The 144,179-nt window shown below is 43.6% G+C and overlaps 1 protein-coding gene across 2 annotated transcripts; it reads left to right on the top strand.

Moving 5' to 3' along the window:
• Positions 1-46,826: 46,826 nt before the first annotated feature.
• On the top strand, positions 46,827-124,999 carry ST3GAL1 (ST3 beta-galactoside alpha-2,3-sialyltransferase 1). Of its 2 annotated transcripts, XM_041407592.1 has the most exons (8): positions 46,827-47,012; positions 63,947-64,186; positions 98,594-99,398; positions 109,537-109,733; positions 112,886-113,065; positions 117,729-117,774; positions 120,030-120,149; positions 121,573-124,999. In XM_041407592.1, the coding sequence occupies exons 3-8, from the start codon at positions 99,087-99,089 to the stop codon at positions 121,744-121,746; spliced, it is 1,029 nt and encodes a 342-aa protein (XP_041263526.1). In that variant the 5' UTR covers positions 46,827-47,012; positions 63,947-64,186; positions 98,594-99,086; the 3' UTR covers positions 121,747-124,999. The 2 variants fall into 2 exon arrangements, with proteins under 2 accessions (XP_041263526.1, XP_041263527.1); XM_041407593.1 differs by lacking the exon at positions 63,947-64,186.
• The last annotated feature ends 19,180 nt before the right edge of the window (positions 125,000-144,179 follow it).

The following is a 144,179-nucleotide window of genomic DNA, read 5'->3' as shown; positions in this document are numbered from 1 at the left end:
ATTTTTTTTTCCTCACTGAGCTAAGAATTTGCTTGTGCAAGTAATCCTGTGAAAATATTAGGAAATTTTCATGATGGCAACCTTGTGGAGGAAAGACATCCCAAAGATTCCCCATACTCTCTACAGGTGACGTCAGAGACATAGAGGTTTATATTATCATTTTTGGCTGGTTTACCCATCTCCTTCACACAGGAGCATTTTATTTACAGACTAGGTGAGATGGCAGACCTTTAGCACATGGTTGACCATTATAATTCATGGTTGATTCAGAACACAAGATGAAATTAAAAGCCATTTCCAGAGTTTCTGAGCTCTACCTCTCCTACATTTCCTGTGATGGTTGTTACAGCAGTACCTGCCCTAGTAATAAAGCATCAGTTGGGGGTTCACTAATAAGTTCAAGTGCCCAGGAGAGGTGTGGGAGGATGTGCTTGTTGCAGGTACCTCCTGTCTCCAGGAGGAAACACACCAAATGCATTTTAGAAAAGGTCTTTCCATGCATTAATTAGAGCAACACTGAGTCACACATCTCATTAAACTGCTGATAGAGATCAGCAAATGCTTCCTTCACAAGCTTTTGACATCTTCCAGGGGCTGCAGGTAACAGTACAAAGAGACATAAATACACTGCTCTTTTACTGAGAACTTCTGTGAACTGTTTTCTGATGGATCTAAATGTTTGCTATCTGCTTCTGCAGGACTAAATGTGGAGGCTGGATCCTCTTCCCTGAATCCAGGACAGATTCTTGGGAGCTGTAGGCTTGATGCCCTCCCCGTCTGGCCTGGTGGCACGAGGATGTGAGTGCAGTGGGATGTTTAGTTGGTAATGTCCAATTCCTGTAGATTGTTTCAAGGCAGTGGCAGAAGGAAAAAAAAAGAGGAGGAGAAAAAAAGGCCATCAACAACATACCCTCAGCACTCTTTAAGTGATAGTGTTTCTCCATATTTAAATTCTAGGAGAGGTGAAATGGCAGTTTTGTGAGTCTCAGGCCTTACTGATGAAATTAACCCCACTAAATCTTCCAGGCTGGCCAGAGGGTGAGAATGCTCCTTCCTCACAGCTCCTCTTGCTACTGGAAGGGGAGCAAAGGAAGGAGGCACACTGTCCCTTCTTTAATCCTAGGCTGTCTGCAGTTTCCTTAGCTGAAATTCTCATGTCAGGTTTGATGTCCTCTTTGACTGCTGGGAGATTGTAAAACTGCTTTTCCTGGTGAAACATCAAACTGTCCTGAAAAAACTTAAATTTTTCAATGGAAAAAAATTCATTTGACCATATCCATTAGAAGTTTTTTTAAACAACTCTAACAAAAAAAAAGAAGCTGGAGTTGGTGATTTCATTTCTTATACATTTTAAAACTAAACTTCTGCTTAATTTACAGAATGAGTGATATGCTATTGTGCAGAAACTGAGGACCATGCCATAGCTCATTTAAGATTTGGTTTAGTATTTTAGGAATCATGAAGTTGTCAGTGTTAAAAAAAGACTGTTTTCATAATGGGCAATAATGTGCTCTTGAGTCTCATAGGGCAGCACTCATCTGTGTGTCCCCCACCCTTTTTTTCTTCTTATAAGTCAAAGCACAATCTAGACAGCCTAAGTTACATTTCAGAGCATCACAAAGCTCCCTTTGGCAGACAACTTATTCATACTGGAGAAAAAGCACTTTGCTAGGTTCAAAAATTAATTAAAAATGCCTAATGTGACTCAAGAAATCACACACTGAACCCCTGTGATACATTTTTAATGAAAAAATACTCCTGAAATTCATTAAATGTTATAGATTGATACCCTCCAAATAATTGAAAGCAACATCTCCAGAACTACCAATGATCTAATCTCCCAAACTGAATATTATATGAAATAAGGCATTTGACATTCAGTAAATACTCCAAGATGTTGTTAAAAAATAAAAAAACCAAAACAACACAAACCCAAACCAAACCCAGGGAATAAAAAATACTGGTAATTAGGAAGACTGAAGGGGAATATGTCATTTGATATAAATCAGAAATGACAGTTCACAAATAATTCAGTGGTGCCATTATTACACTTTAAGGGTTTTGTAGGGAGTGCAGTCCTGCTTGCTACCAAATAACTCCACCCCAAATGCAGTTATTTGGGATAGCAGGTGTGGAGTTTCTGTATTGATTTGGTACAGGTTGACAGCAGCTATTTAGAAGCAATAAAAGATCTGTGAAGTGACTTGGGCTCCAAATTGACTGTATTTTTTGATGGGTGTCTTGAGACACCTTGGAGGGACGTGGGTTTTAAGGATTCACCATGCTCAGTGCTCTCTCAAGTGTGTCTGATAAAAGAAGTTGTGTACCCAGAATTACTAATGAAGCTTTGAAGATTTGGAATAGAAATGTGCATATTAATCCTTAAAAGGGCTCCATTTTTGAGTCTACCATTGCTGTCTCCTTCTAGAAAAACATCAGTTTCTCACCCTGAAAAATCATGTCATGTTTTTTTCATCATTCATGTTCTTTAAAAAATTAAATTTAGCACTTAGATGCCAGTGTCATTGAGGGGTTAGATGTGTCTTTTAAGGAATCCTTTAAAAATTTGGATCCTGGTTTTATTTGGGCAACCACAGAAGCAATGAACATCTACAGGAATGAACTGAACTCCCCTCACTGAACTTCAGGGGGATTTCTTCCATGACACCCTGCTCCCCAGCACATGGAAAGGATGCATAAATGAGACTTTATCACAGGGGAAGACAAATGTTTGTAAAATGTGGCCAAGAAGACAATATTTGGGAGTTACATGCTGGCTGTGGATGAGCTGCTGGCATCACACTCAGTATAAATGGTCTCTGGTTAAACAGGGCTTTGCACCATCTGTCAGGGTTGCACCTACACATTCCTGGGCAAAGCAGGGCAATGAAAATGGTCTTGAACATATTGTTTCCTTAGACAGATGTAGTGCTACCCTCTGCCCTGTTTTTGCTGCCCATGCACTTTTATCCATCAGTCTTACACTCCAGTTAAAAACTGACAATCCAGTAGAAAATCCAGAATTCTTGGGAATATTTGCCTACATTTGTGGTGTTCCTTTTCCTTTCATGCATTTTCTTCTTCTCTTTAAAATGGTGATAATATCCAATTGAAGCCATATCTTAAAGATAACTTCATGTTCGTCATTGCTACTGCTAAGGAAGCCCAGGGTTTGGAGTGATTTTATGTTCTCCTGTGTAAAAGATGACCCATCTGGCATTTAATCAAAAATCAAAATTTGTATGAGCTATTATGAGTCAGGGAAGTGAGGAAGAAGAAAACAGATACATACACACAGTGGCTTGTAGCATGTGACATGGGTTGCAGTCAGGCTGGTGGAACATCCTGACCTCAATGATGTAAGTGAGGCCACAGAATTTAACCCATGAAATGGCTATGATCAAAATGATAAAGAGTATAGGGAAAAAAAAAAAAAAAAAAAAAAAAAAAAAAAAAAAAAAAAAAAAAAAAAAAAAAAAAGAAAAGAAAAAAAAAAAGAAAAAAAAAAGAAAAAAAGTAAGAAAACCCCCAAACAGTTCCTTTCTCAGAAGTGGGGGACAGGAAACTACTGGGTAAAATTTCACCTTCCACTGTAGCAGATGCAGCCTTGCTGAAGATAGTGACAATAGTGAAACTGTGCACAGTGTGCCTCAAGAGCAATATGTGCCACTTAGCTGGTGCAGTGTAAATCCAGGCATAAGAGAGAGGTAAGCAAAGGGGAGGGAAGAAAATAGAAATACAATTCCCATATCTCTGGAAGTAACAATTTTTAACATTTCTTTTGAATAGCAACGTAAAAAAAAAAATCACCCTAAATCTTCCGTATTGAGTCAAAAGAGCAAGACTCAGCTTTATCTGCAAGGAGATTAAAGAACCATCTCCAAGAAGGCAGAGCTGTTGATTTTGGCCTCCCACAGGGTGTGAAGCAACTTCTCAGCAGGCAGGGCCCAAGCAAAGCCCAACCCACCTGGTCTGAGAATCTGTCCCTGCTCCCACCAGAGATCTGGACAAATTTGCCTCCAGCCTCACACTAGATCCCAGGCAGAGCTGACCCTGCCCCCATGGCAAGCAGTGGGCATTAAAATTCCAAAGATCTCAGCTGGCTCTGCTGTGTGTTTATGCCAGCTGGAGATCATTTCTCCATAGCTTCCTGATCCAGAAATATTCAAGCTTGTAACTTCTTGAAATCCCCCTCCTCCTGTTGAAGTATGGCATTTTAAAACCCATTTCCTTTATCTGGAGACCTCTGTGGGTTTTGAAAACATGCCATGGGTTTAAAATATTTCTTTTAATGGTTATTCCTTTTTTACTGAAACAAAAGTCAATTTTCACAAAACCGCAAATGTCTGTGGTCACTCAGGCTTACTAATACTTTCCACAAATATCTCAGACAGTAGTTAAAAGAAAGGAATTTGTTTTGAATCCTGGCACCTGAAAACAGCTGCTGTGATTTTTTTTATGTTTTTCATTAATTGCTTGAGAAAAAGGAATTGGATGCACTCTTTTGCAGTATTTCTTGAAGGTTCTATCAGCCTACCAAGTGATAGCAGATTAATAATTGTGGAAAATTCAGTGCAAATTGACAGACAAAATTTAATTAGCTCAGAAGGTCACTTCCTAGAGTGAGGTATTAGATGAACACATTGTTTATGCTGCCTGAGCAGGACAAAGAAGGAATGCTTGTTGCTTTGCTGGTAAACAAATGTAATTTCTGGGATGAAAAAGCAAAAATCTCTACATGGAATGGGGTGGGCTGTGCAACAAAGGGTGCTGGCACAGCCTGGCCCTGCTGAGCACGTGGGAGGACAGCGAGCATCAGTCCAGGTGCTGAGGGAAGTGTGGTGGTGGCAGAGGACACTCCAAAAAAAGGTGTCACCTGAGAACCCATGGTGAAACCCTCATGGCTTCTCCTTCACCCCAGCTGCTGTAGGGAGCAGGGAAATGCACTTCCCAAGAAAGCAGGACTTGACACAGGTGATTGACTCTGGGCTGTAAATCCTGGGAATCCTGCACTGCTCTGTTGCTCCAGCTTGAGCACTAACCTAGAAATTCAAGTGATTTATGGCAGTTTCTTGCACAAGACAGGAACCAGGGGCTGAGGAGCCCCTCTCAAAGGAAGCTGGGCTGAATGCAAAGCTGCTGGGGGTGCTGACTTGTTCATAGCAGATGTCTGTAATGCTCTCTCACAGCACTACTGATCCTCAAGCTTTTGTTCACATATCATGTGGTCTTCATGACATTTTTACTTTGTGTTATCCCTTCCTGGAAAACTGAGCTCTAAAAGCCTCTCTTGTTGTAACCAGCTGCCCTGGGTTACTGCGGGGAGAACCCTTTGGGAAAGAGCAGCACATGATCTCTGCTCTGGGCAGATGTGAAGGTCCCAAATTTGTGCCTGTGTCCACCACAGCTGTGCTGCAGCTGCCACCACCAGCATCCAGCACTGCTGTCTGCAGCACACCAAAAGGGATTCGTCAGGGAGGATAGAGTGAGACTCAATTTGAGCTGACAGCAACATCTTGGACTGATCTTGGGCTGAGAGGGTGTTTTACTTCAAACCTTCCTGTTGAAGAAACTTGCTATTCCCTTCACTACATGTGCAAATAGTTCTCATGCTTCTATTTCCAGCAGGCAGCTCCCACTGTCAGCCCAGTGCTGCTGAGCGAGGCTGCCACTCCACAGAGCCAGTGCTGCAAAGTCTGTTTGTCAGAGGGGAGCCAAGGCCTGGCTGGCCATGAAAATTGAATTGTTTCATCATGCCTGAAGCATGGAGAGCTCTCTCAAAGGCATGGTATGGGGCAGAATGTCTCTGCCTCTGGGAATCTCTGGCTGCTGCCTATTCATAAGGAATCTTTTTCCATTTTTTTATTTTTTCTTTTAAAAAGGAAAAAGTACAGAGCAGCACATGCATTTCTACAGCCTGAATCACTGAACCACAAAAAGGCTGAAGTTGTAGGGGACGTTGGAAAGTCATCCAGCCCAAACCCCTGGCTCAGGCAGGGTCACCTACAGCCAGTTCCTGAGGACTGTGTCCAGGTGACTCTTGAATATCTCCAGTGAGGAAAACTGCCAGCTCAGCCTGGGTAATCTGTGTCAGCATTGTCAGCTTTGTAGTAAGGAAGTGTGTTCATAGGGAGCCTCCTCTGTTTCAGTTTTCCCCGTAGCCTCTGGTCCTAGCACTGGGCAGCACAGAAAACAATCTGGCTCCATCTAATTTGCACCCTACCTTCAGGTATTTATCTGCATTTATAAGATCTTTTTGAGCCTTCTCTTCTCCAGGCTGAATAATCACAGTTCTCTCAGCCTTTTTGCATATCAAAAATGCTGCCTTGCTTTAATCATCTTCATGGCCCTTTCTTGGACTCTCTCAAATATGTCCATGTTTGGCAGCCCAGCTCTGGATACAACATTGCAGATGTGTCTTAACCATTGCTCAGTAGAAAAGAAGGGTCACATCCCTCATCCTGCTGGCAATGCTCTGTCTGATTAAGCCCAGGACACCATTGTCCTCTCTGTTGCAAGCACACATTGCTGGCTCATGTTCAACTTGGTGCCCACCAGGACCCCGCTGTAGTGCACAGGTGATTTCCATCTGTGGTTCCCATGCTGTTTTCCACCATGCATTGGTGCATGATGTTGTTCCTTCCTTTTGTAGAATAACTGATCACATCTTTCAGAAATTAGTTCTTTAAGTAACCTTAAAACAGAGAAGAAACTCAACAAGAGGCAGAATAAAAGGCTGAAGTGTGGGAATAAATGGGGCATCACTGGGGCATCCCTGCTGCGGAACGGAGAGAGTGAGGAGCACAGAGGAAGAGGGGCTGGGTGCCTTTCCCTGCCCTGCCTGGGTCCTTTCCAGTGTGCTGTGATAAGGCTGCAGCCAGACCACACCCTCTCAAGAAATGACATGAGGTTGGGTCCAGGATAAAAAACTTGAAGGTAGTGAAAGTTGTTGAGCACCCTTCCACTACTTGCTGGGATTTGCAGGGGGAGAACTGCCAGCAGGCATGCAGCCAGATGGAAAAAACCCAGGGAGAGCCATGAATACTCTCATGGTTATTTCTGCCTAGGAAAGTCCCCCTTGGAGCTGACTCTGGAGGAGTTGTGACAGTACAACTTCCCTGGCAGAAAAGGTGTTGCTTTTCCAATAAAATATTTCACAAATGGTCATCAGTTTACCATATTACCAATTTTGAAGGCATTTTTAATGTGAGAAAAATAGAAACAACTTTCAGCTTTCCAGTACTGAGTCATCCTGTGTTGACAGATTAGAAGAGTTTATATCATATTTTATTGTGCTGTGTATGTGTCAGAGCAATATTGCAGTAATCTGGGCTATAAACCCTTTGCTTTATCTTGCTTAATGTCCTACATCTTTGGGAGTAGAAATGTCAGTTTAGACCAGTCCAGAACATTTCCCATTAGTCTCAGTACCTCCTCTGGGAATGTTAAATGGAGTCAAGGAAGAGAGAGAGAAAAGAGCACAGACCCAGTTATAAATATAGGACATTCTTTTTTCTTTAACTGTGAACTTTTACACAATAAATGATGTCTTTTGAGTCTGGTGTGGTTTATATCGGGCACATATATTGTCAGTAAGAGGAACTCGAGTTTTCTGCAGGGAATTCCTTTGCTTTTATTAAGATTAAAAGAAATTCATTTATAACTATGCTTAATTGCCTGCTGTCTTGACATAACCTTTGAGAAGAGTGAGGGTTCCTCTTGCTTTCCAATAGCAGAGCATCCCCAGAGACTCTACTACCATGTTTTCCTTCATCTGCAGAGGTGAACTGAAAATTGAGGATAAGAGCTTTCAGAGTCAAGCTATGCTATAAAGAAGTTGAAAGCTGAAGAATAATGAGGCTTAGGGAGAACACCCTGTGCCCTGGTCCATAGATCTGAAGGGCTAAAAAGATCTAAATTTCTTCACTAAGGGGGGAAATTATGCTTGACCTATCTAGTGGCATTATATGATGGGGTGAGTACAGCAGGCAACAAGGGAAGACTGATTGATGCCACCTGCCTAGAGCTCTGTAAAGCCTCTGACACAGCATGACATGGTTATCTCCAAATGGAGAGACATGGATTTGGTGTGGATAAGGAATTGTCTGGATGGGGGCAGCCAAAGAGTTGTGGTCAATGGCTCCTATGTCCAGGTAGATTCTGGTGATGAGTGGTGTACCTCATGCTGTGTCTTGGGAGTCTTCCATACCTTCCACACCTTCATCAGTGACACAGAAGGGGAAATAGAGTCTACCTTCAGCAGAATTGCAGATGACACCAAGCTGAGCAGGGCAGCTGACACTACAGAAGGATGGGATGAACATCCAGAGGCACCTGGACAAACCTGGGATGTGGGCCCACAAGAACCTCATGAAGTTCAACAAGTCCAAGTGCAAAGCTGCTGCAACTTTGTTGGGGCAACCCCAGACACAAGTTCAGAATGGGAGGAGAACTCGTTGAGAGCAGTCCTGCAGAGAGGTTTTGGGGTTCGTTTTGGGTGAAAAGCTAGACATGACCTGGCAACGTGTGCTGGCAGTCCAGAAAGCCAACCACATCCTGGGCTGCATCCAAAGCACCAAGGGAGGGGATTCTGTCCCTCTCCTCTGCTCTTGTGAGATCTTCCTCTGGACCTGCTCTTACAGGTCCTCAGCACAAGACATAGACCTGTTAGAGCAGGTCCAGAGGAGGGCTGCAGCACTTCCCCTGTGAAGACAGCCTGAGAGAGTTGAGGGGTTATTCACCTTGGAGAAGAGAAGGATCAAGGGAGACCTAATGGTAGTTTTCCAGTACCTAAAGGAAACTACTAAAAAAATGGAGAGAAACTCTTTAAATGAGCAGATAGAGACATGAGAAGGGGAAATAATTTTAAACTTTAAAAGGGGAGATTTATATTAGATGTTAGGTAAAAACTGTTTGCTGTGAGGCTGATGAGACTCTGGATCAGGTTGCCCAGAGAATCAGGCATCCCTGGAAGTGTTTAAGACAAGGTTGGATGGGGCTCTGAGCAACCTGGTGTGGCAGACTTTGTCCTTGCCCTTGGCAAAGAGGTTGGAAGTAGCTGATCTTTAAGTTTCCGTCCAACCCAAACCATTCTATGATTGTAGCTGAGCAGGCAGATGAGGCCCACCTGAAGAGGCTGAGGGCCAAGAGATGCCTGAGACACACAAAGCAGTTGTAATTTCATCAGTCTTCCTCCAGTGTAAGAAATGCACTGCCTCAATGGCTTTCTGTAAATGTTGTACCACTTGGTCCCCTACAGAGACTTTTCCCCAGAGCTCTCTGCCTGTGCATGCCCTTCATGTAAGGCCGCACTGTGAAAATGTTGATTTTCCAGGACATCTGCTGCTCAGGAAAGCTCTTTGCCATGGCCAGGTATTCTTCTGCAGCATGCCCCTCTCAGGTGAGTGTCTTCACAGAGGACCAGGCAGAGTAAGACTCCCTTCAGATGTCTCCTTTTTCTCCCGATGATCCAGGTGTTGAAGGAAGTAGGTTGCTCCCACCCACAACTCACAGGGAAAGAGAGAACAGGCTAAAAAATCTGAAGCTATAGATCAGACAAGGAGAGCTGCAGTAGTTAACTGGATACCTCTGGTGACAGCTTAAGTGACCTAGAGAGACAGGTCTCCAGAGGCAATTGAAGTGTCTGCTGTCACAAGTGAAACATCTAAGTCTTAAGATGTCTCTTGCATCAAACTTGGATCTCTGGTTCCTCTGTGGAGAGGTCAGCTGTGTTTCAAGCCACCAGAGAAGCTGCAGCAGCAGACAGTGATCTGCGCCGGGGGAGGCTGGGAACAGTGAACAAGGAAAGAAGTGGTGAAGGGGATTGTGCAGAAGATAAAGTTGATAAAGAGAGATAGAAGATCAAAGTGAGAGGACAGAGGGAGGAGCACAGCCAACCAGGGCAAGAAACAAAAAGGCAGATTGGTTGAAAATGGGAGGGGACTGAAAAAAGATAGAAACTGGGGCAAGAGAGAGGGATAGGGAAATTAATTGGAAAAGAGTATGAAAAAGTGCTGCCTGAAAAAGGAGATGGAGAAAGGAGCAGAACACAGTGGACCAGAGAAGAAAACAAACAATACTTCCAGAACAGAAATGTTTCCACAGAAATAACATGTAATTGGAGAGGGGTATGGACCCTTACTTCTCTCCAAGTTGAATTAATAGAAAGATATGCCCTCCCCAGCAAGAGTCCATCAGCAGCAAAAAGATATCTTGGACCAAATCATTGTAAATGCTTTTCTTGTTCTCTTGTGCTACAGGAGAGGCAGTGCCTCTCCTGGGAACAAAACAGTGAAAGCAGCCTCTTTTAGACTTGAGAACACGTTTCAGCCTCATATTTCTAAGGATTCGAGAAGGCAGGACAGAATGAAATTGAAGTCCCTTCTGCCCTCAGCAGGAACTAGCAGACAATTTTTCCTGTAGGGGCTTGGTTTCCTCCTAGCTCTTACACCCTGCTGGCATCATAGTGGCAGCAGGACGATTACAGTTGATTGAACCCATTGCTATTCTATGTCAGAGATGGTTTAAGGTCTTGCAATCATTTTACTCAGCACAGTTAGGAGGTGAATTACTCCAGGGTGGGATTCCTTGATAGCTTTAGTAAGAACCTCTCTTCCCTATGACAGATGCTATTTCTGTTCTTTCTTCTTGTGAGCAAACCCTTGCCATCTTCTTATCCCTCCCCTTTCTTTGTAGCCCTTGTCAGAAGGTTGAAGTGAAAACCTCCCTCTCTGGCTCTGGTTGCATTTTTCCAATCCTTCCTTGCTCCTGTCAAAGATAGAGCATCCCAAAGCTTGTTTCTCTCTATCTAACAAATCTCACACATCAGTCAGGCATGCCAACCTCCCATCTCCTTTTCCTGTTGGCTTTATGCCCTTTTGCTCCTCTTCTCTTTGAACTTTGCTGCCAGGTGCAGGAACCAAGTCATGACTGGTACAGCTTGGAGCCCAAAGCTTGGCAGCTGTGTCTTCTTCCCTGTGCTGCCCAGCTCTGTGGCTGGAGGCAGAGCACATCACTGCAGCACAAGTCAAGAAACATCTCCCACTGTTGATTTTCTGGTTAGAACTACCCAGTAGCAAGAAGTAGAGCAGTGATGGCTACTCACTTCTTAGTTCAGAGTCTCCCATACCAATTCTTTTTTAAGCTAACTAATTATGTGGTGTTTTCCTTTTTCTGAGTTCATTCCCTTCACCCCAAGACTACAGTAGAAGATTGAGACACACATGAGCTAAGTACCACATCATCTCCCTCAGCTCCATTATCCTCTTTCATACTGCATCATTGTAGTCCAGAAATCCACCTTGCTGTCTCTCCACAGATATCACCCAACAGAGTAGATCCTATAGAAAAAATGTCAGTCTGTCATTTCAGTCTAGTTGAGGAATCAATTAAAATTTCAATGACAGCTGCAAGTAGCAAAAAGCACTGCTCAAAACTCCACCTGCAAACAAGGCTGAGCTAGAGCATGTCCTACGAGTTGTATGGTTTATCTCAGGCCTGGTACAGCAAATGTAGGATGCATAAACATATTGCACAGCAATAAAGTCTTTAGTCCCAAATGCTACTATCAAGAAAGATGGCAACATAGTGAGGCCACAAAGGAGAGAATTTCAGGATGAAGAATGGGAGCTCCTGCTTTCTTGCTCACTCCTCCAGCTCAGTTAAAACCAAGCAGAAATGCCTACCTGCTCAAACACCCTAGCCATTAGGTTTAGCTTTTCAACCCACCTCTCTTATTTGCTGGATCTGGTTTCAGACACTGACAATTTCTCAGCCATGTTTTCCCTCTCCATCTGTATAATTATTCAGGCTACTAGATGCATCTGGTATAGATATACCTAGTCTTGTAATTATTAAATACTTAAACATATTCTCTTCATTTTTTTTTTTTTTCTGCAAAGGGATTGACATCTAGAACTGTTTGAAATTCAAATTTACAATCAGTTTAGATTCAGGTGTTTTAAGATAAAAAATCTTAAGTACATTGAAAATTCTGTCCTTCCATCTCTCTACAACTACAGTTATGAGGACTGTTTACTGATGGAAAGGAATCCACATACATCCTGGAATGTGCAACAATAGAAATTAAATACTTCTCAAAATAGATCATTCAGGAAGTGGCCATTATTTTGTTTTAAACAATCAAAGACACAAACACCACTGCCCCACCAAAGGCAAGTCAACAACAACCACACCAAAAAATCAAAATACAACAACAACAAAAAAAACCCCAAATGAATAGAAAGTTTGCAGATCCTAAATAGAATTCTTTGTTTTGCTGCCAGTTCAGAGTAGCTGGATGGCAATGACCAGTGCATCCAGCTTGCTGCAGCCTACAACACTAGACCCATTTTCTATGTGAGGACACTGAAGAATACATCAGATTTATAGTGCTTTGAAAACACACACAGGAGACTTTTAATTACCAAGGCCTCAAAGGAGATATAATTGGTTTCAGAATTTATGTGCAATAAATTCTTCTGCTTGGTTATTTGTTAGTAAGTTCTGTTGATAATACTTTGCAGTGCCTTTAGTGCCTCCTCTGTGTGTTGTGGCAATGGAAGTCCAAGTTTTGTGTGTTGGACACTTGGGGCATCATAACCTTGCAAACCTAGGTATGAAAAGGATGATGTCTCATGCTGAGGCCAGAAGATAATGGTTAGGAGGGGTCAGGGAAAAGTCCTGCATCTGTGCACCTTCCTGCTGTGCCGTGGTCTGTACAAATGGTGAGGCAAAGGATCAGGTGTTTCTTATTTTGGGAAGGCACATGAGTAGGCAGTGTTGGAAACATCCAGCTGTAGGAGGAATGGCTTGTTTTTCTGATTTGCTGGTATTTCTACTGACTAGCAAAGTAGATCTGTAAAACAAGCCACACTTTTGTACCCCTGCATCTGTTCTACAATTTGGTCTGCATGAACTTCTCCAAGCAAGTCCATCTCACGAACAACATCTCTCCATGACCTGTTGCAGGGTGAGTCCATTCCACAGGCAACAGTGGGTACCTAAAGTGTCTTAACACCTTGGTGTCTCCCCGACACAGTTAGTGTGTCCAAGCACACCTGTCCCCTCCCAAAGACATTCTGAACCCCAGGAGAACAAACAGTGATGTTCACTGTTCAGTGATGTCACTGAGCCCCCCAGGAGGGGTGAAGAGCACACAGGTCATTCTCTGGCTGCTCTCTCTGTAAGGGTTAGACAGAGCCACTATCACAGAACAAAACCATAGCAATCACAGGTAATTTCCAGGTGAAGAATGCTGTGGCTCATCATCATCATTACATCAGCAGGGAATCCCCTTGGGGATCAGACGTGAGCAGAACACAATTAGATAAGGAAATCTTTTACCTGAAAAAGGGTTTAGTTTAGGGTTGGTTTAAAAAAGAAGGTGCAATAAATTGTAAGGTTACATTCAAGAATGTTTTCCTGAAATCTGATTGCACAGAGGTTTTGATTATCATCTCTTACCAAATCACTTCTTATTTGTAACCTTTTATATCTATAGCATGCCCTTGCCAAATTTAGACTAGAGGATCACTTATATTTTATAAGATATGGCAGGGCAGCCAAAAGCTGGATTTTTATGGTGAGTTACAGCCTTAAAATATTGGAAAATAAATGGATGATAAAACCCTACCACTGCACATCTATCACTGCCACCCAGCCTAGGAAAAGGATCTCACTGCCTTGACATTCCCTGCAGCTCTTTCTCCAAACAGCCCTTTGTGCAACAGGAACCATACTCACTGATAAAACAGTAAAACAGCAAGAATTTGACTTTTCAGAATCTAATTTATGGCTGCTGGTAGTGCTCTTTCACTAGTGAATCTTTTGTTTCACTTATGCTGGAAAAGGAAAAATAATCATCAGCTTCCTGTGCTGCAAGGTACATCTGTGAAAGCAATTTTAAAAGCTCAAAATGCAGAGTTTATAGACCAGGCACACATTATTTTCACAGACAAACGGGGGTAAGAAGGGCAGCCTAAGGAAATGCTGATTACAGCCATGCCCCTAGGCTCTGGAATCCAAACAAGGGTGGACACAGGCGCTCATGGAGGTGTGGTCACAAGAGGCCAAGCAGCATTTTGGGGGGTCAGACAACAGACCAGGGAAGGGAAGGGAAGGGAATAAGAAGAAATTTCATCTTTGTAGAAGATATATTAGGGAAATAGTCTCTCCAAATAAAACCTGTGAGACCTTAATGGGGTATTATGATGGACATGCCCTCTCTCATTGCCCAGCTGGGTGGGGTCCCTTAGTCTCCTTTGCCCATTCATTTTTAGAAGTGACATATGGCAGCAGTCACAGACTCTCCTTCAGTATCAAATGCTTTTACTTTGGTCCTAGAGACACATATTTTGAATTTGTTTCCCATATATAACTTAAAGTGTCATTTGTCACTTCAGTGTGAATTGGGCTGGAAAGATAGCCTTCAATCTCACCAGTGCCAATGAAAAGGGAAGGAGGAAATGCACAAGGCTCCCATTAAAAGACTCTCATACCATTCCTTGTAGTGAAGCTTTGCAATACATTTGGAGATGAGCTGGAGATGAGACAGAAATGTCCTGACAGGATTTATGTTCAGCCCAGAAAGGACACAGTCTCAGAGAGCTGTTTTTGTGCTGGTAACAAGAGAGCCTTGTTGTCATAGGTATGAACATTAGCGATGGCAAAGGCTCACAAGGGCCGAAGCCAGATCCAGTGGTAATGTTGTTCAGCTGTATCAGCTGGCTTCTTCAAACAAAACCTAAGCCACCTCCAATACTCAGTCAAAAGAGGGCACAGGAAGAAGAAAAAATGAATCTTGCTTAAGTAAAGTACAATGTAAAGAAAACAAACCCTGGAAGTTCAGTCAAACACAAAGGAGAGGGGCTTTTTTCTGGACAGTAGTCAAATCCTGATCCTCTTTCACATCTGCAGCTGCAAAGGAATTGCCAGGTGCTCTGACCTGTGCCCTGACCCACATCAGTGGGCATTGCTCACAGCGTGTGCCTCCAGCACCTGGACTAAGCTGATCTGTAGGAAGGTGAAGCTTAATCCTCTGTCTAATGAGCTGAAACAGCAGAGTGCTCCATTTCCTTCAGCCATAATCCAATTTCCACATATGGAATAATCCACTTTACCTTCAGACAATAATTTTATCCATCAAGGGTGAAAGAATGAAGCAAATCATCACTTTACTGAATGAAAAACCTATTGGTCCCTAAAAAAGCCCATGTCCACATGTGGCTCTAGCTGTTGGCTGCTACCAGAGAGTGACTCTTTGTGATTGTTACTCTCCTTTAATGCGTGTCTGTATTCCTGCTCCACTGTGATGTCACTGTCACGTATTTCCCAGACTCCCTTTTAATCTTATTTTCAAGAAAGAAGCTTGATCACAACCCCCTAAAGTAGATTCTGGTTCCTCTCTCAACAGAGATCAGGATGTTGCTTTATCTATTTTGCTCAAGACAACTGGCAGAACTTTGGCCAGAGCTTTACATATTGGCTAAGAAGCTCAGAACCCCCCCGGATGTCTGAGGTTCTAAGAAGCTCAGAACCCCCCCAGATGTCTGATGTTAAGGATGGAATGAGTCAGTGCTCACAACTAACAAGTTTATTTTATCCACCTACCGTTCTCAAGGTGCAGACAATGAGAAGACCGGATTGCTGTGTCCTAGAGTTTATCTACTGCTGTTGTATAGAATTTGTACTGTGCATCAGAGACTACTTAGAATAAAATAGAGGCACTCCTCCCCTCCTTTTGCAGAACAGGATATATCACTAGGGTGTGGGAAGTGATCCGGGACTTTCCCCTTCACAAAGTGACAATGGTTTTGCAACTTCAAAGAACTGTCTCCAAGAGGCTTTGCTGCAATTACTACAACAATTAAGACAAGAGGCTGCACCACAGTTTTCTTCTTGGAAACCAAACATTGTGGGGTGTGCTTTAAGTTGTCCAGGGAGAACTACATCTAGGTTAGTTCAGGCATTGCTTCTAGTTATCTGGATGTATACCATGGTTTTAAAATCCATACAATACTTCTCCTTTGTGTATAACAACATGAGTGCAAGAAACAGGTCACTGAACTTTGATTAAAAGGGAGCACAAAACACATTAAACTTGGTTTGGGGAGCTTTGGCATGAAAGTCTGTCACACTGTTGTTCAGATTCTTGCACCAAGTCTCAGCTGTTGATCAGAAAGTCACTGTGTTATTTTAAAACAGTTAATCTATGTTCTTTGAAGGAAGGGAATGACTCATAAGCTTGGTCTGGGCTCTGTTGCTACCTAGTATGAATTTTTTTTTAATATTGAAACAACCCATAAGTTCTAGACAGGATGGCTGGAGATAGACTGAATCATGGACAGATATACAGAGATATGAGCTGCATATATGTACACAGACTGGTATTTTTTTCTTCCATAATGCTCATTACTTCAGTATCAAAGCACTCATTTGCTTACCAGCAATTCAAAGACCTGGAAGATCTTTGAAGGAAGCAGGGAAGAGGAGATTTAAGAAACTCCATTGCTGGAGGACATGGAGAGAATGGGTTCCAGTCACCTACTTCTCACAGGAAGGAGCATGAGGAGCATCATCTTAATAAGGAATCTATATAGTTTGCATTTTATATTAGTGAAATTACACTGCAATTGGAGTAACTTAACCCTGTCCTGACCCAGTACGTTGGTATTGTGGCACACCAACTTAAAGAACAAGCGAGAAACTTCCTCCTCACTCCATGTGCCTTTTCCTTTTCACACAGGAACCTGGTCCACACAGAGTCAGCTGGTCCCAAAGCAGCAGTGGAGGAAACTCTGGCAAGAGTTGCAAGTGGAAGATTAGATTTAATTGAACGACATTTTGATTTGTAAAGATCACACAGATGGAGAAGCCTGATTTAAAGGAAAGCTAAAGGTCATGCACTACTTAGGCAGCAGTGGAATTTGTCCATCCTGATAACTCTAAAAATAAACTTTTAAGAATGTAATAAAATTGGATTTAGGACTAGAGGCATTTTGTATATTTTGAAATGCTTATGTATGAGCCATGTGGGACAGATGTGCCTAATGAAGGGAACAGGGAATTTGCATAATGATTAAAAACATGGGCATAAACTCTGTAAGTCTGCAAGATGGAAACCACATAGCTGTCCCAAGTTCACCTATAAACTAAGACAATGATTTCACTGCCCCTGATTTGAGACTTCTCAGCACCAGATCAGCAGCAATGTTTGTAAGCTTTGAGCAGTGGGTGCATATGATCCAATCCCTGAGACAGAGAAGGGTTATAGGACCTCATCCATTGACTTCAAAGGACTTAGGAAAAACCCTTTTCAGCTTGTATATCATTTTTTTTCCTAATTAAATTCCATGATAGGTAAGATTTGAGATCATGAAAAAACTTAGTCTTCCACCCCCAAAGGACAATATATGACCCCACATCAGTTTCAATTAGTGTTACCAGGAAAGGCAAGCCCTTCTGAAAACCTGGCTCAGGAATACTGCTTTCTCTGTAATGGCTAATGACCATGAAAGGGTGGGAATACAGCTGGAGAGCAGACTCAGAGCACTGCTCAACTCATGACTGAGGTGGATGTGCTAAGTCTAGTGAGCCACAAGCCCTGGCAAGTCAAGGCAGAACCCAGAATGAGGAAGCAAAAGGTGTGCTTGATAGGCTTTGAAGAAATGTGGTTGTTGCTAGTTTTAGCTATAGATGAAAAGGTATATATTGAGCTTTTGGAATCAATAAAATTGGCTTCATGCATCCAAACCATGGAGTCCACCTCTCTATCAATCACCATCACGAAAGAGCTCAGAGCTCACAAAACCAACACAGCTCTTTTTCTAAGAGAAATATTTACAAAGTTTCTGCAGCTTTTTAGCCATGCATGCATTGAGTTATAGTATGGATATCTCTATTTCTCATGCCTACTAATCTTTCTTACCTCCTTCTGAGCCCCAAGATTATTACTAAAGGCACAAATGACACAAGATTTGGTGGGAGAGTTTCCTGAGCCACCAGTGCAGGTGACACATAAGTGCCACCTACGTCCTTGTAGGTCCTGTAGGTGATGAAAAATTAGGAAATCTTTGAAGGAATCTTTGAAGGAATCTTTGAAGGATGTATCACTGTCATGATAAAATACGAAGCAGTCATCACACGCAGTACAACCCCTTCCTTGGAGTTTATCAGTCCAATGTGATATTTTGAGAAGACCAGCTGCTACAGAGAAAATTAGATATATTATATCATCAGAACAGACTTCCACCCTAAGGGAGGCATATTGTTACCATTTGTTTGAGGAAAGAATAGCATAATGCAAAAATAAGTACTCTAAGACCTTTTAATACACAAGCATCAAATGAGTCTTCATCCTACGATAATCCAAGTAAACACCAAACCATTTTTGTTCCCTATGCCCCCCAGTGAAAGCTGAGGGCCTCAATTTCCTTGAGGAGCTTAGTGTGCATACAGAGGAGGGTTGCCAGTGTGAGGATGGACATGTGTTCAAAACTGAATTTTGTTTCTCAGAAGCAGAAGCTCTTTTCCTACACAAGTAGGACTTACCCTGATCAAGGTTTGAAACCCAGAAAAAAATGCCAGTGAGATAAACTGGCAAGTGCTGTCTTTCAGTGGGACTTGCACACATTACTGTGGGAAGAAGGGTGATATTTTGAGTGGCATAAAACTGCCTACAGACCTCAAATATACTTCTTTTTCATTGCATTCTAATTTGTCTATAACTGTTCAATTCAAGGAGTCATTTCACCATGCATGAGAAAAGTATAAATCAGACTGCTTCAGGAGCAGGTTTGATGTGAAACTATGCTTGAGGTCTGTTCAACAGAAAAGATGGGTTCTTAAAGCAATTACAAATACATAGAAACTATAAAAATAAAAAAAAAAAAAATTACATTGGTGAGTGTGGGTTTGCTGCACAGCCATCTTATTTCAGGTCTTTCTGTACCCAGCCCAGGCATCCAGTGAAATGTAGATGTACATGAAAACATCTGGCATCTGAGAAGAAACCTGCAGTAATCCAGGGCAGGGGATCAGCCCAGTGGGTCTTCTCTATGCCCCTGTGACTCTGAACACACAAAGCTCCCTTTCACTGCATCTGATCTTTGCCGTGAAACTCACAAGGACATCAGTCTGGTGGCAAGCAAGAGATTGGAAGGCTTCCAGATTCAGAAATCATGGTTTTCATCCTGACAGGAGCCAAACACAGTAAAAGCAGGCCCAAAGAAATTATAGCCAACAGGAAATTCCAATCATCCTTTGGCTATATCTATCAGTTCCTCAGGGTCATAACCCAAACCCTCGTGTGTATGTAACAATTCTAGTTGTCATCTTCCAAATAATTAACACAGACAGGATTTATGTGTTTGGCTGATTATGAGGACTTGCATTTCATGATAAGCATTTTGTAAGCTCTTAGACTTCTAAGTAGCAAATTCAGAACTGAATTTAAGTTAATTCAAGACTGAAGGTTCCTTATATGGTCAAATTGTTTTAGGGTCTGTATCTGTCTGGTTTTAATACAAATGACTCCCTTTGGATTTCAGTCTCAATGAGACTTTTAGTGCTAGAATCACAAGAGAGTCTAAAGAATTCAGCGGGTGAACTCCTCAGTCTGTTCTGTTAACAGTGTCCCTACAAACACACAAAAGGAATGTCGAATGGAAAACTAAGATGCATTCCTGTTTCACTACTCATTAGTGCTGCTTTGGGGTGAAAATAGCTTCTCACTTGTGCTATGCCAGAGCAAGGTGTGAAGCAATTACCAAAAGAAAGATCTTTTAAAATAGAGCCATCCCATCTCCTTGCTAACAGCTCCCCAAAAATCTCTTCCCCTTGTCTCATTGCTCAGGAGCATGTCCTGCATATACAAGCACAACTGGCACCCTATTCACTTGAGACTGGCCACTTAATTCCCTTTTCCCTCTATTTTCCCACATTTATTCCTCTCTAAACCAGTTATAGCCTTCCCTTTCCCTGTCTTTGGTTTAAAGATGGGAGCACAGAGGGCTGTGCTTCATCTGGACTATGTTAGAAACAAAAAGGGAAGAGAGAAACATGCCTGTTCTGAAAGAAGGATACTTTATAGGCACTTGGAACATCTGTATTAATTTAAAGAGCACTGGAAAATCTTGGCTGTATGGAAGTGACCTGCACTCGCTGCATCATGGAATAAGCCTCCATGGGGGCATGGAACAAGAGAATACCAGAACTCTGGACCTGTGCTGCCTTGTGCTATCACACATCCTTCATCCTACATCCCATACAGCACAACTTCCAATACCAGCCTTGCTGCCCTGGAGGGCTGTAGTCTGTCCATCTTCCTCATTTGGGGCATTAAATGCAGGTATTGATGCTTGTTTCTTCTTCTCCCTTGAGGCCAAGGTAAAGCACTACTACACTTGCTGAATTCATCATTTTGTGCAAACTACATTTATATGACAGCAAATCTATATCACTTTCCCGTGTCCATTTACTCTGTTGTTCAGCTGTCAAGAAAAGGCAGCCCATGAGGTCCTTGCCAAAGGGCACAGCAGCTGCATCTTTCTCCTGGCTCAGTAGGATCCTCTGCCCTACATGAAGCCAGACACCAGAACAGAAGCCTCCTTGGGATTTTTCCTCAAAGATGAAAAAAAAAAAAATAAACCCCAAAGACCCATATCTCTATTCTAATAAATTATTTGGGTTATTTCCTTTCAGTAGTTCCTCTTTGACTTTTGACAATCTGGTTCCACTTTATATTTCCTGTTTTCCATAAGCCATAAACATGCATAAACTAGGAAAATAAAAGGAATGGAAGAGGAAGATAAGTCCCAAGAACAGGTACCAGTGTGAGGGAGGGAAAATCTTGGTCTATCTGTGCCTTGTTATCAGTCATGAGATGATAAAAAACAACACTCTGAAAATGGGCTTTGAGTCTAATGTAGTCTTTATAGGGGCATGGAAATTAAAGTTGCCCAGAGTAGAAATCTGAGATTGCCTGATAGGTTTAGATTGAAAAGAGGTCTGGTAAACCTCATATTACACTGAAGACACTTCTGTTCCTAGGGGATTCACAATACCCTACAAGATTTTCTAATTTCTGTAGCTGTTGGTCACTTCGGTCTTTCCATACCATAACAGAAGAAGAATATGGTTTAGTGTTTTAAATTGAGTACAACCAGAAGAAAATAAAGATGATGCTGTTTGTAGAACTGAGTTTTGTCAAAAAAATGCTGATTTGAAATATCCATGGGAATGTATTCATTGCAGCAATCTTCCATTAAACTCTAAACTTGAATGGTACCTTTGAATTTGGAAGCCACAGGGGGTCCCAAGGCTCTCCCCTCTACTATTAGGTATTAGGGTCTGTAACCAAGTATCAGCTCCAAAGTAGTTCCAAATCCTTAAAAACTTTATCCTGCATCCAATTCTATCATAAAAGTTTGGAAATCATGGGCACCCCAGGCTGACAAGGGATTTTCAAACCTTCTGTATTATCTGAGGTGGATGGAGGAATCTGGAAACTGAGACAATATTCCAATGGGAAAGATCAGCAGCAAAATCCAATCAGGCTGAAGTTGATTAACTTGAGCATTACCCTAATATTTACATTTTTTATGAGGCATAACATCGCTGGACCCTGCATTGTTAAATCCATCCTATGCACAGCCTAGAGTTATTTGAAACAGTTAATTTTAATTAGAATTCAGTAAGCATATCTTCACAATTTTTCTAGTACCACTTTAAGGGAGAAGATGCTGGCAGGACAGTAGATGTTTGGTTGTTCATTGAAAACCAACAGATGTGACCCAGCAGGCTGCTGATCCCTTTTTCCGCTCCTTGTTATCTTGCCCATGTCTCACAGCTCAGCAAAGAAATCCCACATGGATGGAATGAGGCAGAATTTTACTGGTGGCCAAATCTCTTCTTATGCAGTGAAGAAGACTCAGAGACAGCTTTTTAAAGTCATTTTTTTCAGTGAAAGTTTAATATCTAAACATCCTGAAAATTTGTCTTAAGCTAGTGTGAAAAATGAGCCTTAGTCAACCCGTGTTAACTTTGGCTTGCTGCAGCATACAAGGGAATAGTTGTAGGCTCCAGTTTTAAACAAAACAATACAGGAGTCCCCAAACCTCAGCTCTGCTCACAGTGTCCTCTTTACTCCTGGGATTCCTGTTCTGCCCATTTTAATGATTAATTTTCTCCACCCACCTCACAGCAGCAACACTGTCGGGTGTTGGGAGGAAGCACATTTGCACAAAAGCTACACAGCACTGAAGGATGACAGCCCTTGTCATCTGAGACCAAGCAGGAATGTGGAGGCTCATTGGGCTGGGACAGTCAGACCCTTCCCCAAAGCCCTTATGATTAATGAAAACATTTTATAAGTGTGCAAGCATGTTTTTGTTTTGTTTTGTTTTGTTTTTTTTTGTTATTGTTGTTGTTGTTTCTTGTTTTGTTTGGTTGTTTTTTAGAGGTTTTCATTCTTTGTACTCCATCTTGGATTTGCCATTATGGTGACCCATGAGCAGTGCAGAACCCCCATGCTAGGACATTCAGTTCTTGCCTTCTTCCATCCCCTCCTTGCAACTGTTAATCACAAAAAGCTCACCTCCACACCCACAGGAGGCACAAGGGATGTAGGTGAGTCCCAGTACCCCAGCCAGAGGCACAAACACCTGCCAGGGCTGTCCAAAAGGAGCTTTGGCTTCATAGATTGGCACCCCTGCTGTGGTCAGCACCTCTCTGGGTCTCATTGATTGAGGAGGGTCTCTGCACAGGGATGCATGGGAACAACATCTTTGGATTGTGCAAGACTTGTTAGGGGGTGCTCAGGGGGGTAACCAAAGGCAGGGAAAAGAAAGCATTAGCAAGGATTAGGGAGAGCAAGCATTGAAAGATAGATGGATATGGGGTTAAAGTGGCTGGTCAAGTGTAAACAGGTTGCTGGACGTTATGCTTGCCTGGCTATGCTCTGTGCCTCATGAATGCTATCTGTCCTGTCTTCTCAATAAACACCATTTCAAACCTCATTGAACCCCCCCTTTTTCTGTGTGAGAGACTCTCTGCTTGTATATGGGGACAGCTCCAAGTGCAGAAACTGGAACAGGACCAGGACCCATGGGATCCCTGTTGGTTGTGCAGGGGTCAGAGTCTGTGGTCACCAGGGAAACTGGAGCTGGACCAGCCAGGGAGCAGGTGACATGGCCTGGGAGCAAGGAGATCAGCAAGCCTCTGAGGTCAAGACCAAAGGAGTCTGGAGAGACCAGGGGAGTCCCAGAGAGCTTTCTGTGTGAGCAAGTTGGTGTGATAACAACTGAACTGGGGCTGTGATCCCAGGGACTGGCATCTCCAAGTGCCAGCGCTGGTGCTTACTGTGTTCATGAGTGCTCTCTGTGTGTCTGTAACCTGCGTGTCCAGGATTTATGTACCTGTGCAAATATGTGGTGTGTAGGTGTGCCCTCTCTCTGTGTGTGCCAAGGATGCTGCTGGGAGCTGGGGCACGGAGCTGTGCCAGACTCTCCTCCCCCTGACTGCTGGATCCAGCCTGCCCCAGCAGCAGCCACTGCCACTGCCATGGCACCTCTAGGCACAGATGGGAAATTATTTCCTGCTTTGCCAGCCCAACATCACTGCCTCGGCAGAAAAAACCACGGAAAGAAGGAAAGGGAGGGAAATGGAGAGTACAGCTATAAAACCCAGGATGCTGTAGCAGCTGTATCCATCAGTCATGAGTCTGTCTGATCTGTGGATTCCATAGCCCTTCTTCCCTTTCTCTCTCCTCCATTTGCATCCCACCAATCTCCTCTCTTCTGAAGGGAGAATGTGTAATTACTCCTCAAATCTAGCCAACGTTTTGCTGCCTCCCTCCTTCTTGCCTTCTCAAACCTAACCTGTGATCAAATCCACTCACGAAAGTCAAATGTCTTTCCACGGATGAACTTTCACACAATCTTGGGAGCAGTTTTCTAGTTTTGTGGTTGGTGAGAATAAAAAATTAGTGTGTTTTTTTTCCATGTAGAAGCATCAGTCACGCATTGTGTATAGACTAAATTCACAGGGTCATAGAAATTAGAGACTGGAGAGCCCAGGGGAGGGAACTGCTCCAGCTAAGGAGCTGTGCAAAATTGTACTCTGCATTTCATTAAGGTGAGGCAGGTCTTTGAGCATTCCTGGACTGCCATGTCATCCTTGTTTTCTTGTCACCTTCCTGAAACACAGGTGTGGGCATTGTCTTTCCCACAGAAAGTAGCTTATTAATTTTAATGAGCAAGGAAGATGTGTGCTGTTGAGGAACAAGTTCAAATTAAAATATTATTATTATGCAATCAAATATGGGCCTTTCATAGTGACATTTGAAGAGCCATGTCCTTATTTTTAATTGAAACCTGCACTAAACTGGCTTATGATCCATCAACATCCCTGTCTGAGGATCTGACCCAGATTAGATTTATTTGATTCTATTCTCAGGCTATTATATACTCTCCCATTATGGATCGAGTCTTAATGCCAATCAAATGGCATTGGAAAACTTCCAGATGGTTTCAGCTGAGTGGCAATGGCCCTGTTCAGACCATGTGCTTAAGGTCAGTGTCTGCTCTCAGGTATAAATCCAGCAGAATGTCACTGAAATCAATTGAGATATAGCTGATTTATAGAGATGACATTGACAGTAGCAATTGACTGCCTCCAAGAACCTGTCTGTGGCCTCAACTCAGCCCTGAGCTCTCAGGATGCTCACATAGGTGCTGAAGTCAATGCACTAGAGGACCTGCTGTCTAGTATATTCTGACTCTCCTTTGAGCTCTTTTGGTTTAATTCTCTGAAAAAAGCAGACATTAGGTGCACTGATTCTGGGGTGGAAAATCATGATGTGATTGAAAAATTCCGGGTTTGCTGCAAATTCATTGTCATATATTCACCTATCCCTGTGCAAGTGGGAGCAACAGGAAGAAAGTGTCCTCCTTTCCTCTCTCTGCCACATTAGCTGAGGGGCAGCCAAAACATCCCTGAATTTCTGTGTGGAAACCAGGACTTGCCCTGTGCTGTGCTGCTCCCACCATCCCACATCCTCATTCAGCCCCTGCAGAGACCCTGGAGATGCCCTCAGAAGTTCCCTCTCTTGCATGATTCCTCCCCCAGCCTTCCCAGAGTGGGGTGTGACTTTGCTGCTCACCTTGTTCATGTCCTGAATTCACCCCTACTTTGTGGATTTAAAAGTTCAGCAAAAGGGCAACCCCATGCGAAGATTTAGAGGGTTCCTAAGGTACAGCTGCAACAAATCTTTTACTCCCACTCCAAGCAGCAGAGGTCTTGAAGAAATGGACAAGGAGGAAGAAAAAACCATTTTCATTAGCAGTGACTTGCTGACGATGTGGTTTCTCTGTCAAAACCTGTGACCTGAATTATCACTGCCTGTGCTGCTGGAGGGTTTATTGGAAAATGGATAGCTTTGCAGGGAAAAGAAATCAGGCTGCTGGACATGACATTTTTTTTTAAATAAAAAGAAACAAACCTACTTCCTTATATTGCATATAAGCAAAGAGGACATGATCAGAAAACTCTTGATGATGAATCAGGCTGCAGAGTTCATCTGATCCATGTGAATCACAGGTCAGGGATGTTTCATACTACCTTTGTGTTCTCTGCAGATAAAGCCCCCCAAAATGCATTCTCCAACCTGTAGTTATTTAGATGCTGATTGAGTTTGCAGTAAGCTGAAAAAGCTCCCAACCAACATTCAAAGGAATGTCATGGCTGAGGGCTGTCCTCACACCATCTCCCATTTTATATGAACATCATCCCAATGGAGTTCTGCAGCTAGCAGAGGCTTAAGGCTTCTGACAGTCTGAAGCCCTCACTCAGATGACATTCCCAAGTCACTGCCAAAATATCAGGGGTGGAAGAACTCCTTGGGCAGCTGTGAGCATGACAGGTGTATCTGCCCCACTTCTGGATGAATGCACTGCCAGGAGGACAGTGGCTCAGATATACGATCCTTTTGGTGGTCTGAAGGACAAACTTGTGTAAGCTCCTGGACAAACTCAAACACAAAAACAAGACAACACTGGGTGGCCAGCAAGGCCAAGTGCAAGGTTCTGCACATGAGTCAAGGCAATCCCAAGCACAAACACAAGCTGGGAGAAGCATGGATTGAGAGCATGCCAGAAAAGAAGGGCTTGGGTGTGTTGATTGTTGGAAAGCTTGGTGACCTGGCAATGTGCTCTGGCAGCCCAGGAAACCAACTGTGCCCTGGTCTGCATCCCAAGCAGTGTGGGCAACAGGTCAAGGGAGAGGATTTTCCCCTTCTATTCTGCTCTGGTGAGACCCCACCTGCAGTGCTCTGGGACCCTCAACAGAAGAAGGGTGTGGACTTATTGGAGCGAGCCCTGCGGGTGAAGATCAGGGATTGAAGCACTTCTGCTATGGATAAAGGCTGATATAGTTGGGGCTGTTCAACCTGGATATGAGAAGTCTCTCAAAGGACATTAAAACACCTACCAGTAACTAAAGGAGGCCTACAAGAGAGCTGAAGAGGGACTTTTTCCATGGGCAGATGGAGATAGGACATGTAGCAATGTCTTTAAACTAAAGGAGAATAGGTTAAATTAGACATTATGAAGAAAATCTTCCCTGTGAGGGTGGTAAGGCATTGGAACAAGTTGCCCAGAGAAGTTGTGGATGCCCCATCTCTGGAACCTCTGCCATCTTCAGAATATTTATCATTTATGCCAATACTTCTGTTTATCTTCATTCTTTTCAATGTTGTGGTGGGTTGACTTTGGCTGAACACCAGGTGCCCACTCTATCACTCCTTCTTCTCAGCAGAGGGAAAATAAGATGGAAAAAAACTTATAGGTTGAGATAAGGCAATTTACTAAAGCAAAAACAAAAGTTTACATGCACTGAAGCAAAGAGAAAAAAAAATTGTATTCTCTACTTCCCACCAGCAAGTGATGTTCAGCCACTTCCCAGGAAGCCAGACTTCTGCATGGGTGGCAGTTTTTCCAGACAGCAAATATTATAAATAACAAAAGCACCCTGTTTGTCCTCCTTTTCTTATCTTTTATATCAGAGCTGATTTTGTACGATATAGAATATTCCTGTGGTTAATTTGGGTCAACTGGTCTGCTTGTGTCCCTTCCTGGGATCTTACCCACTCCTAGCCCCTTGATGGGGGGATTCTGGGGAGATAGTGCTGATGCTGTGCCAGCTCTGCTCTGCAGGAGTCAGTGCTGTGTTACCAACACCTTTCCAGCTATCAATGCCCAGCAGAGCACTGTTAGGGCTGCCATGGGAAAATGAACTCAATCCCAGACAGACCCAATAAAAATGCTTTTCTTCCTTCTGACTCCAGAGTTCCCAGATTAGTCAGATTCTCCTTTTTTATAACACTTCTGCAAACATGTGACTAAAGGGGAAGTCAACACCCTGCAGACACAGATGAGTTTAGGCAGTCAGAGTGGCCAACAAGCAGAGTGCTTGACTGCTCCTCTCCCAGCCAGGCTGTCTTTAAGTCAGCTTGGATGAACCAGAACTTTGTACCTGTGTTTGCCCCGGTGAGTATTTTTTGTTTAATTTTTTAAAGAATAGTGGGTGGGTTTTTGGCAACAAAATGAGGATCCTAGCCTGCCTCAGGTAAGTTCTTGCTTTCCTCATAAAGAACAATTCATTCCATCTTTATCAGTATGTAAAAACTCCTAAACAAACATCACCAGTCAGAAGGAGAATACTCAAACCTGCTGAATTTTTCTATAGCAACCTCAGTTTTTGAAAATGTGCACATTACTGTAGAAGCTTTTTCATACTTCTGGTTGGTCCTACATGATTCAGTCTTGTGCTGTGTAGATATATCCAAGTCATGTCTGAAAACACCACATCAAGTACAGAAAGCAGGCCGATTATATTAATGGAATCTTCCAACCAGACAATCAGTCCTCCTGAAAAGCAGGATAAAGAAGCCAGGGAAGCCTGGCTGCCTCATTCAGGACTGTTGCAGTTTCTCTGTGTGCTCCTGCACTGCTCTGCATAAATACCCCTTGACTTACAAGCTTCATTTATTTGCTGAAATTAATGCAACAGCATGCAGTTACTATGGTGATGTGGGCTCCCTGACTGTCTTAGGCTGAATCCATATCCATGTGTGAGCTGGTTCTTGCAGTGCCTGAAGTGTGCTGGCTCTAGAGTACAACCAGAGTGGAAGCCAACGTGTAGGAAAGGATGAGTGATCAGGGAATGTGGATATCACTGACACAGAGACATTGGCTCTGCAGAAGCTATGGACTTCCTTTGGCTGTCTCCATGTCCCTGCATGCTCCATGCATGGAGGGGACAAGCACAGATGACCTTTAATCTTTATGAAGAAAGCAATGACACAGTTCATGTCTCCCAGCCTTGTTGCTCATGTACTCTGCATGATGATTTCATTTTGCCAGGCTCCTGCCTTTATAAACAGGAGATAAGGATAGCTCTGCCTTATTCTCTTGACTGCAAAAGGCAAGACTTCAAAAGTAAGTGGAACTCATGCAGTGACAAGGTCCTCAAAGTCTGTGAAATACCTTGAATGCTGTGACATCTTCTGTTTCCAGGGCTTCAGGGCATTTCACAGATGTACAGTTCTTTCATTGGTCTTCTGCATAAAGAGCTCCATTGGTAATTACTAGAAGCAAGCAGGGAACTTCCAAGAGCTTTAACAATTTTTCTGTGGCTGGGAAAAGGGTGCACTTAATCAAAGCTGTGGTCTGCTGTGAATTACCTGTGCAGCTGTTGATGGTGACTGGCTTTACTCTGCAGCTTTTTTGCGTTCCCTGGAGCCTTGGATACCTCATTGCTGCCATGAGGATTTTATCTTGTTCAACCTTTTCTTCAGGAATAAATCTGTGTCCAGTGGTGTCCCAGTCAGCAGGTTTGTCTGCCTGGTGCAGCTCCCCATGACAGCACAAAATTGTGCTGTAGCATATTCTGGAAAAGAACAAAGTTGCTCAGATGTGCTATAACAAAGATGGCTTCCCTGCTAGGGTGGCACAGAAATGTTTGCTCTGTTGAGAGACTACAGAACATCTGCAGAGTTTTCTGCTGACAGGAATGTGTCACTTCACCCTTGGCTGTTTGCAGAAGTACTCTGTCATTACCCAAGCACCCTGCCTGCAGCTGTGTGGTCCCCAGGGAAGGAAAGAGAAGTGGGCTCCTTGGCAGATGACTTACCTGCTGCTTGGAGCACTAATCAGTGTCAGAACAATACGGACTGCCAGGCTGGAAACATATTTATGGGTAGATTTTGCACTGTATGTAGATGCAGAAATTTTGGTAAAATTAGGGGGGGGGGGGGGGAAAGAAGACTCAGGGATAAAGGCAACTTATTTGTCTAAGAACCTGGGAATCAAAGGTCCCATTTTCTTAAGTAACTTTAAAAACCACAACTGAGATCCATGGATGTATTTGAGCTCTTTGTCTATGGAGAGTTATATCTTTGGATGTTCTTTCTGTTCCCACTGAGTCTGAAGCTCTTCAGGTGGTCTCCAACACCAGATGCAGAGACAGGAGGGGGCTGTGAGCTGCAGAGAGTTCTTCATGGAGATCTGTGAAGCTGACAAAATGCTCATCCATGGGTATTGTGAAGAAGGAGTGTCTCAAGCTGTTTTGATGCCTTGAGAGGCTACCTAGAACAGAGGCTAGGCAGTGTTAAAGGAATAAAGTAGGTATTTATTAAAAAGGCCTTCAAAGGACACACCTTGGGCAGTAAAAGAGCCCAGGCAAGGCTACATCCAAGATGGACAGTTGGTCATGAGTTTTCACAATTTTATAAATTTTGGTCCATTTACACATTGGGTTAATTGTCCAATTACAGCTTCAGATTATGAGATACATCCTCCCAAATTTCTGTCCTCAGTTCTCTGTTGCTTGCACTTTTGGAGCCTGAAGCTGCAAGGGTGTCCTTGGTTCTTGGGCTGGAAAAGGATTGTTTTGTCTAACAAAACTGTGAAGAGAACTTGCTAAGACTTTATATGAAGTTCAGAGTTCTATACTAATGCACTACAGAATCTGGAAAACATGAAAGCTAAAACTTAAGGCGTCAGTTTCAAAGGTCTTTCCTGGAGATGGGAGAACCATGAGAAAGTGGAAAGACGGCAAAAAGAGATGTTTCAACATATCAAGTTCTCTAACAACTTTAGAATAAATTTGCAGATTGTTTTAACCAGTCTACAGCAGCACAGCTATCTTGCAACAACAAGCCCACTGGGACAGGCATTGATGCATCTGAGCTTTCAGCTCTGTCCCACCTCTGCATTTTGAAGAGAACTGTCTCCCAAGAAACTTCCCTCTGCAGAGGACAGAACAGACCCAGCTGGTTAACCTGCCATGCTCCCTCACACAGACTTTCCTCTTAGCCTTCCTTGTTTTGTTTTTCTTGCAAAGAAAGAATTATTTTAATGCCATTTAAGCTGAAGGAATCTGACTGCTGTTACTGTGCACTGTAATTCTGCTGCCCTTCTGGCACAGCACAGCCCTTCCCAGGCCATGGCAGCCAAAGGAAAAGGAGAGGGGAATGAGATCTGGGCTACACTGAGCTGATTATTTTAAAAAGCTCATTGAACAGAGCATTTGGCAGTACAGATGTCACCTGCCATTAAAATGGGAAAGGAATTTGCTCTTTTCTCTAGAACACAGCATGGGTTTTCCCTCATTGAAATGTAATCCAGATAACTGCCCCATTCAGGATGTACTTCCAGTCTGCAGTTTTTGCAGTCAAACAGCTCTGTTTGACTCCTTAGGCAAACAAAGACAATAAACTGTTCCCCAAAATAAATAGGAAGCAGACGACTTGACCTCAAAGATAAAGAACATCCTGTGTAATCATGCAACGCCTCTCCCCTTATCTCTGTATGTCCACATTGTCTCCTTGTGGTGTGCACAATCACCAGTCCACACCACCAACACAGTGAGTTGGGTAGGTGTGGTTTTTGTGCTCATTGGCCAGTTCAACTCACTCCGCTTCATAGCCATGACAGTCAGAAATTAAATGGAAATGCTCTTTTTTGAAGGTGTAGGGACTAGACTACAGCTAGCAAGAAAAGTAATTAAAACCCAGATGCAGCAGTTGTAAGGCTTTTCAAAGATGTGATGCTGGAGAAACTAAGGGCAGAGGATCCGTGAGTCAGTGAAGGCTTAGATGCTAGCAGGCATTATGTAGGCCACAAGAGGGCAAATAGTGGCTGTAAGGCCAGCAGGAGCCTTTGTGGTCATCTCTGCTGAACTCCTGCATGAGGTACAGCAGCGTTTCCTCAGTGCTTCCCACGTCAAGCACACGGCTCCTGCCTGAGCATGAGTCCCTTTAGAAGGGCACAGAGCCAGCCTAAACTCTCAGTCTTGGGTAAAGGTATCAAGGGATGGATAACCCCGCTGCCATCAAGGAGATGTTAGAGGAGGAGCTTGGATTTGGCCTGGAAAACCTCTCATCCCACTGCTCTCATGTCCTAGCTAGGACTAACACCCTCTAGGCCCAAAAATTGGCCTGGCTGCTGCCTCAGAGGGCAGATATTAGGCCTTGAGCTTGTTCAGAAGTTAGTTGATATCTCTCAGCCGAGAGAAAAGGCTTCACACACAGCTCTAAGGAGTCAATCCTCTTGGGGGAGCATGTTCCAGAGGTGTTCTATCCCTCAGCACTGCTGAGGGGCAGTAGCTCATGGCCCCCTCTCACGGCTGCAAGGAGCTGAGTGTTTGTGTGGGTCACTGTCAGCATCAAAGGTGGGACAAAACCTCCTTGGTGTTCACTTTGACCTTCTGGTGGAGCTTTGTTCTTCTTTTTCTGAGAAGTTTTCAAGTCTCACCGGGGTGAGACAGTGTTAAAACCAGGATTCAAAGACGCTTAAGCACTGAAGTGAAATATGAATCAGGACCCACCCTCTATCCCAAAGGCAGGTTTAGCTGGCAGCCCACCTCCCCTGTTTGTGCTGCTTATTCATTGGCTTTGTTGTGGTGAACTTTCACCTTACAAATATATTTAGATTCACTTTTCAGACACTGTCTCTCTTTGGATACAGTGAACCTGGAGCTGTACATAGGAAGTATAAGGCAAGTTGTAACTCCAAAATACCTCACATCTGCATAAGGAATCATGCAAAAAGGTTGGTTAAAGGTGAATTCAAGAGCTCCAAGGCAAAATCTGTTTGGGCTGCAGATGTGTGAGGTACTTAGAACCCTGTGCTTTGTCTGGTTTCTGCTTCTTGACTTCTAACTGATCATCTGAAGCCTCTCCTTAGATCTTCAGTATGCTGTGATCTGCAGGCACAGATCCCTGCCTGTTCCATGGAAACTCCCTGCAGGGCTACCAGTCAGCCCACATGGTTCCCAAATGCACTCAAGAGATCCTCATTGATTTTGACATTAATGCAAAATTCAAACCAGGTGAATCATTCCCAAATCTCCAAATCAATGTTAAAATAGCATTCAATATTGTAATAAATTTTGGAATGTTTTGGGTTGCATTCTGGTTTCTGAACCTTCAGGGTGCATTCAGCACATGTTCCTACCAAAATTAGAAATAGTGTATATATAAATTAAAATACAATTAAAATACATTATATTTAAATATTACTATATAAACATTTAAGTACATAAATATTAATATAATTCATCAAAGCTAGAAATATTATTTAGAAATATTATTTTTCTAAATCCTAAGATATTCCCTTGCATATTTTTTCCTGTGATAGTGTTAATTTTCTTTATAGCAGCTCATATGGTGCTGCTCTGTTATGGATTTGTTCTGAAAGCCAATGTTTTCATTACTGCTAAGGAGAGCTTACATAGAGTCCAGGGCTTTTCTGCTCCCCACCCCACCAGCGAGGAGGCTGGGGGGGAACAAGGAATTGGGAGGGGACACAGCAGGGACAGCTGACCCCAAACTGACCCAAGGAATATTGGAGACCATTTGGGGTCACATTCCATGTATAAAGCTGGGGGAGAAGAAGGAAAAAGTACATTCAGAGTGATGGTGTTTGTCTTCCCAGGTAGGCAGATGGATCCCAGCTTTCCTGGGGATGGCTGAACACCTGCCTGCCTGAAGTGGGGAATGAATTCCTTTGCTTGGGCATGCAGTTTTTGCTTCACCTGTTAAACTGTTTTTAACTCAACCCACGAATCTTCTCACTTTTACCGTTCCCCTTCTCTCCCCTATCCCACAAGAGGGGATGAGCTGACTATCAGGGTTAAACCACAACACCCTCAAAAAAGCTATTTCCAGAAATGGGGGATTTCAGTGAAACAGCAACACTTCTGTGCACTGTTTGCTCAAATAGTGGCAGTGATTTTTCTCCCCTTCAGATTTTGTTAGGGATGAAGCCTTAGCACAGATCAGTTCTAGAACTGCCACACAAATATTGCTTGTTACATCCATAACTTGAATGCTGGGTATTCATAAATGACAATTCAGCTTTCTAAAACTGAGTACTAAAAAGTAAAAGCTATTTCCAAAAGTCCATGAATAACTTGCTTATGCAATAACATCCACAAATACAGTGTCAGAGTTAAACTTTGAATTCCACAGACTTTAACTTGCAGAAAGACATTCAGCCTCTGCATATGCTACCTTGGGAGATGAAGATTCATCTGAAAAAGTCTATAAATTTGAAAAATAACTCTCATAAAAACTAATGTGATTTATGTAAGCACATTAAGAGGAAAATACCCTGAACAGTTGGTTTAAGTGCTTAGACTTCTTTAACTTAATATTTCCATATGGTTGCATTGTAATTTTAGAATTTTTTTGTTGCTTCATACTGTTCTTTGTTAAATTTGAGAAACAAATCAGGGTACTGGCACAAAGAAATTAAGCAACAAAGATGCTTCCAAAAAGTGCTTGATTGTTCCCACATGAAGCAATGATTCTTTCTACAAATTCACGTAATCCTCAAGGAAACATCACTCCAATTGTCACAGGGTTGTTGTATGATTTTCTGTGAATAGACAATCATCAACATTTTCTGATACAAAAAGCAGGGAAAAAAAGTGAAGAAATGAACATTCCTCATCTGTTTTTTTTTTTTTTTTTTTTTTGTTTAAAGCAGGATTACATTAGCTAAGTAAAGATTAGTTTCAAAATGCCAGACATGGTTTGAATTCTTAGTGAATAGTTTCATGTTTTTAACACTTTCACATTTATCCCACAAGATTTTCACTTTTGCCTAGACTTTACTACCCCTGCAATGATCCACCACTAAAAATACTCACTTTATCTGGAGCTCTCAAACTGGCTTCTGTGCTGTTTTTTAACTACAGCTTCCAAAGATCTTGAAAATGATTATTTAAACCAGCACAACACATTGTGTCAACCTTCTCAAACCAATACAAGCCCACATTATATTGATTTAACTGAAGTTGATTCCTACCAACTAAAACTAAATTGATACAAATTACTTTTAGAGCAACGCGGAGCTGCAGGGGAGTGGTGTGATCTCACCTGCACATCTTGGCTCACTAACTGCAATAGTGTACAGCAAAATTCAAAAAGAAATGTCTTTTTTGAGGGGAATTTCTCTGCTGCAATTCATTCTTCCTGTCCCAGTAGAACATGATAAGAACAAGTGATAAGACAAAGTAATAAATGTCATCATGAATTTGCTTTCATTATCTGTATCAGACCAGAGGAGGTTGATGTTCAGATGACAGAACAAGTGTTGGCTGAAACTTGGCTCTAGGACGGCCTGAACATCTGTGGGGACACAGAGCTAAGTAAACGTGGCAACAGTTGTCCAAAAGTGCTGTTCGTTTTCCTGGAAGTATCTGCAATCAGAGCTAGTAAGTGAATGGGGGGAAGAACACAGGGATGGAGAGAGAATGGGCAAAACAGGGGGGTGAGAGAGACAGATGGGGATAGTACTCACCTGAACTGCTCCTGCAGCTTGTGGTGGGAGGCCTCCATAAGGAACAGCAGGATTGTCTTGAGAAAACTCCTTATTTCTCCCAGCCAGAAAGACTGGAAGATCCCCCTCAGCCCTACATGCCACCCATGCAAGTAGGCAATATATAAATATATCAATCATATTTATCACGTGAGAACATTCCAACCAGCCTTTCTTAACACAGAGATAAGATGCTGGGCAAGGATAAAGGATTTTCATTACACTTCTTTCCTTCAGTCCTAATAAGCCACAATGGATTGATGGTCAACACCCCAACACCTAACACACATTGTAACTTTGTATGAATTAAAGGGAACCTGCTGAGATACAGAAAAGTTTTGCATTTGCTGCAGAGAGTACGTAATTCTTAGCATGTCTTATTCAAGTGACAGAGGAAAAAAAAAGCTATCAAGAACGGATTCATTGCTTTCTGCTTTACAACTTGACAGATGTAAGAATTTATTCAACAGTAAAACACCTGGCAGCTGTCTGGCAGGGCAGGGCTACTGGCTCAGTCTGGTACAAATAGATACAGCCGAATGGCTAATGTTGGAAACCAAGCTGGGTGGAAGGAGCTGAAACCTGTGATGCAGCAATGCTTTTTAGTATCAGAAAAAGGGGAAATAGTTACAGAACAAAAATATCAAGATCAATAGTTACATAATTGCTCTTTTTCCAGGAGACCATAATTATTAAGGCATTTTCTCATCCGAGCCACATGCAACTCATTAAAAAGGTACAATCAATAACAAGCACAGACTGTGGACAGCATAAGTATTGAAATCCAACTGTATCTCCCTAACCAGATTTTCAGTGAGCTGCCCCTGTGTGCACCCCCAGCACTCGAGAGTGAGTCCTCTCATACATAGGCAATAACACCATGCATCTGCTGGAGATCTGCAAAGCCTCATCAGTGTGATGTGCAGAGGAGGATGCCAAGGAAATGATTCAAACCTGGGAAAATGCCTTAGTCCAAAAGTCAGACTCATCTTGCCTAAATACAGAAGTCTGTAACGCAGGCTGTGATATGAGAGGTAGCCAGCACAGGGTTCCTTGACTGCTGCTAGAGAGAAATAGGAATGCTGTGAGGGACATTTATCCAGTCTGGTTTAAAGATTCACTCTGGGATGAGATGAACTTCACTGTGAAAGGGCTCATTGCTCTGAGATGACTCCAAGGGGATGGTGACTAGTGCTGTACAGGCATCTGTTGGGTAGAAGTGAACATCTGGCTACATAGATCCATGTGAGAGACCAAAAAAGTTCCATCTCCTTAATTTGTCAGAAGCAGGTCCCAGTGTTAACACATCAAGGAGACCTTCATATAAAGACAGTTTTGTTTCCAATGGGCATTGTTAACAGCAGACAGAAACAGGAATTAACAGGTGTAGGCTGAAGCCACATACATGCAAAGAAAATACAAAGTGAAGGGCTTAGTACAATGAATGAAAGAAGCCACTGCTCAACAGTAGAAGAGGTGGCTTCTTGATCTCTGGGAGCCTCCAAAGTCTTTATAAAACATCAGTGCTCCAGTTCCACTTAATATGGATTAAACAAATAAACCTATTAAACTGAATAAAACTGTGTTGCTCCATAAATCAGACCAGACCAGATTACCTCAGAACATCTGGCTGCTCCCTGTCTTAAATTTGTTTTAAAACCTGCATACTTTTCTGTATCTTAACAGTCTTCTCCTCTGTTTTGCAGGGGAAATATAAATACATAGAAATACAGTAGGTTCTTTCATCTTTAGAAGAGAGATAATACTTTTCAAAAATAACTGCATTCTACACAGTCACGGCAGTGAGCACAAGGATTTCACCTGTAAAGGCAGGAGCAATTTTGCAAGCCAAACAGAGTAAGTCACCTGAGCTGCTGCCCCCAGAATCAATGGTTCTTCAGTCTTGTACTTACCCCAAGAGATAAATGTAGGTTAGAGGGGTTGGGTTTGTTCAGCCCCCTCCAGGTGGTACTGGTGTCCATAAGCACCTGGTTTCTGAGATAACGAGAAATATTTGCCCTGAGCTCTGCATTGCTGGCTCAGTTTAGATCTTAGAGAATTCAGTAGAACATGTTCTATTGCCCCATGTGAACTGCTGCCAGCTCCTCTGACTCCTTTGTGAAGCAGAGTTAGAGCATCACAGGGGCAGCTGGGAGGTGACACGTGCACTGTGCTATGTCCTCATGTCTTTACACGCGTTGTTTCTTGCTTTGCACATTTTCCTTGCTGTAAAATGAGAAATAGTTTTGTAGAAACAGGAAGCTACCGTTCTTTATGTAAGGAAGTGTGGGTCTAATGTATTAAGGCAGGTTATTTTCTCAAACAGGAAACCATATAATATATTTTTCAGGAATGCATTAAGCCCATATGCAAACTTCAGAGAATTTGTTCATCCTTGCATCTTTTTGACTTTTGATATGATGGCTACCAACATTATTTTAATTTACAGCCTGAATACCTTCACCTGCACATGACACTCTTTTCTCCTTCATCTGCTATACATCCTCCCTTCCCTGACATTTACTTCCCTATCAATCAACAGCAACAGGATCCCACCTCAGCTTTCCTTTCACAAGGTTGAGCAAATCTCATTCGCTCATTTCAGGGCTTCATCCTGCCAGCAGCTTAAAGTCATCATGTACATCACAATCTTTCCCCTCCTACACTGGAAGCAAGGAACTCTTATCCCAAGGCAGATTGTTTTATAATTTCTAAGGGTGAGGTTCATCCAGTTACCTTGCCCTAAAGGACATCTTGACAGCTCCCTTAAATGTGCTGACTGCTTTCCAGCAGTTAATCTCTCAGTCCAGGTAAATCCTTCTACACGAATCTTGGAGAGTTTCCAATATGAATGACTCCATAGTTCTGTTCTGGGCTTTATTTGGATACCTTCTCTTCCTGAGTGGTGGAAGCACCGGGTGACATTGCAGCCTGCCTCGTAGAGGTGTGCTGTGCAGCACTTTTTGAAATACACTGGACGTGAACCTTGCTCCAGGGGTCTGTTTCTGCAACCTGGCTGCAGGCACAGCCTTGTACATCAATTGGGCTGCTGCAGCAGTGAAGGTGAGCACCTCAACAATAGGAGAAAACTAGTACATCCAATGGAATCATAGGAGATTGGAAAATATTCCCATATATCCTTAGGAAGCTATTTTGAATCCCTTTCACTAAAAGCACCAAAGCCTCTGTCTGCACCTTCATAGAACCATAGTTTGGTTTGGGCTGGAAGATCATATTATTCCAACCCACCTGACATAAGCAGGGAGACCTCTCACTAGTTTAGGTTGCTCAGATTCCCACCCAGCCTGGACTTGAACACTTCCAGGGACAGGGCATCTACAGCTTCTCTGGACAAGCTATTCCAGTGCCTCACCACCCTCACAGGAAAAAAATATTTATAGTACACAATCTAGATCTACTTTGTCTCATTTCAAAGCCATTTCCCCTTGTCCTATCACTACATGACTTTAGAAAAAGTCCCTCTCCAGCTCTCTTGTAGCTCCTTGAAGTCCCCAAAGGGGCTGTTTCATTGACTTTTCTTATCTGGGCTGAACAACCCCAACTCTCTCAGCCTGTCTTCATAGGAGTGGTGCTCCAATTCTCTGATCATCTTCAAGGCCTCATTTGGAATTCCAGTAGGTCCACATCCTTTTCACACTGGGACCCCAGAGCTGGATGCAGTACCCCAGGTGGGATCTCACCAGAGCAGAGCAGAGCAGAGGGGCAGAATCCGCTCCCTCACCTGCTGCCCACGGGGCTTTGGATGCAGCCCAGGACACGTCTGGTTGCTGGGCTGCCTTCAGAGCACATTGCTGGGACATGTTCAGCTTCCCATCCATGAGCACCCCAAGTCCTTCTCCTCAGGGCTGCTTTCGATCTGTTCATCCTGCAGTCTGTGTTTGTGCTTGGGATAGACCATGCTTAGCACACATGGACTCTGCATGACCAGTCTGGTTCTATCCTTTGCCCCCAAGAAAACAGCCAGTTATCTGGCTATCTTTTTTCCTACTTTACTTAAGTCCAGGTAAACACAATATATTATATTAATCTTTTCCTGAGAATAATTTATTGTCTCAATAAATGTACAAGGTACTCTTTTTTATTGTCTCTCCGATAAATACAATTTGCATTTTATCCGACTTTGTACTTATTTAAGGATAGTAATTTTTTTTCCTTCTAGATTTACTTTAAGAAATCACACTGTATTAAGCTTAGATTAATTGTTCCCTGGTTTTCTAAATCTTTTTTTATTTCCTATTTCTTAGATGTCGGCTATACTCTGAATGCAGCACCTGTCTGGTTTACACTAAGACCATTTTCAAGTCTTTTAAATCTTTTGTCCAGATCTCATATGTAATCATTAAATTCTTTAGTTTAGCAACTTCAGTCTTTTGACATCAGGGAAGTGTACTTCAAAGTGACCTGTGATGGCAAGATTTTCTCTAAACATTGATTTGTTAATATCAAATCTAAAAGAGCATTGCAGGTGACTTAGTGCTGCTTTAGTGAAGCATTCTGCTAGATTTTGCACACACAAATAATGTGACATAGATATTTTCTAGGCAACATCTGGGGAATTGATTTATAAACATTTTTAGTTTTTTTTTCTTTAGCAGCATTTCAGCTGGTCTGTCCTGCACTGAGCTCCAAGCTGTGGGTTAACAGCAGAATTTCAGAATTATTCCTGCACAAAGACTCACCATCCCTCCTTGGAGGAATTCTGCTCATAACATTTATCCCTTCCCAGCCTATCTCAGTAGCTGGAATGGACTGAAAAGTTATTTTAACCTATACATCTGGCAAGAAAGCAAAAACACACAAACTTTTTTATCTTACCTGTGCTATAATATTGCTTTTCTGCCGTTCAAAATAAATGCCTATCCATACCAAATTAAGCTGTGTGAGTAACACCTGCCAGGTGTGCTTCAGTGTTTTATTCACAATTTTCTCTGGGGATGAAGTCCACCTGCAATTACCATTTTATATTATTTGTGTTTAAGTGAATACAGCATGTACAGCCCCTGGTATGTGTGTGATGTCCTTTGAGGAAAACAATTTGAGAACGGCATGGTGGCACAGCTCGTGTGCTTCTGTGACATTCAGGAGAGATGAAACTGTTAGCTGGTTATGATCAGACAAGCACATAAGCCTGACTTCTAAAAGGTTCTTCTGTGTTACTATATTTATTTTGTTGGAGCCACAGAAAAATGCGTCCTTGTCAAAACGTGTCTTTAACAGGCTTTGCTTGCCATTCTTCTTGTGGGCTGGAAACTCAAACAGAAGCCTAATAAACACTTCAACCTAATCAACAACATTTATTTTCTGTGTCTAATTTCACCTTCTGGTTTATTCCTGACTGTCCTGGGGACAAGTGAAATGAAATAAAATTACATTATGCTAGTAACTTCCCAATCACTTAATGCACATATTTTCAAGTCTGTGCTTGGGAATAGATGGTACTCAAGGCACTGTGAGATCCAGATGGCCAAAGGTAAATTAGGTTCATTTTACTTCTGTGATGTTCTGTAGGTGATGTCTGAACTGCAAAGAAGGGTCATTTATATTGGAGATATTGAATGTGCTACATGTTCAATCTGTGAAACACAAAAAATACACATAGCTGCCTCTCTTTGCCATGTAGTTACTTACCTTTATCCTCATTTTAGCTGCTTATGACATTTCTTCCTTGTGCAGTAAAATATTTATGGTCAATTGCTTTTGTATTATTTTATTCTTCCTTTATCCTGACAGAGGTAGAATCATAAAATCATTAAGGTTGGAAAAGACCTCTGGGATCATCAAGTCCAACCTTTGACTCTGCCCACTAAGCCATATCATGAAGTGCCATATTAACTTGTTGCTTGAACACTTTCAAAGATGGTGATTCCACCCCTACTTGTGTTATGGTTTTTTTTCTATTTTCATATCCCATCAGTGCCTTTTAAAATTTTTTGTGTTTATTATTCCTCTCAGGCTTTGTACTGTCCTTATAGCAAAACTTGCATTTATCCAAGAGTACAAAAGAGAAGAAGTATTTCATAGCACAGAGAGGTTTTTATGTGTTTGTGGGAGCTCCAGATTTGCTGAATATTTCTGCAAAATCCGGCTTTTGGTGTTTACTGTGTGTTTTTACGTGCTGCAGTACTGAAAGGTTTCTCTGACTTTCACAGACGTTTATTGAGAGCAGATTGTACCAAATCACAATCTTTACCCATAGCCAATGCTCCCATATACAGCACTAATGAGTCCTAGCAGGTGAAAACACGTCTCTGTGTGATAGTTTGGCTTCACAAGAAATTTTCCTCTGATGCCTCAGCTGTCTCTGATGTGGGCCTGCACCCTGGTCCTGCAAAGCAGAGGCTGACACCACTGACTGTGTGTCAGTGCCACTGAGCTCTTGCAACTCCTCACCATTTAAATTCCAAGAGCAAGGAGGGATGTTGTTTATTGTTTCTCTTCTCTTTGCTCTTAATGCACCTCAGTGCCAGAGCCTGGCTGTGTGAAGCGTGGAGGCTGAGGATGTCATTTAAAAGCCTGCTTTAAGCCTGCACTCTTACCACTTGCTTTTAGAAGACTCTGGAACAAGGAAGTCTGTGATATCTCTCAGAAGTGTAGGGCATGGTTTGCAAAAAAAAACCAAAAAAACCCCAAAAAAACAAAAACAAAAACAAAAACAAAAAAAACCCCAAAACAAAACAAAACAAAAAAAAACAAAACAAATAATAATAATAATAAAAAAAAAAAAAAAAAAAAAAAAACAAAAAAAAACAGTGAGAAGACCAAGCCAGACATGACAAAGCTGTGTGTCACTATGACAAAGTCTACAACCACCAAATGGCCTTATCAAGTTTGTTAGCACGGTGTATCAAGTGTTACTCTTGCAAGTTATACCAAATAAGGGCAGTGACTCTTACACATTTGAATACAGAACATGATGAACCTCTTCAGTGGAGGTTAGGTAGGTGTACATATATCAACTGTCATATATACATAGACCATCTGTCTCTTCTGCCAGTCAGAACAAATAAATTGTGCACAGTCCATCTGTGGTCAATCTTCTTAGATTCATATCTATAAAGTTCAGAAGTATTTAATCTCTTTCATGTCTAGTCATACTGATCAATTTGTGTGTTTTGTTTGGTGTAAAATAAACACAAATCCTTAGCTAATATAAATATATAGATTACCAGTAAATCACTTTTAAAGGGAACCACCTGTGCGGAGCTTGGTCCTGACCTGGGGGCATAACCAGCAAGGTCAGTAATAACTCCTGCTCTGTTCACGGGGACAGGAACTATCCAGTGGCATTTTGGCCAGTGCAAAGAACAGTCCCATTCAACAGAATGAGTGGGAGAAGCTGGGGATGGGGCCACATTCCTGGATCCTCTCCTCTTTCCTCCCACTGGGAGCACACTGCAGTGGTAGCACTGAGAACATCTTTTAGAGCAAGCCAACCATTTTTGAACGACAATTTATTTACATAGGCATGGAGAAATAGCTTCTTGGCAACGGTGTACATGCCAAATGCTGATTTTCTATTTTAACTTCTAGACACAATGGCAATTGGCTTGTTTGAAAGATGATGGATTATGAACTGAAGGGAGAGCTAATGAGGGGGGAGCACACATGAGCCCAAACCTGCACTTCCCCAGTGCAGTGCCTCATTTACAGCTTGGTGAAACACTTGAAATTGGGTTTGGGCCCAAGAAGCTTTTGAAATAACCAAACCAATTTATTTCTAGCTACAAATATGGAGTAACTTTAAAATAAAAATGAAAAGCTGGACAATCCAGGAAAACAAGGAAGAGTGTGGGAACCAGTCAATAAGGTTGAAACCCAGGCTGCCTTTGAGCATCTGCAGGGTAGATGTCTCCTCCCTTTCTTGTTGCAAGCAGTCAGAAAGGGACAAGAAATGAAATCCATAAAAGGTTGTTATTCACTAGCAAGTAGCTTTGCCTATTAAAACTGTCAGAATTATTCAGATGGCGTTCCTAGCACAATATTTAGGGACTTAACAGGAGATTGGCAAAAAAATACTCCAGCTATCTTTCAAAAAATAACCCAAAGATAACGTGTTTCATGGCTCCTTCTCCAGCACCACCTAGGTCCATCCCTTTTGGAGCCTTAGAGCAAACAAATCACAGCTCCTCTACCTCTGTCTTGGGATGAGGCTCCTTAAAATGGCAGATCCATAGTTCTCCCCACATGGGGTTTAGCAGTGTGTGTAAGAAGAAAAAAGTTCTGCAATTGCTTCATTTCTCCTCTTTTCTGATTAGTGTTGGTGATAATGGTTTCCTTGTTATGGCTTGCAGTCTCCAGCACGCTGCTGTGTTGAAGCATAGGAGGGCTCAAATCTAACTCTTAAATAAAAAAGGTTTTGGTTCCAGCACAGCATGTTTGTAAAATATCTACTGACAAGTCAAAAAGTGTTCCACATGGCCTGTAAAACATATGTTAAAAATTATGCATCATAGACCAGCTTTAAATTATTCATTTTTAATTCCTTCAGCCTTGAAGGGCCTTTAAACATTGACTACTGAGAAACAATTCTGCCACTGAGGGAACAGATATAAAATAAAAAACTGACTACTTAAAAATATAGAGAAAAATGCTTTACCTAGGCACAGTTTCTGAATTTAAAAATATGAATAAAGGTCTGGATCCCCACTTAGTAAAAGCTGATATAGCTCCTTTGAAGTCTGCATAACTATCCCCCATCAGCAGAGAAAGCCCTGGCCCAGACTTTAGAATAGATATATTTTCTCTACATAAGATGACAAGCAAGATTTGCATGGTTAGTTGAAAATATTCCATATTCACTGAGCTGTTGAGGAAATACTGTCTGTGAAACAAATCCTGGATTCTTTCCCAAAACCATCTAAATGACACTTTCTAGTGAAATGCTACAGCATGAGGGGATCAGATCCAGCACGCTGGGCTGGACCCTGCTGTAATTTTGATGGCATTATCAGAGAGCACTTGTTACCTCCACACTCCTTGAGGTGCATCAGGGAAGTTGAGAGCATCTGAAGGAATTAAGTGAGTGTAACACTGATATAAAAAGGAGAAATAGGCTCCACAGTTGCTGTTTCAGGTGGATTTTGTCTTGTTCTCTTCTCTTGGCTCAGCCAGGTGCTGGCAGAGACCTGAGGATCTTCTCCATGCTCTGCACCACACGACACCCCTGTCACTGTGTCATGCCTCCCTGAGGCATCACTGGGGCAAACACACTCCTCTTCTGCCTTGCTTTACAGAAAGGAGCCTTTTTGAGAAACCAAGCCACTGCAGAGCTCTCTTCCATATCTCCTCCTTGCAACTTGTGACCAAGGTTGGTGTGGCTGGAGGGGTGCACCATATCCTATCTCTTGTGTGCTCCAGAGAAATGGTGCAGAGATGGGACTGAAAACACAGGGAAAAAAATCTATCACTCCCTTTCTTCAGTCACAGAATACTAGAATAGTTTGGGTTGGAAGGGAACTCAAAGATCATCTCATCTCAACCCCCCTGCCATGGTCAGGGACATCTCCCACTATCTCAGGTTGCTCAAAACCTCATCCAGCCCAGCCTTGAACAGTGCCAGAGATGGGGCATCCACAGCTTCTCTGGGCAACCTGTGCCAGTGTCAGCTTGATTAACTATTAATAATTAGGACATTCTTGGCTGCTGGGTTAAGCTTTCCTTGATCAAACCTAGTAAAACTTTGTATGTCATATGATGATAAATCAGCTGTTTTACTAGATTTATTCTTTTTTTTTTTTTTTAACTCATGGACAGACCAGGTGTGGTACAACAGGTAGTGAAATGCAGACTGCTCAGACTCTTCTTTCTCATCACTTTCTCACTCCCTCCCTCCCTACAGAAGTGCTTGGCAGAAATCCCCAAACCTGATGCACAACCCTATTACTGGTGAGCTGTTCCCCAGAGATTCTTTTTCGTAAACAGTCCCAGTCACTCACTATTATTGTGAAGCAAATGAAGCACCAAATTCAACCAATTTGCCTGAAAGTAGGAGAGTGTCAAGGCAAAAAGGTAACAGTGACACTAACAGACGATCAAATTGGAGCTCCTCATCCCACCTCCAGCAAAGTGTCAAGCAGCTCCTGGGAAAAAGCACTGAACAGCTATTTAATAGACTGTTTCCACCACACAGTAATTCCTTGTATTGATACTTTCATCATAAAAGAAGACTAATGTGCTTTTTTTTTTTTTTTTTTTTTTTTTAAATGCTCATTACTGTAGATTAAATCCATTCCAAACTCTGTTTATGAAGGATATAACACTGTGCTGCTCTTCGGGATCCAGAGGCAGGATTTAGTGATGGGGTGAGTCCCCTGAAGGGCTTGTTTGGGCTTATGCCCCCTAAGCAGAGAGCTCAGGCTGTCGCAGGTGCTCTGACCCACATGCAAATGTCTGCACAGCGCGGTACATGATGTGACACCGGTGTAAATCCACACGCAAGCTTTTACTAACATAACTCTATGGAAACAAGCTCAGTGGTGATTGATGAATTATAGCTCCTACATAGCACGTTACAGTTTCCACTGGAAGTACCTGGTGCTGGATTTAAGAGCCCAACAATGTGGGCAGTTTCAGTAACTAGATTAATCACCTGTAAACTCGTCTGCTTCACAAAGGGAGTTGTGCACCAGCTGTCCAGTGTTACAGAACATGTTTTTCAGAGCTCAGGAATGCATTCTCCCCTCTGATATGTGCTGTGCATGTTCACTGTGCATATTTGCCTGCCTACGGAAGGGTGGAGGAGAGATCAGGGATCATTTGCTTCTTTGGAGGTGCTATAATCCCCCCACTTCTAGTCATGGCCCCAGTCTTTACACACCAACACTAAAAAAGCCAGCATTATGTTGTTAAATAGTTTTAGCAGGCACTTTATCTCTTCAATGTATCTGCCTGGGGAATTCTTTAATGATGCTGCTTTCTTTTTAATTCTACAGTTTTTTTTATAGTCAACTTAAAAATGTCTGATGCTGGACAGAAAGAAGAGGGCTGAAGTACCTCTCCTGTAAAAATAGGCTAAGGGTGGGGGTTGTTCAGCCCAGACAAGAGAAGTCACAGGGGAGACCTTATAGCACCTTGCAGTATCTACAGGGGCTGCAAGAAAGCTGGAAATGTTTGTTTGTTTGTTTGTTTTCCCAAGGGAATGTAGTGATAGGACAAGGGGGAATGGCTTTAAAATGAAAGACAGTAGATTAAATTAGATATTTGGAAGACATTCTTTCCTGTGACGTGGTGAGACACAGGACCAGGTTGCCCAGACCAGTTGCAGATGACCCATCCATCAAAGTGTTCAAGCCCAGGCTGGATGGAGCTCTGAGCAACCTGGTCTAATACAAGGTGTCCTGTCCATGGCAGGGGGGTCGAAACCAGATTATCTTTATAAGTCCCTTCCAACATAAACCATTCCATGACTCTGTGAATATCGATTATGCGCTATTTTTATTAGCGATGCCACATAGATTTTCTGCCCTGAGAAGCACCGAATTTCTTTCCACTTTCACTGCTGCGATCACCTTTGGGATCCACGCAGCCCAATTTCAGACACAACAGTTTGGCGAACACAGACATTCCTGGGAGGTGACTCTCTAGGGAGGACCCGACGAGAGCCGGATTTCATCCCGAGGGCGCTGGGAGTGAGTCCGGGTTCGCATCGCACCTCTCCACTGCACAGCGGCCGGGGGGAGGCGACGGGAGCGGAATGGGGGTGAGATGGGGGTGAGATGGGGGCAGTGACGGGGGGTGGTGTTTGGGGAGTGAGATGGGGTTGATGGGGGTTGAAAGGGGGGTGATGACGGGGGGATGCTGAGGGGAGGGGATGAGGGGGTGGTGGTGGGGGGCCCGCCCCTCCCGGCCCGGCCCCGAGGAGGAGCCGGCGGGGCCCGCGCCGTCCACGTGGCCGAGGGCGCGCTATATGAGCGGGCAGGAAGCGCCGGGGAGGGAGCGAGGGGAGGGACGGGGCGCCCGGAGCAGCTCGGCGGGTAGGGCCGGCACACAGACGGACAGGCACACAGACAGCCAGACACACAGACAGCACGGCGGCAGCCACAGCAGCGACCGTCCGTCCGTCCCCCCGGCCATGGGGCTCGGCCGCCCGCCGGTCCCCCGCACCCCGCCGTGAGTACCGCGGGACGCCGTCCCTCTCTCCCTGCCTTCCTCCCCGCTTACCTGCAAATCCCCCGCTCCCCGCTGCTGCAGAAGGCGCGGTGGGAGCCTCCCAGCCTCCTCACTCGGCTGTTGAGTTGTTGGGGTTTTTGAAAAATTATTTCTGTGATTTAGAAGCAGGGGCGGCCGCGGCACTGCTCGCAGCATCCCCCGGCACTCCGGAGCGGGGAGGCTTCTCCCCATCCAGCTGGGATTTCCCCACTGGAGGGAGGCAGAGGGGAGGCGGCGGGTGCCGGGGTGGGCTCCGGAGGAAGGGGCCACCTTCGGGCGATGCTCGGGGGGCGACAGTGCCGGGGAACCCCCCTCCAGCTGCCCCACAGGGACCGGTCCTGCCCAGCGCCGCCCCGGGCGGGAGCAGCCCGGCGCAGACCTTCACCCTGGCTGGTTCGTGTTATTGCTGTCTCCCCTGGGTAGGCTGTGTGCCGAAGGAGTAAAGCCGGTGTTACTCCGTTAGAGGGCAAAAAGCAGACTAGCTGTCTTAGGTATCCGCTCGCACATTCCTTCTTGCAGAATTAATTTCTAGAGGAGCATAAATAACTACTCCTCGAGGTCGGCCGTTTGTTTTTATTGTACTTGGTATATTTATCCTAGTAACAAACATCTGTCCCAGGTCCTTAGTGTGATTGTGTGTAGCCTTGGCACAAATGAAAACAAGCCAGTTAAAAAAAAAAAAAAAGCCTGGATGTATATTTACTCATTTGAGGCACACAAGATTTTTCAACTCTTTGTAACATTTAGGCTTGTATGTATCCAATATACTGAAATAACTCTTTCATGCAATTTTAAGTCTGAATTATATATTTGTCTGCTGGGCACATATGTTGAAGGAAAAACCTCCCTAATTATGGATCTTTCAGAGAGATTGGAAGGGTGACAAAGCCCTTGTAATCTTTTGGGTCAATTTTCATAAGCTCCAAAAGCTCTCTTTGAAAAGGAAATTAAATTTCAGTGTACAAAAGGGACAGGAGATTCAAGGATATAAAAAAAGAGTCTTATTCTACTTTGATCTTGTCCTCAGGAGTTCATTTACTTTAGTGCTCTTCAGTGACACGAGTTAAAATGAAGAGTTGCCTTTAACTGGAGTCTTCCTGCCTCTTGGCATTTCGGGAGGTACTCAATTAGCAGCACGCTTCTCCCGTGTATTATTTACACAGCTTCGGCTGGAGGGGCTCTGTGTGAAGCATCTGCTTGGAAACACTTGGCTTGTTACACCCACAGCATCCTGTGCCACCCATGCCAGCCAGCACCTTCCACAAGACAGTCTGTTCAGCCCTTCTCAATTCTTGTGTCCCAGAGCAGAGCTGGCAGTGCTCTGCCCGCTGTGCCCAATGTCTCGACAGAGCTGCTCTGGTGTCAGAAGTTGGGGGTGGCCCTGGGCTCCCTTTCCTGCTTTCAGCAGAGGCAGGATGTTATCTGCAGGGCACGGCTGTGCTTAAGGTCCTTTCTGGACTTATCTGGGAACCTGAGTTTCTAATCTGCTCGAGCACATGTCCAGGGGGGTGAAGGAGGGAATGACTGGATGTGAATAAAAAGAATGAATGTGTTTATTAGTTAATAGTGTGTGTTTTCTTGATTATCCTGGAAACAACAAAGCCCCGGCACAGGTCTGTGGTGAACTTGGTGTTCTGTTCCTCTGCTAATTTCTCAATTCATTTACTCTGTTTTGGTGTTGCTATAGAGTAACATTTCTGTGTCAGGAGGTTTAAGTGTCCCATGCCTCAACAAAGTCCCAGTCTATGATTCTGCCAAACTAGCTTTGAAGTTACCACGAAGTTTTTAAACTACAGCTCTGCTAATACACAGTTCTTTTACCTTTCTGCTTAGTAGTGTGTAGAAGCATTATCTCTGAAAGTGCAAAAGAAGAGAGAAATTGTGTTACTTAGTATTTTGGCTCACTCTTTTGGTGCACAATCTGATTCTGCAGGGGAGACAGTGAGTTGCCCTGTTTGTATGAATTTGTTACACATCTTGGCCAGAAAGAAACTTGAGACCTTCTATACAGTTTTTCTTTCAAACTTGATTATACTGCTAATGGTAATGGCCTCTCAATTGAGGAAGGTCGCTTTTCAAACGAAACATCATTTTATGTAAGTTTTGGTACGTGCTTATCAATTTTCTTTTTTTGTTTATGTAAAACTAGGAGCAGCTTGAGAGGAAATTAAGGTCATGCAGATGGCAGTTCCCTCTTCTTGGTTATAAAAATATCTTTTATGTCAAGTGAGTTGCAAATGCTGCCATTAAATGATAGTAGAAATAAATTTTTACTTGGAACATCTTTTGCACCTATTTTCAAAAGCGTAGTGAAGCAGAAACCTGCTTTTAAAAAGCAAAGGAGAGAGAGCAAACTCAGCTCCACAGCATATTTCAAGTACTGTTAATCCCACCACCTGGTGGAGCTTTTCATGGCTCTGGCTGAGGGAACTCTGAAAAGGATGCATTTTTTGTCTTGTTTCAACACTGTTACATGTAATTTCTTCAACTTTTTTATTTTTCATACCAGACCTAATTTTCTGTTGTTCTGTATCTTTTGTACTTTGCAGAAGGCAGCATAGGACTATTGGTGTCTCATCTGAAGCAGCAGATAGATGAACTGGTGAAGTAGGGGGTAAAGTTTTCACCTACAAGTACTTCTTCAGTGAAAGAATTATTTTTAATAACCAGCCCCTCTGCCAAGATACTCTGGTGGAACCTTTCAGTGCAAGCCCAGTTAGCTTTGTACTAATAATTTTTATATTTTTATATAAATATTACTATAAAATAGTTTTATTTACTATAAAATATTTGCTAAACAGCCTGTGTTCAATCCGGCTTGCAAGGAGCAGAGAGGCAGATATATTTTCAACTGATTTGAGATTCCTGATACACGTTTTTAAAACATGGGAATGAGTTCCAGGAATTAAGGTGAAGTATGGCAGAGATACTTCACCCCCTCTGCTGCAGTCTTGCCTGACTGCATCAAAGCCTGCCTGTTATGTTTATGGTGTGCCTTCTAACTGATAAATGAAAATCAAATCACAGGTATGCAAGCTGAAAGTCAACTCTGGGGTTATCTGTCAGCTCACAATTCTGAGGAATTGCTTACAACAGGGAGAAAGCTCCTTGACCCATACAGACATTTCCTGTGCAAGACATGCAGCCTTGCAGGCAAAATGCTCTTGTAAATGTTTGTATTGCTCTTTTTGCCACAGTGCCTGTGGCAGCAGCCAACAGACGGTGGAGGCCATGGCAAGCCTAGGGATGTGACAACTCCCACCTGCCTCCGGTCCTGGCAGGAATGGTGTGCCTGGTGCCACTGGTGGGATGGACAGCTGCCTTTGCAGCCCATCCAGAGCCTGTCTGCATCCTTCTCTGGGCTAGCTTGGGATTCACTGTCCAGTAGGTATCTGCTCTGTATCACCCAGCATGTCTGCTCCAGGGAGCTGGGAATCTCCTACCAGACTTCAGGGACCTTGGCTTCTCAGCTGTAGTCTCTGAGTGATGTTTGATCTGCCCTGGAATATCTTTCCTTGTCTTCTGACACCTGGTGTTGTATTTGAGACTTCAGGAGGGTGGGTTTGATGTCCAAGGTATCTTCAGTGGCACCTGAAATGTGTTTGGCAACTGAACTGACCCTGTGGGAGCTGTGTGTGTTGTTTGGGCATAAACTTCTAACTTATGAAATAGATAACGTTATCAACGTAAGTGGTCTCTGTTCAGGATGTATGTCTGTTAGTTGTTCAGAGTTGTCACTTCTTGTGACCCATCTTGTCCTGATAACTGCTCTGGGCTGACCTGGCACTAATAAACAGCAGCCACAGAGGAACTGCTGTCACCCTTCTGGTCACTTTTCCCACTCTTACCCAGCCTTCTCTTCCCACTGGTGCCAAGTGTCCCATGCTCGGGTTTGTGAGTAGCAGTCGCTTTGTGAAAAATGTCCTACAAAACTTTGAAAAGCTCTTTTAAGTCACAGCCCTCTCAAGCTGTGAAATATCTGTGGAATGTGGAAAATGGGGGGCCTTGACAGACAGGAAGCTCTTTTTAAAAGAAATTCCCCCACAGTATTGGTAGAAGCTTGCTCTGAAGCATGAGTTAAGATTAGGAATGTCATCAATTGTAAAGACTGTAGTAATTGTTAAAATGCAATTCTGGGGGAAAGGAGGGTGGAAAGCAATTGTTTCCTGGCTTTGTTTCACTTTGAACTGCCTGTGATTAAGTTGCTTCATCTGGACTGACGTGCACGTCCTTCCTTGGGGAGAGGAAGATTTGTGCCCTGTGTATGAGATGGCCAAACCTTTGAGCAGAGAGGAGTTGTGGTATTTCAGGAAACCTGTTAACCTCATCAAGCCACATCTGTTTCTCTGGGCCAGTCCCACAGCTATTTCTGCCAAGCAATTGCAAGGTATCCTGGAATGCAAAAGAGACACAACGTAAGTGGTTGAAACCCGCACCTGGTGACAAATGCTTGAAGTGTAGCTGTCTTTCTCTGAGGACATCATCTCAATAGAACTTTCTTGGGTTTTTTGTAGTAACTTTTCCATCTCTTTGGAAGTCCTTTGTCCCAGCAGGTTTTCAATGCAAGCTCAGCACTCTGTAGCTTTCCATCCCAAAATATTTGACGGGAGGACAAGGAAGAGTGAGGAACAGGTTAGAGCCCACAGGGTTCAAGCACAACATTTCCCACCTTGCTGGTGCCTGACAGAGGACTGCTGCTGGCATGGAGGTGACCACACATATTCCTGGTATCCCCAAAAGTCCTGCAGTGGACTCCTTAGCCATCCTTTTGGAAGATTGTTCTGCAGAGTAAAAACTGGCACAGTGGCACTGAGTTATTAAGTCTGGTGCAATTTTAAAATGTCTCTGGACTATATAATTACTACTGACATTTTTCCAGGAGCCTTGGAGTTCTGGATTTTTTTTTATTGTTGTGTAAACCAATACAAAACAAAGGTTTTCCCTTTTAAAGGACACTGCATTATTTCTAGAGGCTGGATCTTCAATCAAGGACTTAATCTTACTTATCTGAAATACTTTGTGTGCTGACACATCACAGTGCTGTACCAGCTCAAAAAAGAAATCTAATTCTATCAAATCTGCCAGCTCAGTTAATATGACCCTGCCAGGGAAGCATAAGGCATCACCTCCAGTTCTTTTCGGAAGGCATCAGATTCCCACTGCCAGCTCAAATTCAAAGCACAGTGCATGTGGCCAGGTTTGGATTTTTTAAAAAAATTTCTAAGGTACTTCTTGCATCCTGGCATGCAAAACCACAGAACAAATTGGAAGATGTCACCTGAATATTTGGGTGGAAACATAGCAGTTTGAGACAGTCCTTTGGGATTAGTCCTGAAGCAGAGATCTGTGTTATTCCATCCTGAGACTTCTACAAACTCCTGTGTAAAGTGCATGGTGTACCTACAACCTGAATCAGAGCTGATCTGACAGTTTTTCTCTTTTTGACACTCTAGAGTGCATCCAAAGCTGTCAGGACACCCATGCCAGTATGTTTAATTCCTTTAGCCTGATGGGATATGGTGATGCCTTCTACAGAACCTGCAGCCTGCATTACTGCAAGACTTTGCCTGTAGATGCTGTTGCTCTGTGCATCTAATCTTTCTTTTACTAGAGCTTCACTTAAATCAGTTTGTGCAAATTACAGATTTTTTTGGCGACAACACTGAGAAAAATACTCACTTACGTTGAATTGAAGCAATTTTTATTAATGCAAAGTCAGATCAAAATAATCATGGTTTTGGCAAGTGATGCGTTGTTGCTTTTAGATTTACTTTGTCTTAATTCCAGGTCCATTTCAAACCTCTCAGGTAGTCAGAATCACTCATTTTGAAAGAACCAAGTTTGCCTTCAGAGATGTCAGAATGATTCCTCTGAATTTGATGTGACCTGCATTGTCACAGTTTGTCAGCCAATGGCAATACTGGTGTTATAGCTGAATCTGGGGTTTTGTTTCTTTTCTCTCTGAAACTATTTTTGTAGTGAAGTTATTATTCTTTGGAAGTATTACCCTGTTTTTCTCTTCAGGGACAATTCTATATATTTTAAGTAAGAAAAGGATCTCTCCTGTTCCTCAAGTCTAGTGCTTATTAGAAGAATTAGAACTCTTCCTTCTTGATCTCTCTTCTCTTTTCAGCTCCTGTATCCTCTGCTTTCCCTCTTCAGTTAAAATCTGCCTTTATTGAGAAGCATTGACTTTATGATCAGGTCTCCTGTGGCTTCACTCTGCCTGCTAAAACAGATCTGCTGCTCTTCTCAAGCAGCTGGCTTGATTCTAGCCTAAAAATTTAACCTGGGAAGTTAAAATGAACTTCTGCTTGCCCACTATCAAATGTTCAGCTTCATCCTTCAGACTCTAATACTGAGGGCTGCCTAATACCTCCAGGGCATCAAGCAGTAGCACTGGTGAGAACACAGAGCAGGTAGAAGCTAAATTTGCAGGCAGGACATTGATGCATGCCCAGCAGCTGAGAATGCCACAGCCACTGGAACTGTGTGAGTTATCATGGAATCATAGAACATCCTTGGTTGGAAGGGACCCACAGGGATCATTGAAGTGGCCCTGTGCAGGGCATCCCAAGAATCCCACCTGTGCCTGAGAGTGTTGTCCACATGCTTCTTGAGCTCTGGCCGGCTTGGTGTTGCAATTGCTGCCCTGGGGAGTGCCCAGCCACCCTCTGGGGGGAGAAGCTTTCCTGGTATCCAACCTAACCCTCCCCTGATGCAGCTTCAGGCCATTCCCTGGAGTGCTGTCACTGATCACCTGAGAGAAGAGATCAGTGCCAGCCCCTCCTCTTCCCCTCCTGAGGAAGCTGTAATTGCAATGAGGTCTCCTCAAGGCTGAGCAAACCAAGGGACCTCAGCTGCTCCTCATGGCCACCGCTCAAGGCCCTTCACTGTCTTCACAGCTCTCCTTTGGACTCTTCCTAATATTTTGCTATCTTTCTTGTGTTATGTTGCTATTGTGATGCTATGATGAAGTTCTCTCTTGTGCTCTGGAGACTGCTGTAATGGCAACACAAAAATACAAGGGAAAACTGCATTACCCTTTGTAAAATATTAGGAGTTAAACAGACCCTTGCAAAAACTTCTCTTGCTTAGGAAGGTAATATTGAAATGTAAACTGGCTCTTACAAAATATCATATGGAAACCAAAATTGTGTTTTCTGGTTCTAAGAGGAAGAAAGCAATTTGGGAGTGTGGTGTGAGGATGCTTTATAAGTTTGGTAAAAGGCAGCTCTCTTCTCTTGGGCTGCTGGAAATGCCTATGGTGGTGTGGCTTGCTGGTGTAAGTGGGGACTCTGCAGTGGATTCATGGAGAAAATCTGGGCAGGGCACACATCTGTGGGGTCAGGATATGGCTTTGCTTCAAGATTGTAGCTGTAGGCAAAAAGATGTCAGCTCCATCAAGGTTATTCTGATGTCTGCCATGTGGTGATGTGAAGTGCCCATGGAAGTACCAAGTGTGTGTGAGATACTGAGAGCTTCTTCAGAGCTTCAGGAGAGTTTTTTCTAGTTTCATCTTAATTTCTCTCCTTCCTGAGTAGGTACTGAAATGTTCTTTACTCCTGCTCTTCAGGATTTTTTTCCTGTCATGCTTTAACCCCCCAGACAGCAGCTAAACTCCGCACAGCCCCTCTCCCACATTCCCTGCAGTGGGAGAGAACTGGAAGGGTAAAAGTGAAAAACTTAATCTCACAGGTTGAGACTAATTTAATATGTAAAATTTAAGTTGTACATGGCCAGCAAAGCAAACTGAGGAGTTCATTCATCACTTCCATGGGCATGCAGTTGTTCAGCCATCCCCAGGGAAGCAGGGCTCCATCCCACATAGTGATGAATGGGAAGATAAATTCCATCACTCTGAACGTGCCTCCCTTTCTTCTTCTGCTCCCATCTTCATCTGACTGATGAAGTGCTGATCATGATGCTGTATGCTATGGCCTTGGGTTACCTGGGGCCAGCTGTCCTGGCTGTGTCCTCTTTCAGCTCCTTGTGCACCCCCAGGCTCCTCGCTGGTGGGGTGAGGTGAGGAGCAGAAAAGACCTTGGCTTTGTGTAAGCTCTGCCCAGCAATAATGAAAACATGACTGTGTTATCAACAGTGCACCCAGCACAAATCTAAAACACAGCCCCATACCAGCTACTGTGAAGAAAATTAACTATCCCAGTCAAAACCAACAGAGTCCTTCTTTGGCACATTCTTCTCTCATCCATTCTTTTTTCACAAATTCTCCTTTCTTGAAGAAAACAGACTGTTCCTGCAGCTTCCACCAACCCCCTTCCTCCCCCAGGCTTTGTTCTCTGTGTAGCAGGATCAGAGTGAACCAAGACAGCAAGAGAGCCAGGACACTTAAACTTTGCATCTGAGGACAAGTGTGTGGTGTGGTGTGGTAGGACACACTTGTGGCTGAGAACTTGGACTGAAGGCCTGCCCCCTCTCAGCTCCCTGCTCCAGACTTTCTGGCTGCAAAGAACAGTATTTCAGTTTCCTGGAGGTTCAGTTCAGCCTGTAAAGTGGTTGGAGATTCCAGTAAAGATGTAAACACTACGCTTTTGACCAACAGCTTGATTTTTGAACTACAAAAGTAATGGGAAATCTACCACATGGAGAAAAGAGCTTTATTGAAGCGATTCACTCTTTGCACCACTCATTGAGTGGTGCTGTCATCAAAGATGTGCAAAAAACACAGCTGATGCAATATAAATCATCTGCATTTCTGTTTTGTTTACTACAATGAGGTTATCACCATAGTGCTACACGGATTGTGCAGTTTGGTGCTCTATACATGTGGCTCTTCATGAACTGCTTTTGCTTGCCTGGATCCTGAGACTTGACAGGGGAACATAGTGTCATGGACTCACTGTGGCTGTCACAGAAGATTTTCTGTTGAAAAGTATGTAAAAATAGATATGCAAAAGTAAAAACTGTTTCAGACCCAGAGTTACAGAGAAAAAGCCTGTATTGTGGTGGCAGGATGTGTGAAATAGCAGCAGCTTCAAAACTTTGTTATAAAACTACAAGGATGCTGGAGCACAGCTGTCCTGAATCCTGCTGTTAAATCCGTATCTCTCCAGTTCAAAGACAAGGCTGTTGTGTGGGACAGTGTTTTAAATGTTGTGTACAAGTTCATGTAGATGATGCCAGTGGCTCTTCCCTCATGCCACAGCATTGTTAAGACCCTTGTATGCCCATTGCAGAAGGCCACCAGATTTATCAGGAAAAATTTGACATAATGCTCACAATTCAGACAGTTAATTACACTGACAAAAGTTGTGTGTTAATGCCCAGGTAGGACATTGACTTGTCTTTCTCCAAAAGTTCTGTAACTGTTGTGTAAAATGCCCAATCCTTCAACCAGAAATTACTTCAAGCAACTACATTGTGAGGCCAAAGAGCAGAGGAGCAGGAGATGAAACTGGCTGTTGAAAAATACAAGGTTATTGAAAAACAAACAATAATTGCAGAAGTGGCTGAAACACTTGAAAGTAGCAGTGAAATAGAGGCATTTAGGGTAAGCTGCTTCTCCCCAAGGCCAAGGTCTCCTGTTGATACTGAGCTGAGTATTGGCAGAGGATGTTGCTATGGAATTCCAATTAATTTTGGAATGTTTTTAATAAAGGAAAATGATGGAGGTCTGTATAGAAAAGAATCAATAGGTTGGAATTACCAATCAAACTCCTTTGGAAGGGGATGTCTCTGTTTCAGAGAGCACCAGAAGAGGCTGCTTGTTTCTTCCTCTGTTGCCACCTGACCTGCTGTAGGAGAGTGGCTCATTTGCTGAGCTTTGTTTCTGCTGTCTTAGGAGGATACATGCTTTTCCTTTGCCTATAAGTTGTCTGGATGAAGATTTTTATCATAGAATCAATTAGGTTGGAAAATATGTTTAAGATCATCAAGTCCAGCCATCCAGCTAGCACCAACATCATGTGCACCATTAAACCATGTCCTCAAGTGCCACATCCACAAGTTTTTTGAACAGTTGGTGGGATGGTGACTCCACCACTCCTCTGGGCAGCCAGTTCCAATGCTTTACAACCCATTTCATTAAAAAAAAAAAGTCCCAATGTTAAATTTAACCTGATGCGACTTAAGGCCATTTCCTCTTATCTTGTCACTTTTTACTTGGGAGAAGAGACCGACCTCCACCTGCCTACAACCTCCGTTTGGGTGGTTGTAGAGAGAGGGAAGGTCTCCCCCCAGCCTCCTTTTCTCCTGGTTAAACACCCCTATCTCCCTCAACTGGTCCTCATAGGACTTGTATTCCAGCCACTTCACCAGCTATATAAAGCTAAAATTCTACCAGATTAAGACAAGAGTACTCAGTGTGGCTGCTGTCTGTACTGTTCCTTGGAAAAAAAAGCTTCCCGCACTCGAGTGACAGTAGCCCTTTATCCCCTTGGCTTAAAATACCCAAGTCCTTTCTGTGTTGACTGTCATCACACTAATTGAGAAACAATCCTAAGAAATTTGCCCCATTTTCAAGTTATTATCTTGGAAAAAGGACAGTTGTCTTGTGGGAACAAGCTGGACCAAGAGTTATGTCTTAGTGCCGCAGAAAGCAGTCCTTAGATCCTCCTCAGGCAAGCTGTCAGAGACACACCCAACTTTTTTTGTGTGTGCTTGTGAATTTTTAAAGAAGCATTGCTCAAAATGTCTTTTTTTCTGACTTATCTTACCCCATGCAAACTTAGAAGTCCTCTGTATTTTATGTAATAAACCCACCAGGCACAGCTCCGTTTTGGAAAACAGCTTTTCATTAAGGTGTAACTCTCCCCTGCCTTGCTCTCAGAGGCACTAACCTCACATTTGGCATGTCTCTGAATTTGGAAAATAGTATTATGAGTCTGGCTGCTGTCTGCCAGTACAATTTTTACACCTTTACTGTCTTGCTTGGAAATTTAGTGGCTCTGATATGCAGAAGGTATCAGTGAGGAGCTTCTCATGGAACAGACTGGAGTTGGAACAAGACCCCAAGGCAACTTGATGCACTTGCTGTGGGAGTTTCAGGCTTGCTTGGCAGAGGGGCGCATCCTGAGGGTGGGATCACCAGGGTGGCATCTAACCCTTCCCAGTCCTGGAAGAGACCAGCTGGCTTTACAAGGATGAAACTTGGTGCCATTGGGACTGGTGCCACCTGCTGTGGCACCTGCTGACACCCTGCTCTCTTAAACACTGGCATGTGGCCCACTGCTACCTGTGCCCAGGGGTTAAGGGGAAAACTGAGATTTGCTTGTTTTGAAAAATATCTTTCACAGGCCTTCATCTCTACAAAGGGAACCCATCTAAATTTGCCTTTGTTACTTTTGTATCTGATTAGACTTCGGTTTACAACTCTAGTTCTTGGAGCTGGAAATTCTGTTATTAGCGCACTTTTTTTCTGAATATTAAAAATCTCTTGCTTGTATAGCTGTCAGAACCAGTCTTTCAGATCTCCCCCTCCAGCTGCTGTGCTCTCTTGTGAGCTGGTTGCTACTCCTGAGCAGGTAAATGTAGGCATTGTTTTGCTTGGCACCAACAATACTGACTTCCAAGGAAAGGAGGTTGTTTCTGCATCTTGGATCAAGTCTTGTGGTTTGTTTATGATACTGTCTTCTGTCAGGAAAAAATGCTGCATAACACTTTCCCCTGTCTCCAAGAGAGAATAGGGTCGTGCTCAGTAACCTTGAGTGTAGACTTGTCGTGCCTAGTGAGCTCATTAGAGCTTGATCTGCTCATTACCTGGAGAATGTTGAAGGCAAGACCAAAATATTTCAGAAGGCAGCGAGGGCAGCATGCTTCCCTCTGAGTGAGCATGGGAATGTTGTTCAGCACATGTATTTGAATTGATTCTTGAAGCTGACATCTGCTTACTGAGGTTTACAAAGCTTGTGGCTTCTCATAGTCTGTAAAACACATGGCATTTGTATGAACAGGCTTGTCAATGGTAGTTCCCTTACCCAAAGCCAACAGGACTCTCCCAGCTGTGTAGCAGAGCCCTTTCCTTAGAGCCATCAGTCATCACTGTCTAAGAGCAGCTGAAAGTGAGTAAAAACAGCATTTTCTTTCTTGATCTTCCCTTGCCCAAGGAAATTCTCTCACTAGTGTGACAGCCCTTCCCAGTCTACTTATAGCTCCTATTGAATTTCAACTTCCTGTCCAAAATTGCTGGGACATGAGATGGTTAACAAGATGTAGTTCCTGACAGGCCACAGGACAAGGGATCCTTGTCAACAGTACAGGGTGAGGGATTTCAAACCTGATGAGTGATCTTTAGGGCATACAGCAGGCACCCAGAGAGTGTCTTGGGCGTTGAGAGTTAAAATTGGTTTATTTTTTTTTCAGGAGGTGCACAACACTGGCATTATCATGAAGGATGTCCTTCAGCCTGCCCAGCTGGCTATTTTAGGAGGCATTAAGTGATGTAAACATCATGGCAGAGAGACTGAAACACTTGTTGTGCTTTCAACCCAGCCAGCAACTAAACACCACTCTCTCACTCCCCCACCAGCAGGACTGGGGGAAGAATCAGAAGGGTGAAAGCAGGAAAACTCATGGGCTGTGATAAAGACAGTTTAATAGGGAAAGCAAAAGCCGTGCACGCAAACAAAACAAGGAAATTATTTCCTGCTTCCCACAGCCAGGCAAGTGTTCAGCCATCTCCAGGAGAGCAGGGCTCCGTCCCAGGGAATGGTGACTTAAGAAGACAATCGACATCACCCCAAATGTCCCCTCTTTCTCCTTGTTCCCCCCACTTTATACACTGAGCAGGATGTCACATGGTCTGGAGTATCCCTCTGGTCAGTTGGGGCCACCTGTCCTGGCTGTGTCTCCTCCCAGCTTCCCATGGAGTCCCAATCTTCTCACCACCATGAAAACTACCCAAAACACAGCCCCATACTGGCCCAAATCAGCCACCACTCCACACCAAATGGAGCAGTGTTTGTGCAGGCTCATGCTGTCCTTCTCAGTGGGTAATTGCATAGTTCCCCATCACTTGTGGGATTTGTATCTTTATCTAAACAGGATGGAGATTTGTCACTTGGCTTCTTTCACCAGGATTCTCTAAGTGCACACTGAAAACCACTGTGCTAGCAGGAGTGCACCACACCATTGTGAATGGCAAAAGTTACATCCTTTTGGTTTAGCTGAACAGAGATGAACTTTTCATTAAGGTGGTGAAAAGGTGGTTCCTGAGTTGACATAAAAATAAGGTGCTGACTGGCATGGTTATATCTTCATTGCTTGACCTACCAAAGGAGACAGTGGCAGGGAAAGGACACAAGTAACTTTTAGATGTCATTGCATTAATTTGTAGCAATGCTGGAATTTCCATTGAGATGCTTCCTAAGGATGTTGCAGGCATCCGGCAAAGGCTCTGCTTGTTCTTTCCTTTGATATATGCCCAGAACCAGAGACAGATGCTGTTAAATGGAGTAATTAAATGTGTTGATTTCTTGTAAAAATGGTTACTGTAGTTGATTTCATAGTTTGGGGGTAAGGGGGATCTCTAAACATATCTTCACTTTGCTTGTATAATTTGAAGGTGGCCTTTTTTCTCCTTTTTTTGGTGTCAGTTTGTGGAGGTTTTTTGGGTTGCGTTTTGGTTTTTGTCTTTTTAAAGCACAAGGCTTATTTAAGAACTTTGTAGACAAAAATATTTTGCAATGCTAAAAATCGTCTGCAGTGTGTTCAGAGTAGGACATCCTTTGCTCTTCAGCTCAGAGTGCTTTAGACAGAATGGGAGAAGGACATGAAAGAGAATTGTGTTGTGCTTAGCAGAATTAGAATAAGCCCACAAGCACATGGTTGGTACTTTTTAATTCCAAGAGCCTGAATCTGATCTCACTCCTACTAATCTCTGAAGGGATTATTCCTGATTTACACCATCCTGAATGAAACCAGAATCTGGTCCTGAAAGCCTGTTTGTACTTCAGACATTGTCTCAAGGCAGCTGACCTGCAAATATGAAAAGACCTGAGTTCCTGTGGGTTAACTGTTTAAATTTTTCAAGCTAAGTTGACTACAGCTTGTTCAGCAGGGAAATGGCACAGCAAAACCTCAGGCTAGAACCCATTTACCTCTGTTGGACTAATAGGAGGTTATCAGAGGATCCTCTTTGGTGCAACACAGTGCTCTGCATTTGCATAGCATCTTTCATCTGAGGATATTAAATAACTACTTCATTGCACTTCTGGAAGCTGTTCAGCCAGACAAATCTCTTTAATGACCTGCCACAACTCTGGTTGCTAGCAGTGAAGCAAAAATAAGTTAATACATTGAGCCTCTGGTCATGAGTGGCATCTGTAAGAAGAGGTCTGCAACCTAGAACAGTGTGAAGCTGTTAGCTGAAAATACTGGGGTTTCTGGAAAAAAGGCTATGTCATATTTAGCTGCTGAGAAGAAAATTGATTTTTATTAGCACAGGTTCAGTTAGTGTTCACTGAGACAGGTACCAAAAGCAAATGTACGGTTTCAGGGTGGGAAAGCACAGGTTGCCTTTAAGTCATCATGCCAACTTCTTTATGGCCCAAAATTAATTTTTTTTGTTCATGTTTTGGTTGTCTACATGCTCATTTTTAAGGCTGTGTTTATATCGAGATTAAGGGAAAGTTGAAAACACCTTTTCATGGGACTGCTCTAAAGGAAACTGATGAATTATTATTCACCTGTGCATATTCTCAAATGAACAGGTCACGTTTGTCATTCTGCAAAGCACAATTTTGGTGTGGTGACACATTTGCACAGTGTTTGAACATACTAAATGCAGCCATTCAGTGGGAACCAGATGGGCAGCCTCATGCAATGGCCCACCTATTTCCTTTTAGATTTTGTTCTTGTTCTGTTATCAGCTCACATTTCTTATTAACTGTCTCTTTGCCATGTCAATTTGAGACACTCCAACAGTAGTTAGATGACTGTGGAGGGTCCTGTCTTTATGGACTGTAGGATGCCTACATCCCATGATTCACCCAGCACAATGGGAAAAACACTGAACCTCTGAGACACGGATCAAAAAGGCTCACTACAGGAAGATTTTGCACACCCTGCTTCAGTTATCCTGTGCAAACATCTGCTCCTGCTCTGGAGCTGAGATGCTTTTTCCTTTCCAACCTGAAAGCATGGTTATGACATTAAATATGTTGAACCAAATTTGACATGCAGAGTCATGTGTGTGGAAAATACCCTTAATTTTCCTTGCAATAAGTAAGAAAGTCTGCTACTTCCTCAAAGGTGTATTTAGTTTTATTTCTAGTCACGCCAAGTGTTAGCCATGGGTGATGTAAACCCTGCCTGTCTATCAGCAGAGACTGGAGGAACTAATGACTCTATTCTTGGAGGTGAGACTTCATTGAGTCAAGCTGAAACAGCTGGTAAGCAAAGCTCTGAGGAGTTGGCATTAGAATAAAATACCCGGTTGGCTTTGTGTCTGCATTTTGTTCATGTGAGTAACCAAGAAGACTCTGTAGTGAGATCTCTGCATTTTTCTGTTTTCCACAAAATAGTCATCATCATCTCAGGTCCACATCTCTCCACTTTTCTATATTTACCTGACATAAACCAGAGTAAGTGCCATGTAGGCAAATGTGGGATTTACTGGGGGAATGAGAACTGGTTAATCCCACACTCTTCAGCAAAGATCTCCCTTCCTTCAATCTTGCCTCTGCAGGAATGTGTGCGTCAACCTGGGTCCTCTTCAGTGAAAAAGAATGATACTGGCCCTTTTGCTGTTTGATTGAATCAAACCCTCTAAAAATTCTCTCCATCTATATATCTGCTATAGGGTAAGAGACATTTTTCCCTGTTTGTCTCTACTCTCAGCTGGTCCCTGTTGCCACAGCAGATGTAAAGGTGGAGGAATTTTAAAATACACCACATACCAGACATAAAATCTACTGCCTTGTTGAACTGGTTAATGTTGCTTAGCTGACATTTCTGCAGTGTAGGAAAGGCTGCATTTTACTGGCCAAGCACTTTGTAATTTTCTGTTATTTCTAAAATGGATGCCAGCAATTGGAAATATTGAGTAATTTTTAATTGAAGTGATATGATCAGTGGGTGATTAGTTTTTGGAGTGCCTTGGATATATGCTATGTTGTAGAGACAAGCCATCTGGAGCGGGGCTGTGGTTGAGCTGCTGTAATGAGTACCCATGGACTGCAGTGCCAAAATGACCAGGTTTATTACATCGATGAAGATCTTGAGTAATTCAATTTATTTTCACAGATCTAAATGAACTAAAATGAGAACATAATTTGGCCTGAAGTTTTAGTTTGATGCTCTCAATTATTAAACCAAGGATCATCGATGCATTTTTTTACTATGCTTAAAATAACCAGCCACAGCAAATCAGGCTGTTGAGTTCCTTCCTCTGCCTGCAGCTTTTACCAAATTTACCATGGCCAGGATTTCACCGCACTTTGCCTGGATGGCCAGTGTGACTTCATTAGGTACTTCTTGTATTTGCTGCTCCTCTGACCTACAAGCATCACACTCTGCCTCTGACCTTGGGGATAGGCTGGCAGGGGAGAAGGATCCTAGAACCACAGAATCAGTTGTGTTGGAAACGACCTTTAGAAATTGTCTAGTCCCATCCCCTGCAAGGTGCAGGGACACCTTCCACTAGATCAGGTTGCTCAGAGCCCTGTCTGTGCTGACCTTGAAGGTTTCCAGGTGTGGAGCTGCTCTGGGCAGCCTGCTGCAGTAATGCTCTCACTGCTGGGGATTACTGGGCAGAGTCCCACCATAAATCTCTGTTAGGCACAAAGCTTGCAGCTTACATTGCTGCAGGGTACCTGTAGCAGCCCTGGGTGTGTTGCCAGGCTTGTAGCTGCTGGACTTAATTACTCCAAAATGAAGACTGATTTGTGCTATCACACCGAAATTAATCCTCCCTCTTCCTGAAATTTTCGTTACAGAGTCTTTTTGCTGAAGTCTGATCAGTCATGGTGATGTACAGCCCTGAAACTTGAATCTGAAGTGCTGCCCTGTATTCAGTGCATCAAGGGGTGTTTGGAGCAGTGAGGGTTGCTTGAGGAAGTGACTGGAAGTGGCTGGAAGAAAAAAAAAGCAAACAACCTTTGAGAATGCTTTGATCTGAAATCAAGTATCTGCACCAAGGAGGCAGAGTATTTTTAGGAAGAGGGCACAGGCTGCATGTAAGTAGATGCATTCTATTTGATGTGCCGAGATCAAGGTGTTGGAGTCTTTAACTGCTCATCTGACCATCTTATCTTGTGTTTTCCCTCTTAATTTTTCCCTTCTGTTTTAAAATTGTTTTTCCCACTTGTTCTGTGAAACATTCTTATGCAAAGCCAAGTCTCCTGCAACTCAAGCAAGCTTGTTTGTAGCACAACAAGAGGAAAGAGGTGTCAGAGTTTTGGTTTTGCATAAAAACATGTAACTTATTTCCTTTTTTTTCTTCCCAAGCTTGTTATTAAATGAGCAGCATTTTAATGAAGCATTTAATCGAGAAAACAAAACAAAACAACTTCTGTATCCTCTAAATTGTTCCCAAATCCCTGAATGAAAAATTATTTAGAGATTAAAACCCTTGCTGTTTCCTGTGTCATTGCAAAGCAATAATGAGCAGAACTTGAAAAGCTCTTCTCTCTCCTGGTTTGGAGCACCAGCCTCTATCACAGCATCAAACAGCCATGCCAGCACTTTTTCATGGTACCAGCTGATTAAGTTTCATAGCAGATTCTCCCCCAATTTAATGCTGCTAATGACTATGTGAATGAAACTTACAATATAAGCACAAGTTTGAAATCTCAGCTTCAGCATTGGAGCTTAAACAATCTGTACAGGAAGAGGCTGTTGAGAATGTAAGCATCAGTTTAAAATCGTCAAGTTTTCCAGTTTGTACTGCAATTTCCCCAAAGCTGTGCAATCCACAGCAGACCCAGGAATAAATTGTAGGAATTGGGTTCTTGCTGTAAGCAGGGACAAGTGGCATGCCCTGAGCACTGGCACATGATGAAAAAGCCAGTAGTCTCTCTCTCAGCAAGATGTGAGTCACTTGGGTAATTCCTGTTTTAAACAGAAGAACTGGATTCATGCTTCAAGCAGCCTCAGACAGCCAAAGAGGAATAAACTTCAGGTTAAAACCTTGTGTTTTGTGTCATTACCTTCTTCTCCATCCTTTTTGCCCTTTTTGCCCCTGCAGTGACAGTGTGTCAGAGGGTAACAACGGGAAGGGGAGCTTTGCTGCGTGTGGGAATAATAAAAACCAGCTAGGTTTACACTGTGAGGTCCCTATCTTCAACAAGAGAAATAGAGCACTTGTCTTGCTTTCTGATGTACAGGAAAGAAAAACAGAGGTAGGTTTAGATGGTTTAGGTTTTGCAAGTTACAACCCTGTAGCCTTGAATGTACTGGATGAGAAGAATAAGTGGCTCGTTTACTGTGAGGATGGTGAGACACTGCAACAGTCTGCCCAGCCAAGATGTGGATGTTACATTCCTGGAAGAGTTCAAGGCCAGGTTGGATGGGGCTGTGACTAACTCACTCTAATGGAAGGTGTCCCTGACCATGGCAGGGCTTTGGAACACGAAGATCTCAAAGGTCCCTTCCACCCCAAGCCATTCTGTGATTAATCTTGGTACATAGCAGGCATGGTTACAGATGACAGGACTTGATTGACAGTGTGCTGAGAGTAGATGTCCCTCAGCAGGACTTGCTATCAGCATGGGAAAGATGTGGGACACTGTTGGACGCGTTATCCAGGTGGGATGCTGCTGCTGCCTGCCATGAAAGCAGAGGTGAGACCCAGCCACGATGACCCCTGAGCAGAGGAGGGTGCAGGAGTGAATTAGGTGCAGGAATCAACCCAGGTGCACAGCAGGGCCCCATGGGATGGGAGTTTGGAGAGCTGCCAGGCCCAAAGCAACTGCAAAGGTGTCACCCTTTTAAGTAGAAAATTCCTTGGTGGCCTGAGGAATTTCTGCTGCCCAGGCAGGTCCGTAAGCTGAGGTGCTGTGCAGTCTGCAGTGACTCTGGTGACCTCTCAGAGATGTTATTCTCCTACTGTACTTGACACATACATGTAGTGATGGAGAGTGGAGGGAGGTGCCACCACGGAACTCCTCTTCTCTGGCAGGATGAAGCCTGTCACTGTTTTGTCTCTCTCTCCTCTTGGTCCCAGTGCTGGGAAGGGGGGTTGAAATTTGGCAATTGTAACTGTGCCAGGGAAGGTGGTTTTAGGTTTTCAGGGCTTCCTGAACATTCCAGCTCCAGTACATTTTGTTCCCAGGTGTGTCTTTATTCTTCATTTTTGTGGCTTTTCAGACAAGGCTGCTCAGAGCACTGCCCTGGGTGTCCTGGGCTGATGGTGAGGACAGAAAGGGACAAGAGAAAGCTGCCAATGGAGCCAGTGATCAGAGGAGCCAAGAAAACAAACAGCTAGGAAAAACACCTGGCTTCTGGGACTTATTTCCTTAAGAAGCAAAGTGGAGAGCAAAAACCTGTGGGATGACTTAAGATAGGAAGGAAAACCATGCTCATGTTTGGTGACAAGCCCTGCCTTTCAGCACTGAGCGTAGGGCTTGGTTTCTCCATCTTGCTCCAGGGCTATGTGGGCACATGTGGCTCTCATGGACAAGACTCCCACTCCATCTGCCCCTTCTCCTCACTGCTGGCTGACACAGCCACTGGCAGACTCAGTACTGGGAATAATACCCTGCTGCAACCCCATAATGTAAAAACAATCTTGCAGAAACGAGACCCTGAGGGAATTGAATCCCATTTTCTTTTAAGAATACTCCAGTTTCTCTCAATCCGGAGAAGACTGCTCTCCTTATGAAATGAAAGGCAGTGAGTGCATGGAGGACAAGCATTGTACAAGGTGAAAACAGTTCATGTTCCTTATGGAAGAATGAGAGTTTTCCTGTGCTAGAACTTCCTTAGAGTGCAGATACTCCAGAGTGCAGATGTTGGGTACATCTGACAGAGTGCAAGCATCTGCAAAGCATGTGCTGCTGTCAGACCTGGTAATCTGTCCTCCTTTTATGGGTCACAATGAGAAATAGATACTTTAATATGTCATTTGTCTCATTTAGAGGAGGCATTGGAAAACTAGGCCCTGGAGATGGGACTTCCTCTGTGCTGACAGTTAAAGAAGCCTTGATGACTTGCTCAGGCATTGAGGTGTGACGTGAGATCAGCTGGGTCCTGCCCCAGCACAGCTGGGAGTGAGATCCTATTAACCTCTTAGCTGGGGATGCAAGGGCCAGAGGGCAGAGGCTGGGGTGTCTAAATGAGGGAGCTGATGCTGGCTCTGTGATTACCTTCTTTGAGAACTGAAGCACCAAGGTAGTGCCCATCCAGTAACCTGAAGGGAGACTTTCAGACCCCAAACAGCACTGAGTTGTCTTGATGAAAGTCAGTGAGGTCCATGCTGCCTGGCTTCTTTTGTGTCATTAAAAGAACCCAAGCCAACAAAAAAACATATATATATATATATATGTGTGTGTGTGTATGTATGTTATCCTTTAAAAAATATCTAACATGTAGGTATTCCTTTTAGACAAATGTGAAAGAGATGGAGAAGCTTCCTTATGGTCCAAAATGAACAGGATCTGCTCCTCTTTCTGTAGGAAGGGAAAAAAAATTCACTGGCCTGTCTGACTGAGATGTGTCCTGCACAACCAAGGACCCAGACTCTTTTCCATAAAACCTGAATACATGAACCAGAGTCAAAACCCAAATATTCAGTTGTGCCTAGATGGTTCAGCTGAAAGCTGGTGGGTGCCTGCCTGCTGCCTACACCCTCTGTACACTACCATGGGTAGGTGGTCCAGACTGACCCCATCCCAAGTGCCCACACGTGCAGTGAGTGAACCCTTTTCAAAGTGTTTTTTTTCCCCATGAAGAAACAGCTTCCTCAAGGATTTATTACTTTGCCATGTCCCCTGCTTGAAAGGATGCTATGAGCCCTCTGCACAGGGCAAATGTTAGGGTGTTCTTTTTTTCCTCAAATGAAAGAATAGCAACATTCAAGTTCCAGTGGAGTGGTGATGCTTCATCAGAGTCTCGTTGATGCTGAAACTTGCTGCTGTGCTGTAGTTTTGAGTAAGCCAGGAGAGCAGGGTTTCTGATACCCTAGGTGCTGTGTCTCATGTTTGGGCTGCATTGCTGCCTCCATAGGGGTAAGGAGGAAATGGCTCTTCCTGCCTGAAAGAGCCTTTCATAACATTCTGGTGGTCTTTTGGAACACCAGCTGCTGGTGATAACCCAAGGATGGAAATTTCTCCTGGACAAGCATCTGAACAGTTGTCATTTCAGGGGAAATTTTCCTTTGTTCACACTGCTCAAATGCACTTTTCTGATGATTTGTAGCAGAGGATTCATTAGCTCCTTTTTCAGCAGGACAGCTCTGCTGTGCATGCAAGTCAGTGTTGATATTATAACACATTTGTCTTTAATTTGATAGCCCATTGCTCTTACACACGTTCACTGTCATTGCAAAAGTGTGTTTTTTGTTGGCTTTTCTCAGGAAAGGATGAGGGGGTGCAGAAGTAAAATTTGATTAGGAGAGAATCATTATTTCTGTTCTCTGTTAACAGCTAAGTATGTAAAAGAATAAAGCCAAAAATACTGGTCAATCATAGAGAAGTAAAAGGAGCAATGCTTTGCAAATGCAGCTGAGGGATGTGGAAACACGATTCATTTTCAGAAGATTTTGTATTGTAATTCTGCATCACACCTCTGGCTCTCAACACTCTGCTCTCTGTCTCTCTGTGTGTTCAACTCATCATATTCTGATTATATGCCACTAGCTGGGCAGCTATAGCCTTAGTTACAATGTGATCTAAAATCCCCTGAGACACCAAAATACTTGAAGGCAAGGAAAGATGTTGCTAAATAGCACATGATTTAGCTGGAAAATCTGACCACAGAAAGCCCAGATGTCTGCTAGAGGCACTATTTTCTTAATTACCTAATTTCAGATACTTAAGGAACTGTGTAAAAAGAAACAAAACTAAGTTGTGGGCAGTTGTTTGAGGTCTAACATGACTGTTATGGATGATCCTTAGATTTTTAGATGCTTCCAGAAAAAAACAAGTAAAGAAACCTCTACTGTATGCCATTTTAGCATGTTGATTATTTTATTTTATTTTATTTTATTTTATTTTATTTTATTTTATTTTATTTTATTTTATTTTATTTTATTTTATTTTATTTTTTTCTAACTCTGGAAGCTTTTCAATCAAAAGTTGCATTTCAGGTTGAGGAATACTAAATCTGTTTTGGAATGATGCTTTTCTTATTTGCAAGGTTTTTTTCTGAACCTCTTATGAATATTTGACTTTGCAGAAACCCCCAAATTACCATCCACCCACGTGCAGCTTTGCTCCGAGGTGCCTCTCTGGTGCTCTGAGTGCCCTTTCTCAGTGCCAGGCCTCGGGGAGTCACAACTTCCCAGCACAAAGCACTTGCCCTGTAGTTCTGCTTTTGCTTTGTTGTATTCCAATTCTTTTAAACCTTTTTTTGCCCCTCTGACCTGCTGCTGCTGACCTTGCTGAACCTCTTCCTGATCTGTATCTTATGCTGCGCTGAAATATCGTGCACAGGAAGCATCTGGCTGTTCCCCTGCTGTATGGGGCATTCTTTCAGCGGATTATCTCTGTTTCGTTCTGCTCTGTTCTGGCACAAAGCCTGCAGAAGTCATTTGACAGACCTAAGCTCTGTGCAGATCCAGATCATCCATCTCTCACCACTCCTGAGATGCCGTGATTCCTGCCGTGTCCACTTGCTCGGAGCTGGCTGTCGTGGGGACGTGGGCTTTTGTCAGGTTTGCTTTTTTCCCCCTTCTCATTGCTTTGTCAGTCATACCTCCTAGAAAAGGAACTGCAAGTTGCTAGGAGAAGGTGAAGCAAAATGTGCACAACTTTGGGAAGTGAAGTGTGTGATGGAGATGGGATTTTTAAACATCCACTGGCAATATTCATGGTGGCAAGGAGGGGGTGTATTTCTCACAAGCTTCTGGCTTCTGCACTTGCAGTTTTCCCATTGAGAGGGAAGTTAGCTTTGGTTTTGCAGGTGCAAGAGGAAACAAGTATCTGTGGCTTTCTTCCGACTTTACACTGGCTTTTCTTTTTTTTAAATAAATTTGGCTCGACTGCTTTGCACAGCCCTGGCAGGTACCCAGCCCCCGTCGAGTTTCTTTGTTGAGTCAACAATAAATCCAGCCAGTGGAGAGCAGCTTAATGGTCTGTAGTAATCATCCATCCAAAATCCTGGCTAAAATCTTCATCTCTCCAACCTGTGTAGCTCCTTTCCTCCCAAAGGGGAACCCTTAGTGTGTGTGGTGGGTTGCCAGAGAGTCCTTGTTGTGCCTTGGTGTGCGTTCAAGGCTAGGTTGTGTGAGGCTTAGAACAACCTTGTCTAGTGGAACGTGTCCCTGCTCAAAGCAGAAGGCTGGAACTGGGTGATCTTTAAGTATCCTTCCACCACTTTAAGTATCCTTCCCCAAACCACTCTGATTGTTTGTCACGAGCAGTGCAGGTGACGTTGGTGCAGTATAAAATGGCTGGGACCCCTGGGATGCCCACATCCCTGGTGAAGTGTGTGCCTAACATGTCCCCTTTTGGAAAATCAGGAGAACCTCCAATTGGGATGTAATACCTTTTTCCAGGCTATAATATAATCTGCTCAGTTCCAGATAAATGGGTTTCACTTTGATGCTGCAGGTTTTGGTCTTGTGCATTATTGCTGTGTTGATAAGATTAATGATGTTGTCATGGTCATCTTAATGTGTTTCACTAAAATGCCTCCTTTTCAGGTTGGGTAGCAATGTAGGAATCTTCCCTTCATGTTTTAATATTTTTTTCTAACTTTCCTATTAGCAGGATAAGCACTGAAGTGTGGTTCCCAGTGCTGAGGCCAAAAGGTCTTTTCAAAGAATTCAACATCTCATAGCTCCTGAGGGCTTACTGAGGGGTATTTAATATTTGGGACTGCACCAAGCCCCTCAGAATACAGCTGCAAGGAAAAAATGCCTCTGAGAGATGTACTTATTCATTACTGTGTACAGTCATACATTATAAAGTTTAATGCTTGCCTGCAGACTGGGTGACAGGGACTCCATTTGCGCTGTGTTTGCCTCTTAATCATCACGATAATTGCTTCTACATCATCTCTAAAAGGCAGATTAAGTCCAAGCACGACAAAACCTCCCATGGTATTGCTGCTGAGATCTGCCCAATAAAAGCAGCACTGGGTTCATTTTAATTTTTTTTTTGAGGCAAGGTTCTTATTTACCAATTATCAAACCATGCAATTACTTAAAGACATTATTCTTCCGCTCAGTGATGAAATAAACCCCAAAATCTCACCAGGGAGGTCACCCAGGTACCTGCAGATGAGGTGCCTGAGCTTAGCAGCAGTTTGCCAAGTGCAGCTGATGCAGAGCCCTGGAAGCAGCATTCCTGAGCAAGATGCTGTTTGGCTGTGGCAGCTTCCAGCCAGGCTGCGTGGCGTGCTGGTGGCTGTGCTGCTCTCAGCATCATGGAAGTCCTGAAGTGACTGATAACTCTGTGGTCAGCACACAAGCAGAAGCAGGGCAGACATCCTGACGGACACCAGACGGTGCTGCTTGCTTCACAGCACAGTCCTTGTGAACTGCAAGAATTCATTTTCCCTTTCAGGGCCCCTGAGCTTGAGTTTCAAAATGAGAACCATATTTTGAGTTCTTTGTTCCGGCAGAAAATCAGCTCCTCTTTCCTGCTGAAACTCTCTCAGTGCTGCAAAGGTGTAAAAATAAGCCAGGCTCTGGCTCATGCATTACATTTAGTGTTTTGTTATTTTTTTGCCAGACTGGCTCTTTTGGTGGGCCCCTGTGCCCCGTGCAGGCTGTGGCTGAGCAGGGAAGGTCCCACAGTCCTGTCACTCTGTGCTGAGTGTGGCTGCTCTCACTGCCTACAGCTCCTTCAGCTCATTTCGTGTGAGATGTCTCTCTTCCAAGTGAGTAAACCACAGATGCAACTTTCTGCAAAATTACCGACTTTTACGCAACACTTATGGCTCCCTGCGAGGTCTCCTCCTCCGCTCCCACTGTGCTGCTGCTTTTCTGAAGGCAAATTAAACAGATCTATTCCAATCTGACTGAAGCCATTCAGTTACTTAAACAGATTGACCTGACTTGGGCTTATCAATTTCTTTAATGAGGTGTCCTCTGCAACTTCTGCTTGGCTTTTCTCCATCCTTCTCATTAAAAAATTTATTTTAGAATCTCTTTGTTCCAGGTGGAGTCATTGCCAAATAGTTGCCTGCATATATACCTGACCCTTAACTCCTAATAATGCTTTAATTTTTATTTTTAAAGCTAGCAAAGGCACTGAGAAATCACCTTGCTTATGGATGTAGGATTTGGAAAGTGCTTTAACTCTAAGTAAGGAGCAGCACTCCTTACTTAAAGTACTTCTTCCCTCTGGCTCCATGGAAATAACCCTGCATAACAGAAAGGGTTTCAAGATTAAAATGCTGTTTTTTTTAAACCTAGGTGAGGTGTGTTTTTATGATCACCTTTTAAAACAACAGCAGTGATGGATTCCACCCAGCATGGAGGGATAACAACTTCCCATTGAAACCTCTTTATGAAATTGAATCTTCAGGATCAAATGGTGGATATCTGAAAGTCTTACCCAAATTGTAGGGGAAAAAAATCATTGTTGATATACAGAAAAACTGGTGTGCTTCTTTGGGATGTGTGTGCATCAAAACCAGTTGGATTAATCCAGATTTACTCTGATAAAACTGTACTCTGTCCTTAAGCATCTCTCCCTGGGCACCTCTTTCTTGATGCTGATGGTCCTTCCCCTAAAGCTGTTGAATTGGCTGATGTTAGGAGATTGATTTGGTCTTTTTTCTTGAGCCATTAAGGTCATTTATGTATTGTACATCAGTCAAAGCCAGACCCTCCACATGTGCATGAAGTCACACCTGTTTGAAGGCCTTCCTCAGGCTACAAGGAGAATGCCTGTTTTGTACTCCAGATAATTCAGCTTGAACCTTCACCCAAAAGTACCTCCCAAGTTCCTCCTCCTCTCCAAAAAAATAACAACCAGTGCTGGCTCTGTTCTTTAGTCATAGATTATTAATCCTTCAGGTGTAAGCCTGAGCAGAGCCCTCAGTGGTGGGAAGGGAGGATGACCTTCAGTCTTTCTCTCAACAAAACTGACTTTCTGCAGAAGCCCATCTCATCCATGTGTGTTGGGCACAACAGGTTCAGTGTGGGAGCTCAAAGGAAGCACAGGCAGAGGGAGGGAAATGAGTGATTTTTGGGATCCTGTTGTATGCAGCCATGAGGTATAGGGCAAATGCTCACTCTGTAAAGGTGCAGGGACATCACACCAGGTACTCTGGGAACATTACCACTACTACTACTTTATTTTTTGTTGTTTTTTTTTTTTCTTTTATGACAAAGTCTCTGTAGAGTTTAGGTGCCAGTGCGGGAATAGGGCTACTGATCAGGAGGGGTTAGATGCACAAGTTTGCAGTCATGCATCCTCTTGTTGTCTCTGAGTCTTTCCCTGAGCAGAGTCCAGAGTTCCATCTGAGCTGACCAGGTTTAGCAGGAACTGGTTTTACCTTCATCTTCTGCATGTTCCGTCTATACCTAGTGGGGGCTGGTTCCCAGCTCCACTGTAGTGTTTTGTTCTTTCATCCTGGTAGAAATAAATCCAGTTTCATGCAGAGTTGCAGAAGAAAAGCCGTTTGCTCTGGCAAATAAACCACTTCTGCTTCAGACACCCAGCCTTGCTGCTGACAGTATTTCCATCTCAAATGCACAGTTAGAAGAGCAGGGCAGGGAAACCCAAGATATATCTTGCAAAATACTTACCTGCTATGTAGAAATACATCTCATTCCCAGACAGAGAGAGGAGGAGTGTGTGGCTGTGAGCCCTGGAACTGAGTGGGATGCAGGAAGTGGGGACAGCCCTGTAGCATTAGTGGGGACACTGTGTTTGAGATCCCAGCAGCGTGCTCCAGCCTCCTGGCTGCAGAGCTCAGTCACAGTGTTTATTACTCACTGCTACTGGATTTTTATAAAACTGATTCAGCAGAGCATTTGCATCTGCACTATTTAAGGGAGTGGGGAACAACCCTGTTGTTGCACAGTTAGATGTGTGCTTGTCTTGCTGAGCTGGTATTAATTTCGAGAAAATAAACAGGTGTGTCCTGGCTTGAGTCTGGGGCCAGCATGTGGCACCTGATTAGATTTAGGATGTTTCAGTTCTGAGTGCCTAACTTAAGATACCTCAACACCCAAGTTAATAAAAAGAAAAGAGCATCCACCAGAAGAGCAGAGCCTTTAATGGCACTGAACCATATTCAACACTCATTTACAGAGGGTTTTCCAAGGTGTGCTGTCCAAGCAGTTGGATAATGAGTGTAAAGTTGTCCAGAGGACCATGTATATTGGATTTGCAGACAGTATTGTTGAGCTGTGGTCAGGCTGACCACAGATAGACCCCTTCTGACTCAAATAATCAGGTAGCACTCTGCATGGAAGCCACAAGAGTTTGGAGAAGGTGTTTTTTTGTGTCCTGTGTGTGCCAGTGGGCCTGATCCTGCATTCCTGTGCTGGTTCTGAGAAACTGGTCATTAAAATCAAAGAGGTTTTTGACTGACTGAGGAGTTCAGACTGTATTGCTGTGGATTTTAGTTTCTGCCATTCATTTTCCTTTGATTATCAGTACAATGCTTTATTTTTTCACAGTGTAATATTTTATTAAAGGCACATTTGTAGCTAATAACATTTATGAAGAGGCAGCTTTGACTGAAACTGCATCTGAATGTCACTTGAATAATGAATGGGAATACCATATATCCATTAAAATTTGAACAATGATAACTGTATGTGTGTTAGAGTCCCCTTTTTGATGGATATGGCCAGCAGCCATTAAAATACAGTGAGAATTCTTGTTCACAGTCCCACAGTGGCTGATAATAACACTCTTGATAAGAATTTGCAGCTCAAGACACCAATTTTACAAAAGGGATTTATTGCAGCTAACAACAGCTCTGAAGATTAAAATGTAACCATCATTCAGTTCTACTTTTATTTTATTTTTTTTTTTAAGTCTCACGTATGTAAAGAAAGAATTGTACTTCCCCTTCACTCTCTGGAGTTGGTTTCCTGCTGGCCTCAGTTCTACTTTTATTTTTTTTTTTTTTTTTTTAAGTCTCACATATGTAAAGAAAGAATTGTACTTCCCCTTCACTCTCTGGAGTTGGTTTCCTGCTGGCCCTTATTAAAAGTTACTCACTTTTTGAATATAAAGTGTTAGCCAATATCCCCACGGGTTTAAAAGAAAAAAACCCAAACTTTTCATCCTATTTTTAACACAGAGGGTTTGTAGAATTTAGAAATAGATGTGGCCTACTGGGTCATCTAGTCAATTTTCCACAGCCCTCCATGATTTCTTGCAAGCCTTTGTGTTTCTGGGCTTTTTAATGTTTATAAGATGCATTGCTGCTACAGCTGTTCTCCAGCTCAGTGATGTGTGGATGTCACTGGGCTCTAACAAGGAGACTCTCTTGGCACTTTGAAGTTGGAGGAAAATAGGGAAAAATCTTCTTAATAGAATCTATCCCAGAAAGTGACTTTGCTTAGCTTACAGTTAATATGGGGTGCTTCAAAAAATGTATTAACTGTAGAGTCTTGTAACTGTTTTCTTGGACCTGCAAAGCTGACGCAAGAGACAGTGTAGTACAGTGGCTGAGATGAGTGACAGATTTATATTCTGCTTTTTGACCTTCAAAAAGTCACTTAATCGAGCTTTTCCTTTCCCCCCTCATCCCTTCTGCAGAGCAGGGTTTATCTGAGCAGAAAGTGCTTACTAAGCACCAATTGAACACCTGCTTTGCCAGGACCCTGAACTTTATCTCTCAAGCCTGGTCAAATGCAAAATAATAAGTTGGTCTTCTGAAGAAATAGGTTGTTGAAAGAATCATGTAGGCTTGGGTTTTCAACTGGCACAAAAAACTGGATTTCTTCAGGATTTGGCAAGCTGAGTTTAGCTTTTCTTCTGTAATTATGGATATAGTTTGTTGACTTTGCTGATTCTTTACCTCCATTCCTGTATTCAGGTCCAATCTGGCAGCAGGACCTGGAAGGCTCACATCCTTGTGCATTTAGCAGGATGCAGTGCCTAATTGTTATCTTGATTAAATTTGGTGATTAAGTGATCTGTAATTGTGTGTAAGCTCAGACATCCCAAGACATTGCTCAAAGCCGTGGTGACTGATCATCTGGTCAGGGTTGGGGTGGCACTGCGTTGATGAAATCTTACTTTAAGGAGAAGCTGGTTCACATCTCTGCAAGCACTTAAAGCTCTGTGGAATTTTGCTTCATTTCTCTTTTGCTGAGCAATGTGTCAAAGTACATCAAGTGCAAATCTAGAAAAGTAATAAATGTCAAGAAAGTATCTACAGAAGGATGTATTTGTAAAATATATTAATGGCTCCTTGTTTAATTTAAGAAGACAGAAAAATACCACATTCCTGATAAATTTCTGAAGCAAGTACACAAAAACATGAGAAAATAAATATATGCCAGCATCATAACTTCCTCTTGATGACTAAAGCTATGGCATTTTTAAAGCCAGGGATGAAGCAATTTTAGGCGTGATTCAGTTGAAATCTCTGCCTTTCTCTGTCCTCTCGGAATAAACCACCCATGCATTTTAAATTTTGCTCCTTTCATATGCCATGGGATATTGATAAAGAATGATAATAATAAAAAAGCAATGCCCCTTATAGCAAAGAAAAGGCAGTCTGGTAGTCAAATGTTTTGCAAGCTTGATGCCGCTTGGGCTGAAAGACTGGAATATCACCCAGTAATAAGTTTGTGGAGATGAAATCCACTTGGATAAAAAGTACAGAGCTATGCAACTTGACAGGCTGAGTCCTAAAGGGCAGCAGTCTTGGATCCAACAGTCTCTCTCATTTTGAATAATTGCTGTGCAACACAGAATCAAACATTTATTGCTGAGTACAGGTGCATTTGCTCTCCCTGGTGACCCTCTATAAGCAAATGTGCAAGACGATTTTATTACCAGGACTGCAATTCACACAAACTGTTTGCTTTGGAGAATTAAATAAACCCAGACGAAGGACAGTCAATACTGTTGTTTTACCTTCTTGCATTTAAATGCTGCCTTCTGGATGGTTCAATAGCAAGCTGGAAGACAGAGGGGTTCTGTGTAATGATTCATGTGAAGAAATTTACCTTTGAGGAAAAGCCACAAGAGCACCAAAATCAAGGGGTTGCTGTGCTGTAGACAAATTCAGAGTATCACCTTCATTTGAGCAGGCTGCTGTGATTGATGACTACTGGGAATTTGGTTGACTGGAGAAATCTTGGCTAAAAAATTTGTTTCCAAACTGGAATGGCCAAGCAGTGGCAAAGCTTTGATTTTGCTGCCAATGCAGCATTTGAAGAGTGAAACCATATTTGTGGCTGTGGTTGAAAGAGCTTCTAGGAGACATTTGAACCCATGCCATGAAATTTTGAGCTAGGAGCATTTTTCAGTGCAAGGGAAAATGATATGTCAGAACAGCCCTTGCCTGGGAAGGGGCTGTGATCAGTCTTGCCTTTGGGCAAAGCCTTCCCTGAGACCACTACTCTTCAGTGCAATTAAAAATAAAGGAAATAAAGGCATCTGGTGCCTGGCTTGTAGTGATGACAGCACATTGCAGGGCTGTGGAGAGACATTAGGAGCTATTTAAAGTGCCAGCTAATGCCTTGTTTGTTATTTTACTGCATTCATGCAGTGTTGACTATCCCTTCCTAGGACAAAATTAGACTAAGCAGAGTTGGAAAGGTAAATGCCTTTGGACTTCTCCTTTTTATCAACTTTATGACCACAGCAGGGCTAAGGCATCCCAAGTCTTTGTTGTCTTCATAAACCCCTGAGAACTCCATTCAGAGATACAGATCCACCACAGCACCCTGGACTCTCAAACCTCGTAACTGCTTGCACTCAGGTACAAGCTGGTGTTCTGTCCCCAGCTCTGAGTTTTGTACAGTGATAAGGTAAAGAGAAGCACTACAAAATACATGTTGGATGTGATTGATAGCACCTCATGGAAGCAAGAGTAAATACTGAAATGCTGATTTATCTTTCCAAGATCAACACCTGGGCTTTTTATGAGACTTGGACTAAGGAATATAAACACTGGGTGACAGCCACAGTAGGACTGAATGTTCAGGCTATACCTCCAGTCTATCCTGTTGTTAAGAGCCAGCACAGAGCAGAGAAGCCATCAGAATTCTGCAGGAAGTCCCCAGCTGTTGCAGATCTGCTTGTGGGGCAGGGATGAGATCTCCTAGGGCTCAATCCCAGCCAGGGTATTCTGGGGTGTTCATCCTCTGCAGGGTTCAGGATCAATCCTTCAGCCCCATGGAGCACAAACATCACAGGCATGGGATGAAAGCCGCCATGGACCATTTTCTGTGTCTAACCCTGGATTTGAAGCAACAGGTTTTCCCCTGAGCAAAGATGGGTGGAAGGAGAAGTGTCTTCTCAGCACTTTTGAGAGCAATCTGGCAGAAGAATCTTTACCAAAATTTTCTTTGTAATCATTTGTGAGATAAATAAACTGCAGGCATCACACACAGCCAAATGAAATGGAAGCTGTGGCAAAGCTGGTAAAGGGGATTTTCTCCTTCAAAAACTCTTGTAATGGGTGACCCAGACTTTCAAGACAAAATCTTTGGCAAGTGAGTTCAAACTGAAGAAATTCTCTTATTCAGTCAAAAGCTTGTGCTTCTTGCCAGCACAGTAATGTGCTGTTGGGACAGGTAGAAAGGGCTGCTTTCCAAAAATAAGCTGATCTTATGCAACAAGCTTAGTTGTATTAATAAGTGAAAAACGGATGTACTATTCATTATCTGCTTTCAAATCCAAGTAGGCAGTCATACTGATGATTACTGATTATTTTTTTATTCTTACACAGAGAAATGTTTGAGGAAAAGCAGAACTCAGTCTTTAACATTCTTTTGATTCCACATTGGAGCTTGGTAATTGATGAAAGATGTTCCATGTGTTACTTGAATTTTTTCTGTTGGCTTTGTGATCTGAACTAGGTCTGACAATGTACATCAAGAGTCCTTCACAGGACACTCCCTCTAGCAAGAGTAATACCTTTCTTGCAGGACTTGCTTCTGGAGTTCCCATTGAAGTGAATGGACTTGATGTGGATAGACAGCATGTGTCTCTATTCTGTTATTTTGGGGGGTTTTTTCTTGGTTCTGTTGAATATAGGAGCTGTCCTTCATGTAATGTCCACTGTTATAAATAGGAGCAATACTAAAATTCATCCTTAATTGTTTTTAAAAAGGGATTTTGGATAAAACAGCTGGTGGAAATAATTTGAAAGACTCAGCTGGCTTTCTGTGAAGTTGGAGCAGGCTCAAAATACACTGACAAGTCCAGCAGTGAAAAAAATCTCTGTTGTCAGCTGATGTATCTCCTTCCTCTGCACTCTGGGCTGTTCTCACTGTCTCTCCTTAGGCACTGAATTTCAGTGTCTAAATTGGGAGCCCAGTAAATGAGAATGCAAGTCTCTTGGGTTTGCATGGCAGGGTTTTGGCAGTGTGGGGACTACAGGGGTGGCTTCTGCGAGAAGCTTCTGGAAGCTTCTCCCCCATGTCTAGCTGAGCCAATGCCACCTGGCTCCGAAATGGACCAAGTCCATCTGCAGTGCTGGTAGTGCCTCTGGGATAATGTGCATAAGAAGGGGAAAAAGTTGCTTCCCAGCAGCAGCCAGAGAGAGGAGGGAGTATATGAGAGCAACAGCTCGGCACACCCTGGGGTCACTGGGTCCTGGAGGATTGCTCCTGTGGAGGGGTCCCACGCTGGGGCAGTTCTGCAGCCCGTGGGAAGGACTCACGTTGGAGGAGTCTGTGGAGGTTTGGCTCCCTGGAGGAAGGAGCAGCAGAGACAGCGTGAACTGACCACAGCCCACATTCCCTGTCTCCCTGCGCTGCTGGTGGGGTAGTAGCAAGAGAAATCAGGAGTGAAGTTGAGCCTCAGAATAAGGAAAGCATGGGGGGAAGATGTTTTAAGATTTGGTTTTATTTCTCATTGTCCTGTTCTGATTCCCAAGTTCAGTCTGTTTTGCCTGTGGTGGTAACTGGTGAGTGATCTCTCCCTGTCCTTATCTCAGCCCACAAGTTTTCCACTATATTTTTCTCCCCTGTCCAGCTTAGGAGGGGAGTGACAGAGGGGCTTTGGTGAGCACCTGGCATCCAGCCAGGGTCAACCCAGCACAGTGAGGCTTCCCCCATCTCCAGTGGCAGGAGTGAGTCTGCCCTTTGATCACTCGGGGGAAGAATTTAACTCCAAAATTACAAGTGTGCATTGAAAGCATGAGACTGAGGCTTCTGTCTCAGAGATGGGCTGGAACTGCACGTCCTGGCTCTTGTCCTGGGTGCTTGTGGGGAGTGACTCAAGAGCTTGAACACCTCCATTCACCTGCCCCATCACCACAAGGATACTTACATTACCCTCTGCAGAAATACTGCTCCTGCATAAGTGACCTGCTGTTCATGTCACACTGAGCACCCAGACTCATGTCTTTACAACCTCAGTGGCCTGAAAGGGGTTGTGCAGGTGTGAATAGCTGCATGTGGCTTCTCTGACCCAGAGAAAGGCAGTATGTGAAATTTGGGCTTGTATGCCTACGTGGACATCCATAGCTAGAAGAAAACAAATAAGAAACAAGTTGTTAATAAATATATGCCTGTGTCACACTCAGAAGTGCTCTTGAATAGGGTGGCTGACTGTAGCATGGAATCTTCTAGATGCAGGTGGAGGCAGCAGATAACTGGTGGCTGGTGCCAGGCAAACCAGCTCCTGCTGCCAGGGCCCAGCACGGAGCCCTGTGGCTCCTTTGTAGGCATTGCCATGGGTCACAGAATCACAGCCAGGGAACCAGCTGGTAGCTCTCTGCCTGCAGCTTTCTTTATCCCAAATAAATAAAAAAGTTTCAAATGCTGCCCCCCGTCCTTGCTTTTTAACAGATGACATTGAAGGGCTTTCACCTTTTTCCCCCCATTTTTTTTACGGTTCTTCCTGCTTCATCATGTCATGAGTGACACCCCTGATACCTGACCATTGACTTCTGCACCAGCAAGATTTCCATGGAATCATAGAGGCATTAAGATTGGAAAAGACCTCCAAGATTATCAGGGCCAGATGTCTTTTTTCTTGTCCAGAAACCAGTCTATGGCAGGGCTGCCTACAACGCCCTCCTCCCACTGCAGGCACTAATTCCTCACCCCACCCCAAGGCTGCTCCATTCTTCTGCCTGAGGCACCAGGGATGGGGCACATCCTGACCCTGGGAACTGCCACCCTGCCTCCCTGCTCAGCTGCCCTTGCCAAGCAGGGCTGCAATCTGGGCTCCATTCCTGAAGCAAAAAGCAGCTGAAGCAGCTCAGTGTTACCCTCTCCAGAGAGCTGCTGCTCTCACCTGGCGCCTCGCAGCTAATCACAGTGACAGCAGCCATTGTTTATTTTCCTCCATCCTTGTCTTCCTTGTTTTATGGAAAATTAGAGCAGGCAGGCAAGCCATCCATCAGCCTATAAATGCTGCAGAGTCTTTTGGCTTTGTGCTAAATAATTGTGCATTTTATTGCTATTTACACATTTATTTTCCGAGGCAATAAAATACAAACTGCAGTCCTCAAGACTTTATATTTTGCATCTGTATCGCAGGAGCCACACAGGCTTCAGCAGCAGCATGCAACCTGCTGCCATAAATTCACTTTCTTATTTTAGTAGGTCTAACATTTATTTATAATTAATGTCAGAGACCTTACATAGGAATGCCAATTATTGATTTTTTCTTTTTTTAAGAAAAAGAAATTACTTTTTCTTATTACTGCCATAGCAGCACAATCAAATTGCAGAGGTTAATCTTGTCCACAACAGTGGAAAAAAAGGCTCTTAAAAACTGAGTTGGTGGTAAAGTTATAAAAAGCATCATGCAGCCCCTTAACTCTGGAGTTTGTATATATGGAAATTATTGTGTGGGGGCAGGGGACAGTAATTCAAATTAGCAGCTCTGCTGGTGTCAGTATGGGAATAGGAAAGATCTCCAGCAGGAGCCATTGTAACCGCTGCAAAATGAGAGCCTTTGCAAGAGGCAGGGGGGCTCAGTGTCCCAGTGCAGCTGGGGATGGGGGCACCCAGGGTCTCTGGTGGAGCCCCAGACTCCACTGCTGTGACTGAGGAGTGACTGCTGTGCCTGCAGGCTTGCACTGCCAGCAGTGCCCTGGGGTGCAGCACTTCCCATCCAATGCTTGTCCATGGAACTCAGCTCCACTTGCCACAGTCACATGCACACGGATGTGAATTGGACCAAAAGAGCCTTGAAACATATTTTTATGGCTTGAATCTCCCATTACCTGCTTAGTGCTAAGATATCTACCCATGCATTTGTAAACTAAGTGGCCCTTATTACTAGCCTTTGCACAGCTGGTGCTTCTCCTTCAGTCCAGCTATGCCAGGAAATCTGCTGAGGGAGGCATCAGACTTGGCAAAGAGTGATGGGAACAGCAGCCAGCTCCATCTTAAACTAATTTTTACTCCTGGCAGGGATGGCTGCCTAACAAGTGTTCAGAGGCTGAAACACAGCCCTGAAAAAGCTGCAGGTTGGAGGTGTGAAGGGGCTGCAGAGGGCAAAGTAAGGAGTCTGCTACTGCACCAGCTTCCCATTCCTGATGATTTACTGTCAAAATGCTGAGCAGCTCTGGGAGAGGGAAGAAATGGAGTGAGGAGCAGAGTTGGGAGCCAGGGATGGATGTTACATTTCTGCCTCAAGCTCTGTAATGGTGAGAATAAGATGGATGCCTGCAGGCTCACTCACCCCTTCCACATCTGCAAAGCAGAGCTGGCACCAGTCTTGTGTATGGTAGTATTTGGAGGAATTACCAAAAAAAAAGGGCTTGTCATGAACAAGTTGTCCTGGAAGTTGAATAACCTGCTTGTTTTGTGCCACCTTCCCCTCCTAGGGGTTCTCCTCCCACAGCAAGTGAACCTCAATGGGTCAGGAAATAAAACCAGAGGTGATCAGTCCATCTCTGTGACACCTTCCCAAAGAGCTCCATAAACAGTAAGGGAGCCAGGCCTGTGTCAGCTGGGAGGGGCGTGATGTCTGGGCATGGATGTGGCCAGAGATGCTGTCAGAGCAAAGCTGGATGTTGCTGAACTGTGTGATTCAGTCTGAGGAACAGCAAACCAGTCCTCAAGGATTCTGCTCTGCCTGCCGGGGGCACTGAGTGGCAGAAGTTGTGGAAAAGAGTGAGGTGTGGATTCTCAGTGTCTCTGCAAACTCATACCCCAAACATCTCATGTGGAGTACCACAAATGGAAGCAGTCAGTGCTTTGGCTGTTACTTCTTGCCCAGTAGCACTGGTGGGACTGCAAAAACTTTTTGATTTGCTCTGTCTGCTATGACAGTGCTGCGGAACCTGGCCACCAGATGTGCAGCTCACCTCCACGGGTTTTGTAAAGTTGTTTCTGAAAGCAAATCCTGTTTTTATTCTGCTTGTGTTGAACAAATTGAGCTGTAAATCATGTTTCACCCCATAGTTGCTATTGCAGACCCAGCCCTACTTTTTTTGAGTTGGAGAAGACACCAAACACATCCAAGGGCCTGTAGGAATGGGACAAGAGGTAATGGTTTTAAACAAAAAGTGTTTTGAATCAGACTAGATATAAGGAAGAAATTTTTATGAGGAGGGTGGTGAGACACTGGCACAGGTTGTTGAGAGAGGTTGTAGATGCACCATCCCTGGAAACATTCAAGGTTGGGTTGGATGGGGCTCTGAGGAAGCTGATCTTGTTGAAGATCTCCCTGTTCATTGCAGTGGAGTTGGACTAGATGAACTTCAAAGGTCTTCTCTAACCCAAACCATTCCATGGTTCTAATAAAAGCTGTGGGGAGGAAGAGGGGCAATGTCTCTCACCTTTTTTATCCTTTGCTATAGAAGAGGGGTTTTATCTCAGTGGGAGGTTGGTTTGGTTCAGACCAGCAGAAGTTTGGACATCCCTGTGTGCCTCCTGTCCCCCCTGCACGCAGCAGCATGACCCATATAGGGGTTAATTCCAGCAGTAAGCCCTGTCAGCAGGTCAGTAAACCTGCTCCCACACCCTTCCTGCTCCCTGCTAATCCAGGCAAATCCTCTTTCCTGTACCTTCTCCTGTTTCTTCCATTACCTTGAAGTAGAAAGGTGAGGATGAAGGAAAGGAAGGAAGTTGTGGAAACACACTTTAGCCATTTTAGTAGCTGCATGAGAGCAAAACCAGTCTCCCTGGAGTGCAGTCTGGCCCCTGCTGTCTCTGTGGGCTCTGGACAGATATCTGTGTGCAGTCTGCCCACTCAGCCTGCTCCTCCCCCATGACTGCCTGGACCACGGCATCCCAGGACTTTCCCTAGCTTTCCCAGCACAAAGTCATGTCCTGTAAATAGGCTGAGCTTATTTCCCAGGCTGCCTGTATCTAAAATCAGGGGGACATTTCCTTCTGGGTTCATTTATTCTGGAGAAAAGGAGGCTGAGGGGAGACTTTCTCTACAGCTCCCTGAAAGGAGGTGGTAACCTGGTGGGGTCAGTCTCTTCACCCACGTAACAACAGACAGAATGAAAAGGAGCAGCCTCACACTGTGCCAGGGCGTGTTTACAGGTGTGTTTAGATTGGATATTAAGAAAAAATTCTTCATCACAAAGGCTGTCAAGCATTGGAACAGGCTGCCCAGAGAAGTAAGGAAATCACCATCCCTGAAAACATTCAAACAACATATGGATGTGACACCTGGGGGCATGGTTTAGTGATGACTTGACTTCACTGTTGGACTCTGTGATCTCAGAGGTCTTTTCCAACCTGAGTGATTCTGTGATTCTTGCCCCCTGCACTGCTGTGCAAGGCAGGGTGCAGCTTCAGCCCGTAGACTCTGCAGGGGGATGATGCTCTGAGGTGATCCTAAAGAGTTTGGTTTTTATTCAGGACTGAGAGGATGGCAGCACAGTGTTTCATCTGCAGGCTGGGCTTCTTTCAGTTTCTTCTTTCAGTCCTTTAAGACTGTTAAATAACAGTTTGGGGAAACACATTTTTTGCTGCTGTCTTATGATCTGGTAGTGATAACAAATCACTTGAGAGGCAAGAGAACTTCCTGTACTGGTTGTTTGTGGAGAAGGAGTTAAAAAGTCCTCTATTAGCTATGTGTGACTGGTTGGCACTGCCTTTGCATGGGAGGAAACCTCTGAGCACCTCACCCAGCTGAGCCTCCCACGAGTCTATGAACAAATGTCCAGGATTAGAGCCAAACCGTCTCAGTTTCGGGTGTCAGCCGGGAGCTGCACCTCTCCGAGGGGCTCTGAGGGGTGAGCAGTCTTGTCCTTGGCTGCACTTCTGGCTGGTGGCTCCATGAACAGAAATGACTGCAGGTATTTGTAAAACTCAGGAAAGATGACTTTGCCTCCATGTGCTGTCAGTGAGCCTCACTGCTGTGTGTCTCTGCACTTTCCTCACTGAGGAGATGAGAGATGCACCAAATCTGCCATGTACATAAACCAGGGCAGGAACAATGAAATTCAGAAGCAAGAAATACAGGAAGCTGCAAAATGAAAACAATTTCCATCAGCTGCCAGTTTGGAAACATCCTGGCAGCAGTAATGCTGGGAACTGGAAACTTGGAAATTTCATCTTTCATGGCTTCATCTAAAGATCTAGCAATTCACTGCGGGACAGCAACCCCTGGTATCCATTCTCTTCTCCTGAGGATGGAAACTCCCCAGCAACAGCAATTACCAAGTACTGGACATCCCCCTGTAGCTGAGTGTGACAACACTTCTGGGGCTGGGAAGTCACATCTCGTTTTAGAGGAAATGAAAAACAATGGTGCCCTTCAGCTGATGCATCTCCTCCATAAGAAGTCATAGGTCAGTTCTCCTCTGGGAATGTCTAAGTTCTGTTTGGAATGACTTCTCTTTGGATGCTGTCATTATTTTTCAGCATTCACTTTTTATTTTTGAGCAAGAGAGGCGTAGTATAAAAAGACTAAAAACACATATTACCCTGTTTAAAACCAAGCCAAGCAGAACAGCACATTTCCCAGAGTTTCTTGATATACATTTCCTTGCAAATCTTCCAGAGACTTTAATTAAAATTCCTTAATAAAGGCAAAACACAAATAAAAATCTTGTAGCTGCCACTTTTAAAGCAAGCTTTTGGACATAAATTGGTGGCTCATTTAAGAGAAAACCCAAAACCCCAAGGCTCTGCTGCCTATGGTCACTGGGGAGTTAGTTTTTAACAGTGTGCCCATTAAAACTTGCCAGGAGCTTTATTTCTAGAGCAAGTGGTGACATTTTCATAAACTCCAATTTTAAAGTTACCATGAAATTTTTCATTGGAGTGAGAGCAGGATCCCACATTCATTGCAATAGTCATATGCACAAAACCTTGCACTCGCAAAGAAAATCTTCCCTGTCCCACTGAAAATGGAGGGATGATTTAGGTGGGGAAAGACTGTTGCAGTGAGTTTGAGATCCTGTTCTCAGTGTTTGAATGGGAGGTGTGATCTTGAACCCAAGGACAGATTTTAGCTTTTGATGTTGCCCTGCTGTGGGTTTTGTGCTGACAAAGGGCTTTTACATTTATGGTCACTTCAGGACAGTGACACTGAGGCTAAAACTGAGGTTTCTGACAAGCACCAAACCAGCACATGTCAGACTGGTGTTTTGTTTTATTGATGCACAAGAAGAAGTTCTTGGTTTTCTAATCTGTCACTAACTATAAAGTATTATTGGGGAAAAGTCAGCAGCCAGGGCTTCCCTCTCCTGATTCAATAATCAGGAGCCTAAGGACAGAGATCTCCCCTCTGCCACTCTTTGTCTTGAGTAAAAGGGTAAAATCAGGGTGATGTTTCCACAGCATCTGGCCTGCTACAGATTGATTTCTAGGTAGAATGCTGGCAGCACTGCAGAGAGCAAGACCAAAACAATATTGAGTTGGTCACCACTTTCTTGTGTTAAAATTTCTCCTTTTACAAAATCAATGATACCATTTTAGAATTGAAAAATGAAGTTCTAAATTAACTGACGCTTCCTCTGCTAATTATTTCTGCATGGCTAAGTGATAACTTTGAATTTCTCTTTGAATGAGGAAGCCCTTAAATGTTCAATGCTGCTGGTTACCTTAGCAGACTCCCTGTTTATGTTTTAGCCATCCAAGTAAGACAAGTGGAAAAGATGCCATAGTTGTGTTCATGTCTGTGTGTGTGTTTCTCCAGCATTCAATTATCAGCATCCAAAACCTCAGTATTACCATTTTTAATGCAGTTCAGGATGCCCAGCTGAGTGCTGTATGTGCTGTTCTGATGTATGCAAATCCATTTTGCATGCAGCTCTTGACATATTTTCATATTCAGGATTATGGGAAGCTTTTTGTGTGCCACTTTGATGTATGCTAATCTTTGTTTCTCTAAAAACACTTTTAAAAAGTCCAGACAAGTAGACAACATTTCTTCTTCACTGAAACCCTGTGTTTTTTTCTGTAGCCAGGCTCCCACCTAATTCAGAGCAAAGCTTCCACCAGTGGTGTGCTGAAGAGCCATATTCATGTGCCCTGCTCTGGGCAGCTGCTTGTGTCCATCAGGTATCAGAGACAGCCTGAGATCCAGCAGTCCTCTGGATGAAAGGCAGCCTCAGTCATTCATTTCTTTCTTGACTGTCACCTCTGTTGTAGATGCAGGGCAAAAGCTGGAATGGGAACCTCACACAGAGAGGCTGGGTGATGCCTGGGCTGGTGGCAAGAGCGCACAGTGCAGCTGGATCCAAATAGGTCAAGTACACCTATTAGGGACATAAATGATCAATTGATTAAAGTGGCTGCCTAGTGGATTTGCAATTCTGCTTTGTAACACAGGATATGAATTATCAAATGTGTTGCTTATATCTCCAATATATTTTATTGTATTATTTATGGACTTCATGTAAACTTTCTGTGGCTGCCAGACTTATCATAGTGCGCACAGCAGATGAAAACTTGGAAGTATTATTTTGTTCTTGCAAGGTTTGCAGGGGGTGCCAGGTCCAGACTATGCAGATGCTAAAACACCTCTGAATTTAATTGTGGGTAGTTTGACACCTTTGTTTGGCACCATAAAGACTAAATGTAAATCCCAGGTTAATGAATGAGAAAATCCCTGTGGTGTCATTAAATCTTCCCCAGAGCAAGCTCAGTCTGTGCAATGAATAAATGTTTAATGCAGTGCTGTGTCAGATGGAGCCATCGATTGTGAGAGAAACGCTCTTGGTTTAACAGGATCCCATCAGCTGAGCTCTATTTAACAGTCCCACAGTGCCAGCAACTGCTTGGTATTGCTTCAGGGCAGGAGTCCCAGCAAGGAGAGTCAGAGGTGCTCACATGGGCACAGAAACATTTCTCCTAGATTTTCCTAGAGTTTTGGGATTATTGACAATATCATCAATATGATCATTACCATCTAATCTTTCTTGGCATTCAGAATTGTAATGCCATGACATCCCCTGCAGTGCATTAATCACTTTCTTAATATCAGGAATTAATGTTTCTCACAACACATTCTTTGAAGTCACGAACAGCTGTATTTATAGCCACATACATTTCCCTGCAGCTTTAACCAAGGAACAGCTTAGTGAATATTTTTGAGCTGGATACTCACAGATGGTGTAGCAAAACACCTGTGGTTGGGCTCCATTTTTTATTGGGAATGCATGGTCAGGTTTTGGTAGTGGGATTGGGATTGGGGCTACAGGGTTGGCTTCTGTGAGAAGCTGCCAGAAGCTGCCCCCGTGTCCAGCATGGGCACCTGGCACCCACACAGGGTCAACTCACTACACACCTTTAGTTCAGAGTATTCTACAGTCTGAAATAATCCTATATCCTCACCTGTAATCCTATAAAAATAAAACAAATGCAGCTACAGGATTCACTTTTCAGTAGTTTTAGTTTGCATCTGTTTCTACAAATGCTGCTGTCTTTAATTAGTCACTGTGTACTTGAATTACATGAAAGTCGTTTTCTTACTGTCTTTGGTGAATTACCAAGACTTTAAAAACAATCCATAGTCATCCCAACATTAAACTAAAAGTAAAAAGAAGAGGTGATTTTATTTTCCTTTCTCAGACAAGGAGTAAAAGAAGTGCTTTGTATTTGGACAGTGATGGTGGTGGTGGTGTTTTTGTTTTATTTTGAATTTCAAAATGTTTTGCTTTTGTTTAAGTACCAAAATTTACACATTTTCCAGAAAAAAAACTTTTGCAAAATGAAAAGTAGTTTTCTTCATTTAAAATGTCAAAGATCCTTCTTTTTGAAAATTTCTTAATACAGCAAATCAAGATGAAAAATAGATGTAATTTTGACAAACTGATTTGAGACAAGACAGAAATAAAAATAAATTGTGCTTGAGAAACTCCTTACCAGCTCCAGTTCTAGATTTGTCATATCATGAACCACTTAAAAATTCTTCTAGGTGCAAACACACATAGGTGTCCTGGAAATCCCTTTGATAACTCTTCTTTTCCAAGCAAAGAGTAGCAGAGCTTTGATCACAGCCTACAATTCACATAATGGCATGGGAAGGATGTGGAAGCACCAGGGCAGTCTGTCCACCATGGACTTTGCTATCAAAGTTTGTCAACAGGAATCAAACAGCAATTTTTATGTGTCCAGTTGTCTGCTTGGATGTTTTTAAAGAACTCTTTGAAGTAGAGCAATTCACAGACATAGAGTGAATAAATTTTAGTGAGTGAGTGAATTTTAGTTTAGGATTTTCACCACAGAGTTATTGTTTTCATTGTCCCAGCTTTGGACTCTTGGCATGCAGCCCAAAAAAATCCCAACCCATGGTCAATATTGGCCCACCAGAGAAGAGTTCTCATCCAGCAGGTAAAACCTATCTGTCTGTCCAACATTGCAAAACTACAGGATAAGGAAGGAAAAGAGTATTTTTTAAGAACTTGTAACAATATATTTGCTATTTAAAACATCAGTGTGTCTGTGGGAAAGGGGATTTGGAATATATGAAAGAAAATGAAGTAGCCCCAGGGAAGCAGAGGTGCCATTTTCTGATTAATGGAGTGTGTGCAAAGAGGTAGGGCTCCTCCAAAATCACTTTCTAGCAAGACAGGGGCTGTGGAAGACATTCTGACCAGCAGCTTGCTTTTCCACTGTTGTTTTTCAACACATCCCTGGTTGACCTGGCAGACTCCAGCCTCTTGGCCATAAATGCCACTGCTCACAACTTGGCTGGACAGTTCTGTCATTCCAATGCTCCTATTTTGTCCTGAAAATACTTGAACAGAGGATTGAGCCAGAGGAATGGACCATAAACAGGTCAGCAGTGGAGCTGCGTGTTAGGTTTGAATTCATCAACAAATTCAGGCCTTTTCCCTGGCCTCTCCCAGTTTATCTCATGGTTGTTTCCTGGTATGAGGATGAGGCTGAGTGCTCCCTTGGCATGGTAATGACCTGGAAAACTTCAGATCAAGCTCCCACTGGCAAGCTGTGGTGCATTACCAGTGTGCTTTCCTTCACTGAACCTGGCATGACACCAAGCCTGGCTGCAGTAACAAAAGGCCATTATATAAACAGAGACTTACTCACGTTATGGTTCCCAGTGGCAATAAATTGATCATGAGTTTATCTCCATGGTCCCAGACATTCATGTGTTTCTGAATGATAAGTGATACCCTGGTGAATGCCATCCTTGCAGAGATGGTGCCACCAGGGGAGGGAGCTGGACTCTCCCCACCCTTCCCCTCCACCACAAACCCTCCTTTCACCTTCTCTCTCAAGGCTGGAAGTCAGGTGCTGTGTGAAGAGATGGTGGTAGGGGACATGATGTTTATCAAATAGGAGGAATTTATTGGGATAATAGCATCATCAGCATTTTTTATTCTTAGAGTCACAGAATCACAGAATCATAGAATTGAAGTTTGGGTTGGAAAGGACCCTTAAAGATCATCTAGTCCAACAGGGCCCCTCTGCCATGGGCAGGGACATCTTCAACATCTTCAGTCATTTTGTTCAGAGTCCCATCCAACCTGGTCTCCAACACTTTCAGGGATGGGCATCTAGCACCCTTCTGGGAAACATGTTCCAGTGTTCCATCACTCTCTACTGTAAAAAATTCTACCTTATATCTAGTATAAATCTTGCATCTTTTAGTTTAAAATCATTTTGCCTTAGCTTGTCACTACAGGCTGTACTAAAGAGTCTCTCCCAACCTTTCTTAAGCCCACTTTAAGCACTTGGAAACTGCTCTGAGGTTTTCCCAGAGGCTTCTCTTTTCCAGGCAGAACAAACCCAGATGTCCCAGCCTGTTCTTCATAGGAGAGGTCCTACTCCTCAGATCTGCTCTCAATCTTTTCATCCTGTATTGATACCTGGAGTTGCCCTTGTTGAACCTCATGAAGGACATTTTGGAGCCAGATAATCTTTCATGGCATTTGCAGTCCCATTCAAAACAAAATTTCCTACTTGGCTGGCCTGAAGTCATGAATACACAGTGTAGCCCATGGAGGACAGCACAATTAATCCTGGGTATTAACAGTGTGATTTCTCCAGCCTTTGCAGGAGTGAACTCTTGGAATGCAAGGGAGGAGGATGTGGTGGAGGAGGAAATGTCTTCACCATGGTGGGAGGTGGCAGGGATGACAGTTCTCCACACCCAAGGATAAGAGCAGACTCGTGACCTTTTCCAAGCCAGATCCTCCTGCTCTTTCTTCAAACACTGCGAGGGAGTTTTCATTCCCAGACCACTCAGCAACAAGCCTGATAAAGTCTGCCAAGATAAATACTTATTCTGAGGCAGCAGAATGAAAATTCCCCACCCAAGTTTCTTTTGATCCCATTCACATCTAGCACAAAAAAGTGCTTGCTTACCCTGACCTCGCAGACCTGTTATGCATGCAGGCAGGGCAGGCTGTGTCACAGTACCAGGGAGATTCCCTTTTGACCTGGCCAGCCCCAGCCTGCTGCCAAACTGCTCACTGATGAGGCACAAGTGGGTAATGATTTTTTTTCAGATCACTGGCACCTAAAATGCTGTGCAGGTTACGCTCCATAAACCATCTCCAGTTTTTCTTATATTCACTCTGATGGATGAAACACTGCCCAATAGCTGGCTTCACATTCAAGAAGCATGGAGGAGCTGCTGCATTCAAATTTTTCTGAAGCTACTTTTTCTCATGGCTTAAATGCTCCTGAATGCTTTTGTTTTCCAGGCAGTGTTGATATGATTAGTTTGAGTTGCTTGGAGTGGACATTTTAATAAATATGAGAGCAATATACCAACTACCTTGCCTGATTTCAATGCTGTGATGCCATTTGGTAGTGGCAAATGTCAAAAAATGTCCAAAATATTGTCATAAATCAAAAACTGTCATAAATCAAACAGATTTATGCCTCTCAGCATGGTCAGTGATGGGGCAGACCATTTTCTCCCTGATTAAATGGCAGGTGAGACTTGGGTTTGCCTTCCTGTCTGTGAGCACACAGGACAGCAGCACACATGCCATCTCTGTGAAGATGTAGTGATGGACAGGAGAAAAGAGACAGTGAGCTCTGGGAGACAAAACACAATCTGATTTTAATTAATCGTAGATTGGTTTGTGTTGGGGACTTTAAGAGATCATCTATTTTCAACCCCCGTCTGCTGTGGGCAGGGACACCTTCCACTAGACAGGCTGCTCAGGACCCCAGTCAGACTGGCCTTGAACACTTCCAGGGATGAGGAATTATATGGAATCCATAATGTAATTAAGGGATGGATGGATGGATGGATGGATGGATGGATGGATGGATGGAAGAAAGGAAAGGGATGTGGCAGCTTGTGCTTTTCCAAAATTGTGTCATGTGGTGGCTTTTGGTGCCGTATAAGGGCAGGGCTCACCTTTGCCTGCCAGAGCGTGGAACAGGCTGAAGTGGCAGAGGCTGTGCTGGGGCACAGGCAGCACCCCCTCATGTCTCATGAGGCCTTCAGTGGTTGGTGGGACTGACCTGCTGGAGCTGAAGGACATGGAGCAGAGGTCTCACAGGGGGTCCCAACATCATCTGGCTAAGATTCATGCTGTGCTCAGCTCTGGCTGTCTGCCAGGCTGTCCTGTAATTCACATTCTGTCTCTTGGAGCAAAAGCTCAGAGGTCTCTGGTGAGGTGTCAGACCAATGAAATGTTCCTTTCTAAATGTCAGCCAGCTCTGGTCAGGGGGAGGCAGGCAGTGACGAGCCTGGGTAGGGCAGACAAGCCTGTGGTTTGGAGTGAAACAGTTCTCTCCATTGTTTCTCTCCAGGCCCAGCACAGACCTGGGGTGTGAATTTATGTGTGTTTTTCCAGGGATGTGTTTTCTGTTGTCCTAGAACGAGATCTTTCATGGCTGCTCTGGGCCCTTGTGGGTTCAGTAAGGCAAGATTTAACCTCCCAGGCCAGGGCTTTGAGACCAAGGGTTGCTCAGGTAGTTGCTCACAAGAAGTGTGAACAGGAAAAAAGTCCTCAAATGGCAGAAAGGATGCTTAGGGACATACTGCTGGTGTCAAATTTATAACATTATAGCTGTCAGTGGCTTAGCTGAGAAACTACTTAATCTCTGTAGGTTTTACAGGGCAGGAGTCTGAGCTGTGTTTCTGAAAATGGGCACTGGCAGTTCTGCTGCTGAGGCCTTTCTAGCACAGCACATCCTCTTGAAGCCAAAATTGCAGCAAATCTTGAACTTACTCCTTCAAGTGTAGAGTTTCCAGCTGTAAAATACAGTGGGATGTCCAAAGGTTGTGTGATGGCCACCATCAGTCATGAGAGAGCTGCAGCAGGTCACACTGTCCTTTCCCTGGCAGGGCAGGTGAGTTTTGAATCTAAAGGGTTTTGGGACCTTTGAGCTGTTTCAAGCCCTGCATGGAACACTGGCAGTTTCTCTGTGCTGGGATGCTGCTGTTCCCTGCTGCCTTTGTGCTCTTCTGCCTGACCTGCTGTGTCTGGAAAATGCTGGCAACTTCAAACTAGAGAGTGCATTTCACACCAGAGTTTTAGTGTGAGTTACAGACCAGAAAAGCTGGATCCTGAGCCACCAGCATCTAACACTGGGCTAACAAAGATCTCCTCAAAGTGGTGCTGGTACAAAGCATTTCTTTGCTAGGAGAGTAGGCATCAAAAAAGGGCCAAACACATACTGGGACATTTACGGGGTGGGGCGGGGGGATCGTATTAGTATGGTGATTTTTTTTCTCAATTTTTTTCATTATTATTTTCTTCATGCATTTTGTCTAAGGCCCACCCATTAAAAGAAATTAAAAAAAAATAAACCATTACACGATGGTTACTATTAACCATTAATATTGTGTGGCTGACCACACAGAGGTTATGTAATGCCCAAATGCCCTTCCCCTGCACCCCATAAGCTGTTCCATGCCCAAGGCAGCAACATATCTCAGTCCCAAAGGCAGAGCTGACTCACCTGGCTGAGTTTCATGCCTGAGGCTGAGGCTGTGCAGGGCCAGCCCTGGGAGGGATGCAGACAGGGTGTCCCTTCTTTGAGTTCTTGTTTCAGGTTCCCACCTGCCCTTGTGCCCCCGGGCTCCTTTGGGGTGGTGCAGTTGATGGCTCCTGGGATGGGCCTGGGAGCAGCTCACCAGGGCATTATTTGGGTTCCCCTTTTCTTTCTGTGCTCCTTTGTGGGTGTGCAGATGAGCTTTTGTCAAAGAACCTGACAAGTGCAGTGAGAATACATTGCATTAAAAAAAAACAAACAAACTTCCTTAAGGTGTTAAGAATTGCTTTATATTAGTCCATTGAACCGATGTGTTTTTATCTTTGTTAATTACCAGACTGGCAGGGAACCAGGGACATTCTTCAAATTGTGAGTTTACAATGCAAATAAAATCTATCTTGGAGGAGAAAAAAACCAAAAACAAAAAAAAAAAGAAAAAAAAAAAAAGAAACAAAAAAGCTCTTGTTTCCTTCTTCCTAAAACGTGAGAAGATAATGAGGACAATCATAATTGATTGATCCTGGTATCTTTTACAACGTTAAATGTAGACAGAAGATTAAGCTCGACTCTCAGGACCATTTAATCACCCTGGACCCACTTCTACACTCAGGACAGAGTCTGGAGGAGCCTGTCTCTTCTGGACCTGCCTCTCTGCTCTTCCCGGGACATGACCCTTTGCATTTTCCCTGTACTGCACATCACTGGGTACCATCAGCATAAATAAACTGCCCCGGCGTGCACAAAGTGCCTGACATGGGGACAGTGACATGGTTAAAAGAGGAGGGAGTGGGAAGGTAGCAGGCAAAATCCAGACCAGAAATAAGACCTTAAGCACCCAATCACTTAAGGTAGCTTAACCTGGGGCTGAGCTGGGATCTCTGCACGCAGGCACAGCTGCAGGCACGCAGCGCTCAGCTCTGTTTATCTCTCAGGGGAATGGAGCTGGGAGAGGGCTGGACGCTAAATCTCCCTACCTTAAGTCCTCAGAAATTGTTTCTGGGTCTGAGGCCAAAATAGCCTGTTCACAGATGTGCTAATGCCGAGGTCATGCTGGGGATGGTGATAAGGATGTGGCTGCTGTCCTGCTACTTGTAATGGCTTAATTTAACTATCACAGGTAGTATTCTGTAGTGAAACATTCCCAGCAGCTGGGTCGGCATCCCTGCATGGCTTCCCATACCAGTCCCTGACCTTCCTCTTCCCACTACATTGGTGAATCCTGTGGAAACACTTTTGCACAGATTTATGCATCTTGTGTTAGCAGAGGGAGAGAGACAGACACAGGTATAATCTGAGATGTGGTACAAGATGTTGTGAAGAATGAAAGTAATTCTGTCTGGGTTGGATCCTCCAGGTGTTTTAAGCAAGCAAAAAAAAAAAAAAAAAAGCTCTAAGTCACACTGAACTAAAAAAAAAAAAGATGTTACATTCATTTCAGTCGTCCTTTTCCTCAGGCCCTAAATCAAATATATAGTCCCTGTAGCCTTTCTGTCAGCATATATATCTATCTATGTGTGTGTGTGTGTGTGTGTGTGCACGTGTATATATGTTTTTATATATCTATCATAATTATCTGTAGGAATCATGAACATTCAGAGGAAACTGTAAATAATAAGAATTAAAAGAGAGTATCCAGTGTTCATATCCACAAGGAAAAACTGCCTTAGGAAGTCTGGTTTCTTACCTTCCCATCAAATGCTAAAAAAGACAGGCTGGTTAGGAATTTGAAGACATTGTAGCCCACTGTGTAAACATTGGTTTGGGTTTGGGTTTCTTCCTCCTGGATTTATAAATATAAATTTAACCTTAGCTGAGTTACAATAAATAAATAAATAGATCTGGCAAAGTGGGTGCTTGTTTTGGAAGCCAGAACTGTTTTATCGGCTATACTCCATTTTCTAGGCATTTCCAAGAAAGGCTGGATAATCCCTCTCCCTTTTCCTCTCAAAAACACAAGAGAAGAGCAGGAGCTGTGTTTACAAATACTGATTCGGCCCAGCGCTGACAGCAGTAGGGGGTTGACCCGCCAGCATTGCAGCTCTTGAATTATCCACTCCATAAATGGAAAATCAATTTGCTTCTGGGATTCGGCATGTTTTCGGCCTTGTTAGAGGCTGTGTTTTTGTTTAGACTCACAGCTACATCCAGGCTGGAAAGCAAATGTTTCAGGGCCGTTGTGCGACACAGAGAGCAGCTGGTGTGGATGGGCTGGGGCTGCTCTCTGAGATCCCTTTCTGGCTCTCCAAGGCACAGTGGCAGCATCCCCAAAGCGTCTCCAAGGTTGGGAGTCCTGAATTTTACCCGGGAATACTTCAGAAGATTTCTGGTCAGTGTAAAAACTTCCCTCTGCACCATTAAAGTGAATGCAGGATGGCTCCCTGATTTACTGGCGCAAGGAGCCCAGGCAGATGGGGTTAATACAGCCCTTTGTTATCCTGCCTGACCCACTTGTCAGCCCTTGAGCTCCTATAAATGCATGTGGAGGGGCCAGACTTAAAATAAATCTCGAGGCATTTGGCAAACAGCAGCTAATTGAAGGGCACATGCTGCCCATCATGTGCTGAGGAGGAGAAACCTGGGGCAAAGGCTTAAAAAAATGAGGTCTGAGGTTCCTGTTTTCCGAACTGGCTGCGTGGGACTCTGTCAATATTTACACAGCACCTCTAAAATCCAAGCTGTTTCCAAGGTGCTGTGTCAAACCCTGTGGAAAAGTGGTTTGGCCTGGGGCAGCTCCTCGCAGATCCCCAGGAGAGGAGCCAGCAGGAAAGCTGGGGATGCTGCAGCTGCACTTCCTCCTGTCTGGATAAACAGAAACATTTGGGTGAGGCAGCGAGGGGCGTCCTGCCTCAATGCCGTGCACAGAAATGGGTTAACATGGTGAGGTTTCATGGTAGCAGTTGCACTTTTGCTGGCTCTTTGCTGGGCTGGAGCCTGCAGCTGAGCAGTGAATGAGACTTCTCTCACTGGGCTTTCATTTGTTCATAAATTGCACATATTCTGACATGGTTGCTTCTCTGATTTTTTCTTCCTACTTTTTTTTTTTTTTTTTTTTTTTTTTTTTTTTTTTTTTTTTTACCAAAATTTTTTTCTTTCTTTTTTTTTTTTTTTTTTTTTTTTAAACCCAACAAAACAAAGAGTATTATTTGAGCAATGGCACTTTTGGGACTTTTTGTAAACATCTGAAGTTTTATAAACATGTTTTTCTTCCCACAAAACAATGCCTGTCCCACAATGGCATTCCCACACAACACTGGGGGATGAAGGGATTCATTTTATGACTTTTAAAAACTTGTTTAAATCCCTGCTGCCAGGCAGGGAATGCCAGGAGGAGAAGGGAGAGCAGCTCTGGGTCCCTCTGTACCTCCAAAGTAGCTCTGTGCCTCTCTGCCTAGGTTGGGGTCAAGCTGCTATCACCTACCTTTACTTAGCAGAAAAAAGAGCAATTTTCCATGTGAAACAAAGGCCATTTATACTTTGATTTCCCCTATTTATCCCAGAATGTACAAGCTGGTTTTGCTTTGCTTTCTCTAATCTCAAATCCATCCCAATCCTTAAATTAAGCTTGCTGGGGAAAGAAAGAGAAAAGAACTGATCCATCTTCCTCCCCATCCTGCTCCTCCCTCCTCTAAGGGTGCTTGCTGTTCAGCTGCTCTGAGTTTTGAATACTTTGCTGCATATCTTGTGGCTATCAAGGTCAGCCTGAAGGAGGGAGGTGACTCATTGTCATTCAAATAGCTACAAACTGTAATACTAATAAGGCCAGAGCAGAGCAGGGAGGCTGATTCAATACAAAGAGACTCTGTCCACAGGTCAATGCTCTGCCCTTTCCAAAATTTCACCCTCACACTCCTCAGTGTGCAAATACCAGAGCAAAACTTGAAGCCAGGGCTGCTGTTTCGAGGGCTCTGACCTGATCAGAAGTTCTGGGATGGGGAGGGAAAAGCAGAGAAATTAGGTTGGGAGGAATGAAAAAAAAAAAAAAAAAAACCTGACCATTTTTCTTTCTCTTTTTGTCTGTCTCTAGGTTGCAAACTTCTCTTCATGACTTATATGGACATTGGAGCATGGCCCTCTGATGGAATGTACAACCCCAGATGATCCAATCCTTCAAGAACAAAATTCCAAGAAAAAGAATACAATTCTTTCTACAATTTGCTTGTTTTAATGTATGGCTTGCTCTCATACACAAAACCCAAGTTTTAATTTCTGTATGCAGAAAGACAAGGGTCTGTCTTCAGTAAACCCTCACCAGAAGAGGTGAGCAACAGGACACGCAGAGGTGGAAGGAACTTTGAAGCACTGTGAGAAGGTGAAAGGAAGTACCCAGCTTGTCCTTTTTTAAGCCCATTTGGGAAGATGAAGCTTCTCCCTCATGGCTGGAAGTAGTGGAGTCAATCAGTTCAGCCTAAGCCTGGGGTGGTAACTGGCAGGCACCTGCTGCAGCCTTTCCTTTCTGCCTTACATTGGACCCTGCACTGCTCTCAGCCAGTGCTGGGGGCAGAGCCCGAGGGGCAAAGATGGTTGTGGTAAGGAGGAGGAATGTGAAAATGTTCACCTTCGCCTTTTTGCTCATCACCGTGACGTCCTTCCTGCTGAACTACACACACCAGGTGACCACCACCACCTGGGACCCCCGACACCTCGTCGTGCAGTTTTCAGAGCACGTCCAGAAACTCTTCAAGTACCCCAGGAGACCCTGCAGCTGCCACACGTGCATTTCGGAGCTGGGCCGTTCCCTCTGGTTCGATCAGAGATTTAACTCAACTATGCAACCTTTCCTGACCTCACAGAATGCCTTGATCCCAGAAGACAGCTACAGGTGGTGGCTGGTAAGTGGGGGTGTGGATACAGCACAGGATTTAGGTGACAGTGTTGGTGTCAGGCTTCCAGGGTGCCAAGCACATAGAAAGAGATGTTTTCTGCCCAAAGTATTTGCTCTCTCAGCCGACGAGAAGGAGGTGGAAGGAGTGGGTGTTTGTGCTGCTGTTTAGCTCAGAGGGGCTTGCACTGCACATTCACTTGCTCCCAGCTAGAATAGTTCCTGACAGAGTTAGGTGGTAGATCCAGAATTTGCAAATGTCAACACTGTCATTTTCTCCCTTCTCTTCCAAAGACCAGGCTTCGTAACCCCTCTGTTTCTGCTTCAAATGGGCTTTTTGCCATTCATCAAGGTGGATAATCAAACTAATTGTGAAGTATGTGATTCCCCCAGGGGGTCTCCCTACCATAAGATATGTAAATAATTAGCAGGATTAAATGGGAAATTATTAATTCCATGCTTATGAGAACATTCTCTGTTGTGGCTGTTGGTGTAAAACAGATCCAGAAAGCTCATGGGTGGCTGTGGGTCACTGGGAAGGAACAGCCCCAAGTGTATCCCTGAGCAGGGTGTTCCAGCTACCCCTTGAAGCCTGATCCAAGCATCATGAAAGCGAGTAGATGCCTTTTTGATAAAGCACAGAATGGAATAAGATGCATCCTGTCCTTTTGCTTAACAAAAGCCCCTTTTCTGTTCTCTTGAAATAAGACATCAGTTGTTTGATTTACTCCTGGCTGTGCTGCCGAGGTGCTAAAGTGCAGGTTCTGCTGCAACAACCCCAGTGAAATCAGTTTCATTGCACTTGTTTTCCCCTCTTCCAGAAAAATAGTCCTCTGTGTCTTTCTTTGAACCCACAACAGACTGCACCTTGGTGTCTTGCAGCGAGCACAACCCTTGTTGTGGAATTCTGGGCTTTCAGGCCTTCTCTGGCATCCTGAGGGGGCCTCTCCAATAGGCACCCACTATTGCAATGGGGACATTTGGGTTTTGGAGGGGATGTCAGGTGCTGTGGGAATGAGGCTGTATCGGATTTATCACTTCTCACTCCACTGGGTGTTGCATTTAGTGTTGAAAAATAAATGCCACTGAACTTTGCCATCTTTAATTGTTGTGTAAATGATACCATTGCTTTATGATGAGGTACTCCTTTTTGCAATGAGTCTCAAGTTCTCCAGGTGCTGTATCTTTTCACCTGCCCTTGGCCATGACTTTGGTTTCCTATTGATTGTGGTTTTTCTTGCAGCTTCCAGACACTTTTCCCTCTGGTCCCCGTGTTTGTTGTCTGGGCTTTGCTGGAGCATTGAGCAGGGAAGATGGCAAGCTCAGGTCCTTGTCCTTGCCCTGGCTTGAGGTTTCACCAGGCAGCTGGGCTGATCTAACTGGATGTTTTCAAAGGAATAGGCATAGCCCAGACTGAGCTCAGTAATGAGAGGATGAGGTTACTCATGGACACCATGAGCAAAGCCACTCTGCATTCTGCACTCAGAACTCACTAATTTAAGCATGAGGTTTGAATGCATTCTCTCTTAGGAAAAAAAAATAAAAATAAGAAAAAGCTTGCGACTCAGTACAGAAGTCTGAATATGTAATGCTCCTTCTTGTAGTGAAACAGAAAAAAAAAAGAAGCAGTGCTTCCTCAATTTACAGAATCAGTTAGGTTGGAAAAGACCTCTGAGATCATCGAGTCCAACCTGTGACTGAACACCACCTTGTCAACCACACCAGGGTGCCAAGTGCCACATCCACTCTTTCCTTTAACTCCTCCAGGGATGGAAACTCCACCACCACCCTGGGCAGCCCATCCAATCACCCTTTCTGTGAAGAAATTCCTTCTAATGTCCAGCTTAAACCTTCCAACCATAGTTTTAGACTGCGTCCTCTCGTCCTGTTGCCAGTTCCCTGGGAGAAGAGACTGACCCCCACCTGGGCACAACCTCCTTTCAGGTGCTTGTAGAGAGTGACAAGGTCACTCCTGAGCCTCCTTTTCTCCAGGCTAAACAACCCCAGCTCCCTCAATCTCAGTCACCTCATAGGACTTGTGCTCCAGACCCTTCACCATCTTTGTTGCCTTTTCTGGACTTGCTCCAGCACCTCAGTGTCCTTCTTGAGGTGCCCAGAACTGGACACAGCACTCAAGGTGTGGCCTCACCAGTGTGTTAAAAGTTCAACTCAACAGATTCTTTCAGAGGAGGTTTGTTTCTTCTTCAGCAAAATGAAAAAAGAAGACTTTCAGAACAGCTGAAAGTCTCCCCTCCCTATCCTGAACAAAAGCTGTTCATTAATTTTCAGGGCTGTCTAACCATGTTTTAGTGTTTTCATTCTTTTATTATTCAGATCATGTTCAAAGGGACTACACCACTTCAGAATACAAAATCAAAGCAATTTTTTTTCAGATGGTAAAAATAAATCTTCTAAGATTCCTAGACTTTTTCAATATTCAACCAGGATATATTTTGATGTCCCCCATAACTGCATTGTGTATTGGAAGTTTTTACTCACTGAAAGTCTTTGCCCTAATGTGTAGTAGATGAAGAAAGTGCCCTGACTCCTCTGAAGGATGGTTTTGGGTAAACCCCAGGCATGATGTGGCCTCACCTCCTCATTGCAACTGATTCCTTATGCACATGTTGCTTTGGGTAAGCTTTTCCAAGAGAGTGTAATTTCTTCAGTAAATACTTCCCAGGTGCATCCTGAGGGCAACTCCCTTTTTGCTGTTCATTTTTAGGCTCATCTTCAAAGCAATTCTGAGATTTCGGCCAGTCTTTAAGAAAACATGCTTATGGCCATGTTTCACTCTTGTGTGCTTTGCCAACTCAGTAATTTGTGACTTTTTGCTATATTTGTACATAAAAAGGAGGTATGAGGAAACCTGAGATTTCTCGAACTTCTTTTCCAGGGGAGGAATGACTGTGTGTTCACTCTCAGGAGCTGATTTCAGACAGTGTGGTGAGAGACAGACTCTTTATTACATGGTTGTGACTTCCCTCCCATGGGGAGACCCATGTGATGTGCTGCTCTAAAAGCAGGCACAGCCTTTGCCTGCCCACCAAACTCAAGCTGCCCTCCCTCCCCCTTAACCCTGTTGCTGTAGATGTGGATAAGTGCTATTCATCCCAGTAGTCCTGCAGCATTAGTATCCCTCCAGTACTAGATCAATGAGGACTGATTTCAGAGGTTAATGACCAGTACTGGAGACAAAGGCATATTTGGGACCAAAGAATGGGATGGTTTCCCTCGCTTACAGCCCTTCCCATGGCTGCCAGGCTGCTTAATGTTTTATTTGGAGACTATATAGTTTGAACACTTTCAGCCTGGTAGGATGTGACCTTTAGGAGGAAATATTCCTGCTTGCTCTGAATAAAACTGTGTGTACTGGATTTAGTGCTACCACCTGTGCAGGTGGGAAGGAGCAGGGGGGAGAAGGTCAGTGCCACCATGCCTGCAGTGGCTCATCTTGCTGCATGGGGCAGGGCTGCTCCAGAAAAGGCCCTGAAAATGTACCTGGCTGTTTCTTTGTTCATGGAAACAAGGGGGATGTTGTCAGGATTGCTTCCTGCTTCTCATTTGCTCAAATATACACAGGTGAAAAACTGTCCCTTCATTATCAGGTAGCAAATAATGGCCCAGATTCTCCCACGTACAGCCCTGCAGCTGCTCTGTACTTCTTGTGACTTAAAGTTGAATTGGAATCCCCTACTCTGAGGGGGGATCTGGGCATTAATAACACTTCAGGCTGTGAACAGTTTATTAGAAATTCCTTCCACCCTCCCTCCCTCCCTTCCTGTCTCCCACCTCCTCTCTCTCTCTTTCTGCTCTGCCTTCCCTCATCTTGTGCTCAGGGACTGAGAGTGTTTTTTGCAAGGTAGCACCTGGTGTTACGTGATACATTCCTTTCTGTTTATATTTTCTTTCCCACCTCCCTGAGCTGGTTCACCTGCAAGCTTTCCATTGTTTTACCATGACACAAATGCTGTGGATGTTCTCACTAAATTTTGTAACCCATATATAAGGAAACATGGCAAGAATTGCAAACATCATTTATTTATAGCTTTCTTGTTTTGTTCTAAGGGCTGGATACATTGTTCTTGGTGGTCAGAAAGTACAAAAAATAGGAGATCAGAACCTGTTGTTCTAAGCCCAAATGTTGAGGTTGATGGATTGAAGTTGTGATAAGTAAATTTAGGCTCAGAGTTTCCTGGCAATCTTCTCTGTAGCACATTGTTCATAAACTATCATGTTATAAGAACTTTTATCTCTAGTCTTACAGTGTTTGAGGGTTTTGCATTTTCTTTGGAAGAAAGCTCAGATCTTGGGGCCATGTTATTAGCGTATCACAAAGAAAATATTAAACTCATTATGTTTGTTGGAAAAACGTAATAGATGGCTTAAAAATTTGCTTTCAGCCAGTGAACAAAGGGACATCCCCACCCAACACACGTGCTGGGGAAGTTGGGGCAGCTGCACTGATTTTTAAGGCAGCAGCAGAGCTGCTTGGCACCTGAGTCATGCATTTTGAATGCTCTCTGAGGAAAATGTGTCCAAATACTTTGATCACCAGAAGTTTCCTTTGAACCTGGGATGCTGTCTATGACACTTGGAAAGCAATACTGAGGGCTCAGCGGTTTGAAGGCAGCATGTAGCTACCAGATCACTGCAGAAGGGGGTACCAAATCCCAGTGCCTGGCCCAGTCCCACCCAGTCCCACCTGCAGTTGGGCTGCTTGGTTGTAAGTGTGACATTTAGACCAAATTTGGATATAAGGGAAGAACCTGACACTGAGCCACCTCTCACCCTCAGTGTCAGCCCCCACATAAGTCCAGCTGGGCTGGAGCTGCTCCTCCTATGGTGAGGACAGATGGACCTGGAGGTGGTCCAGGCTCACAGGTCTCTCTCAGCATGAGGGTCAGAGTAGTGTAGAGGTGACCCATATCAGCCATGGAAGTCAGAAATTGTACAACTCAGCATATTATTGTGTGATATTTACAGAATATATGCATGTATATATTTATATTTGCGAATGTAAATTTTTTGACTACACAGAACATTAAACAAAGCCTAAACTCTTGACAGTTCCTCTATTCCTCCCCTTCAACTCTTAGATGCATAGTAATTGAAGGACATTAAATATAACAAGAATAAAGCCATATTTTCTAGACCAAAGAGGCATTTTTAAAATTGATGATTTCCTTTTAGGCTCTCCTTGAGTCTGTAGAACAGAGATTACCTGGATTTACCACACCAGACTCTTGCTAGGATTAATGTTGTAGCTGGAAAGTGTTGCATGAGTGTTAATGCCGCCAAACTGCAGCAGTGAGGCAATTAGTAGCTGGGCAAAAGAGTTTCTCATGGGGCTTTATTTGCTCTTTATCTCTGAAAAACAGTTTAAAGAAACTAGAAAAGCCACAAACCCCAGTATTGCTACCCCAGCTTGCCCCAGGCTGCCTGGCTGGGTTTTGTCAGGGCTGCCTCACCAGTGCCAGCTGCTGTCACACCCACAGTTGTACCTATCTGTCCACCACAAGGTTCTGCCTTGGTCCGTGTTCTGTCTGCATCTACATCACACCCATGGCTGCAGGCTCATCTCTTCTACCTGCTAATAATTTGGGGTTTTGAAGCTGTGCTTAATACGCTGCCAAACTTGGATGCACACCAGGAGAGCTTTCCTTTGAGGTTCTCCGACTGCTTTGAGGCCCCATGATAAGAAGGACATGGATGGAGCAAGTGCAGAGGAGGTCAGGAAGATAGCTGGAACACCTTTCTTGTAAAGACAGACTGAGAGAATTTGGATTGTTGAACCTGAAGAAGAGAAGGCTCTGGGGAGACTTTGTTGCCAGCTTTCAATATCTCTTTAGATACAGCTCCAAGAGAGCTGGACAGGGACTTTTCACAAGGGCATGTACTGATAGGACAGGGGGGAAAGGCTTTAACCTGGAAGAGGACAGGTTTAAGATTAGTTATTAGGAAGAAATTATTTCCTTTGAGGATGGTTGCCCAAAGAAGTGGATGCCCCATCCTTGGTAGTTTTCAAGGCCAGGTTGGATGGGGCTCGGAGCAAGCTGGTCTAGTGGGACCTCTCCCTGCCCATGGTATGGGTATCAGAATGAGTTGATCTTTAAGACCTCTTCCATCCAAACCATTCTGTGATTCCGTGACTGTAGCTGTGTCCTCACCACTCCAAGCCATTAGCTCTGAGCAGCCTTGGCTATATTCACACTCTCCCTTTGCAACCCCTTAGCCAGGTTTTGGGTATTGCTGCTTGGCAGTGCTGTCAGTGTGCTGGCATTGGAGAGCCCAGTGAAGCCTTCTGAGAAGTTTAAAAAAGCAGCAAATCCTTTGTCAACATTAGTGGGAGCATGCACAGTGATGAGGAGGGAACAACAGGCTCTTCATGGAGAGCTATTCCTGGGCGAAGAAAGGGAGTGCATGAACTTTTAGGGTTCTTTTTTTCTTGCCTTTTTTTTTCCTTGCTTGCTTTTTTAAAATAAGAAGATGCAAAACCAGCTAGTTCACTTCTGTATGTGAAATGGGGAGTTTCTAAGGCTGGGAAATGATTTAGGAAACTTCTCAATCTGAACTCCCAAATAAAGTTTTTAACAACCTACGGTGAGAGTTGACTTTCAAGTGACACACAGATTTTATGGAGGGAAGCTGGTCTGTTGAGTAATATTTTATATGTGGTCACGAGTTAAGATGCTTTATGATCTTGGGCAAAAAGTTGAACTGCTTCTTTAGACACACATATTACTTGCACAGACTTCTGAGGAAAGCAGCCACTTCACTCAGGACACAGGGTGTGGGAACTCAACACATCACTCTGAATGTCCAGAGTCACTGAGAGAACCCTTGGGGAGCTCGGAGACCTTGGAATGTTACCAAAAGTGTCTGGTGGCTTGACTTTGATCCATCTAGAGATAAAATATCTGTGTATGAGGAAATGAGAAGTTCTAGGGTGTGAATAGTGTATTTACAGGATGAAGTGTAGATTTTAGAAAATTAGGTACAGGGTGGGTCATGAAGACAAGATGGAGGATTCAGGACGTAGTCCTGGGTTCTTCTTCCTTCTTCATGTCTTCCATTTTGTGTGATGATGTTGGCACATTTGGATTGGTTCATGGTGAAGGTACACTTGTCTATAAGGGTAAAAAGTATTGGGAATTAAAGGTAAATATGATATACGTAATTTTCAGTATAAAAGACAAAACCGTCACGTGGGATGTGGGCGGGAGAGAGGGCACTTGACTGTCCTGCTGAACAGACCTCGGCTGGGCAGAGAGAAAATATTGTAGATAAGAATCAAGAAACAAGATTGAAGACCGAAAACCTGAGAGTCCAGACTCGTCCTTCGAAATCGCGGCCACCCAGAACCACTTTTCCCGTGTCGGGGCAGAGACAAATAACAGCGAACCCCGACAACAGGGGTCAAGTATTTCAGTGTAGTTAAGGCCACTTGTAGCAGCTGTATCCATACACATGACCCTATCACACATCTACAGCACCTGGAGGGAGGATGCTGTCCTAGCAGAGCCACGTGGCACTGCTGTGGCTCTGCCTTGCACAGCATGGCAGACTTTCACTCTGTGCTTTCATTGATTTCCTTCTGGGAAAGGCCAGACTGGTGGGAGCTTGATGAAGAGGAGAAAAGAAAAAAAAAAAAAAAGAAAAGACAACAATACTCAAAAAAAAAAAAGGACAAAAATTTGGTGTGGGAAAGTGAACTATAATCGGCTTGTAATTGTAATGCTATTAAAATAGTCTTTTTTCAATAAGCCAAGCAAACATTGTGCAATAAGGAACTGGCTGCATGTTAAGTTTGAACATTTCTAAGCTGAATATGCCTTGGAGTTAATCAGCTTTGTTGCTTCCTCTTCTCTGTTTTGCTGAGACGTCAAAGAGTAACCAGTGTTGATAGAAGATTAGGCCTGAAACGTATATTTCAATCAGATAATCATTGGGAAATCAAAACAGAGCACTTAAAATGAGTTAAGGACAGATGTCTCATTGTATGGATTTTCAGCACACAGTGCAGTAAGGTCATCGCCGTATTTGAGGTCACTGAGGGAATTTCTGGCACTAGTAATGGTCTTTCCCATGGAAGTTGTGTACCACAGAGGGATTGTAGGACAATGGTGTCCTGCTTTCAGGTTGGTGTTGGTTCCCATGTTTCAGCTTGGTTGCAGTAGAGTTACTCTAGACAGAAGCATTAAAGAATGGTAGATGTCTGAGCTCTGTAAATGAAGGTGCCTATCCAGGATGTTTCTTACTATCTTAATGCAGCAAAAATGCATCACTACTCCAGGCCTTTCCCTTTTCTGATGCTGTCAATCTGGACAAAAAGAAAATGTAACTTAAAAAGGCCACTCAGGTACTTGGAATTTTCTGAAAATTGCATTCCTGTTCTTGAATTTTCTCAGGGAAAATCAGTTCAAGAATAAGATTTTGGTGGGGTTTCCTTTTAATTTCTTAGAGACACTTAAGAGTCAGCTCATCTTTACAGAGGAAGAGAGTATATATGGAATATGCAAATGTATGTTCAAATTACTCAAAATAAGTTCCTTTTTCAAAAAATATTGTATTTTACTACATTATACACCTGTACTAGACTCCGTGACATCTATGAAGTCTCAAATTATTTTGAAAGCTGCAGGTTTTCTAACATTGTTTTTCTCATATTCAGAGTAAGACATGGTTAGATTCTGTTAATAAAGAACACACAAGAGTTTAGGTATGTGGCCCTGTGTTTGTTGGATCACACACAAATTTAGAAGATGACCTTTTTTATTTATATAATTGAGCCTTGCACTGAATAGTGACATACATAGTTATAATTACAGTGCTTGTCTGGTCATCCTAATTACTTTGCATCCTAATCACCTTGTGCAGTCCATATACAAGTGTATAGATTAGGAAGGATTAGTGGGAAGATTAAGTCTGTGTATGCATTTCTTTGTCTTCTTTGTTCCAAGTTCTCAATGTCATCTTCTAGCTCTGAGCTCCAGAGACCTGTTGTTTGTTTCAGTGCAAATAAGGTCCTGCAAAAAGCACAGAATTTAAACAAAAATTACAGCGCTGCACCTGTTGGTGTTTGTGTGAGAGAGGGAGATAGCAGGACAAATTAACAGTGCAGTCCTGGTGCAGTCAAGGGAAACACACTGGAAACTAAAGCCAAATTAGTCCAAGTCATTCCTGGGAGTCGTGGGAAAAGGTGTTTCTCTTCTCTCCCTCCCTGTCTTTCCATGCCCTGGGCTGGCAGAGCAAGACAGAGCCTTTTTAGCCTTGTGCTGGAGCCGTTCTCCTTTTGTGAGCTTGGAAGCAAGTGGCACCACGAGGGTGAGCAATGGTGTTTATGAGCATGCCAGCACTGCCAGCCTCTTCAGTAAATCTCAGAGAGCTGAGCTCCAGAAGGGGAGTGTCTGACCATCACCTGCCCTGCACCTTCCCATCCAGCCATTGTTTCCACCATGCACCACAGAGCTGCTACAGAACAGTTCCCCTCCATGGCAACAGGCACAATGACCAAGGTCCGGGTGGTTTTCTTCATCCTGGAGGGTTTTTTTAGATGATTATACATCTCCAGCCCTCAGGGCTAGCTCTAGTAGTTTCTTATTGCGTGAGCAGCTGGTTCCTCTACAGTTCACTTCCCATTTCCCTCTCCCACTCCTGGCATATGCAAAATTTGTGGCAGGAATATCAGCCACTTCTGTCTTCCATAAGCTCCCCTGAGACTTTTCCATCGTTTATAGGAGAGTTAAAAGAAATCTTACACGTAAATAAATAAAAGAAATCTTACACATAACCTAACAGAAAATACCTGACCCAGAGTGGGTTTAGGCTTATAGAACACCAGAGGAACGTTTATTCTGCTCAGGCCAGCCTCGGGGAAAATACTTCATCTGTTCTACCATGGCTAGATAGAGGAAGTGTGGGAATCTGATGAGGAGGAGGAGAAGGAGAAAAGGGAAGCCAAGTTTAAAAAGTTAAGGAGTTTTCCACTTGATTTTTTTCACACTTCGGCTCCCAACATGAAGCCTTGTACTGCAGAAGGCAGTGTCTGTGGGTAGATGTTCTTTGAGGAGACATTTCAAGCCATCTCTAGCTCACAGAAAAGCTGCCTGTGTTGGTAACCTGGAATGCTTTTTTCTCCCTAACAGAAGCTGCAAGGAGAGAAAGCTCCCAAGAGTTTGAATGCCACTCTGGCAGAGCTGTTTGGGGTCATCCCTGGGGACGGGGATCCTCTGCAGGAGCGCGGCTCCTCCTCCTGCCGGCGCTGCGCCGTTGTGGGCAACTCGGGCAACCTGCGGCAGTCCCAGTACGGCCAGGACATCGACTCCCACGACTTCGTGCTCAGGTGGGTGGAAAGCACCCAGCTACAGCTGCCTTTGCTGTCTAAAATTCACTGGTGTTTGGGGGGGACAAGTGAGTAAACAAGGTTTCAGGGTCTGTCTAGTGAAACCTGGTACTTAAGTCTGAGTTTCAGGGGTATAAACTATGTGTGTTGGAGATATGAGCTCATGTTTTAGCTGGGGTGAAAAAACATGAATAGGTATTGATGCTGGAACTTGTTCTGCACAATCTGTAATTGTCCATGTTAAAAAATACAGGAGAAAAAAGATTTGCACTTATGAGTAAAAGTTATTTCTGCAGCCAGTGCTCATGAGTGATCTTTAGACATTTAGCTGACTGTATTAGATTTGACTTTCTTGCACTTGTTCATTCTTAAGCAGTGGTAGGGTGGGGAAGCCAAAGATGCTTTTCAGTGGGCAGGTGTCACCTGTTTGGCTGTGGGTAATTTGTAAAGGATGACATTGTTTCTCCCTTTTGAGGCAGCAAAATTGGCTTCTTTGTTCCACTGAAAGGCAAACAGGAGCTAGGTAAGCACAGTTTATCACCCAGAAGGCAGCCAAAATATCTGGACTAAGTTCATCTGCCTTTCACACCACAGCTGCCAGCACAGTACAATTTGGAGAGCAGTAAAGGTCAGGAAGGGAGGGATTGCTCTTGAAATGCCACATGTGGGATTATTCTCTCAAAAGAAACAAAAGACTTAGAAAGTTGTGCGCTGAAGTCAAGAACAAATCAACAAAAGATCAACACTGTTTGAACTGTTAAGCCACCTTGGCTTCTGATGTGGCTTGAGCATGGCATAGAGTCTTCAGGTGACACATCTTCACAAAACATTTCAGGAGCTGCTTCTGCCAACAGTGCTTCCCCAAAGGCACAGGCACCAACCTGGCTTTCAGATCCATGAAGGGAAAGGGAGAACCCTCAATTATTCCTACAGGTTGTAAATGTGGGACAGCTGCAAATGTGGGAAGCTATGGTGCTTAATTCTGTGTCCTTTCATATGGAGACAGCCCTGTTCTGTGTGGACTTTCTTGTATTGCCTGTCTTACATTTCCAGTCTCCTGCAGAAAAGAGCTTGCCGGACTCAAAAGCTGGTAGTAATAACTAAAGAGTAACACACCCAGGTGCATGTTTCTGCTCCAAGGCCTTGCCCATCCCATAGCCAGCCCTCCCTGGTAAGGGCAAAACTCTGGGTGACTTAATGACTCTTTCAGTCTCAGATTTATATTTCAACAATCTTGAACCAGATCTGAAAGGATTGCACAAGGTTTTAGGACTCACCATGGGAATTTGTGCAGAGAAGGCAACCCCTCTATGCGTCAAACACAAAATCTCTGGTGACCTGAAATTCACTTCCACATGCTCTGGTAATACAGCCAAATGCAGGGGAGAGCCAAGGAGTCTGAGGAGGCTCCTTTCCTTCCAAACAGCCCACTTTTATTTGTATAGCTATCTACTTTCCTGCAGAAGGAAGTTCCTGCTTGGCCCTTCCTGCTGAGACTGGGTGTGAGCGCTGCCTTCTGCTGTATGGCACCAACAGCCCCACCATGGGTGGTAGGAAAGGAACAAGAAGCCAAGGGCAGACTGTAAGATGACCAACATGTCACCCTTGGTTTTGTCTCGATGGAAAGAAAGACCCATATTTTATACCTTTGACTGACTAATCTCAAGGCAAAACACAGAAAGTCCTGTGCTTTTCCAGTGTTTCTACACAGTATGGTGTGGGTCTCTGGCAGGGAAGGCAATAACAGGGAACTCAGTAACAAATCCACAAGCTGGCAGGATATTCTAACTACACTAATAACTCCCTTGAAGGGAGTTAGAAGAAACTTAAGTAATTCACCTGGGGGAGAACTGCAATAACACAGCCTGGCATAGACTTGATAAACAGATTTTGCCTCTCCTGTTATCATTAACCAGGGCAGCATGTTGTCTGGCAATGTATGATGCTCCTCATTACCTTGTCAGCTACATCCTTCCTTGTCCTCCCTGTGCTTCTGCCAGGAGCTGAGATAATGTTATTGCAGGAAAAAAAAACATTTTGCTCAGAGGCAACTGAGGGGTTTCTCCATGGTTTTGCACAGCACCATGGATTCATACAAGTTGCTTCAGGGTTCTCTAATGTGCACTGTGCTGCACCACAGAAATATGCAAATCTCCACCACTGAGGAGCTGAAGCATCAGGGAGAGAATTGCTGATGTGTTCCCAGATTGGCTTTCAGAAGTGAACACAGGCATAGAGGCATTTCTGCAGTCCTGAGTTCAGAAGTTCCCTCTCTGCTCCTGTATGGGCCACTCATTTAAGGGTTGGACTCAATGATCCTTGTGGATCCCTTCCAACTCGAATGTCCTCTGATTCTGTGAATCTGTAATACATCCAACATAAAGTAGGGTAGCTCTGCTTGGCCAACATATCTTAACTGAGCCCTGGAGGCCCTGGGCAGATCTCACTGCACTGACTCCAGGGTTACCTAAAGCATCCCATGTGTGTGCAGAGTGACCTTGAGTACCTGTTGGATTTGGAGTACATACTGCAAAGTAAAAGTAAGGTTTGAGTAAATGAAGGGTCAGCTGCAGGTCCTGTACTTGTCACTGTCTTTGTGTCTATTTGGCACTGACTTCTGTGCCTTTTTGTGGGAGAACCGTAAGGAATATTTGCTGCTTCTTGCCACACATAGCATAGTTTATTGCCTTGACCCTACACATAGAAAAACACCTGTATGGATAAGGGGGAAGTGGATCTGCAAGAAGTCAAGCTGATGTATTTCAGGGCAATGTTTTTCTCACCAGCTGGAGGATGCAGCTTTAGGATGAAGTGAGATGTGTTCTCATGGACTCACCACTCTTTTGATGACTGTGAAGTGAACACAGGGATGTGCTCAGAGATACACCTGCTTCGTATACTCCTGTTCAGTCCAAGGAATTCCACATTAAAGCTGAGCTTTCATTTACTGTTCAGTCACATGGATTATGATCATTCCAGCTTGCCTGAGGACCCCTACACCTCTCAGAGCTGTCTGAAGACCCTGCATATAGCACTCCTCTTAGTCATGAGAGCATATTCCTGCACCTCAAGCAAATGACTTGGTGAAAAATCACATGTACTTGTACTTACATAATTCCTCTTCTGTCTCAATTCTTATTTTTGGGCTGCAGAATGAACCGTGCCCCCACTGCTGGCTATGAATCAGATGTTGGGAGCAAGACCACTCACCACTTTGTTTATCCTGAGAGCTACAGAGAACTGGCAGCAAATGTGAGCATGATCCTGATCCCCTTCAAAACCCTGGATCTGCGCTGGGTCGTCACCGCTCTCACCACAGGCACCATCAACTTGTGAGTAAGGGCAGGCACTAGGGGTGGGAGCTCCATACTTGATGTTGCTGTAGAGATGGTAGCCTCTGGGGGGCAAATCCCTGCTTCTGGTAAGGCCTAGGGGTGCTTTACAGACTTCTCAATTCAGAGTTCAGCCCTAAACACTTGATTTCTAGGAAAAGCTTAATGTTATGGTGCAGCTGTTGAGGCAGAGATGGAGATCCAGTCCCTTACATCCCCAGTGGTCTCAGAGAAATGAAAAGGGGAGTTTTTGCTGGTGGAGGTGACCACTTTGGTGAGAAGGCTTGTGAACTTTGAGGTTCAGTGCCTCATGCTGGGCTTTTCTGCTCATCTTTCCTCCTCTCTGGCTCCTTAGGAGTGAGTACACTTGCAGAAGAGGTCAAGGGGCAGAGAGGGCTGTGCAGGCTGCTCACCTGAGGCAGGGAGAGCAGATGCAGTCCACAGCACTTAGTGCCTCATCCAGAGGATGAGCTCCCCTGGACAGGCTGGTCAGGAATTTGGTCCGTCTTTCCTGGTGGAATGTGACTGAGAACTGTGCAGAGGAAACAATGTTTTATGTATCACCTGCATGTCTTAGCCTTAAATTCAAGAGTTCTACTTGGCAATAATGTGGCACACTGGAATTTATTCTCCAGCTCTTTTTTGAGTGCTGTCAGAAGTAAAGGTTGTCTCCTGCTAGATTTATGGCAGCACCAGAATTAGAAATGTGATCAAAGTGCATGTTTCTTCTGGAAGCCTGCTAGCAGATTCTTTTCCTTCCTCTAAGCTGACTTTTCCTAATCCAGAGAATGAAATACGTGACATTTGTACTGTGTGTGAGATTATGTGCTGGATGTGAAACCACAGCCCTGTGGGGTTGCTTGATGACACTCTGCTACACACAGACAGCAAGAGCTGATCAAATTGCTTTACTCCAGAGAGAAGTATGTCAAGACACTTAAACTTTTTTCCCAATTTCAATGTCTCAGGAGATTTAAACTTGGAAAAGTGTGTCTTGGGCATGCTGACTGGGTATAAGACCCACTTTGCAATTTTATGACTCTTTGATGAAAAAGCAAATGAAGTTTATTTCTTCTCTAAATTTCCTTTTCTCTCTTTGTAGATACATTTTAGATTCTTTTCATTTCTTATTAAGATTCCCTTAACTTATAAAAAATCTGTGTTACCCTTTTTATCACCAGCATTTAATACATACAGTCATAAACTGGCTTGAAAAAATCCACCTTCAAGACACACTCATATCTTGGAAAAACCAGTACATTAGAAAAGTGTACCACTCACAACAAGGCATTGAGGTGCTGAAGCCTGTCCAGAAAAGGGTCTTGGAAGTGGGGAAGGGTCTGCAGCACAAGTCTGATGAGGAGCAGCTGAGGGAGCTGGAGGTGCCCAGCTTGGGCAAAAGGAGGCTCAGGGGTCCTTACAGTCTCTCCAAGTGCCTGACAGGAGGCTGTAGCCAGGTGGGGCTTGGTCTCTTCTCTCAAGTAGCAAGAGACAGGAAAAGAGGAAATGCCTCAAGTTTCACCAGGGGAGGTTTAAACTGAATATCAGAAACAATTTCTTCACCAGAAGAGTTATCCAGCACTGGAACAGACTGCCCATGGGAGTGGTAGTGTCACCATCCCTGAAAGAATTAAAAAACATACAGGTGTGGCACTTAGGGACATGGTTTAGTGATGACTTGGCAGTGGTGAATTAACCGTTGGACTCAATGCTCTTAGAGGTCTTTCCACCCTAAATGGTGCTATTGTTCTGTAATTTACATGGACACATGTTTTTCAGGCAGGCCCACTGCCTGTCCCTGCCCAGGAGAAATCTCTTGGTGCTTCTTGAACTCTGAGCCCTGCACTGGTTTCAAGTGAGCCCTTAGCCTATTAGGAAGATATAGCTGACCACAATGCAGTCACAGCATATGAAAGGGAAAACACCTTTGCTTAATAAATTGCAGGCTATATTATATATTTATAATTAGATTATATACATGGGCTTGGTAAGCATCTGGTATGAATTACTGTGTGAGTATTTAACCACATGAAAGAAATACTATTTTAAGACATTTGCCGTACTCAAAACAGGGAAATTGCATAATTAATAAGCTGGAATAATAAAAGAAGAAAATAATAAGCATACAAATCATAGCAATGTACATAGCATAATTTTTCCCTTGTAGAATTAACCTACGAGCATGCATTAAAAACCCAGTGTCAGATAATGGTATAAAGAAACTGTTGAGTGCACATTTTTAAAGGGGAGAAAGCATGAAATAAAAATAAAACACATTTGAAAGTCAGTATTTTAGAAAGGAAAAGGTACTTATCTCCTTACCCTAGTCTGCTTGGGCATTGTTCCACATGCACAGCCTGCACAGTGTCAGCTGAGTTTAGGCTAACAGGAACCCAAGTGTACTCATAGCTAAAAAAGATAAGCATCCTGTATTGGTTAGACTTTTACACAGTGTTTAATTTTCTGCATTTCAGCCAAATGAAATAACTTCCTAAAACTCAAAACCTGTGAGTTAAACATATTCTTCTCTTAGTATTATCATAATTCTTGCCATTTTTTTTATGATTCAAAACAAAAGCCGAACTTCAGATTGCCTTAATATTAGCTTCAATTGACAGCTGAGTGATTCTCTCAGACATTCTCAGTCCCATTTGACTGATGTATTTCCATCTAAAATCGTCTCTCTAAGACTAAGCATTGTTCCAGAAGAGACTAAGAAATGCCTTTTTTGGGATAGGAAACTTTCAGGCCCTCAGGAGCCATATATTTACCCTGGTTGCCTTCACTTGCAAATCTTTTAGGAATCTGTATGGTGAAAAAACTGCACTTTGTTTGGCAAAGACGGTTACTGTATTCCTTAAAATGTTACACATCTTGGGCCAAGGGCTCAGTAAATGTTTTGTACAATGAAATGAATGTTTTGTACAGGGACAATGACAGATTCCACTGGAGCCCTGCAAAGTGGTTCATGGAAGATGCTTCCCAGGTGATGTTGCACTGCCACCTTCATCACAGGTGTCACTGTCCCACCCCTGTTGGTTCCTCCTGGGTCCCTCATTCCCTGGCTGCCCTGCAGCCCAGGTTTTACATGAGCATAAGAGCAGAGGTCTTAATCAGTGTGCCAATATTTTCTGTTTCATTTTATGAAACTCTGCAGCCACGTGACAGCAGGACTTGGGCATTCTGAAACAATGAAGTAGATCTCGGTTAAAATGACTAATATGTCACCTGGCAAGAGCTCCAGCAGTCTCCTGGTTGGATCAGGGATGTCCACAAGTACTGTCATGACACTTCATACTCGTCTCTGGTCTTCTACTGTATCTATCCATGAAACTCAGCCCTCTTGTTTCTTCCACATCACCTTTTTAGAAAAGATTAACTGTTTATTTATATGATATTAAGGAGATGCTGTCAGAAAAGAATTTCTCTGCATTAGCACAAAAAGGGCATGGGATCACCAAGCCTATGTTTATTTGATTTGCTGATCAAGGTCAGGCATGGGCTGCAGCTGCAAGGGCATATTTGCTGAGAGCAGAATGAGAAGTCTGCATGAGTGTCCCTTTCCCCAGCAGCATCACCTCCTAGGAGCACTGGAACCACGCATCACCTCTGTCACTGCCTCCAGCCCAGAGCACGGATGGCAGGTCAGGAGAACATTGCCAGGTCACCACTGGTTTGGGAAGATTTAGACTAAGTTTTAAAAGTGATGACGTTCTGTGGTTCAAAGAAAATAAAACCTTAATGACAGGAACCTTGTCACCAAAACCCAAGTGAAAGAAAACATTTAGACTGAACTAATGGAAGGCTTTGGTGATTTACCACAACCCGTCTAAAAAGTGTGCAGGATATATTTTGGGATATACTCCAATAAAAAGGCCAGTTTACCCGAATTTTTTCACTTGAAACAAACTCAGGATAATTTTTTTCTTACAGCACTCATGATGAGCTGTGCAATGCTGGCACACACACAGTGCATGAGATATGGGGAATAAAAGTTTTTTTTATTTTCATTTTTTCATTTTCATGACTCATGATTTCAACACAGTCATAAGGTGTAACTTGGAAGTTTTATGCTGGAAACTGCAGGAAGCCTTCAGCATCATTACTCTGGGGAGGAGAGGAATAGCTCTCTGAGAGGGGCTGTGTACTGGGAATGCCCGAGTTCCATATAACCACAGAGCTGGTGAGCTCTGCTGCCACCGACTCTGAAAATCATGTGGCAGCTCCGAGTATTAGGAGAGGAAAAGTCTCCCCCTGCTGGGAGAAGGTTTTTCTGCCATGAATTAGATGGAAAGCCTTTCCCATCATCACAGAGCAAAGACTGCAACAATAATGATTCAAGAATTAGAAGTCTCAAGCTCCACATGGTATTGACTATTGATCCTATTGTCAACTAAATCTTCGGTGTCCTACTGTCAATAATTAACTTAAATATTTAAGAATGTAATAGTTTCCTATGAAATTGCTTCAGTGACAGCTCAGGTTTTTTCCAGCTGTGTTACTTAATTGCAGCCTCATTTTACAACAACTTCTTGATATTATTACTTTAGAATAATTTGAATTTATCACTGTATGTGAAGAATATTCTTTCTTTGGAATTATATGAAAATACTAATAAGTTGGGCTTTTATTTATCATGGTGCTTTCTTTTTTTCTTTAACAGCACATATGTTCCAGTTCCAAGGAAAATCAAAGTCAAAAAAGAAAAGGTGAGCAGTGTTGATTTGTGTATTTGTTCTGCTAATTTATTTGTATGTCTTTTGCCTGTTTGGGAAACTGCAAGAATCCAAGCAAGCCCTTGACATTCATAGAAAGTTACAGCCAAAATAGAGACACTTTAAAAGGCCCAGCTAAGCTAAAGATTTGGCTCCTGTGTGCCATTTAGGCCATAGATCAACCACTAAATAACTGTGGTTGGAAAGAAATTGCTTTTGTGGCTATGCCATTGCACGAGCTCTGTTCTGAAGGTTGCATCACTTCCTCTAGTGCTGCTCAGGAACATTAAAAGTGCAGCATTGTCCTCCAGAGTAACTGCTCTGTTCCTACCCATTGCAGCCATTTGTATGTAATGATACTAAGGAGAGACCTCGGAGGTTTTCTGAAATAATTGTAATATTTGAACACCAAGGATGATTCTGACTCCCAGGTCAGTTCCTTGTAATAAGGAGCTAAGTGAATTCTGAACAAATAAAGCTGTGTGTTTCCAAGTCAGTGGAGAATTCCTGGTGGTAGGCTCTTAGCCCACAGCTGCAGTAATTACCTGTACCCAATTAAACGAGCTGGGAGGCTGAGCTCAGGCCAAGTCCAGGAAGGTTTTGCTCCAGGTGTATTACAGGTCTCACAGGCAGTGTTCAAGCACAGTTTAAGCACAATGTTCAAGCATGAGAGCACAGACAGAGACAGGCTGGAGGCAGGATTTGCCATGGGGCAGGATGTTAATTCCCATGGAGGAACTTTAGCCACTGTGCAAAGACTTCTGTTGTTGTAGCTGCATGGTTTGAGGCTATAACGAGGCAGGCTCTTCCTATAACCAGGAAGAACCTCTAGCTTCCAGAAAAACAAAGGTCTCTTTCTCTCAGCCTTTGGAGACACTGTTTTTCCAAAGAAGTACAAGTGTCTAGTCTATCAAGGCCTGTTAAAGTATGACATTAGTTCCAGAACATTAAAATTACAAATTAAAGCACACACCTTTCATTCCAGAGGCCAGGTTTTGCCAAAGCCTTCAGGTGAGAGCTAGTATCAGTTTCTTTTCCTTTGCTTCAAGCCATGGACCTCTAGGGTGCAATAAATAATCCCTTAGCTCATCCTTACCTGTTGTGAGGTGCATGATAACCTCTGCAAAACCCCTGTGAGAAGCAGCAGGGCAGGTTGTTAAACTCACATCACAGCTGAGTGGCAGCAGCCCAGGGTACGGCGAGATGCAGCAGCTTCCTGAGCATGAGAAGAGAACCGTGTGTTTCTTCCCACACTGTGCAATGCAAAACACCCTGTGAGAAGAGATTACACACAGATGCAATATCAGCAATTAACCTCTGACTTTGTGAAAGGAAAAACCTTGCAGCTAACCAGATACCACTGAAATGCTGTCACTCTAATGACAAATGCAGTGTGGAGGGAAAAGGCTCTGTTTGCCTCACACAGGGGAGGGGGTTCTATACCAAGGGCTCCTACCAGTCCTTGGATTTACTGTACTCTCAGGTCTTTTCTTAAGTGCTCTGTCTCTGGGAGATGACCTTTGTGAGATAAACAAATGCATTTTATGTCTTGTAAGAAAAAACCATGCAACATAGAAAAATGGCACATTTGAAAAACAGGATAAAAGAATCACACACGACCTGATAGGCTTCCTGATAGTTTGCATTTGATCCTTGGTTTCCTTAGATCTGCACCTGTAGAGATACCAAGACATGGCTGGCACATGGTGCAGAAGAGGCAGTAGCTCTTATGAACTGATGATCTTAGGGGTCTTTTGCAACCTAAATTCATCTATGTCAGTAGCTCTTATGAACTGATGATCTTAGGGGTCTTTTCCAACCTAAATTCATCTATGGTTCTGTGAAACGTGTCATGGCATCTCATGTTTGCCTTGTTCAGGACTCTAGCTCCCCAGAGCTCACCTGCAGGGTGCTGCAGGGAGAGTTGAATGGCTAATGCCTAATTTTCATCTCACTTGTGCTGTTTCATACCTATTGGTTTCAGTAGGAATCTCCAGGATTTACATTACTGTAAGCAGGAGGGATATCAAGACCAAGGAAGGGCTTTTGATATGTAATTGCACATGGGAAATATTTCTGTTTGTACTTAATATGGGACTTATTCTTGCCTTTCATTTGCCTTTAAGGAATTACTACTTTTCTTTTCTTACCTGGTCCCCTACCCTGGTGTCCTTTAGGAATTATGTGCTACCATTGTTTTTTTCTCCAGGGTGTTTTACTAATGAGTCTTTGTCTCAAATTTTGCCTAGATCCTGGTTTATAATCCAGCTTTTATGAAATACATCTATGAAAACTGGCTGGAGCATCATGGGAGATACCCCTCCACAGGCCTTCTGTCTTTGATGTTTGCTCTCCACGTATGCGATGAGGTAAAGTCTGTCTGTGTGTGGATGTACGGATAAAAATCAGGACATTTCACTCTGAAGAGCCAGGAACAGCCCTTGGCCACTCACTCAGCCTTTGTTTCCCCCTCTGCACCTTCTCTGTTATTTACCTCTTCAGACATGTGCAGACTCCTCAGAAGCATGCAGACTCATGCTCAAGTGCCAATGATGGATTTTTTTAATGTCAGCAAGTTGCAGGGTTTATGATGCACTCCATGAGAATATAATTAAACATACACAGAGATTCCAGCTGGTATCAAGAGGCATCTAAACACGAATGGTATCTGTGCTCATCTTGCTAGTGAAAGTTTGAATTATGTTTTGTCTCCTATTTTCAAACTCAGGCTTGTGGATTTATGCTGTAGGTTATAGCAAGTGCCTTTGCTCCAGCAGTCACTTGGGGAAATTCCCTGGTTTGAGTGATGTGAGGTGCTCCAAAGTGACTGGAGACTCAGCTATTTAGGGTAAGGCCAGGTCAGCTCTACAAAATCCTGCAAGTATGGGCTTGTCAGCATAGCGCATCAAAATCATTTTGCTGGCAAAACCCCTGTCCTGGACACACATCTGCTGGTGAGTTTTGGTCCCCCAGGCCTGTTTTGCTTGGAGAGGTGATGGAAATACTCCTAAAGATACTGGAAGAAACTCTATCATAGTCAGAGCAGATTGGCTGGAGCCTGTTTCCTGGTAAGCAGGCAATAACAGGGCTCTGACGTTACCAAAATTAACTTAAAAATAGCTCATATTTGAATGGACCTGAGTGTGGTTGGTTTTGGGAGCTGCTTTGGGGCTATGACCCATTTTAATCCAGCCAGACATATCACCACTCTCAGTTTAAATAAATCAGTGGTGATGTTTGAACTGTTACCATCAGAGGAGACAGGCATAGCCATCAGCAAACGAGCCTTTGGGAGGGGAGAGGCTGTAGCTGTGTACACATGCAAAGAACATAAAATCCATCTTTCTCTGAAGTAGCTGCAAATATCATACAATAAGCATATAAGTGTGGTCACCATGGGTCATTATTTGGAAGATCAGGACCAAACCAAATTTTTTTCCACTTTCTGTGGAAGAGGCATTCCCATCCCAAGCCACGGATCTCCTGAGGTCAATCATGCTTAAGGGATAGGAATGCATTTTTGTGTTGCTGAACAAGAATTAATGGATAGAAATATCCTTTTTCCTCTGAGTTCAGGTCTGGGGTGTCTCAGCATAGCTTAGGATGTCACCTTGGGTAGGCCTTGGGCTGTTTCTCTGTGCTCATGCCATGCAGCAGAAGGGCTTGGGATGACACTGATCACCTCAGGTGCTGCTGCCTGTAAATACACTGGGAAGAAAGAGTTTCTTCAGCACTTCAGATGAAGAGCAATTGCTTTCCAGTCCATAACACTAGTTCTCCCTTCCCTCCTAGGTGAATGTGTACGGCTTTGGAGCAGACAGCAAAGGACACTGGCATCATTACTGGGAAAACAACACTTCAGGTGGGGCTTTCCGGAAGACCGGCGTCCATGACGGGGATTTTGAGTTCAATATAACTTTGACTCTTGCCTCCATTGAAAAAATAAAATTTTTCAAGGGCAGATGACCCTGGCCACGGGGACAAGTGGGGGCTGCAATTTCCAGCATGCAGCAGAACAAAGCTCAGTGAAGATGATCTGGGCACCAGCCAGGTTTGAATGCGTGGATCTGCGGTGGGTTTGGAGCATCTCACACCGCAGGGATGAGGCCGAGGCTTCCAAGCTGCACATGATTTCCCTTCTTGGGATAGCTGGGAGCTGCCAATCAGCTGGAATAAATTAATCTCTGCTTAGGCTCTATGGCTCAATTCTTGAATTACTGATGAAAGATCTGCCTGTTGCAATTAGAGGAAGCCTGGGCACAGGAACAGTGTCTGTGTGTCTGTTCTCTCCTCGAGCAAGGCAGCAGATCCTTGAAGAACAGTGAAAATGATTTCTGGGACTTGGGATCCACTAAGGCAGCTGTGAGCATCATAGTAAGGATTACCTCAAAGAAATGAATTCACTTCTGCTGTTGATCTTGTTTTTGAACCACCTCTTCTTTGTTCTCTTATTACTTCTGTTTTCACGCTGTATTAAGGAAAAACATGATGAAGTTGCCTGGAGGAGGAAATATTTCAACCATTGCCTCATTTTGCATTGATAGTGTCTAGAAAATATGAATCAAATCATCTCATATATTATTTAATATTGCTTCCTACACAGCCATAATGATGGAGAAAATAATACTGAAAACTCCAGAGAAAAAAATGGCCTTTTTAGCCACTTGTTTGTCTCACTTGGTCATATGTAATTTTTGGGGTTTTTTGAGGTGTTTTGGTGGAAAATACTTTGGAATGTTTGGGGGTTTTTTATTTAATCAGTTTAAAATTGGAAAGTGGACTTTCTTCAAGTCATTTATATGTGCCTTTTATACTTGTGCAACAAATGTGATTTTTTTTTAAGACGACAAACCCTAAATTAAACATTTTTATAAAAGGGGGGAAAATTAACCAAAGTTTAGCTTCTGTCTGATATGCTTTTGTAGTCAAAACCAATAATAACAACTCCTATATTGTATTTGAACAAACACAAAGAAGACAATTTTTGAAGGTAGCTTTTACCTTTTTTTTATGGGAAAATATTCAAAAGTCCCAAGAAAAAAATTTCTTCTTAATTTTTTTACAAGTTTAAAAATGTGGCATCTCTTTACAAGGTCTTTATCCAAAATGGAAAAAAAAATCATGGTTTGGGATATTAACTAGTTATACACTAAGAATCTTCTGCTCTGTAGCAGCACTACAAAGACACAATCTGTACCAGCTGATCTTAGAGTATGAAACAGACTTCAAAATCATGTACATCTCCGGAGAAATGAGTATATTGATGTCAGTACCTCCAGGCAGGAGAGGAGGGAAGTTACAGTGGAGGTTTTATACTCACAGATTTTTGCTGGAATCAATGCATTAAAGCTTCAAGGACAGATAAAGTGTAAATCCAAGTTCAGTCAGTGAAGAATAGAAAACGTGGTCTTTTCTTCTCAATATGATGAAAACAGGACTTGTGGATTATGGATCCACTTTCAGCCTTGGTGAAACCAGAGGAATTCTTGCCACAGACTTCAAGGGACTTTTGATCAGGCTTGGGAAAAAATGGCATATTTAATTTTTAATGCATCACATTGGTTGGAGTTTATGACAAAAGAAATCATAATCTAAATGTCCTGTCTTCTATGCACCAGTTGTGGCAGAATGTCCAAGCAGATGAGTATCTGAGCCAGTGAAAGCCCTTCAATAGTGATGTGCTTCATCCAAGATATATCCCCTTGTCTTTTTGCACCAGTTGGTACCAGTGAGGTGCCCTCCAAGGCAGCAACACATGGCACAGTGTCATGGGCAGCTGGAATTTTGGGCCACAGCACCGCTCACCAACAAGAATTGCTTTACCCACGTGAGTATTACTGGACTCATGGCTCATAAAGAGCCAAGAATGCCAAATATCTGTGTGGGAATCAAGCTCCTCAGCTGTGTGACCCTTCAGCAATATGGAAAGGGCAGGATTTTCAAATCCTTAAATCCTCATGATGAGACCTGTTCACAATCCTCATGTCAAGAAGCCATTTCCCAGCAAGAGCTGACCTGCATGTCACAGGCACAGCAGATTTGATGGGCTCACTGTCTTCTACAAGTCCTTTGTGAAAGAATGAAGCATTACTGCCTGAACCGTGTTTGTTGGCTTTAAGGATTCCAGCTTGTTTAAATTGCTGTTAATCAATACGGCTCTTGTGAGATGCTGCAGAACTACAAAGCAAGTTTAAGAGGTAAAAGACTAAGTGTAAGACACCAGTCATAGCTTCACAGTGTGGCTGGATTTTGGAGCTTCAAGTACTTTTCTTTTTTCCATCATGGACAAATATTAGTAATTCAGAAACATTGACTGCTCTTTCAGTCATTTTTAGAAAAACTTGGAAGAAAACTCATGGTGGTTAAATCCCCTTGATGTTTTGTTTTGTTTGGTTTTTTTTTATCACAGGGGTCAATTTGGAATAAAAAACAGTGGAAAAAGAAGCCAGCTATATTCTAGCCTGTGTTGCTCTGAAAGTTTCCTTTTGCTATTCTAATAAAATTTCAATTTTCCCGTGAACATTCTGCCTCTGACAGCACATATAAAACTCATGGCTCATACATGCAGACAGATTTAGTGTCTTCATCATGGAACAAGCTGCAATTCCCATTTAATTTTGTTGCCAACAGCAAGCAGCAACTGTGTACCACTGATGTCCACTTTTCAGAGTGTAAGGAGAGCAGAGAGTGGATCTGTCCAGGTGTAGGGTGAGGAATAGTCTGTGCCATCACGTTTCTATTCCAGGGGAACTTTTTCTAGAGTCGTTTAGGCAGCTGACTGTTATGTTAGATTCTTGTCTCAGTTTCTCCACAATTTTGCTGCTCTTTCAATTGCCTTCAGAATCAGGAGATACCAACAGATGATGCTGAGGGAAGAATTAATTCCCACTGGCATTGTTGAAGACTATTTTCCTGTTAGAAACTTTTTGGGTTTATTTAGTTTAAAAGAACCAAGGAAAACATTTAACAACATGTCTAGGCTTCAAACTCTTGGACTGTATGTGCCACCACTGCAAAATCTCTGAAGCACTCCTTGAGTGTGTGTTATGTTTTTTACCAAAGCCAAATCTCTTGAGCACTTTTTTCCTCCCATGTCCAGGTTTTCTTTGTACTTTTCTCTGACTACACGATCAATTATGATTTTTCTTCTCTAATGGTGGGAGTCTCACACAATCATTTGTTGACATTTTATTTATTTAATTTTTCAGTATGATATGAATCAAAATAAATTTTTTATTATAATCAAATCAAAGTGTTTCTGTGCACCCTTCTTTTTCCACAGTATTTTCATTACTTCCTAGGACCTCCTCTGTCACATAACAGTGTAATGAAGCTTATTCCACTTCCTCACACCCATCTAGTCATACTCAATGATCTTAGAGGTCTTTTCCAGCCTTTATAATTCTGTCATCCCTTGGGTGACATGGGTATGTTTCAGGCTGCTTGTGGTCATCACACTGCTCACTTGGCAGCTCTAGGCCTCTCTGGAGAAAAAAAAAAATGAACTTAATATGCATGTGGTCTCCTGATGGATCTATGCTCTATTTAAGAGATAAACAAGGGAAAATAATGCAGACCCAGAAATCAGTGACTTGAGAAAAAATTCTACTTGCCTGACCTGGCTGAGATGGGAGGATCCACACCAGGTCCCTGTTTTCAGGCCTGCTGAGGTCACACAGGTGCTGCAGTCATGGCTGGCTGAGCTGGCCATTAGAAGAACCCCTCCAGGAGATGGATCCCATGGTCAGGTATCACTTCAGCAGGTCACACACACCTCTGCATGACCATGGCTCTACATGTGGAAACACCACCTTGGCTGTTTCTCATGGACCTCATCAACTGCTCACTTTCCTTATCTGTCCTTTCCTTTTCATTGTTTAAGGGACTGAGTAGGGCAGATGGTCTGGCAGTGATGCAAGCTGCCCTTTGAGGATGACCTTCAGAGGATCAGGTTCTCAGAAACTGCTTGATACTTTGCTTTGCAATCCAGGCTCTAGACATGCTGCATCAGTGAGCTATTAATGGATACAGCCCAGCCAGAATCACACTTATGGAAAATAAGTGGGGAGTAGAGACACACAGGCCTGAGGAGCTATTCCAGTCACTTCAGGTGCAGAGGAGGTGCAAAGCATTTGCTCCTCTGTTATCCTCAGCAAAACAAAATAACACCAAGGAACAGCTTTCTTAGAACTCATTTTGTATTTTGCTTCACGTCCACTCACAAGAGGTGCAATGCAATGCAGCTTCCAGGTCTGAAATTATTTTGTCAGGAAAGTAATTTACATAAAATTACAATCTGGAAACCACTTGAGACTAGTAAGACATGAAGCAACAACAGTGGCAGCATGCAGACAGATGGACCAACCACAGTACTTGGACAGAGGACTTTGCTTGTACCATCAAATGAAGGACAAAAGGACCCACAGGGGAGCTGTATGGCTTCAGTCCATGGCATGGGTTCCTTTGATGGCTCACAGTCAGAATAGCAATTAAACCCAATGAATGAAAAGGCAAAGGAGTCCCTTGCCACCCTTAAAAATCTGATTTCCCTTGTCTTTTCTATAGAATTTGAGGGAGTTGATCTCATTACATTTATTGTCTGCAGGCAATATGAAATAAAATAGGGTTTGCACAGTGAAAAGTTCCTCATGGTCAGGTACTTGTATGCAGAGGTAAATCTGTATTTTCAGTTAAATTTTCTCCTGTAGGAAATTTACTATGTTGCTCTACTCCTTAGTTTGTAGTTTCTAAGGTAACCTTTGGCTGGCAAACTATAAATATATCCTTGTGGGAGTTTGTCTGTCCCCATGACATTAACACTCCTACTAAGACAGGACATTTTCCATAATTGTTGCTGTTTCCACATAATCAGAGACTCCAGAGTTACACAGCAGCTATCAGCTGGCCTCCCTGTCCCTCCAGACACCAGATCAGTGAGGAAAGCCTCTAACCTGTGCCACAAACACTGCAGCACCATGGGTTCCCCCAAGGATGCCCCAAATCAAGTGTCACATCAAGGAGCCCCTTATGGCCATTTCTCCCCAAGTGCCTTTTTGTGTTCCTCTCCTTGCTTTACTCTGTGGCTGGCCCCAAAGAGTTGCCACCACCCAGGGCAGCTGCACATTGCTCCCCCAGCCCCACCCCAAACCCACAGTCTGGGGCTGGGGGTGTGAATGGACTGGCCATACTTGAGCTGTGCTTTGAAGTGTTTTTTCCAGTGGTTTTTTGGATTTGTAGCCACATCCCCTGTTAAGCCTGGGCAAAGACCAGAGTGGGTTTCATATGGTACAAAATAGCAGAGTGATTTCATAGCATCAATCATAGAACCAATCACAGAATCATTGTGTCCTGGGAGGGGGGCTTTATGATGCTGAATTGTATCCCCATTCATCTGGTTAGCCCAGAAATAAGTTTTGTGCCTTTAAAACTAGATCCAAGAGAGAAGTGGTGGATAAAGAAAAGTGGTGAAATTTTTTTGCTGCTGTATTCAAAAACGTGGAGATGGTTCAATAGAATGGTTGGGTTGGAAGGGACCTTCAAGATCATCCAGTTCCAACCCTGCTGCCATGGGCAGGGACACCTTCCCCAGGCCAGGGTGTTCTGAGATCCATCCAACCTGGCCTTGAACGCTTCCAGTGATGGGGCATCCACAGCTTCTCTAGGCAGCCTGTGCCAGTGCCTCACCACCCTCACTGTAAATAATTTCTTAATAACATCTAATCTGAATCTCTGGTCTGTTAATTTAAAACTGTTCCCCCATGTCCCACCACTATTTCAACTCCTCTTCCTCCTTTAAATGTTGAAGGATTCAGGTATCAGAGGGTGGGTAAGTGTGAGCAGTTTCCCCAAGATGCTGAAGAGGCACCGAGCTCCTGCCTGCAGAGGTAGAGTCACAGGAAAGAGGCGTGGGAGAAACTGATGACTGATCTTTCTTCACTGGGGACACCAAAGAGTTGACTGCAGGGAGAAATTCTGCAAGCTGACAGGCTCTGTCATCTGAGGGTTTGATTTGAATAGGTAAGTAAGGAAACAGAAATAAACAGATTCAAAGGTGAAGACAGAGTACATAAAAATAAAGCAAATTGATCTTTTGGAGAACATTTTGAAGAAAAATAGAGTTTTACCCATTTGTTTGGTTCATCTAAGTAGGTGGGCCCAGAGTGAATTAGGTTGGTGATGCTTTGGGTGCACATGTGATTTGACCCTGGCCAGTAGTTAAGCACCCACACAGCCACTCACTCACTTCCCACAGCCATCAATCCAAAGCACAGCACTGAATGGGTGCTAGGAATAAAACTAACTCCATTCCAGGCAGATTAAAATAAACTAGATACTGAAGGAATCCCGTGAATTCCAGGGGATCTCTGGAAGTCTGTGAATATGTATTGCCAACATCTGAAATAAGTCTGGGTCAAATTTACACCTAATTACCTCAATTGCTGGATGGTTCTCATTACCCATCCATCCCAGAGATATCCCACTGGAATCAGGTGAGATTAATACTCACCACTAGCCGTAAAGACAGGAAACTAGCTGAAAAAAACTACAAGCTGCTTTAGTAGGAATGCCACCAGGGGCATTGGTAGCTCTTTACTTCTTGTTACTTCTAAGGGCTGGAAAAACATTTTAGACCAAAAGCCAGGGACAGTGAGAAATCACTGTTATATGGCTGTGGGCACGGTGCTGCTTCCTTCCTTGAAGGTGGGTGCCATTCCACCTCTCTGTGGTGGCTTCCTGTGGCCAAGGGAATGTCACTGCTTGTCTCCAGTTGCAGGTTTTGCAAGATGGCTTTACAGCTTAGCAGAGAAATCCAGCAGATGCACACAAATGAAGCCAGAACAGTGTTTTTTATTTCCTATAATAAGCAAAGGAATGGGAAACATCAGCATGCACACAGATTAATGGGCCTTTGAGCAGTGAGATGTGATTAACTCATTTTAGTCAGCTCTGGGGATCTCAGCACCTCATTAGCTTTTTCATTAATGGTTACAACTAATGTCTGATTAGCGTCTGTTTTGCCAGTAATGAGTTCTTCCTGATGGAGACAGAGTTTTCCACTGTGTGACAGTGAAAGGAAGAGGGAAGGAGCTCGCTAATCGCTGTGCTGACCGGCACTTTGCCATCAAGGTCTGACCCCACTGTCCTCCCACGCCCTCTTTACTGGCTCTGCCACACTGGCACAGGCAAACGTGCCCTGTGCCAAGGGCACTCAGCCAGGCAAAGGGAGAAACCCCAGGTCTGGCTCCTTCAGTCAGCCCAGGCTGCGTGTCAGCAGCTGGGACAGCCTTGGAGGGACTGTGCCCCTGCCTGGGCTAAGGGGTACCAGGGGCACCAAGTGACAGGAGATGCACAGTGATGGGACAAGAAACACTGGACAGAGATAGGAAGCAGCAGCTGCTCTCACATGCAGTATTCAGTACAATGATTTGTTTTCTAATAGATTTTTCTAATAGACTTTAATAATTTCCCCACTAGAGCGTGCTCTTTTCCCGTTCCCATGAGTTATCCCACGGCTTCTGAAGCACTCTCAGAGCAGTGTGTCACATCACAGGCTCAGAGTGTGTTCCCTCCTCCCACTTCTACCTTCACAGCTGTAAGGCTTGGGATTTATTTGCTGAATCTATCTATTTTGGCCTCTGGGTAATAAATAAATGCAAGAGCCCCCCACAGGCCATGAGGGAGAACAAGACTGGGGAAGTTCTGCAAGGCTTCACACCCTAAGGGTTTCTATCAGTGCTGCTTTCTGTGCAGTTTTCCTTTCTGTTTGAAAGGCAACAGCACTTCCAGATATGTTGTGGATTTTCTTTTTTTACTGACCCTACAGAAATGCTCATCATTGAAAAAAAAGAAATAAAAAATTCTTCCCTTGTAACCTAATTTCCTGATAAAGAACACATATTTGGGAGTCCTGGCTATGTTGTAGTGGTACAAATCTTTTATTTGGGGATGTAAAAGGCTTTCGTTATAGCAGACAAAATGTCCTTTGTGCACCATAAAGGCAACTCAGTTATTTCTAGAAGGACTTTCATGTTATGCTACCAATATGATCAGCTTGTATAGTTTTGGGTTTATTTGTTCTCAGCTGTAATGCCAAATGTTAAATGAGGCACAGATATATTGTAAAAAACGATCAATGCTGTAAATTAATTATCTGGGTTCAATGAAAACAGAAGGTCTATCTGGCTGCTGGCTGCCAGCAGTGTGTGAGCTGTTTGCCCAACACTTTCTTCATGATAATGGAAAGCAGAGTAAGGCTCATCTACCAGCTCTAGACATCCTTCCAGCAACAGCCAACTGTTCATTCCTGTGGCTACATCAGCACTGCTCAGACTTAATTTTCTGGAGCGGGTCTCACCCAGCAGTGCTGAGGACAAGAGAACTGTTCTAGTTAGCACCTAACACTGCATCTCTTGTAGCCCCAAGTACTGTCCCAAAATGATGCTATTCCTTAAACTCATGTATTTTAAGGAAAGTATGTGAGATAATGTAAGGGTACTGCAGCAGAATAATCAGAGTGGGATTCCTGTGACACAAAGCTGAATGTTTACACTGTGTCCCCAGAGCTGGCAGGAAGGGAATGCTGGACATTGCAAAGGCTGAACTGGCAGCTGGCACTTAAGAGGCATGTTCTGGGACATGTTTATATATGTAGATATACAAATATAAAAGTAGGATATAGTAAGATAGGTCATATCCCATTCTTGTGACCAAGGGCATGGAGTATGACTGTACAGCTAAACCTCACTGTTCTAAAAATACTGGATGGCTTCAAATCTGCTGTCTTTGGGAACAGTTTTTGGCTGATGCCCTGTCCCAGACTAAGCCTGGGGATGAATGGCCATGAGCTAAAACAGTGCCAGGAAACACACTATGGACTAAATAACATTGATGGTATCAGGTCCTAGTTAGTCCCTAGCCTGAATGTGTACCCTGAGCCTTCTCTTCTTACCATACAAGCAAACAGTGTATTAAAAGGCCAAGAAATACTGTGTGGCTTTGATACTTTGCCCTTCTGTAAAGGGGAGGTGAAGATGGCTGAGACACATTCATTTCTGTAGTATCAAATGGAGTAGAAGAAACAACGGCCATGCATTGCAGCTTGGGAGGTTCAGGCTGGACATTAGGCAAGAGCCCTTTCTGACCAGGAGGGTGAGAAGGAAACAGGTCAGCCAGGAGAGGAAATTGGACCTCTGTCCCTGAGGACATCAGGGCATGCTAGCTAAAGCCATGGCTGGTCTCACACAGTACTGTGGATTCCCTTTTGGGTCAGACACCTACCAAAAGTCCTTTCAGCTGAGGTTTCTAGGAAGAAAAATCACTGGTGAACAGTGTTTTTCTGTTGTGCAAGGCTGGAGTTTTGGGGTTATGGCTGCTCCAGGAGGGGAATGGCTCTGGTGAACCAGCTGACGTTGCAGGGTTTGGAACAGAAGACAGAAAAATTCCTTTAAACTCATCAGGGAAGAGTCTCTGTCATCCAGGTTATTTTGGGAGAGGCTCTATTTTGCAGGAAGGATAGAGAGATTACTGTGCTTACAGCAACAGATGTTGGCCTCTGGTTACAAAGCAACTTTAATTCTTTATGTTTCAAGTATTCACTTCCTTTGATAATGGTGCCCTTCAGACCCTCCACTCCTGTGCAGTCCTACAGCACAGTAGTGCTTGGCCATGTTCTCATGGATGTAGATCATCTCCTCCCAGAGGTCAAAGCTACATCAATTTACACCAGGTGGCATGATTTTCCATTAGTCCCAGAAGAAATAAAAAAGAATTTTTAAAATTCCATCTTTGTATTCACCTATACCCTCTCCTTGAATTTAACTTTCTGGATCTGGATTTATGGAAATGCCACATGGCATTTATAGACATGTCATACTTGGTATCCATTCCATTAAATTCTTTCAGCTTGTCTTTTGTCAAACCTCTGCCTGGAGCTTAGCACAGGAAGATCTGGGCCTTGACCAGTTTTGATCTGCTCAGAAGCAGAAAAAGAGAAAAAGAAAAAGAAAGAAAAGAAAAAGAAGATAAAAGAAAAAGAAAAAGAAAAAGAAAAAGAAAAAGAAAAAGAAAAAGAAAAAGAAAAAGAAAAAGAAAAAGACCTTGCAAAACTTGTCTGTCAGTCAAATGTTTTCCTGTACCTCAACAGGTTCCTAAAAATCCTATCACTTAATGGCATGCAGCAAGGCCACATGTTGTCACCAAAATGACAGTGACATGGTCAGTCCTTGTTGCTGTAGCAAAAGTTCAGTGTCATCATAATGGTGTCTGTCCTCCCTACCAGATATACAAATGTAGAAAAAAAAATATTCCTATCCCCAAGATACACAGACTATGTAAATATTCAATGTAGCTACTCTCCTACAAAGAATAATCAAGAAATGGAATTAATGACTATATAATTTTCAAAATTATTTTAAACCTTATTTTTACAAAGTGGGTTGTATAGAAAAATGCATATATTTACACAACAAAAATCTAGCTATCCTTGGAGCCTAAGTTTTAAATTTTTTAACATCTTTTTTTCCCACCTCCAAATTTTTAGGAGTTGTGGAATAATTTTGAAAGTCAGAGAAAAGAGTAAAAATCATCTGTATTTACAACGTTGCAATAGGTTCTGGAACAAAGTGAAAATTTTCCTTTGTTAATTAATAACTTAAGTTATTAAATCCCATTCTGTTTTGAAAGAATCCTCATCTGTGGAGGGAGAGAACAGCATGGCTGCTTTAACCATGAGGTTAACAGATTTAATCTACAATATTTTATTCCATAGGTCAGTCATTAACCATTATCCAGGCCACTATTCCAAAATTTACCCTGACTGGACTTGTCATGCTCACAGTTACAAACTCCTGGACCTGATGACCACATCCATCCCTGAGGAAGCTCTCACCCCTCAACACCAGCCCTGCTGCTGAGAATTCACTCCAACCACTCCACTGGCATCAGCCTAAGGCTGCTTGGGCAGTGAGGTTGGTCTCATCTCATGTTGGCCTGAATCCAGTTTAGGACATGACACAGAGGCTGCTGAAGCCACCAGGAGATCTTTCCCTTGTTTTTAGTGGGTTTGGATGAGAACTGCAGGTGATGCCCATGTCAGAAGTCCCAAACCTTTAGCACAGCCCACATCCACCTGCCTGCAATTAGATCCATGTTCCAGGTGTTGCCTCGTGGGAATGGCCCCCAGAACCAGGACAGCAAGTGTGCAAACAGCCAAGCAGAAAGGACAGCTGTGAGACAGGGTTTTAGTCTGTGTTTTATTTATCACTGTGGACCCAGCCTGAGTCAGCTCAAAGCCAGGTCCCACCAGTGCACCCCGAAGCAGGAGGAAATGCCTCTCTGCCAGGGGCAGGTTGAGCCATCCCCATGTTCTTTGCCATCTCCTCACTGTTCCTCCCAACAGCCAAGCAGGTGTTGGCCACCCACTGTTAGCTTTGACTCAGAGATTGGGTTTGGCACTTCTCCTTTGCCAGCAAGAGAGATGGCAATCAAAGCCCATGCATGTTTTCTTTTCCACTCGGTTGTTGGACTGGAACAATGGAAAGTGATTTATGCTGAAAAAGAGTTGCACAAAGAAAGTGATGCCACCAATGCAGTCCCTACCAAAAGGGGAATGGGCAAGGAAAGGCAGTTCACAGCACACAGATCAGTAAAATAACTTGTTCTGGTTAAAAGCTCAATTGAGTTGTGGGTCCTGATACTGTGTAAAGGACATAAATGTCATTTCATGGCTCATTCACTCTTTCCTATGGAAAGAACTACTTCTCGTGGGAAATTGTAAGTTCATTTCATAGCACAGTTGTCTGTGAAAAGACATCCCTGAACTGGTCCAGGAGAGACAGGTCAAGTGTCCCTGTTCTACCGAGCCCCAGTTATGTCCATGGCTGACACCAGACTGCTGTCAGGAGGTGACAGGTCCATCATCCCTTCTCATGTATTTTCTTCCCCATCATCAGCAGTGGAATCAGTTCAAAGAGGAGCAGGCAGCAAGCCCATCAGGGGGTCCTGCTGAGTCAGCCCTCTGTGCTGCCTGATTTTAGGTTATCACCGACTTTGGTGAGACAGGAGGCAGTGAACTGAAAGCTGGAAAGCCTCCTGCTCCATTCCTCACCCCTGCTCCATGCAGTAGCCTCAGGAAAGGCTCTGCCTCATCAGTTTGTTATTGATCCATGTCACAGCAGTTGTAATTGCAGGGATGGCAATAACAATTAAAGCAGTGGAAACAGTTCTAGCTGTGGGGATTTCCAGAGGAGGAACATCTCCCCTGCAGGAATGGGCAGAGGTGGTTCAGAGGCTGCATGGTCAGGAGCAGCACACTTGTCTCTGATTCCCACTTTGCAAACCTGGATGGAAGTCAGCCCATTTTCCCCTGCCCACACCTGATCACTTGTGCATCCACCTCGTTTCTCCTGGCCTGAGGACAAGCAGACCACTTGAACTCTTGAGGGTTATTCAAAATCCTGGAAGGCAGAACTGAACATCTCTGATGGGCACATAACATTTGGACAAGGGGACCCCACTCATGCAAGAAGACACACAGCACATCCCACTGACCTCGATCTGCATAGCCCATGTGTCCTGCTGCTCTGTGCTGGATAAGAGAGCTCAGCATCCTAAGAGCATCCCTTTTAAGGAATAATTAAGCAGATCGTGAGCCAGAACTATTTCACAGAACAAGAACAAACTAGGATCTCAACTGCTTAGAGCTAACAAAGCAGGATTTAACACAGTAGTCTTACTGAACCAAAAAAAAAAAAAAAAAAAAAAAAATTTGTTTTACAGAAGGCGGCAGAGCCCCAGCCCCACAGAAATTTATTTTTTTCCCCTTCCCATCCAAGCTACAGCTTGTGCAAGAGAGCAAGTCTGCACTGGTGCAGCTGTGGGAAGAAAGGAGAGAGGTAAAAAGAGGGAGCAAGACCTGTCCCTTCCAGCAGCCAGGAGATGTCAGACTGGCTCTCCCATTTTGTGTCACAGGGCAGGGGTGGTGCAGATGCACAACCTGGGCACCAGGGCAAACAGCAGCAGCCCCTGCTCATGGGGAGGAGCCCATATCTCCTTTTATTTTCTCTCCTGGTAAATCCATACTGATGTATGAGGTGCTCTGGACTGACTGACCCACACAGCTATAGGAACCCAGCTGTATCAATAAACACAATTAACACAATTAACAGATTACATCATCCTGCTTCTGGCAGAGAAACCTCCCCAGTTCTTCATGCTCTTTTACTAGAAGGGTAAACAAGGACACGTGACATGTACAGCTTAATTTACTGTGTCTCTGGTCTGCATTTCAGTCCTGATTCTAGTCTCTTCTCTGCTGGTAGCTAATGAAATCCCAAAGTGGACTTGTTCAGATTTTTCCCACCCCTCCCATTGCTCCCATTTCTGAGATGTTCTGAAAATAATTCTGTTAGCAGGAAAATAAACAGAACATTACTCTTGATGGCATTCAATTGTATTTTCTCTTTCCCTGATGTCAGGCCCTGGCAGAGGGGGGTAAAGAGGAACTCAGGGCCATCAGAAAAGCTTTTCTGGCACAGAGAAGAAACCTGCATGCTGCCAAACCCTTTGCTATTGTTCACTGTGCACCCTGCTGTTTGTTTGGGACCTGGAAAATAGAGCCTTACTGTGAAATTTAAAGTGAAAAATATTAAAGCTGAGCATTGCAAAGGCAGGTCAAGCAGCAGAATGAGCTGGTCCAGCAAATGGGCATTTTTGCCTTCTGTGACAGCTAATGGTGAGAAACAAGGGTTTGGATTTTTAATGGCTATTGCTTTTGGCTTATAGATGAGGAGCTTTAAAAGAGACAGAGCAGATGTAAGAGAGAACACAAACCAGACTTGGATCCTTTCAGTCTCCATTCACAGGGCATCCTTTATCCCAGAGAGACAGCTAGGCCCTCCTTGGCTCAGCTCACCATGCTCCAGCATTCACCTTCAGCCTGGTGGGCCCTGACATCCTGCCCACTCAGCAAGCCTGTGTCCATCTCTACTGATGGTGCTGAGTGCTTCTGTTTATTTCTTCACATTTACAACCTCAGAGTGAAGCAGAGACTGGGGTGCCACAGGATCAGTTCTTTGCCAGAGCAACTTAAACACAAGCTGTGTTAGTTAAAAATGCAGCTGTTAAATTTTGGAAGGACTTCCTCTGCACCACGTGGCAAAGAGTTTCCTCACATCCTTGCAGGACCTCAGGATGCTCTAGTCAGGCAGCATAAGGAAGAGCCAGCAGCTGTGGAGGCTGAGCTGAACCCTTGATGGCAGTGAGTGCTGCCACCTCCCTTCTCAGAGCTACCTCCAGATGGCAAACAGGATGTGCTCAGTGAAACCCGGGTGACAGGCTGCAGAAACAAGTGACAACATCGAGACTGAGAGCGAGGGAGAGATATTGCCTGAGGCAGCACTCTAGACTGAATGCAGCTGGTTGGGTGCAGGAGGGAAAACAAGATGCTTCAGGTGGAAGAAGGCATCTGAAATCACCATTTTTCCTCACAGATGAGCATCAGCCTGCTCTCCATCCTGCCAGGCATGTTGCACTGCTTTCACTGTGATTGCTCCTGAAAGGGCTCAGACTCCACTTTCCCTTCCAGGCCAGACTGTCCCCTGAGAGCATAAGCCTGGCCACAGAGTCACAGACCAAAGCTCAGCTGCCCCAGCATCCCACCTGCAGTGGACATCCTGAAGCAGATGCCTGAGGATGTGCACGCACAGCAAGTCAATTATTCCTTCTCTTCTCTCCCAACTTCTGGCAGCTGGCACCCCAAAGAGGAGGAAATATTTCAATCCACCCTGTCCTGCAGGGATTTTTTTGGCTGTTTTGACACACTTTGAAAGGCACTGCAGGTGTTGAAAAGGATCTGAACCCTTCCCATCAAGAGAGGGCAGTGCTGTCCTCACTGTCACAGCCCAGGCACACCTGTGCCAAGGAGAGATAAAGTGCTTTATAAATTATTGCACTGGCACAACTCTGTGTTTTGGTCTCCCAGTAAGCCAACTGAAGAGCTCTGGGGTTACAAAAGCCAGGAGTTAATCAGTAACTCAGATGTTTATCACCTGCATGTTTAACTATTTTTTTCCCTCCCTTGCAACACCTGCTGGTTTGGGTTATTTTGCCTTCTTTTAATGAGTTTCTACTGGGAAGGGGATTAAATACACCTGTTCTCTCAACATATTATTACTTTTGGTGGTGGCCATTTTGACTGTAAGCAGCAATATCCTGCAGTCATTGACATGTAGAAAGGAAAATTTGAGTGCTTCTAGCAAAAAAAAAAAAAAAATTCAGCCCCTTCAATACACACCATGTCTAGTATGGCATGTTCCCAGTCCTGTGCTGTTCTGCAGGCATCTCCATGCACACCCCAGCATGACTTTACCCCTTATATGCTCTCTCAGCATCTCCTGTTGTCCTTTCCTTTCCACCTGTTCACTCAGAACCACAGAAACATGTGGAGAAATTCAATCTCTGAAAGTTTTGTGTCCCACAAATCTTCCCTCTGCTCTCTGCCAGAGCTTGCTGGGAGAGGAGCAAGGAGGTGAATAATGTTTTACTGTACAGTGAATTTTGGATTAGGTACTTTCTATGGCTTTGCCATTGCTGCCTGTGTAGATAAAGGAAGCCAACAACTCTGCTGCTTGCTGGTAACCTGAGGCAATGTGGTCCATGAGCACTGCACTGCTAAACCAGCTGAGCATGAAGGGTTTTGACATCTGTGAAAGTACATAAAGGCAGCATTAAGCATTAATATGCACTTTTAAGGCATATTTTAACTCTTCCCCTGCAAAGGATGGATTGATCTCTCTTCACCCCTTCCGACTCCATTGCTCCAATTCCTTCTTGCATTGCATTTCTCCCCAGGTCTTCAGTGTTTGGTTGCTTTTCTCTCTCTCTTTCTTCAAAATACAGTTTTTAAAGTAGCTGTTTAAAAAGTTCATGGTGTCAAAGCTTTGTTCATAATCCACTCTTCTCACTACTGATAGCAATGTGCAGTAATCCAAGTTCAACTCCTCTTTGCCCACCAGAAGTGCTGCAGCTGCTCTCCTTAACTCACCTGCAGCTATCTGGTGGGGCTGTCTGTCCCAGAGCCTCTGCTCTCATCCACAAAACCTCCAGCAGAGAAACAGGGCCTGAAATGGGCCTGAGCTCACTCAAAATAAAAGTTGGGGACATATAATTAAATGAAGGCACAGTGCTTCGGCAGTACACACTCCTGGTGATGTTAACAGAGCCTGAAAGCTCGCAGCTGGATGCCAACAGCCCAGGCAGCATTTAAAGGAGTGGTACTGAGAAAGGAAGGATTGATGGACATATTCTTCCTGTAAACTGAAAAAGTCTAACCACAGAAAGCCAGAAACAACAAATCCAGAACTATGCAAGGCAAATTTCATGGTTGCTTTTGAGAGAAGAAACTCTCTTGATCTGGCAATGATGTTACTTTTTTCCTAGCATTGATTCTGAAATCCCCTTTTCTCTTTCCAGCCTATGTTAAACACTAATTAAAGCCACCTATTGCAAAAACAGCCCTAGGTTCATAGTACTATTTATTAAGCTGCCTGAAAAGCCTCAGCTCCCTAGCGAAATAAGAGAAAACAATATTTTTGTGTAACCAATATTTTATTAACTCTTTCAGTTATATGCAGTGAGATGAAAGAGCCAAAAGGAGTGAGCAAGAGGTAGAGATCTCACAAAAAAAGAAAAGATCAGTAGTTTTCCATTTTCCTTTTGCTGGAGGTAGAGTAGTAGTCTGGTCACAAAGAACAGAATAATACAGAGCAAGCAGAGGTCCATGCTCTGCAGCGTGAACAGAAATCAGCCTCCACAGAACATGGCAAGAAAACCTGTGACCACAATGAGAGGCTCATAGTGTTGCATAGGTTGGTTTTCCACATCAGTCTCTTGTTGAGCACAAAAATGCCAAAAGTCATCGGTCAGGCTGAAGAGCTTTGGTCTTGCAAAACACAAGCTTCACATGAAAATCAGAGTCATCCCTAGATACACAGTTTTTTTGCCATTTTCCATAAGGCTCCAGGCAATCAAGGGAGTCAGCCTTCTGAAGTGCAAGGTAAAGAAATTTACAGTGCAAATTGCTGTATTTCCTGCCAAGGCATTGTCCAGGTGTCAAATGCAGTATGGGCTCTCAAAGTGTTAAACCTTAAAATCTTTGCTGCCCCCATTTCACAGAGTTACCTGCAAATCTGAATTTATGGTGGTGAGAGACAACAGTGAGTGCATACACACTTACCTGAAGTGCAGTATTTCACATGCCATTGAGAGCCCCCCAGAGCTCCTCACACAGCTCAAATGTGTTTGCTAATTACAAACCCAGGGGGAACCTCCCTAAGATGAGACATCCAGGCTTGAATTAGTCAGGGGCTGAACAACCACCATATCGCCCTATTCAGTGATTGTTAACAAGGAAGTAGTAAGTTTTTACATTTCCATCTACATTCAGTTCCTCCTTGTGCAACCAATTTCTCTTTTCTGCTCAGTTGCTGCTGCATCATCATTTCTGGTGGGTGCCTTCAGTCAAGTGGCTGCAGGTGAGAGGAGCACACATGGGCTGTGTGCTGGCGCTGGGGGTAGGAGAAGGGTTGGATGGCTGCAGCAGATAAAGGGCAAGACAGAAAATTCCCATAGCTGCCCACTAATTTCCCACTATGTTTTCCAGAATAGATGTCTGCCAGTTTCTGGCTTCTTTTTCTGCCTCTGTCAAGGTTGGGATTGAAGTGCTCGAGACAATATTTCATGTTTGGGTTCAAAATATTATTATTTCTTATCTATATTACAATCACACAAGTGATGAGTTCTACTGCATTCTACTAACAAGCTACAAAATGGCTAACTATATTTCTCTTCAAGGTCTTTTAAGGCTAAACTATTCAATTAAGAAATGACACCTAAATTATTTTTACTTTTAATCCAATAACCAATCACCTGTGTCCCACAATGCAGACTTTTCTATCCAATTACAAAATATCACCCAAACCCATGAAGAAGAAGGTGAAGAAGGACCAGACAACGCCCTAAAACCTCCATCTTAGCTTTATAGATATTACTATATTCTAAAACCTTAAACTCCGTGTTTCCCACCATGTGATATTACACACTTCTATTCAAACTACCCACCCATAATCCCAGTTCTATCATTCAATTTTAGAAGCCTTCTCCATGGCCCCAGGCCAAATAGAATGTTTTCTTGAGGGTCTGTGCCTTTCAGCACAGAAAGTTTAAAATTCTCAGCATCCAGGGTTCCAAGAGATGTCCTTACACTGCAACCTCTTCTGAAATCTTCTGATACACACTTCATGGCAGAACCAGGCATTATAGGCACCTACGACCTGTGAATCAGGAAAGGTAATTTTCTCTGCTTGGAAAGCTGTTCTGCAGTTTGCCTTGCCTCAGGACAGATACTCTTTTTATCTGCATTCAAGAGAAGGCCTTATCTTTCAGAAGCATATCAATACCTCCACGGGGAACACAAATCACACCCAGACCTGTAGTAAAGGGGTATGAGCAGAAGCACTTTTTATGACTGCAGATCTTAAGATCTTAATTCAAAAAAAAAACAAAAAACAAAAAAAAATGGAAAAGGGAGGAGGAAAAACAATAGCTCATCAGAGGCAATGATATGCTCAAAGCACACACAGGTCCAAACATGCCAGGCAGCACTGTTCTTCTTTTAGCACTGAACTCAGGAACATCACATGGAAGGTGTACGTCCCAGGAAAAGGTATCACTCACTCCTCGGAAACGTGAGGGACGTGCTTGCAGGGATGTGATGTTAGAGAATTGGTTGCTGATTCACCACTGGGATTTTTGTCTGAGTTAAAATTTTACTTTACTTTCCCAACACTCCATGGCCCAGCCAGGAACTCATCAAACCTAGCAAGGTTTATAACCTGCTAAACTTCAACTTTGTCTGCAGTTTTCTCCTTGCTTCCTCTCCTGTGCTACTAATCATTGTTTTATTTCTGGAAAGTGGAAGCCAAAAATGACCAATCAAGCAATAATATTCCAGTTCTGACCAATGCCAGACACAGAACTTCCTGTGTGCTCACATGTACAAGGATTTGGAGTCCAAGAGCAGGAGACTGGAGGTGACTTCTCCTTAAAACCATCTTGAAGGCATTTCTTGGTCCAGTTTTCTTCCTGTCCCCCAGTCCAATAGATCCAAGGCATCACCAGGGCGTAGTTTCATTTAAACCAACGTGGATTATCAGTGGATATTCAGCATCAGTCTTGCCTTGGACTCTGGGCACACCTGGAAAGGCCAAACAGAATTTTAACATGTGTACCTACACCAGCTCCTGTGCCTGGGCAGGAGCTCTCAGACTGCCCTGCACCTCCAGTGTTGCTTTCACCACCTCTGCCATTCTGGGAGCTGCCCAAGAGGGGTTTGCAACACTCAAACACACCCAGGCACACACAACAGCTCACAGGAGTTTCACAGGAGGTTTCTGAGTTCATTGTTTCTCTTCAGGTATCAGTAAAACCACAAACTAAGACCCAAAGGAAATGAAAAGTTGGGGTCTTCAGGTCATGTCCTCCATGATAGCTCTGCATAATCTCAGGCGCCTTTCACCTTCTCTGATATTGGTTTTTTGTCTTGATAAAACAATGTCTATCTAATAATGTCTATCTCTAAGTGCTAAGTGGTTTCCATGAATCTTGGCAGTCTTTTCTGTTTTAAAACACCCTGTATTTCCCTGAGTTTGTGTGGGAAAAATTTCAGCCTCCAAAATACCTTGAAGCACACAAGGAGAGGAAGGAAAAGAGGTGAACTTCACCCTGCCTTGTGTCTGTGGGAAGAATGAAGTCATCAGATTTGATGACTCATCTTTCTCCCCTACGCAAGGTGAGACATTGTTTTGTCATCAAGGGTGGCTACAAAGAAAAATTTTGATTTACACATCAGCTCCCTCATACCAGAACCATGCCTGTGTTCTGTGTGGTGCACATGTGCTGATACTCAAACAGCACAGCATGCCCCATCTCAGAGCTAAAAGATTAAGAGAGTCAGGATTATTCAAGATATAAACTCTTTTTAAGTCACTTCTGAAAATCCTGTCCTTGAAGTCTGCAGGCCTGGGGTCAGGAGAGAAAAAAAAAATCATCAGTCTTAGAATATGACAAAGAAGAACAGCGGTGATGACCTTAAGGAAATTAGTGTGGATCAGGATATGTCTCTTAGTCACACACAGATTGTACAGACGCCAAGAGCATCACCCTTCGCACACAGACATAGCAGCAACCTCTCCTTTTGGCTGCCATTTATAGTATCAAAAAACCCAACCAACAAAACAAAAACAAATTAAAAAAATCAAACAAAAAACCCAAAACAAAACCAAACAAACAAACCAAAACAAAACAAACCAAACAAACCCAAACAAACAAAACCCAACCTTGTATTTAATAGTCTGAACACTCTTGCTAGTAGAAGCTAAAGTTGGACCTGCCCAGGATTTGAAAGGGAAACCCTTGTTGTGGGTTCACAACAAAGAATGAGAGTTGATCACTTGGTAGAAAAACAGTAGAGCAAAACTGAAATGTTCTGTTTGGTCCCATCTTCACAGAACAGCAAAAAGAAGATAATGGTGACATGAAACCCCCGCTGCAAACTGTGCTTCCTGACAGGTCATCACTAGGAGGAGGCACTTGCATTAGCAACAGGGAGACTGGGTATGGCACATGAGTAAAGGATTTTTGAAGAACCTAAGGAATTATTAACACACTGTAGATTTGATCCTAGAATTTTAGGGGTTCTCTGAGATTGGGATGGATCAGCTGTGAGGCCCTGTGTGAAGAAAATACTGTTTTGGCTTCTCTGAGGTTTGAGTATGCTCCATCCCTAAACAAATCATAGTGAAATGATTGACATTCCATGAAGATGAGTCTGTTCTCACATGCCCAGCTCTATGGTTTTGTGTGCTGAAAGGAAAACAGGGGAATGACACTTGTCCTGTACTAAAATCTTTTTTACTGAAAAGCAGAGATCTTGTATGAGCTGGGATGGGACCAGATTAGCTGAGAGACTGGATGTTAATGCAACTGAAAAATGTCAACATAGAACAGCAGACAGTGGAGTTCTCTCTGAAACTTAAGTTTTCCCTTTGCTATGAAAGTGCTCAAACACATAATGGAAGCACCAACTCGAAGAACTGCTGAGCTCAGTAAAGCCCAGGATGAATCATATCAATTCAGCTGTTGGCATAAAACTTTTGTTTCAGCAATTGATTTCTGAGGATCTCATCAGTCATGAAGTGTTTGCTTTGCTTTTGTTTCTTCACTTAAGGGCTGCAGGGGTGAGCTCAGACCACACCCCTGACCAAACAAACCCTGCCAAAGCTGTAATCCAGCAGGTGAGCTGGAAACTGGTACCAGGAACATCACTGTTACACAGCAGTGTGGTTTCTTTAAACTATGCAAGTAGTTCCAGGGTAAATTATGCCTGAAAAAGGTTTGCTAGAGAGGAAACCACTTAGCCAGGTTCTAGAGAGCATTGCTCTGTGTCAGCACTGCCAACACTGTTTCTGCATCCAAATTTTCCCAAGCCAGCTGCAGTCTCAATGCCACCCAGCTCCTCACAAAGTACTTCACTCCTACCCTGTCCTCTAAAAAGTCCTTCCAAAAGGAGACAGCTAGGAAGATCTTTCAGAGAGATCTAGCTGAGGTGTCTTCATTGTATTCTCTGTTTCACTGCCAGGCATTTGAGAAATGTACCCTTAATCTGTGGCAGAAAATGGGAAATATTAGGATGCAAAGTTCTACACAGGTAGACTGTGAATGGAGGAACAGATGCTTCAGGGAATTCCCATGTGAATTCACAGCATGCACAATGCCATCCAAAAATGCTGTTTATGGTGATTATATAATTTTTGTGAAAACAAAACATGCAGCAAATGGGCTAGGACAGCACAATTCAAATATTTCAGAAATGCAAAGCTTCCCCAGTGGTAGTTGTTAGAAGCCTGATCTTTCTGTAATGTAAATACTCTCTGGGAGGATAGAAGATGTAAAATATGGCCCCAAGTCTCTCAGTTTGCACTGAGAGTCCAATCTAGGATTAATTACAGTGCACCTGTAAATTGAATTTCAGTGTCAGAGAAATGTTTAACCCTCAGTGTAAGACAAGCTGCAAGTTACCTGCACTAGATGTTATCTAGAAAATAAATCTAGCCTACAGCAGGCTTTCTCACAAGTTTTCTGGCAGCCATCCTATTTTCACCCCTCCTAAGAGCTCCACACAAAGAAATTGGAAAGTCAAGTGAGGAGAAGGAGAAATCCTCTTTCCCCACCCTTTTTGCAGGTTTGCCTTCCATCCAGGCTCTTGGAAGTCCCCCACACCTCAGTCCTACTCTGCACCAGCAGCCAGGTCCTGCCAATGCTGCTGCATGGAGCCTCTGCTGTGC

The sequence above is a fragment of the Onychostruthus taczanowskii genome, unplaced genomic scaffold, assembly GCF_017590055.1.
Source record: "Onychostruthus taczanowskii isolate IOZ18803 unplaced genomic scaffold, ASM1759005v1 scaffold27, whole genome shotgun sequence".
Taxonomy (NCBI): Eukaryota; Metazoa; Chordata; class Aves; order Passeriformes; family Passeridae; genus Onychostruthus; species Onychostruthus taczanowskii.
The sequence above is the reverse complement of the archived record's forward strand: the minus strand, read 5'-3'. Positions and strand labels throughout refer to the sequence as shown.

Bases quoted from the DNA above. Each gene is read 5' to 3' on its own strand.
- ST3GAL1 (XM_041407593.1), top strand. From the start codon at position 99,087: ATGGTTGTGGTAAGGAGGAGGAATGTGAAAATGTTCACCTTCGCCTTT. The intron at 109,734-112,885 runs GTGGGTGGAAAG...TTTGGGCTGCAG, and splicing joins TCCCACGACTTCGTGCTCAG to AATGAACCGTGCCCCCACTG. The intron at 113,066-117,728 runs GTGAGTAAGGGC...TTTCTTTAACAG, and splicing joins ACCACAGGCACCATCAACTT to CACATATGTTCCAGTTCCAA.